Below are 144,179 nucleotides of genomic sequence, written 5' to 3' on the forward strand. Positions count from 1 at the left end.
ACAGCCACTATTTCCTGAAAGTGGTAGTCCCAGCAGAGAGGTACATTGTGTGTGACTGTGCAGTAAACCAACAACTGTACAGTCACAGTGTATGTCAAACATGGAGTTTATTCTTCAGCCCCAGTAGCAGGGCAGCAATACAGTGAAAGCTGCTAGCCCAGGCAGTTGCCCCAGTGTAGGGCCCAGCTGCCGGATGGGCCCCCAAGGGCTCCAGGCCCCTTACTGGAGTACTGGCTGTACCCCCCTGATGGCAGCCCTGTGGATGAGTTTGAGAATCCTAAATTTGTTTCTACTTATCAAAAACTGTGCAGTTTGGGCCCAGGTTCAAAAGAACCTGAGGGAAGCCCAAGAGATACAAGGTTTGAGATAGAAGATATGGTTTGGTGCTCCACCAGAAATTTGTGTCTCAAGGAACCCGCAGGTAAACTGGCTCCACGTTTTATCGGGCCCTAAGCAATAACAGAGATTATCAATCCCATATGCTATAAACTAAATTTACCTGAATCTCTAAAAATACATAAGGCCTTTCATTGTTCTTTGCTAAAAAAAAAAAAAAGTATGTTTCCTCTTTAGCTCCAGTACAAAGAATCCCTCGTACAAAGTAAGAGGTATCCAAGATAGTGGATAGTCGTAAGGTACAAAACTCATGCTTCTACCCTACCTCTCATCCGGACAACCTTCACCTATGATAAACGGTCTGGTGGCTCCTCCTAATAGGGGGAAGTACTGTAATGGGTGTATCTGGTTCGGGCAGAAGGGTTAATTCCTTCTGTGTTCAGCCGATGCATCCTTTGTTGCTGTGACAACGCCTGAGCAAATTAGGGGGGATGGACAACGAGCCAATTACATCTGGACTCTGCATTCACGGTCTTCTCTGGTGGGATATATTACCTCACCCCGTATTTTACTCATTGCATGTGTTGGAATTTTCTTTCTACACTAGGTGCTGACTTGTGCTTTGCTTTATTCTTGTGTATTCTGACCTTGGCCTGTTTTCATGTGCATTCCCTGTCTGTCTTTTTGCCCTGCTGCTGTTAGTTAACCTTTTTCCTCACTTCTGTACTGTGGTTGTTTATTACATTGACTTTTCTACGCCCTGCACTTTAGTAGCGTAGGAACTTACACCATGGTTGGAGCCACCCTGTTAAGGAGGTGGTACAGAGAACTGTGCGGGCGCTCAGGGGCTGCACTTATCCCTGCCCGACCTGACATTGTGATCAGTAGATCTCTCATAGAAATAGTCACAGTATTTAGGGGACTTAAAGCTAAATGCATGAATCCATATTTTGGCTCCCAATACCTTCTTCAGTGGCTATATGGCTCTATAATAGGAAATAAGTGAAAATTGCTCATTGATTAACCAGCACCAGCAAACCTGTATATTGGATAATCTTGTAAAGGTGGGTATATACAGTAGATTAAGAAGACCTGTGGCCAACCTAAACAAAAAATGTTACTATCATTAAATAGATTAGGGTGCCCTGACAAACACCTTTTTACAGTTTCTTGATACGCCTTTTCATTTCTGAGATATGTGAGTTTATAGTTTGTCTGACAGTTCAAGGAATCAGTCAGATGGGTGTGAATATAAATAAAAAAAATGAGTGAATATAACTTAAGAACACAGGGCGTAACTGTACATCCTGTGCCCACTTTCTTTCTATGACGTGGGCTCCCCTTCTATGATGCGGGGTGGTAGCCACTGGGACTTGTGTCTAATGCCAGACATCACCAATCATGGTGATGTTTAGCATTAACCCCTTAGAAGCCACAATCATAGTTGATTGCGGTGTCCAAAATAAAAAAGACAGTCCTGGCAGCTCAGCGAAGCTGATCAGGACCACCGCGGTGTCCCAATCAGCTGAGGGAACTGTGGGAGGGCACTTACCTGCCTCCTCGCCATCTGATCGGTGGCTCCATGCTACAGAAAGCCTCAGCCTGGAGCAACCGAGCACCGATAACACTGATCAATGCTATGTTATGGCATAACATTGAACAGTGTATGCAATCCAAGTCCCCTATGGGGTTGAAGAAATAAAAGGAGTTAATAAATGTGAATTAGCCCCTAATAAAAGTTTGAATCATCCCCCTTTTCCCATAAAAAAAAAAAATATGTAAACAAAATAAACATTGACATACGGTATGTGGTACCAAAAAGTGCACTGCATGGAAACGGAAGCTACCAAAAATTACAAAATGGCATCTTTTATAAATATCTCAGGAATAGGAGGGCATATCATGAAATTATAAAAAGGTGTGTGATTAGGGCTCCCTAAGCTATATAATGATAATGCAGTCTAATTTTGGGGGGTTGGCCACAGGTTCTCTTTATGTTTTGCTAAACCCAGAGATTTCATGATTGGCTGTTGATTTAAAGGGGTTATCTTAAAATTGGCTGTCTTCAGCAGTTGCTGCTCTCTATTCACCATTGTTCTCATGATCGGTGGATGTTCCAGTGGTTGGGCCCCCACTTATCAACTATCTTGTGGATAAGTAATACATTTTAATTTTAAGATAACCCCTTTTATGCACATAGAAACACCCCAACAGTCTTGGGCTTTAAAGGTGTACTCCGATGCAAAAATATTATTGTTCAAACAAAGCAATATGTAAAGTTATATAGTACAGAAAATTACTTGCATTTACAGCATTCCATGTCTTTTTCTCCAAAATTGCTCCTACCGGAAGTTTAGTAGTTCTCATCCCTTGACATGAGTGTCAACCCCTATTCAGTTCTGTGTGGCAGCCATTTTGGGCCCAATATGTCATCTTTCCCCAGTAAGCCTTTCCCTGTATAGGCCCGTTCCATATGTTCAATATTTGTAACGCATCAGTTTGCTCTGCCAGCATAGGCTAAGCTCCACAAACACCCTTTTCTCTACCTGCGATCCAGATTGTACACAGAGCAGTAAGCCAGACTTCATACTGTGGGTGGATACGGGGCAGGTAATATGATTACATTTGCTGGACAGGTAATGCTGGACTGGTTTAGAATAGCCGGCTGGGCGTGCGGTGCATCACATGAAATGTATTTTTAGGCACCCTGCAGCAAGCTGATGAACATAGAAGTCGGCGAATTTTGAAAGGCTGATATCGGGTGAAGGAGGCTATGAGTATAAAAAATCCTATGGTGTGGGATATGGTAAGCAAATACCTATTGATTCATGCTGCAGTGAACAATGTCCGATGGAATGGACATAGGTTATTGATGTAATAGACTGTAATGTGTGTAGACTTAGAGGATCTAATAAAAGTTGCTTGGGGGAAATATCACTTCTTGGTTCTCCTTTATTTTCCTTCAGCACAATGGAGTCTCCAGTTCCCGGTTATTATAAGTCACAGCAGGAAACGTCCCTCTAGGCATTGACTGTAGCCTGAAAGCAAGGAGCAGTCGTAGCTGAATATCTAAAACTGACACAGATTCTCAAATGTTTAAAAATAGCAAATGTATTAAAGCCATAAGGAACAGTTCTATCCAGAATTACTTTACGTGTTAAAGATCTGCATGACGGTTATAGGATGCGTCTCTCTCTCTATGAGTGTAATTCTCAGTGTGTAGAGGTCATTTCTTCTAATAGATTGATACGTTTCCACCTGATGAATACCTTGTATTTCCATGTGTAAATCTACTTCCCATAGAAAAACGTGCTTGTTCTGAGGAAAATCATGGGAATAAAGCCTGCAGCTCTCCTAAACCTCAACTTTACCCTTGATCCTTGCAATAGCTGTGTTCTAACCTCAAACCTCTTCCTCTTAGCCTACTGCTATTTCCTTTTCTCCATCTAAACTCAATCATTTTACCTTCACCTTAAAGACATTCACAAGATGAATGTATTTAAAGGGGTACTCCGCCCCTAGACATCTTATTCCCTATCCAAACAATAGGGGATAAGGGGATCTCCTTGCTGCACCTGGCATTCGTTTAGAGCATCAGGAGCAGCACCGGAGGCCCGTGCCATCAGGGTCGACCCTGCTCGTGCCGTCACGGCCATGCCCCTTCAATGCAAGTCTATGGGAATAGAGATGAAAGAAATGAAGAGAGTTCACTCACCGCTTCTGGTGCTTGTACTTTATTATAGGGTGCAGTAAAACAGCGCCTACATGGATCTGTTCGGACGCCTAAGACACGAGCGACAGTACCGTTTCACACCGGTATGGTGTTTCTTCAGACTCAATCTCACCTGTGCCGGGGGAGGATTTAACTCACTTCCTGCTTGACGTGGGTGAGAGGTGTGTCTTAGGAAACAGTATTGAAGAGAGACATATAATATAAAAGACAATATATAAATCACACAGTGCAAAAAATAGTTTTAAATAAACATACTAAAATCCTGCCTGTCATTCAAGCCCGCATTACCTAAAGCTTTTGTAGCAATAATCCATCGTGCTTCGTACTGCAATAATGCAATAAGTCGTCTGTCTATGCCGTTCTGAGGATGCACCCTTTCTATGCCAAGCACTTTTAAACATCTTTGGTTTCCATCATGTGCTTCACGTACGTGTGCTAAAAGTCATGCCCCCCCCCCCCCCATATATTTGCATTGAGGGGGCATGGCCATGACGGCACAAGCGGGCATGACTGCGACATTCAGAGCCTCTGGCCCACATTGCCAGTCCCCAGCGGTGGGACCCCCGCAATCAGACAGCTAATCCCCTATCCTTTGGATAGGGTATAAGACGTCTAGGGGCGGAGTACCCCTTTAAGAGTTAAGTGAGGGCTGCTTTCCCCTAAGGTTAGTGCTATCTTAGTCTTGGGCATCTTCAGACAATAGACTTATATAATAGGCTGCATTTATAGCAAACAGTCTCTCCGATGATCAGGAGGATCCAGATTTGCATCTATTACTATATTGTCCCAATAATCCATGGTGACCATTTAATTGCACACTAGAAAGTGGCTCCTGTGTCCAGGTCCTACAGGTCATTACTTCATTCTATCTGCCCCTAATTTATATTAACAAAAAATATTTCATTTGATTGTAATGCAATGCATTCTAAGTATAGGCCCAAGAGTAGGGGGACTGGTAGGGTAGGGAACTTCCAAGCATATGCATGGCAGAAGGCTGGAAATGGGCAACATTAACAACGTCAAAAAGTCATTACATTCTCATGAGAAAGTCTTGTAGTAGTGCACAGTTTTATCTGGACTCCTTTCATTCTGTTTATTGAAGGTACTGAATCTTATCTTGTCTTGTCTACTGTTCATATTCTGTATATTTGCTAAATAATCTATGACACTTGGCCTATGAAATAGTAGTAGCGTGGTATTACATAAACAGTGGTCCCTCAACATACCATGGTAATTGGTTCCAGGCGAACCATCGTTTGTTGAAACCATCGTATGTTGAGGGATTCGTACCACGGATCATACTCACGTGTCCCCGCCGCTCCGGCCCATCTGTTCACCGCTCCTCTACTGCCGTATCACTATGTCGCCACTGCCCTGCACCATCGCTCTCTGTCGCCGTCATCACGAAGTGATGACGGCGACAGAGAGCGACGGTGCAGGCAGCGGCAGCAGAGGAGCGTCGAGATGACATGTATCATTGGCACATTAAACAGCTATCTGGCAGCAGCTGAAGCAGTCAGTGCTGCCGGATAGCCATTTTTGCAATGGCCCCGACACACAGAAGCATCGTAGGTTGTTGCTGCCATCGTATGGGCCATCGTATGTCGGGGGACTACTGTACTTCCAAAGCAATAATTGCCTTATCTGGTGGTAATATTCATAAATTGTATTGGTAATTGTACGTACTGTGTATGTACTGTATGCATGGGGAGGAGGTTTAGAAGTATTGCATAAATATATGTTTTGCAAGAATGGATTTCCCAGGTTTACCGAAAATGTGCTTATTTATGATAAGTGCTAAATAAAAGCAGATTGAACCAGTCATCCAGGTGACTTTAGTTATAGTCTGTCACTTGCAATAATATTTCTGGTAGAAGTCACTACATAAATGTCTAATTGACTCAAGAAGTTTAATAATAAAATAGAGCCACACACAGTGAAGGAAAAAAGTATTTGATCCCCTGCAGATTCTGTACATTTGCACACTGAGAAAGAAATGATCAGCCTATAATTTTAATGGTTGGTTTATTTGATCAGCGAGAGACAGAATAACAACAAAATCTTGGCATTTAGTTGATGGCTTCTATGGACAGCTTCAATACAGATAACAAGCTGAGATTAGAAGCAGTCCCTTTAAGAGAGTGCTACTAATCTCAGCTCATTACCTGTTTAACAAACACATAGGAGACATAAATACTTATTTCACTGAGTAAAATGCTAATCAGTTCATAACTTCTGTGAAATAGGGTTTTTCTGGATTTTTTTTTTTTTTTGTAATTTTGTCCCTCACTGTTCAAATGAACCTAGCAATACAATTGTAGACTGGTCATTACTTTGTCAGTGGGCAAACGTACAAAATCAACAGGAGGTCAAATCATTTTTTTTTCCTTCACTTTAGGAAAGAGACAGTGTAATGGGACTAAACCACTGTCTGGACACAATGTTGGTGCCCTGAGGAAGGTGCCACAGTCTAGGCATTGCCCTCTAGCTACTGTGACATCATCAACTCTGTCTGGAGAACTCCCAGAAGGAGATTCCTTCATCATGGCAGTAGCTGGTAATGGGGCAAATGAGCAGGCACAATTTGAAAGCAGCATGGTAGTTGGCACTGAATAAAGGGGCTTCTGTATACCCCTCAAAGTATTACATCAATGCTTCTAATCTTGAAGGAAATATAAACATGCTTTCTTGATGCCTTAAATGGGCACTGTCAGATATAAAAACCATTTATATGTTGTACATCTTGGCAAAACTATAGTTTATCTGATATACTTCTTTAAAAAAAAATTGATGAGTCGCACAGCAGCATGAGGGTGTCCAAGGGTCATGGACACGAGATGGCTGATGGACAAGACTGCAGAAAGAACACAGCCTGCAGTAACACTGCTGGAACACAGAGTTTTACCAATCATGTGCCTCCAGCTGTTGCAAAACTACAACTCTACGCACACCTGGACAGTCAAGGGATGTCTGGGCATGCTGGGAGTTGTAGTTTTGCAAATGCTGTAGGCACACGGCTGAAGGCAACACTGCAGCAAAAAGAGTTATCCAAACACTGTACCTCCAACTATTCTAAAACTACAAGTCCCAGCATTACAGGACTGGCAAAGGATGATACACATGAATGACGTAGGAACAGAAAATGTATGCATAAAAAACCACTGTACTTTAAGAACTAAACCTTTGACCTAATTTAGGAAGATGTAAGTTATACACTCACTATATTGTCTTTAGTAGAGTACAGGCAATCTCCAATAATCATTGTGTGTGTGTGTGTGTGTACAGCATAAAATCAGAGAGGAAAGGGTTACAGAGCAGGGCTGCCAGGCTTGCTCCCGAGAGCAGTGAGTCAGCAGAGTGAGGGAGGGGGAGGAGTGATCACAGTGCAGGGTCCCGCCCCCTCCCTTTTGGAAGATGAAAAAGACATTGAGCAGCTGTAATATGCTATTTTTTGTGAAATATGGGTGATAGAGACATACAAATTATATGTACATGACGAGGATGAGGTACTGAGTAACATATAACAGTTTTATTTGTTTTTTGTGGGATCTGACAGGTTTGCTTTAACAACAAGTAATCGGGTGGTTCCTGGTAACTTCTCGCCACCTCTCTCAGTGTTTGGGTATAGAGAGAGACCTATCAATCAAGGCTGGCAGGGTAGGCAGGAGTCGCTAGTGTCCATCCCAAAGACTCATTGTTCAATTACCATGAAACCGATGACAGGTTCCCTTTAAAATTGGATATCTAACGAAGACAGCACTTTTCTAAAAGAGGATCAGCAGGGATAGGATCCCTACTGCAGGTCAGGCTTCTCTAACCCTCTGGTGTTGCCTTCAAGAATCAACTTCTTTAAGACTGGAGTGATCTGGTCTCTCAGTCCAGATATGTCCAATTGACTGTCCCCATGTCTATAGTTAAAGTGAGTGTAAATTGCCTGCAATATCAAATAAAACCAGCATTTATGGATGCAATATTACTGTCACTCATTAAAGCTTAATGATCCCTGTAATGTGCCATTTAACCTTTCTAAGTGCAAGTTAAACTTCAGAATAATAACTTTTCCGACATGTCCTAAAGAATTTGTGCAGTGTGTTAAATCCCCTCCTTCTCTTTTTATTTCAATGGTTAGTGTGGTCTAAATCCAGAATCACAAAGCCTAATGCCATGAGTGCCTTGTGTAAGTGCTTATCCTCACAAAGCATTTCCCATGTGGTAGCCATAGGATTAACACTTACAAGACCTGATCTGAAAGAAATAGTAAACCTGTGATCCCTGTTTATCCTCTTTACCTTGTGTTCAAATAAACAATTTATCTAAGGTTACCCATACATACAGCTAGCCTTATGGGGCCATGTGTATGGGGTACAAACTAGCTCTACTGCCCGCATCCAAAACAATGGAGACCCTATGGAATGTGACTTCATGCAGCATCTAATAATTCCATACAATGTATAGCTCAAATGTAGGGAAGCAGGAGATTTGGGGTTCTGTATCAGAATGCAATGGAGCTACAACCCTTTCTCATATACTGTATATTATAAACTTAAAAGGTACCTAAGCTTTCATGAAACTTTCCACATATCCTAGAGACATTTCAAAACTTCTGATCAATAGGGATCTGAGTGTTCACACCCCAAGCGATCGCTAGAGCCAGGAGAAGTGCAGCTGAGCGCTGCTTCTCCCCTCTTGCAGTGCATGTGCTCTGAGACCACCTCACAGAAGCCGTCTCGGTCACATGACACAGAGTTGGGAGATAACGCACTTAGTACGGTCTTCTCAGGACTCGTTCTAGCGATCAGTTGGAGTCTGACCACTCAGGACATGTCCTGGACATGTCAAAAGTTTTCTGAAAGCTCAATGATCCTTTTAAGGAGTTTTCTGATAGTTTAAAACATTTTTGTTTAGGTTCTAGGATACTGGGGTAAAAAACTAAACAAAAAAACTTTACTCACCTCTAAATTCACTGCTATATTGGTGTCCCCCACATGAAATTCTGCAATGATATCACATACTTTGCTCACACGACACTGGCCACAGCGGTCTCTTCCTGCATATTTACAGCACATGACTTCTGAGGCCAGTCTTTGTCAACAGTGTCACCTTAAAGAGTACCTGTCACCAAACTAAACTTTTAATATATTGTTCCTTATGTAATTATAAGACACTTTGCTCTTTACTTGCTGTTAAAATTCTCAACCTTTATATGTTTTTAATGTGATTGAAAAAACAGCCACTAGGTGGCTCTGTCCTGTTCCCTATGCATGTCAAACAGTTAGTTTGGTCTCCTCCCGGCCTGGCAGGAGACCAAACTCAGGAAGTGTGTGTGTGGCGAGGATGAAAAGATGTCAGATAGCCGGGGTCCCGCTGCTGGGGAGCCCCTGGATCGCCGCTGCGGCACCGCGCTGTCATTCCTGCACAGAGTGAGTTCGCTCTTTGTGTAATGACGGGCGATACAGGGAACGGAGCAGCATGACCTCATGGCCCCGCCCCTCGTGACATCACGGCCCGCCCCCTTAATGCAAGTCTATGGCAGGGGGTGTGACGACCGCCACGAACTCTCCCATAGACTTGTATTGAGGGGTCGGGCCGTGACGTCACAAGGGGCAGAGCTGTGACGTAACGATGCTCCAGCCCCTGTATTTCCCGTCTTTATGCGCAGAGCGAACTCGTTCTGTGCAGTAATGACAGCGCGGTGCCGCAGCGGCGATCCCAGGGATCCCCAGCAGCGGGACCCCGGCCATATGACATCTTATCCCCTATCCTTTGGATAGGGGATAAGATGTCTAGGGGCGGAGTACCCCTTTAAGCATAGCTCTTCTCTACTACCGTCCTTAAACATGATGTCAATTCCTCTGTTTGTTTATTTACAAAAAATTTTATAAAAACTATTTACAAAAAAAATAAAAACAGGATTTAAAAAGATACATTAACACATAATGCAATACATTAACTCTGTATGGGCAATGAAAGGTCTGAGGAGTGTGGGGGCCAGGGACTGAGTCCACCTGATAGGACCAATAGTGTACAGAAGGCACTTCGGTACTGGGCTACCACACGTGTGGGGCATGGCGAGGCACAGCTCTCGCAGGGTTCAGTGACTTTGTGCCTGCTGAGGAACGCCCACTTTCCCCTGCGGGGGTATGATACACAGCTTTTTAAAGCTCGGAAAGTTTTTAAAGGGCAGGAGGGAAGTTAGGAGTAGTTAGGGAATATAATCTGAGTTAGTTTAGAGAATATGGTTTGATGACAGGTTCTCTTTAAACAAGTATGTGATGTCATTGCAGCACTGCAGCCATGGGACCCGTCATTTCCCTATAGAGGTGAGTTCATATATGTTCATGTATCTAGTATTGTTTTTATTCGAAGCAGGTAGACCGCATCAAAACACATTGCATGATAGGTCGCCATAGGTCCGGTGAGAGGCCCCATTTGGGCCTATGACACTTCAGGTGCAACACTTCCATATTGTTGGATCTAGTGGTCCTCTCCAGTATGGGTCCAGATCTCTGGACATATGGGAACAATTACAGCACAAGTATAGAAAAAATCTTATTGAACCGAACAGAAAAGATGTGAAATAGTTGAAGTGAGTGTCCTCCCAAGTAGCCAGCTGTGCGGACTACCTAGGTCCTGTCATGAGGCATGTTTTATCGGTTCTATCTACTTGCTTACAGGGTGCACTTCCACATTGCTTCCCACCACTCTAAAGTCCCGTCAGGCTGGAATGGAAAGCATTTTTTGCTTGACCACTAGGTGGCATAAAGAGAGCGTCTCTGTGTAACCGCAACTTCTGAAACCATTTGTTATCTGATTTTCTAGCGACGCAAAAACTAAATATATAAAATAAATATAACAAAATATTTTTCTTAATATATCTATCATTGCCCATTCCCATTCTCAGTACAATACATTTGTTTAATGTAAACCAAACAAATAAGCAAGTCTTTTACATGTTCCTTCTTTACTCAATGTCCCATTCTATGACTAAGGCTGTCACCTCACATGCCAAATCTGTGTGCTTGTAGTCTGAATGGTGGCATGGAGTCCCTACTATTTATACTACGCCATTGGCACTCCTTTGCATTTTGCTATAAATTTTATAAATTTTAATTCTTCTGCAATATGGCATTTGTCTGACCGTGCAACATTTTTTTTTTTTTTATCTCACAGATTCTATAGGAATTTGCAAGTTAAAAAACCTTGATGTACCTCTGAGACACAATATAGTTAGTAGCAGTCTATGGGCACAACTTTCTATGGTCACATGTATGAGGCTGATAGTCAAACATATCTATTTTAATCAACTGCTTTTAAAGAGGTTGTATTTTTTTTTTTTTTAAACAAACAAACTAGGCCACATCTCCTTAACAGTGTTTTCCAAACAGTGTGCCTCCAGCTGCAGATAAAAACTACAACTCCCAGCATGCCCGGACAGCCTTCGTACTGTCCGGGCATGCTGGGAGTTATAGTTTTGCAACAGCTGGAGACACACTGTTTGAAAAACACTGTCCTCGGCTGCATAGTTTTTTTTTTCAGTTGTTGGTATAACACATTATGTGTATGGAACTGCCAGATCAGCACTTATGGCTCTATATTCACTGCTATATGTTTTTTCCTTTTGAATCGCATGGAAATAGTCTGACAATGATGATGTAACAAGTAGTGCTTGTAGTTTGTACTCACTGCTCCCTACTCCAGCACTTTCATCTTACATATTTTTGATGGGTGCACTGCATTGCGCAGCCAATGCACCAATGCCATTGCTCGCAAAGATGCCATTGCAGTTGGGTGCCCTTTGATTCCAGCAGCCCATTGAATGCAAGGACTGTTGCCTGAGTTCTAGCATAGGACAGCTCAGCCTCTGTCACTGTCTCTGTTGCACAACATGGTCCTGGCTCCTGGTCTCTGATTCTTTGTTGTTCTTCTGGTTTGGACGCGGCCAGTTTGTGCCAATGTCTCACTCAATGGACTCTGGTTCTGATCCACTGCAGTCCCATTGTTCTGGTTCTGCTCCAGGCCTGTGTCCATGTTTCCTTCTAGTGACAACATTTCAGTCCTATGTCCACATTGAAGTATTGCAACCATGTCCCAGTCCTGTAGTTGCTGCTGTGGGATTACTCAGCAGAAAAGAACATACCCCCCTTGTGGGAAGATCACTACTCAGTAGACGCCCCTGCACTACATGATGTAGTGTAAATATTGATAGGCATCGCCGCTCTTTAGCCTGCATGTTTCTGAAATATTTACGACCCTATGAGGGGGTCTCATCACACAAAATGCATGAGGAGATGGATAGGGTATTTTCTAGGGGAAAATACACAGTGAACATCGGGGAGGGGATGCACTTTTAAGGTGGTAGCCCTTCTTGTTCCTGGGTTAGAAGAGGTGGATAATTCTCCAGAGTGTAATAGAGACAGTCCCTCGGCTAATGATCCTTTGAGACTTAAAGAATTTTCAAAGGAAGGACTATGTCATATACCGCAGATGGATAAAGATCCTCCATTACTTACCTTCCCAGTGAAATACTACTGTATGTGACCTACAAAATGATGAATACTGGGTATTGCTCCCTTTCACTGTACAGTGACCCCCCCCCCCCCCCCCAACCTACGATGGCCCCGACATACGATAATTTCAACATGCGATGGCCTCTCAGAGGCCATTGCATGTTGAAGGCAGCATCAACATACGATGCTTTTGTATGTCAGGGCCATCGCATAAACGGCTATCCAGCAGCGCAGACTGCTTCAGCTGCCGCCGGATAGCCTTTTACGGTGCCCCGTGTGCTGCGGTGACAATCACTTACTTGTCCTCGGTGCTTTGGAGCGTCCTCTTTCGGGATCCCCTGCATCGCGGCGCTCTCCTTCGTCGCCATCACGTCGTCGCGCACGCTGTTCCGTCATCCAATAGGAGCGGCGTGCGTAGTGAGGTGATGGCGGTGACAGAGAGCGAGGATTCCTGGGAAGCAGAGATGTAGGTAGCATCAGGGACACCCCGGGGATGCAGCGACAGCGAAGGAGGGCGACATCCAGGGCAGCGGTGATGAGCGGTGACGGGTCCGGAGCGGCAGGGACATGTGAGTATAACTTCCTATTCTTTCCATTGCACGGATCCCTCAACATACCAACATACAATGGTTTCAACAAACGATGGTTCATTTGGAACGGATTACCATCGTATGTTGAGGGACCACTGTATTTATAATGTACAACAAAAATAGAGAAACATAGCCACATATCCTCCATTTGTATTTTGATCTACTTGCTTCTCAGCATAATTTCAAAAACGAACAGGTTGTTAGTATACATTTTGATCAAAAAGTACAAGCCCACTCGCCACATCAAATCCACCTAGTCAAGGTGGGTCTCTATCCTACCACTGGCGTAGCGCCGGGTGGCAACCACTGCCTTTGTGACACCAAGCCCACAGGGGGAATGACCCAGCAGCCAGGCAGGCCCACTGCTGCCCGACCAAGCCCCCGGCTCCAGGCCACCGGGCCACACCACAGACAAAGTATCACTGCAACAATGGCTGCCACAGAGCACCACACCAGTGTGAACACCCATCATGTGCTCCCTGCCAGAGGGCTGGGAGAATGCCAGGAGGAAACCCATATGCAGTCACCTGCTAATTATGCTGAGAAGCAAGTAGTTCAAAATACAAATTTTTTTCACTCTTTTTTCTGTACTCTGCCTCTAGGGGGAGGAGTAAATTGGTCAGAGGTGTATAAATCTTAGTTTGGGACTCATTTCTGATCCTGCTCTGTCTGAGTGTGCTTTGGAAGAGAGGCACTTGAAAGAGTGTTATAAAACAGACAGATAACTGCTGTGCGGAGTGAATCTGTGAAGTTGGAGTGACTTGTGACTCAGTGAGGGATCACTGAATTTTAAACAGCCTTTTCACTTTTTTTTTTTGTGTACTCTGCCTCTAGGTGGAGGGGTAGATTGGTCACAGGTGTATAAATCTTAGTTTGGGACTCATTTCTGAATGTGCTCTGTCTGAGTGTGCTTTCACAGAGAGGCACTTGAATGAGAGTTATAAAACAGAGAGTGTGAAAGCAGGAGTTTGAGATCGCTGTGAGTGTTACTTTCCTTATACTGTAGAGACTTTAACTCACAAGGTCTACTGAGAATTTCATTCTAATAGTTACTGTCTGTTTTTGGCTGTTAATCTGTGAAATCCCCATAATTAGATGGCCTCCATGTTGGAAAATGCAGTCCGATGTACATCTTGCGCAATGTATGCAATACTTGAACAGCAGTTTGAGGGTGCATATTGTTGTGCGAGATGTGTGCGAATTGTTCATTTGGAAGCCCAGATCCTGGATCTAGAGGAGCAACTGGCAACACTGAGACGCATTGACAACTTGGAGAGGAGTCTCCTGCTCACTGAGCAATTACTCTCTGGGGTAGAGGTGGGGGAGTATAGTGGGAATGAGGTGCAGGACAATCAGGCAGTTAGCTGGGTTACAGTCAGAAAACGGGGTAGAGGGAAAAGTGTCAGGGAGACTAGTCTTGATTTGGCACACCCCAACAAGTTTGCCCGGTTGGTGGATGAGGGGGATGCCATTTCAGAGCTAGCAGTAATGCAGCAGGACTCTGCCTCTGTCCGCCAGGGGAGTGTCTGCTCCAGTAAGGAGGGAGGGAGGAGTGTAGGGCAGTCCAGACAGGTACTGGTAGTGGGAGACTCAATTATTAGGGGGACAGACAGGGCGATCTGTCACAAAGACCGGGATCGCAGAACAGTGTGTTGTCTTCCTGGCGCTCGAGTTCGGCACTTAATGGATAGGGTTGACAGGTTGCTGGGTGGGGCTGGAGAGGATCCAGCAGTCATGGTACATATTGGCACCAATTACAAAGTAAGAGGTAGGTGGAGTGTTCTTAGAAATGATTTCAGGGACTTAGGCCACAAGCTTAAGGCAAGGACCTATTTTCTGAAATATTACCTGTACCACAAGCCACACCAGAGAGGCAGTGGGAGATTAGGGAGGTAAACAAGTGTCTCATAAGCTGGTGTAGGAAGGAAGGGTTTGGGTTCATGGAGAACTGGGCCGACTTCGCTGTCAGATACCGGCTCTACTGTAGGGACAGGCTGCACCTCAATGGGGAGGGTGCAGCTGTGCTTGGGGAGAAGATGGCAAGAAGGGTGGAGGAGTGTTTAAACTAGGGACAGGGGGTTAGGGAACCTACAACATAGGAGGGGTAAGATAGTGTAGATAGAGAGGGGGGACTTATTAACCTGTTGGAGACCACGGACGTATGGATACCCCCTTGTGCCCTGGTACCTTAGGACCAAGGGCGTACCTGTACGCCCGTGGGAATTTCGAACCCCGACGCTAGCTGGACGGGGATCGAAAAGGGATGCCTGATGAAATCATTCAGCAGGCATCCCGTGCAAATGCCTGTGGGGGTTCAGATCAGCGATTCACGGGTTTTCCGAGCTGATCGGGTGTCTGATGATCCAATAGCCTGGAAAATAGGGATGATAGAAGCTGTCAGAGACAGCCCCGATGATCCTAGAGGATAGGAGCGAGGTGGCAGGGGTGCCACCTCCTCCTATCCTTTGCGATTGGCCGATGTGGCCAATTGGCCAACTGTAGGGCAGGGACGGGGGGAACGTTCATTTCCCCTGCTCTACCCGCCCTTGGATGTCGGGGCAGAGCAAGGGAAGATGGTGGCGATGTGTGGGTGTCATTTTGGGGACTGCCGGCGCCGGTTACCTGGGATCACGAAGCGACCGAGGACCAGGGACCGGCGGCTGACAGGAGGCGCAGGCAAGTGGAGGCGGCGTCGGCGGTTTTCTAGATACAGCTGTGAAGATCGCCGTAAAGTGATCTTCACTGCTGTATCTAGGAGTTTCAAAACTACAACTTCCAGCATGCCCAGGCAGCCTTTGGCTGTCTGGGAATGCTGGGAGTTGTAGTTTTGCAACATCTGGAGGGTCACAGTTTGGAGAAAACTGTCCTTCCAGATGTTGCAAAACTACAACTTCTCAGCATGCCCAGACTGTCTAGGCATGCTGGGAGTTGTAGTTCTGTAACATCTGGCCCTCCAGATGTTGCAGAACTACAACTCCTAGCATGCTTGGACAGTCTCGGCATGCTGGGAGTTGAAGTCTTGCAACATCTGTAGGGCTACAGTTTGGAGACCACTACACAGTGGTCTCCAAACTGTTCTCCTCCAGTTGTTGCATAAGTACAACTTCCAACATGCCCTTCGGCTGTCTGGGCATGTTGGGAGTTGTAGTATTACAACAACTGGAGGCACACTGGTTGGGAAACATTGTCTGTTTCCTAACTCAGTGTTTCCCAACCTGTATGCCTCCTGCTGTTGCAAAACTATAACTCCCACCATGCACTGACAGACCATGCATGCTGGGAGTTCTAGTTTTGCAACAGCTGGAGGCACATGGGTGTGGAAACACTGAGTTAGGAAACATACACTGGTGTGGAAACACTGCAGTAGTCTGTTACCTAACTCAGTGTTTCCCAACCCCAACCAGTGTGCCTCCAGCTGTTGCATAACTACAACTCCCAGCATGCATGGTCTGTCAGTGCATGCTGGGAGTTGTAGTTATGTCCCCCCACCCCCTCCCCCACATGAATGTACAGGGTACATTCACATGGGCGGGGGTTTACAGCAAGTTTCCTGCTTCAAGTTTGAGATGCGGCAAATTTTCTGCTGCAGTGGGAAACTCACTGTAAATCTCCGCCCGTGTGAATGTACCCTAAAAACACTACAGTACACTAACCCAAAATAAAGAGTAAAACACTACATATACACTACACCCTTACACTGTCGCCCCCCCCTCCCCCCAATAAAAATAAAAAACATCTTGTAGGCAAATTTTTCCGCAACGGAGCCTCCAGCTGCAAAATAACAACTCCCCGTATTGCCGGAGAGCCATTGACTGTCCAGGCATGTTGGGAGTTTTGCAACAGCTGGAGGCCCCCTGTTTGGGGAAAACTGATGTACAGTATTTTTGGTGTAGGAGGCAAGTGTAACGCTTGCATCTGGGTACACCCCTATGAAAATTCCTAATTTAGGCCTCAAATGCGCATGACGCTCTCTCACTTCAGAGCCCTGTCGTATCTCAAGGCAACAGTTTAGGGCCACAAATGGGGTATTTCTGTACTCGGGAGAAATTGCGTTACAAATTTTTGGGGGCTTTTTTCCTTTTACCCCGTATGAAAGGTAAAGTTGGGGTCTACACCAGCATGTTAGTGTAAAAAAAAAACATTTTTGTTTACTCTAACATGCTGGTGTTGCTCCATTCTTTTCACTTTCATAAAAGGTAAAAGGAGAAAAAGACCCCCAAAATTTGTAACGCAATTTCTCCCAAGTACGGAAATACACCATAGGTGGACGTAAAATGCTCTGCGGGCGCACAACAGGGCTCAGGAGTGAGAGAGCGCCATGTACATTTGAGGCCTAAGCTGGTGATTTGCACAGGGGTGGCTGCTGGTTACAGCGGTTCTGACATAAACACAAAATAAATAAATACCCACATGTGACCCCATTTTGGAAACTACACTCCTCACGGAATGTAACAAGGGGTATAGTGAGCCTTATCACCCCACAGGTGACTGACAGATTTTTGAAACAGTGGTCCGTGAAAATGAAGAATGTAATTTTTCATTTGCACAGCCCACTGTTACAAAGATCTGTCAAATGTCAGTGAGTTGTAAATGCTCACTGTACCCCTTGTTACGTTCCTTGAGGGGGTAGTTTCCCAAATAGTGTGCCATGTGGGCTGTTTTTTGCTGTTCTGGCACCATGGGGGCTTCCTAAATGTGACATTCCCCCCAAAAAAACATTTCACCAAAATTTGCTTTCCAAAAAAAAGCCCAATGTCGCTCCTGGTGGTTCAAATTTTGCTGGACATTACCACATGTGAAAATGAAAAATTTGGGGTAACATCAGCATTTTTGTGAAAAAAATAAAATTTTTCATTTTCACGTTCAACTTTATTGAAAATTCGTCAAACACCTGTGAGGTGTTAAGGCTCACTGTACAACTTGTTACGTTCCTTGAGGCATGTAGTTTCCCAAATAGTATGCCATGTGGGGTGTTTTTCGTTGTTCTGGCACCGTAGGGGCTTCCTAAATGTGACATGCCCCCAAAAAAACATTTCAGCAAAATTCGCTTTCCAAAAGCCCAATGTCGTTCCTTCCCTTCTGAGCCCTCTAGTGCACCCACAGAGCACTTTACATCCACATATGATATATTTCCTTACTCAAGAGAAATTGTGTTTCAAATTTTGGGGGACAATTTCACCTATTACACCTTGTAAAAATGAAAAATTAGGGGTAACATCAGAATTTTAGTGAAAAAAATTTAATCTTTCATTTTCACGTCCAACTTTATTGAAAATGTGTGTGTTAAGGCTCAATGTCCCACTTGTTATGTTCCTTGAGGCATGTAGATTCCCCAATAGTATGCCATGAGGGGTGTTTTGCGCTGTTCTGGCACCGTAGGGGCTTCCTAAATGCGACATGCCGCCCAAAAACCATTTCTGCAAAATTCGCTCTCCAAAATCCCATTGTCACTCCTTCTCTTCTGAGTCCTCTAGTGCACCCACAGAGCACTTTACATCCACATATGAGGTATTTCCTTACTTGAGAGAAATTGGGTTACACATTTTGGTGGGCTTTTTCTCCTTTTACCCCTTGTAAAAATAAAAAATATGGGTCTACAAGAACATGTTAGTGTAAAAAATGAAGATTGTGAATTTTCACCTCCACATTGCTGCTTTTCCTGTGAAACACCTAAAGGGTTAACAAACTTTCTGAATGTCATTGTGAATACGTTGAGGGGTGCAGTTTTCATAATGGGGTCCATTATGGGGTATTTCTAACATAAAGACCCTACAATTCACTTCAAAACTGAACTGGTCCCTGAAAATTTAAGATTTTGTAACTTACTTGAAAAATTGGAAAATTGCTGTTGAGCATTGAAGCCCTCTGATGTTTTCAAAAAGTAAAAATATGTAAACTTTATGATGCAAACATAAAGTAGACATATTGTATATGTGAATCAATATATAATTTATTTGGTATGTCTATTTTCCTTACAAGCAGAGAGCTTCAAAGTTATAAAAATGCAAAATTTTCTAATTTTTCATGAAATTTGGGAATTTTTCCCCAAGAAATGATGCAAGTATCTACGAAATTTACCACTTACATAAAGTAGAATATGTCACGAAAAAACAATCTCTGAATCAAATTCATAAGTACAAGCATCCCAGAGTTATTAATGTTTAAAGTGACAGTGGTCAAAATGTGCTCGGTCCCCAAGGGGTTAATGTACCTGGGGGTGGAGCGGAGGGAGGGGTTAGAATAGTTAATAGGGATAGGGATAGGCTTCATAGGAAAAAGAAAACATACACCATTGAATTGCTTGTTGACTAATGCCAGAAGTCTGTCCAGTAAAACTGACAAACTGGAGTGGTTGATGTCTGAGGAGAATTATGACATAGTGGGTATAACAGAGACTTGGTTGGACGATAGCTGTGACTGGGCGGTCAACATCGAGGGTTATAGTCTATTCAGGAAGGATCGGACAAAACGGAAGAAAGACTCATTGCCCAAGAGAGTAAAACTAACCCTAGATGTTCTTTAACCTGTACGCCCTGAGTCCTTTCCCTTTCTATAACAGCATAATAGCGGGTCGGGCCCGGCCTCTAACAACAGCTGGTACCCGTGGCTAATAGCGTGCAACACTGATCGCGGTGCCGCGCGCTATTAACCCTTTAGACGCGGCGTTCCAAGTTGATCGCCACGTCTAAAGTGAAACTAAACTACCCCCGGCTAGCTCAGGGGGCTGTTCGGGACTGCCAAGGGGAAATTGTGGCATCCTGAGCAGCTGTAGGACACGAGGAGGGTCCCCTTACCGGCCTCCTGGTGTCCGATCGCCGAATGACTGCTCAGTGCCTGAGATCCAGGCATGAGCAGTCAAGCGGCAGAATCATCGATCAATGGTTTCCTATGAGAAACCATTGATCAATGTAAAAGATCAGTGTGTGCAGTGTTATAGCCCCCTATGGGAAAAAACTTAAAGTGCAAAAACGAAAAAACCTCTGGTCCTTAAGGGGTTAACTATATTAATAGCAAAAAGGTTAAAAAGGAAAGTGTTGGCCCTTTAAAAACAATAAAGAAGAAATTATAAACGGGGATCAGGAAAAAGCAAATATATTAAACAAATTCTTCTCCACTGCATTTACTGAGGAAAACCAGTGGTTTAGTCTCTGCCATTGATGTAGGATGGATGCTGCATGGAGGAGCAGGTGTACCGGGGCATTCCGGGGCTGGTGCCACGTAACCAGCTCAATGGCTGTCCTGATGTGACCTGTTTCCTCCGGGTCTCGCCCTGAGGTAGAGGGATGTAGAGACGAGGTACGTCTGTGCCTCGGGGAGTGGTGACCCTGAGGTGCCGAAACTCACTGGGTGTTATAACTCATTGAGTGAAAGCATTGCACCATTATCCTTCACCTTTGGCACTCACCCTTGGTATCCCGGCCTTCTGGCTAGGATCGGGGACATTTTTATAGATCCGGTCGGATGACCGGGCAGTATATCTGCACTTCATTCACTTATTTATTATTTTTTTGTATGTCACTGTGCCACATTTTGTGTATTTCTTTGTACACAGGATTGGCAGGATGTGGTAGCCCTTCTGGGTGTCCCTCCTGGCGGTCTAGGGGAGGTGTGGGTGGCCATTAGGTTCCTCACCTCCCTGCAACCCCTGGGCATCTTGGCTTTGGTCAAGATGCCATCAGTATACGGCTCCTTGGCTGATTCCTTGGTTAACGCCTAAGTTGAAGCCAGGAGCATTCTCGGCCCCTTAGTAGCTCCGGGAAAAGGGGCATCGAACCTGGATCCTTGCAGGTGCCTTTTGGCCCGGAGGTGAAGGGTAGGTTTGTTGGGGGCCTCACTCCTGTTGGAGAAGGGCTTAGCTATAGACCACATCCTTTGTGCACGTTTTTTTTAGTGTGACACGTTTGCACTTTTTCTTGCACTTTGGGTGATAGAGAGCACTTGCTTCGGCTCTTAAAAAAAAAAATATATATATATACTTCATAATAAAATTTTATTTCCTTTTTATAGAAATCATTGCTTATAAAAAGATGAACCCCCATACCATCCAGAACATAATTCTGTCTGGCTGCAGCATTATCTTTGTCCATGCCTGTGCTTGAGCTTGGACAAAGTCCAATAAGAGAGGGAGGGGCTAGCACCCCTCTGTGCTCACTCCTGTCCTATCAGACTGCAGCATGCAAAAAAGGGAGAAAGGTACGCTTTAAAGTAAAATTTTATTTGTTGACATTCAAACAACTTTTGCTGTTATTTCTGTCAGATAATTTTGTGGCCAAGGGATGCCATAGACTCCTCAAGTCACAAGTATCAGATCAGATTGTATATGATTGGCTCACTCCACTTGTATAATTACAAAACTCCAAGGACCAATGCCATATTCTTGGCAAGATCATTTGCAAACAAACAAAGAACAAACTGGAAAAGAAAACACTAGGAGTAGCTAAGTTATCTTAATAGATTTTGGAATCCAGTCTCTGAACTACAAAAAGCAGGAAAACTCAGTTATTTAATGTTAAGTTCAAATGTAGAATATGGAACAGCAGCAGCAATTCTGTACTACTTTGCTATAAGCAACCACTGTGAAGCTAAATCTTTGTAAGCACTTCAAAGGGGTTCATCTCATCCCCCACCAGGAAGGAAGATCAAAAAGAAAAGATGCCTCCAATAATGTATTGCAACAACACATGGATTCCATATTTTATATTACAGCTTTTATTTTACTCAAAAAAGAACTATGGAACAACAAAATATATCATAGTTCATATAGACCGCAAAGTAATGTACACGGCCCATCTTCAGTTTTGCTTTTCTGGGCTTCTTCTGGGGTGTGTACTTAAAACATTTAAAAATGCGTATATTAACATAATATTTCTATATTACCATACCTATATAAAAACACTTTCCATAAAATAACCTAAACTATGAAAAAAACTAATAAAATACTATAAAGGTATTCAGGATACTTAGACACAGAAGTCAATCCAATACTCCCTGACATAATCTCTATGGGGGAGATTTATCAAAACCTGTGCAGAGGAAAAGTTGCCCAGTTGCCCATAGCAACCAATCAGCTCGCTTCTTTCATTTTCATGAAGGGCTGTGAAAAATGAAAGAAGCAATCTGATTGGTTGCTATGGGCAACTGGGCAACTTTTCCTCTGCACAGGTTTTGATAAATCTCCCCATATGTGATAAACCTGGAAACTGCTTAAAGGGGTGCTCCGGTGGAAAACTTTATTTATTTATTTATGTTTTTTATGAACTGTTGCCAGAAAGTTCAACAGATTTGTAAATTACTTCTATAAAAAAATCTTTATCCTTCCAGTACTTATTAGCAGCTGTATGCTACAGATGAAATTGTTTGCTTTTTGAATTTCTTTTTTATCTTGTCCACAGTGCTCTCTGCTGACACCTCTGTCCGTGTCGGGAACTGTCCAGAGCAGCATAGGTTTGCTATGAGGATTTTCTCCTGCTCTGGACAGTTCATTATACGGGAATCAGGTGTCAGCAGAAAGCACTGTGGACAAAACAAAAAGGAAATTCAAAAAGAAAAGCATTTCCTCTGTAGCATACAGCTGCTAAAAAATACTGGAAGAATAAAGATTTTTTTATGGAAGTCATTAACAAATCTGTTTAACTTTCTGGCACCAGTTGATTTAAAAAAAAATGCTTTCCACCGGAAAGTGGCTATCATTGTAGTAAATGTCAGTTTACTTGAAAACCTATTTCAGAAGACAAATATCTATGAGAAGTGCCAAAGGGTTAGAGATGTGTATAAAGCCTTTATGTTCTGGAAATCAGTGGTGGTCCAAGATCACATACATAACCTGTGTGTGATCTTATCACATATTTATAACATATCCTCAATTTCTTCTTTAAGAAAACTAGGATGAATTGGTCCATGGTAGTTTTTTCCCATTTACCAATGGGTATAAAACACATAAAAATGGAGATCAGGGTCAATATTAGGGATAAGAGGGGAATCAATGCAATGTTAATGACTGCCAAGCCACAAACCAATTCATGTGCCTGGTATGTGGCTGCAAAGATACATGCCTGAAAGTGTGGTACTGTAGATTAAGTCAAGGTCTGCATTTGAGGACCCTACAAAATGTTGGGTTGACCATGACATACACAAAGACTCTACTATGATTCTGTGGAGAAGCTGCATGCGTTCTCGATTTAGTCTCAGGCAACATTATTCAGTGCAACATTTTACTTAACTTACCTTACTTAACTTTGCTTTCTCTCGAACACCTTAGTAATATCATAATCATTCTGTAGATTTCTTCATACAAATAAATATATTTAGCAAAAAAAAAAAAAAAAAAAAAAGGTCATATATAGAGCTGCATTTGGAGTTCTGGCTGTCAAGGCTGTGGGTTACCTATACACACTGAACTAGTAAAAGCAACAGCTTGAGAATTATAGAGAAAAAAAGCTTTTAAAGGGGTACTCCGCTGCCCAGCGTTTGGAACAAACTGTTCTAAACGCTGGAGCTGGGAGCTTGTGATGTCATGGCCCTGCCCCCTCATGACGTCATGCCCCACCCCCTCAATGCAAGTCTAAGCATAGACTTGCATTGAGGGGGTGGAGTGTGACATCATGATGGGGACGGGGCTATGACGCCACGAGCTCCCGGCATCGGCTCCAGTGTTCGGAACAGTTTGTTCCAAACGCTGAGCAGCGGAGTACCCCTTTAAGGCTTTCTTTAAATGGGCACTGTCAGATACAAAAACTTTTGATTTGTTGTAAAGAATGCAAAACCAATAGGTCAAACAACTGCCCCTCCTGCCTGCTTGGACACATACTAGTCCTGCTGTGTCCATACGACATCACCTACGTCATGGACACACTTCCTTGATTGACAGCTGTGAGTGCAGGGCTCACAGCTGGAGGAAAAATCCTCCCACTGTCAGCGTGTGTCCCACTACTGTCAGTGAGGACAAGCTGAGTGATATATTAAAAAAAATGTTTTTTTTTTGTTAGATCTGACAGGTACGCTTTAATAATAAAAAATATATATATATAGCCATCAGTGCTGCACAGAGTGCAAAGGAGAATGATGCACAGATGAACATGAGATCCCTGAGGAATCCTGATGGAGGAAACATGTAGGATCTATTATCTGCATGTGAATACACTCCAATTAATGATGAGATCGACTATGCCGTTTACAAGAAAAAGCTAAGTGGACTAAGTGCAATACTGTAATAACAACACTGTCATGATCACACCCTATCGGTCCAGCTAAGATGCTAGAGTGTGTGTGATGGTGCAAGGGTATCCACTACAAGTCCCAGCAAGTCACCAAATTAACCCTTAGAGAAACGTGTTTCCACCAGAGCTGCCTTCAGAAAGGTGAGCTCATATATTTAGAGATCAAAGACCAGAGCTGATTAATTAAACATTTAATCTGATAAAAGGTATCACAGTGCTATATATATATATATATATATATATATATATATATATATAAAAATACAGGAACAAATGACATACAGTTACAAAAATATATAAAAGAGTTTTGCAAGGCAAGTTCAGAAAACAAAAGATGAAGTTCTTACAGCATGATGGTATAGCAGTTCCAAGAGAGTGAGTTTCAGCTGTTCTTAGGACGGTCTTGTCAGCTTGTGGCCCAGCTTTTAACAACCAACTTTGAGTCTAGCATTGTTTTAAATAACATATCTGCTTTCTTGGGAGGGGGACGCCATTCCCCCCTCCCCTCTGGTCCCACCAGGGATCTTCTGGGGAAGAGTGCAGCACATGTTCCCAAAAAAAAAAAAAAAAAAAAAAGAGGGGATAGAAAACACAGTGTGAATTCGGGTAGAAAAACAGACATGGTGCACATCTACAATCTTGTATAATGATCTGATTGCTTCTCAGCATAATATCAAAAACTAACAGGTTGTTAGTATACATTTTTGATCAAAAAGTACAAGCCCACTCGCCACGTCAAGGCCACCTTTTTGGAGTGGGTCCCTAACGTCCCTAGCATAAAATGGCGCAGCACCGGGCGGCGACCACCACCGCCGCGACACCAGTGCCCACAGGGGGGGAACGACCCACTGGCAGAGCGGCCCCAATGCCACTCAAACCAGTCTATGGGCCGCACCTCCCCGCAGACACGGCACCACGGCAGCAACGGACACCACACAGCACCACACCAGTGTGAACAAGGTGTAATCGCTCACTTACCATGCTCTCCCACTTTGTTGTGTTGTTATATATTGATGGCAAGAAATTAAAGGAGTACTCTGGAGCAAACTACTCCTGCTCCGTCCTGCCTGGGCTGCAAAAAAAAAAAAAATGAAACTAAACCATCTCTCATCTTCCTGGGTTCCCGCGCGCCACTACAGCTGATCGGTCCTCTGGTCCATCCTCTTCATACTTCCGTGTGAACAAAGCATCACATGGAGCTCAGCCTATCGCCGGCCGCCGCGATGTTCTGCCTAGGCCCATAATAGGCTGAGCGCCATGTGACGCTTCGTTCACACGGAAGTATGAAGAGGATGGACCGGAGGACCGATCAGCTGTAGTGGCGCTCCGCGGGAACCCAGGAAGGTGAGGGATGGTTTATTTTCATTTTTTTGCAGTCCGGAGCAGGAGTAGTCTGCTCCAGAGTACTCCTTTAACCTGTTAAGGACCAAGGACGTACCGGTACTTCCTAAGTCCGCTGCCGTTCTATAACGCGGGGCCACGGTCGGGATCTGTGGCTAATAGCGTGCGGCACCAATTGCGGTGCCGCGCGCTATTAAGCCTTTAGACTCTAAAGTGAAACTAAAATGTTGCCGGCTAGCTCAGGGGACTGTTCGGGATCGCTGAGGCGAAATCGCGGCATCCCAAACAGCTGTGACACAGCAGGAGGGTCCGCATACCTGCCTCCTGGTGTCCAATCGCCAAATGACTGCTCAGTGCCTGAGATCCAGGCATGAGCAGTCAAGCGGCAGAATAAAGATCATTTAACCCCTTCCCTAATAAAAGTTTTAATCACCCCCCATAAAAAAAAAAAAAAAAGGTGTAAATAAAATAAACATATGTGGTATCGCCGCGAGCGGAAATGTCTGAATTATAAAAAATATATCATAAATTAAACCACACGGTCAATGGCATACGCGCAAAAAAATTCCAAAGTCCAAGATAGCATATTTTTGGTCACTTTTTATATCATGAAAAAAATGTATAAAAGCGATCAAAAAGTCCGATCAATACAAACAGCATACCGCTAAAAACTTCAGATCACGGCGCAAAAAATTAGCTCTCATACCACCCCGTATCGGAAAAATAAAAAAAGTTATAGGGGTCAGAAGATTTTATCCAACACAATTTTAACCGTATAAATTTTCCTGCATGTAGTTATGATTTTTTTCAGAAGTACGACAAAATTAAACCTATATAAGTAGGGTATCATTTTAACCGTATGGACCTACAGAATAATGATAAGGTGTCATTTTTACCGAAAAATGTACTGCGTAGAAACAGAAGCCCCCAAAATTTATAAAATGGCGGGTTTTTTTTCCAATTTTGTCTCACAATGATTTTTTTTTCCGTAGTAAAACATTAAGTAGTAAAACATAAAAAGTTATTTAATTTTAACAGCAGATTATGTGTAATAATAATATAAAGCAAGGTAACAATATTCCGCTAAGTTGAAAACTAAATTGCTGCAATTTGTGATGACAACATGGATGATTTTAACTCCGCTGCTCAACATTTGGAACAAACTTTTCTAAACGCTGGAGCTGTCATAGCCCTGCCCCCTCGATGCAAGTCTATGGGTAGGGGGGCATGACAGCTATGACATCACGAGCTCCCGATGCCGGCTCCAGCATTCGGAACAGTTTGTTCCAAACACCGAGCAGCGGAGTACCCCTTTAAGACCCTTTAGCTTTGTTTATCTTCAGCCCATGCTATGAATAGGCGCCATTACGATTTTATTTGAATTCTTCTTCTTATATATCCTGGAATCTAAATTCTTAATTTTATTCTGATTGATCATTTTATAGCATTTATTTTTGTTTAGATGTACCCAAGGTCCCAGCTTTTGTTTTCTATTTCTTATTGGATATTGTTTGTGATTTGTATTGTTTTTTGTTTCCTTTTTTCCCTGACAATGTATACTTTGTCTGCGCTGCGCACAGGTTTTACATTTTTGTATGGCTTTTTTTTGTCTCTCACAATAAAATTTCTCTGACTGAAAACTAAAAACGTAGAGCAAGGAAAGACGGTGTGAAGAGGTGGAAGAGTTAATAGGTAGGGCAGTGTAGAGCTGTATGTGGTGGGTGGTCTAGGCTCAGGGGGGCGCCCTCTTGCTACTTGGAGCTCCTTGCTGCAGCTGGAAGGAGAAGGCTAGAGGTCTGTACTAGCCCAGTCTTCATTACTCACTCGAGTGCCCTTCTTTAGTTCCCTTTCAACTGCCCACTTTATATCGGCTTCATTACACCAATGCTCCATTTGTGATGTAAATGCTCAAACTCAGGGAAGTTTTTCTTTTGGCCTTGTCTGCGGAAGAATACGGAGAGGTATTCAAAACGTATTAACACAAATCAATGGCACCAATAAAAGCAAAATCTCCTTAGCAACATAATCTTGATTGCAAAGGAAGAACTGAGAGCATTTAGGAGAACAGTAGCCAGCATGGTATAAGCATTTGCCTGGAAGAATTTACACAATGCTAAGAGGAGATATTTGGAAAGGGGAAAAAAGTAAAATGAGTGCACAATGAACAGTTACTTTTCTTCATACAAAAGTGGACAATGGCCGACATCAAATCTCTCGTGTGCTCCTACACAAAGGACTGTGATACAATGTAGCTTAGAGGAGCGGCCCGGACATTACCCTACTCTGTACTGTATATTAGACAAGGCCTGGACTCACACTGGAAACGACACAATTAGATCAACCCGAAATGAACAAGGAGTGTTAAATCTTAATGTAAGGGAAATAAGGATTATGGGGGGGAGATTTATCAAAACCTGTGCAGAGGAAGAGTGGTGCAGTTGCCCATAGCAACCAATCAGATTGCTTCTTTCATTTTCCACAGGCCTCTAAAGAGGCCTGTGGAAAATGAAAGAAGCAATCTGATTGGTTGCTATGGGCAACTATACCACTCTTCCTCTGCACAGGTTTTGATAATTCTCCCCCAATATCTATTTATTAGCTGCTGCATGGTTTACTTATTATATCGCTTTTGGGTTTTTATTGGATATATAACTTTCATTATATTATTTCTCGTGGTTAAAAAAAAAAAAATGTAAATGATATTTTTAAATAAAAAACAAATCAAAGGAAAATGCAAGTCATAATAATGGCTGCATCAGACTGTGAATCTATACTGTATATACCCCTTATTACTTTAGCTATATTAGACACATAGGCCCAGATTTACCAAACTGTGGGAGAGGAAACCTGGAGAGATTTTCCCACAGCGACCAATCACAGCTCAGCTTCCCTATCTTACACAAGCTCTGGTAAAGTGAAAGCTGAGCTGTGATTGGTTGCTGTGGGAAAAATCTCTCCAGTTTTTCTCCCACACAGTTTGATAAATCTGGGCCATAAGTTTTACTTAAAGGGGTACTCCCACCCTAGACATCTTATCCCCTATCCAAGAGATAGGGGATAAGATGTCTGATCGCGGGGGTCCTGCTTGGGGACCCCCGCATTATTGCATGCGGCACCCACCTGTTTTTTCACCGGAACCGCTGGTGGGTCTGAGTCACGACTACGGGCACGGAAGTCCGTGACGTCAGGACTCCACCCCTGTGTAACGTCACGCCCCGTCCCCTCAATGCAAGTCTATGGGAGGGTGCGTGACGGCCGCGGCGATCTGATCATCTGTAATGGAGGTCCCCCTCACCTCCATTTTTCTGACCGCACTCCCGCAGATGCCGTGATCTGTATTGATCACGGCATCTGAAGGGTTAATGGCAGACTTCTGCTCGATCGTGGATACCCGCCATTACCGGTGGGTCCCTGGCTGCTATTAGCAGCTGAGAACTGCTGCGCATGACCCAAGCATCGCTCTGATGCTCGTGGTGATGTATAGGACGTAAATGTACTTCCTGGTGCATTAAGTGCCGCCTCACCAGGACATACATTTACGTCCTGCGTTGTTAAGGGGTTAATGAGCAATTATTTTTTTTGGCTTCCTCCTAAGAGCCTTAACTCCTGTATATTTCCATCAATGGAGCCATATGTTTTTGCATAACCAAATGTTCTTTTTAACGGCATCCTTCATTTTACCTTTAGATGGAATATTGGTACCAGTTTTGTGTAGATCAGACTTTTTGATTCCATTTTGACTGAGATGTCCACAAAAATCAGCAATCAGGAGTGTGATATTTAAATAGTTCAAAACATTAGGCACTTAATTTTTTTTTTGTTTATTAAAAGAGGCAATCTTAATTTTTATTACTTATGGAATTTATTTTTATTTAAAAAATCATTTTTTTATTTTTTATTTTTTTAAACTCTGGGTTAGTGGCAGACTGTAACAGTAATGGTAGGCACCAAGGCCTTGTTGAGGCTGGCATGACATCATGGAGGGTTGCCAATAAGGCAAGATGCGGCACAGAGCTATTTAAATGCCATGATCACCATTGATTGCACCATTTAAACAGTTAAATTATCGGAAAATAGATATCAGCCAGCACCCGCCAGGTATGGAGCGGGCTCCAGGCTCACCCGATGCCCAGCTGCAGTACATGTAAGGCAATTGGGCATAATCAGGTTAAAGGTTTTTTTTTTTTGTTTTTCTAAGTATTAAACAATATTTAGCATAAGAGTGGAATGACTTGTATCCTTTTATTGAACGCTATAAAACAATGTAAGCAGTTTGCTACTATTATCTTAAGTCACAGATGCACTTTAAAGCCTATTTTGTTACATTAATCCTTTGAGTGAAGACAATTTGATTTTGACCGTCTTACTGCTGTTGCTAATATAACTGTCTCTGTCATAGTGCACAGCTATTTCTTATTTCCTTAATTTCAGGGGGGGGGGGGGGGGGGGGTAGAACCAAATACATTAGAACTCCTTTCCATTATGTCTATGGCCAGTCACAGGATATCCCTCCTTCTCTAGGCTATGCCATGAAATACATGTGACGACAGAGGACTAGAAGGTATTTTTGGGGTAGTGCCTAGTTTGTGTTATGCAAGCAGAACGGAAGCAGCAACGAAAATAGTTACATCACAAAAGCAGCCCTGGTCTAGGCAGTGAACTGATACTGACTATATTGCAGCAGAGATCACAGATGGGTTAAATCACAAAAGAAGCCCAGATCTAAGCATCCAACTGCTGCTGTTAAGCTAAAGAGATTGTGGAAGGTAGCACTATATTCATTGTAAGAACACTAGTATTTTTTTTAAAGAAAAGTTTTCCAGAACTTTATGGGTCGTAAAAGAGTGAAGTATTGATTTGCCTTTCAGGCACAGTGTGGACCCTGAGGAGGCTTCCGGGTTTAGGATGCATTCACACATCCAGGCTCACTTCAGCATAAAGTACTTACCACTGCATACCAGAAACACTCCACAAGGTCTGCCATTTTGGTGATGGTGTGACCCAATCACCAACACATCACAATTTACCCCATGTCCAACTTACTCAAATCTTTGCCCTTACTCTGTTTAGCTGGAATATGTATGGGAAATGAAGACACGTAGAAACATTCAGTTCAGAGGAACTATTACAAAGAAAGTACACTGTATTGTAAAGACCTCTGACTCAACCATTGAACAACTTCATATTTAGAAATTTGTAAATTCTGAGCTAATTTATTGGTGTCACCTTTAATTATAATCCTATATGTGATAATAAAAGAGGACCCTGCTGGAAAATAATCAGCAAAGAACAATGGGGGAGATTTATCAAAACCTGTGCAGAGGAAAAGTTGCTGAGTTGCCCATAGGAGCCAATCAGATTGCTTCTTTCACTTTTGAAAAGGCCTCGGAGAAATGATAGAAGTGACCTGATTGGTTGCTATGGGCAACTCAGCAACTTTTTCTCTGGACAGTTTTGATAAATCTCCCCCAATAAGTATCAGCTACTTATTGGGCTTAGTGGCCAGAAAAGTGCGAGATTTCGGGAAGATTTTATAATAGAAAAATTGAAAATTAGAAGGGGAAAAAATAAAAAACAACAAAATCAACATAAAAAATAGATTTTAAACAATAAGTCACTTTCTGAGGACAGATTCTCTATATTAGATAAGGCCATCTATACAATGTGAATAGCAATCTCCATTTGTCAACTGATACCCTAGGTATTAAATTAGTTAACGTTTTTAAGTCATCCCCAATCTTTCTCAGTGCACATGGGCTCGAGCGCTATGGGATACTTTTAAAGGGGTACTCCACTATAAAAATGTTTTTTTTTTTTTTTTTTTATTAACTGGTGCCAGAAAGTTAATCAGATTTGTAAATTTCTTCTATTAGAAAATCTTAACCATTACAGTACTTATCAGCTTATCTGATGACAACTCTATCCATTTTAGGAACTGTACAGAATAGCAGGTATTGGAAGAAAATGTGGACGAATTTTGGCGCTGGAACTCTGGATATTAAGAAAATCAGGAACACATCCGCATTCCTTTCAGAGGCTTTATTGTGAATACATAAGCTACGCGTTTCTGGTCCGAACCGGACCCTTCGTCAGACAAGGTATATCTTGCCTGACGAAGGGTCCGGTTCGGACCAGAAACGCGTAGCTTATGTATTCACAATAAAGCCTCTGAAAGGAAAGCGGATGTGTTCCTGATTTTCTTAATATCCAGAGTTCCAGCGCCAAAATTCGTCCACATTTTCTTCCAATGCCTGCTATTACGTTACACTGGGACAGCGTGCCTGCTACCAGAGGACTGAGGCTGCAGACCTGGAAATTGTTACCATACCACGCTTTTTAGGTGTTGTGCCCTGAGCGCAACGCCCTCCGATGAGTTTAACCTTGAATACGTGTTAACTCAATTTTTAAACGTTCTTCACTAGGGGCGCAATTTCCCCTCTTTCTTTTTTCCTCTCTCTTTAGGAACTGTCCAGAGTAAGAGCAAATCCCCATAGCTAACCTATCCTGCTCCAGACAGTTCCTTAAATGGACAGAGAGGTCAGCAGAGAGCACTGTGGTCAGACAGAAAGGAAATTCAAAAAGGACTTCCTCTGTAGTATACAGCAGCTGATAAGTACTGGAAGGATTAAGATTTTTTAATAGAAGTATTTTACAAATCTGTTTAACTTTCTGGCACCAGTTGATATAGATAGAGATATCTATATATATCTATATATATCTATATCTATATATATCTATATCTCTATCTATCTATATCTCTATCTCTCTCTCTCTCTCTCTATCTATATATATATCTATATACAAACAGATGAGCAGCAGCAACACCGTTATAAAGTGCAAGATAGTGTCTTTATTCACACAACGTGAGGCGACGTTTCGGTTTGCTCACCAAACCATTTTCAAGCTTGAAAATGGTTTGGTGACCAAACCGAAACGTCGCCTCACGTTGTGTGAATAAAGACACTATCTTGCACTTTATAACGGTGTAGCTGCTGCTCATCTGTTTGTATTTATTTGGACCCCTGGACCTGGGATCTCGCTGACGGCACCCGTGCACTTTACCAGGGATGTGCAGCTTTCCTTGTGTATATATATATATATATATATATATATATATATATATATATTTCCAGGGGAGTACCCCTTTAAGGAGAATCTGTCAGCCATAGAACATAAATAGTCAAGTCTATTCTTTATGCAGATTCCATAATGAAGCGCATTGCCGTATAGGATATGGGGAATTTCCGAGCGGCCTTAGTGTCCGTCGGTTAGTCAAATGTGCGAATGTCTGCACTTGTTTTTTGTGCGAACATTCCGCACATTTTCTGACTGTGTGAAGAGTCATAGAGGCCAGGCTGAGATGCAGAAAGCACACCTCTTTTTTTACCTGTTTGGCTTGTAGATCTGAGTCTAGTATATCATACAGGGAAGGAAGTAATGAGTGAGGAAGGAGGCATGCATGCTGCAGCTTAACAGTCTCTGACTTTTGGGCTTAGAAGTAAAACCTGATTTTATAAATTTGCAAAAATCTATCAGCTTGCAGACAGTGAGATAAAACAAAGAATACTGATCAACCATGCTCCTGCAGCTGATTCCTTATATAGATATTAATCTCTCCCTTTTAATAAACAGTGGTCTAAAATGCTTTTGTTTGAACCCCATTATGTGAGAATTAAAAAAATTTCAGGAACTAGTCTAAAATAGGACAAATAAGCGAACCCTGCTGCAAGGTTATGTACATTTTTCACACAATGCAGCAGCCAATCACTGTCTACAGTAGTCAAGCACCAAACCTACACGCAGAGACTAGGCCCTGGAGTGGATTTTTCTTTCAGTTTTGATTCCAGACAGGTATTTTTCCACACTATTTACTAATGTTTCCCTGTGTTTGGCACTTTTTCCACTGGTACTATAACTGCATTACTGGCTTGTACAATAAAGAAGTACTCTTGTGCTGGATAATAGACTAGTGGTGCTCAGTCACACTATACATAGGGTATGAAAAATTCATGCTTGTAGTAATACAGAAATGACGGCCCTCACCACTTATCTTTAAAGATAAGAAAAGCAAGAAGTGGCAAGTGCAGTCATTTCTGTATTACTACAAGCAAGAATTTATCGGAGCTCAAATCCACCCCATTTAATGTGGGAAAATTAGTAATTATGTTGGGATTTTTCGAAAAATTACAGAGCCACGCCCCCTTTTTCCCAGCCCTTTTAGGGTTTTCTAGGTAAAAATGAATGATTGGTCGGGATTTATTTTTGGTCCCAAATTCTTGCACTGACAATCTGTCAATGAGCCGGATTCTTGTGCCCTGCATCACATTTTGGCGCACAACCAGACAAAACAGGTAAGGTTTATAATAGGGGCCAATGTACGAAACATTATTGCAGAAGGCCCAGCTTTTCTATATTGAGTTAGTTCTATAAAGCTTTAAAAAAAAAAATATATATATATATATATATATATATATACACCCTTTTCAATAACTAGACTTATTAATATGATAAATCATCTCCCCATCAAAGAAATGCAACAAACATTTTTCATTTTTTATTTTTCATTTTAATAGTGTACAAATGGCAAAACATAACTAAAGCCAAGCATCTTACAGCAATAACATATGGACATCTGATAGTTTGTACAAATAAATGGTGCGTTCCATTGCCAGCAGTGGTTAAGCACCCCAAAAAAAAAAAAGAAAAAAAAAAAGAATATTAACTGGAGCAAAAACATTATCAAGATATTACATGTTAGGAAACTTATCTTAACAGCTTCATTCCACCCACTTTGTGTTAGCGCTGGCTATACATCTGTTAATAGTGAGAATTTTAGCTTCAAATTAGAAGGAAAAAAAAAAAAACATGAAGATATCCAAGTTGTGGGGGGGGGGGGGGGGAACTTGACATCTACATTTGTACATAAAGTACTACATACTAATACACACCGATCAGCCATAACATATAATGTGCACAGTCCCGATGTGCTGTGGCACCATGTGTGGCAATCTCGTAGCCAGAGACTTGCCCACAGACTGACACGATCTGGAATCGGAATGCTGGAAGTCCCATAGAGTTGTATGTGTCTTCTGGCACTCGACTCCTAAATGCTTGGGAGGCTTAAACATATCCTGCTGCCATGGATCATCGTGACTTTAAAACCATTTGCTTTATACTGTGCAAGTCACACTCATGCCGACACAAGACCTCTGAAAGTGGCTCATGATATCTGACATCAAGATATTTGCCTCAGATCCTGTAAGATGCTAGTTAAGGCCTCCATGGATTAGATTTAAGTAACTGTTAAACCTGCTTAAAGGAAATCTGTCACCAGTGTCACCTGCACTAACCTGTCGGTACAGCCAGGTAATGCAGGTGACACTGATGACAACGATACTTATCTGGTCCGGCTCCGTTCTCGCATTCTTCAGCTATCCTCTTCGGTATCTTCAGCTCAGAGTCAGTCTTGGAGCATGGGCAGAGCTAAGTGATGTCACTGCTGCTGTTTGCGAGCAGCGGGACCCAGCAGAGAACAGCAGCCGTGAAGTCACTAAGCTCCGCACATGCTCCAAGTCAGGCCCGGAGCTGGAGATACCGCAAAGGACAGCCGGAGAGCGCAAGCACGGAGCGGAACCAGGTAAGTATTGTTGTCAGTGTTACCTGCATTACCTGTCTGTACCAACAGGTGAGTGCAGGAGAAACTGATGACATTTCCTTTAAAAACAACGCCTTGAACTCCCAATGTCCTCATCAAAACATTGCCTCCTTCCTGTAGTGCATCATGCGTCTATCCCTATCCCAGGCAAGTGGCGCGCACACACCCATTTGCATTCATCATTCCATGGAACATTACTGACATGCCCATTGTAGACTGCTTCTCCAATGGGCAGGAGTCCGATCAGACTAGTCCACGACTATACAGATCTATACGACAAGCTTTAATGCACTTTGTTCTAACACCTTACTATACTAACCAGCATTAATCTTTTTTTGAGCAATACATATATATATATATATATATATATATATATATATATAAATCTCAATGTGTGTGTATGTTCTAACATCACGTCCAAACAGCTAGATATGAAACTTGGCGCACATGTTACTAATATGTCAACAACAAACATAGGATAGGTAATTTAACCCTTACTCACCCCCATTTGCCAGGGTCGGGGTTTTTGTTTAAAGTCCCATACAAGTCTGTGGGAAATATATGTTACTGAATAACTTCCAAATGGCTGGAGATATTTTCATAATACTTGGTCACATGTTACTTATATGTCCACTTAAAATGTAGGATAGTTAATTTAACCCTTAACTACCCCCATTTGTGAGGGTCGGGGTTTTTGTTTAAAGTCCCATAAAAATCTATGGGAAATGTATGTTCCCACATAACTTCCGTACGGCTGGAGATATTTCAATAATATCTGGTACACATATTACTTATATGTCAAATAAAAAGATAAGATAGTTAAATTAACCCTTACCTACACCCTTATATAAAAGATGGGCTTTTGTTTCAAGTCCCATGCAAGTATATGGAACTTCCAGTACCTTACTCCACAAGCTCCGCATCTGGTGAATGTGTCGGTCCGGCTTGCAAGCCACACCCCATCTCACAAAGACATGCCCACTGTTTAAGCCCCACCCCCTTTATTCTCTACCTTTTTTTTTGTGCATCGGTCTGGCTTGCAAATCACAGATAGGGAACAGATAGGTTAGCTTACCACCCCTTTTTCATCAACGAGCCTTGGGCATCTATGTTCCTGTCACTAGTTTACCAGGTATCCTTACCTGGACCACTATAGGTAGGTACTATCCACTGAGTAACAGGAATACCCTAACAACCTGTTTTAGGAGTGCTCTGACCCATTTATCTAGCTTTCACAACTTCGCCCTTCTCAAATTTGCTCACATTATATTTGCGCATTCAAGGACAATGACTTCTAGAACTGACTGTTCACTTGCTTCCTCATATATCCCTCCCCTTTAAAGTGGCCATTGTTTCAAGACATGTATTCACCAGCTGATGTGCCTAATGTTATGGCTGATCGACATATCTGTTAATGATAAAGCGTTCTCACAATGACATCCATGATAAATCTAAGATGAAAGGGATTTTTTTCTTTTTAGTGGTTATAAAAAGTTCATTATTTGTCATCTTAAATAGAGCAGTGGTAATAACAATTTCAGCATTTTAAATAAAGGATCTGGATTTAGAATTTCCTATATCATATACCACAGGTGTTTAACTAGTTTTAGCATAAGGATGTTCAGACAACATCTAAGTAAAAGAAAAAAACAAAAGAAACCTCATACGATTCCAGATAACTTGACACTATATTAGTATGTGTATAGAGTTTATATAATAGGAAGTATGTTTTAGGATTCAATCTAAACTCAATATTGTAAAGCAAGGTAAAACATAAGGATATATGTAAGCAATAAATAAGTCAGCATGTGAGATGCAGCCGACTAGTGTGTAAACACAGGAAAATGAGGAGAGGAAATAAAAGGGGTTATCCAGGCGATAAAAAGTTTCTTGACCAATGGATTGCCAAATGTAAAATAAACCCAATACTAATTTACATGCTTTACATTCGCTGATCCGAAATCAAATGATGTAGGACAGGAAGTTCTGTAGTTTCTTCCTGTGCTGTGACATATCACACAGAGCCACGTAACTGGCGGCTGCCTTCCCCTCTTGTTCGTGTTGGCTTGCTCGGAGTTGTAGTGTTGCAACAGCTGGAGGCACACTGGTTGGGAAACACTGGCATAGCCACTTTTGGAGGTGGTACTGGAAAACTTTCTGTACTGTGACATATCAAAGAGCCACATGACTGGTGGCTGCCTTCCCCTCTTGTTTGTGTTGGCTTGTCACTGTTCATGCGATTGCAAAAGGCTTGAACAAAGTTACTAACAGGAGGGTGAGGCTGGCCAGCCCATTGTGGCCAAGTGTCTACATAGCTAAGGGTGCCTCCTGTAGTTGCAAAACTAAAACCCACAACATGCCCGGACAGCCAAAGGCTGTCCCGGCATGCTAGGAGTTGTAGTTTTGCAACAGCTGGAAGCACCCTGGTTGGGAAACACTGGCATAGCCACTTTAGGAGCTGGTACTGCAAAAGTAGAGAGCGATGGTGAGGATGGTGGAGAAAGACCCAGTGTTAGGATTTGTGGTCTTTCAGCACACATACTGAAAACTAATAAGACAATCCTAAATGTTGGGCTCTTCTTTTTATGTCCCCAGAATAACCCCTTTAGTGATAAATAAAATGATATCATTGTAAAAAGCTATTAAAACCAAAAGTGGGAATGTTTTCTAACCCCGAATTAAGATTAGAGTATATTATCAGAGCAGCATGGTCCTGAGCTCCAGCAATATGCATCATGTACATTTTCCATAGTCTAAATCAGTCTAGAACGGAAAAAAAGCTACAACTTTGTTCCAGGACATCCTTATCAGAGCCAGCTGACAGGTTCATCATCATATCATCATAGGCAGACAAAAATTCCTAATGGTGCAGTGAATTCTTGGTTCCCAAAAGAGTGACACGGGAAGAGTTGGGGGAGGGGTGGAGGGGGGAAAAAAAACGACCAACAAAAAGGAAATAAAAAATCACCCACATGACAGTGAAATCCACATGAAATAAAGCTATGAATATCATCTAGACAAAATAATGTCTATATTATGTGACAATGGTCAGAGTTGTTTCTTTTTTTTTTTATTATTGGTGAACCTCTAAGCACAAATGTTAAACTGAGTGAAGTAGTGTGTGTAATGAAAAAGACGTTCCTTAAAATAAGGAACAAACCACAAGATTCAGTAGAACCTTTGCTATGTCACCACTGGGAAAGCACCAAGCAAGGCACCATTGGAAATACAGGTTAAGTCGAATAAGTCCTTGTGGGGAGAGAAAGAGGGAAAGAAAAAAGAAAAAACACAAAGGAAAGAAAAAAAAAAATATGGGAAAAATAGACAGCTAATCTGGTCGAAAAATTGGTGTCTTTGGTAAAAATTCTATCAAGATGACCTGTAAAAAGAAGAACAAACAGTCAACTTTCTTCCTCATCTGTCATTTCAGCACTACAAAAATGTGACATTTATTGCCCACTTAAAAGCGACAGAACACTGAATTTCATGGAAAAAAGGCAAAGAAAGAGGTCAAATCAAGCAAACAAAAAAGTAAACCCTTTTAGCCCCGAGTCCATTAGATGATGCTACACAGCGGGTGTTTTAGAGTAATAAACAACAACACTGCCAGCTATGAAAAGAGGCATACAAACATATGGTTAAGAGGTCACTAAATCTGTTCAAGTAAGCACCAGCTAATTATTAACTGATGATCTAAGTAATACAGTCCATCACATTCGGATCCCTTTCATAGCACCTTTACAATGAAAGTATGCCTTACTGCTAATCAGCAAATTAATGGCCTAGTGTCAAGGGGCTATTGTATGAATGAATATGATTATCGATTGCCTTTAGGAGGCTAATTAATTATTGCATGGAAAAAAAGGGTTAATCCACTGCAACCGAGTAAGGCGGTAGAAAAGTTCAGCAGGTGAAACTTAAAAGCACTGGCCAAAATATTCTGATATTTTTTTCGGCCTCATTTCTAAACCAACACACAGTCCATGACAAAAACAATGCAGACAATGAAATTAGGAAAAAAGAATAATTTAGATACGTCATTATCAGTTATGTCGACCATTTTAATCTAATTAGAAAATATAATTATATTCTACTATAAATTCTGGTTATAATTAAATTTGATTAAATGAAAGACTTAATTGCTCATCATTTATAAATAAACCTACATTAAAAAACTATTTTTTTTAAAACAAAAATTAACATAAAACTGTAAATAAAGGGCCACGTGAGCTTCACATTCAATTTAATACTATTAAAAAGGGTTTGGTTTAGGTAACAAAATATTATACTGTTTTATTAAATTAAATTTCTAATCAATTATAAATAATCCTACATTACTAATGTTTGATACAACAAGTAACATTTAGACAGACTATAAATAAAGGGCTACATTAACTTGAAGGGGTACTCCGCTGCTCAGTGTTTGGAACAAAATGTCACGAGCTCCCGGCGCCGTCTCTAAGCATTCGGAACATTTTGTTCCAAACACTGAGCAACGAAATACCCCTTTAACTTTTAATTTAATATCAAAATGTATGGTTCAGGTAACAAAAAATATATTCTACTATAAATTATGGTTCAAATTTATTTTAAATTAATTAAAAGTCTCACTTTCTCATCAACTATAAATATTACATTCATCTTTAATGCAAAAAGTGTATACACACACACACATATATACATATATATATATATATATATATATATATATTACACATATACACACACACTTTTTGCAGCAAATTTATGTAATATTTTTATTTGTTGAGAAAGTGAGACTTAATTTAATAAAACAAATTACAACCATAATTTATAGTAATAAATTTATATATATATATATATATATATATATATATATATATATATATATATATATATATATATATATATACACACACATATACATACATACATACACATACACACACACACACACACACACCGGTACATATACACACACACAAACGATAAATAAAATCGCTACATTAGCTTCACATTTAATACTATCAAAATGTATGGTTTAGGTAACAAAAATGAGGGCAGTCGCTCCGCACAATACTATATAGGTTCATAAAGACAAAAGATAAGAGAAAGATTTCTTTTCGGAAAATAACCCTTTAAAGGGACAAGGAGGTCTTTATGCCGCTGATGAATTGTCCTATGAGAGGGCACTTGAATATGGCTATTTAGGATCATGCTAATGCAATTCAGACTTGCTGTGCACCCAAAGATCTGCTTATCTTTCTTACAGAATCGAAAATTTCACACCCCATCAGTGCACGCCTCGGCTACTTTATTTTAGCAATTAATTTATTATTTTTCCCAACAGCGTGCTGAAGCCTTGTCTCCCCGGCCTTCATAACTTTATAAATCAGCCCTACACATGACTCTGGGCAATTGTGGAGCGTAGAAAATCCTTCCGCTCGGCCGATTGAGCTCTTGACACCTTTACTGATTAATAACGGTGTAAAGAATAAGATCAGAGGCAAAATAAATGATCATTTAATAGAGAGACTCTCAAAACAGCCCTTTAACTTACATATTCCTTCATGTTATTGGTTTCACATTTCCTTTTGCTCAGTCTCCAGTGCAAGCACAGCTGGAAGAGAGGGAGAGTAAAAAGAAGAAAAATGAGCTCCGCTGGACTGCGGCACGCACATTAGCCCATTTATCCACCTTTCATATTTTTTGCCTAACAAAAGCATCTGTTTCCATACTGTGCAATTCAAACTTCAACACTGCCAAGTTGCTCCCCGCGGTACTCACCTTGTGGTATAACCTATTGTTTTCCCATTCCAATAACTTCTCAATCGATCTTCGTGTCTGGAAGACAAATGAGGGACAATTTTACCCTTCAGTAGCTTAAGGGAGATAAAGAAAGAAAAAGAAGAAGAAAAAAAACACACACATACACATTGCAGCTGTTTATTGCACGAGACAATTCGAGCCATGGGACAGTGACAGTCTGGGGTGGTCTATGATGTTATCAAAGGGATGCTGTTAAATAGTAACTCAAACCCTAATAGATATACTTACCAGGAAGGCTAAGGATTCCCCCCAAACAGCTTAAATGGCCACTGTCAGATAAAAAATCTGATGTACATCTTGGAAAAATATTAACCTTTCTAATATACTTAAGAAATGTTTATTTAATTTTTATAGAAATTGTGGCTTATAGAAGGGGAAGGAGAAGGAGAAAAAAAAAAAAAAAAACACTAAGGGGCCCCTGTACCATCCAGAACACAATCCTGTCTGGATGCATCTTTATCCAAGATTAAGTACAGGCAGAGACAAGGTCCAGTAAGTGAGGACGGGACTAGCACTCCTCTGTGCCCACACCTGTCCTACCAGACTGCAGCATGAAAACAGAGGAGGGGCTTACAGAGCAGCCTGCAGTGATTGGATGAAGACATCCAGCACAACAGACTCAGGGAGGAAGATCAGTCATGCAGAGTGAGGACACACCCCTTCAGAGCACAGAATGAAAAACCAAGTGAGCAACAGATAGAAGGTATTTGTGAGAGAAATATAGGTGCTAGACAAAAAATATGCATATGATCAGGAACCAGGATAAGGTACTGAGTAACATAAATTTTTGTTTTTTGTGTGATATGACAAGTACTCTTTAATATATCTTAACAGCCCATAAATATGCTCCTAATTGTTTACTTATTGACATATAGGGTAATAGTATAAACAGTATAACACAACTACAACTACATTGTAGTCAACGTGCACAGGACATACCTTTGGATCTGATTTAGGTTATTGGATGATGCTTTTCATTGCAGACATGTTTTAAGCAAATTTTTTTTTTTTCCATAATAAGATTTTTATTGAGTTTTCCAATACACAATCAAGAAACAGTGTAACAAGGCAACAATTGCATTAGTCATCAGCAATAAAAGAGGGGTGGTAAGCATTCGCTCGGCAGATACAATCCATCCCATTGGCACGAACAGTATGTAACATTAACTGTATGAAGATGTAAACCACTGATGCCTATTTGAGGACAACAGGTCAAAACTGTGGATTAACCATGACTGCTGGCATAAACATTAAGGATATGATGACTCTGCAAACTATATGTAACTAGTCAGGTAAGAAGAAAAGAAGGGGAATGGGGAGCAAAAAGGAGAAGAGGGGAAGTGATAGAGCAATTTTTTTTAGCTAAATTGTCAATTAACACAATAGCCCTTATTTACTAAGAATGGAGTGTAGATCTCTTTGTGGGTTTTAATTCCCTACAATTTATTTTCCACAGTATTTACTAAGGTTTCCCTACACTTTGCTTTTTTTTTTTTTTTTTTTTTTTTTTTTTTTTACACATGCTCTGATCTGTCAGGAAAGGAAACCTTAGTAAATATGTTGGTATTTTGTGAAAATGTCGGTAACACGCCCCTTTTCGGTGACCACACCCCTTTCCCGGGCGGCGTTGCCCCCTTTTCGGATTTTCTTAGCAAAATAGAGAGTCTGGGTTTTTTCAATTCTGGCGCAGACAGAATTTCTGGCGCAATGCGACAGAATCTGGCGCACAACCCGACAAAACATGTCTGGTTTGCAATAGTAAATGTGGGCCATTGTTCACATTTACTTTTCCCTGATGCAGTATTATACGGACAGCATGCATAGCATAGAATGCAGCACTACTAGTGTTACCAGAATCTTGACAGCCCTGAATATAAGAGGGTCCACCAGTAATCGTCATTGCTGTAATGCCTATGTTAACAATGGAAGACATGACCCTAATGAGAATACAGTGACCCCCCCTCGACCTACGATGGCCCCGACATACGATAATTTCAACATGCGATGGCCTCTCAGAGACCATCGCATGTTGAAGGCAGCATCAACATACGATGCTTTTTTATGTCGGGGCCATCGCATAAACGGCTATCCGGCAGCGCAGACTGCTTCAGCTGCCACCGGATAGCCGTTTACGGTGCCCCGTGAGCTCGGGTGATGATCACTCACCTGTCCTCGGGGCTCCGGAGCGTCCTCTTCAGGATCCTCTCCATTGTAGTCATCATGTCGCTGAGCACGCCATCCCGTCATTCAATAGGAGCGGCGTGCGTAGTGACACGATGGCGGCGACGGAGAGCGCGGTTGCCGGGGAAGCAGAGGCCTTGCCGGAGCGTCAGGGACACCTCGGGGACGCGGCGACATCGATGGAAGGCGACATCTAGGGAAGTGGTGACGGTCCGGAGCGGCGGGGACACGTGAGTACAACTTCCTCTAAAAGTGGTCTTCAACCTGTGGCTGTCTGGGCATGCTGGGTGTTGTAGTTTTGCAACATCTGGAGGTCCGCAGGTTGTAGACCACTGTCCTATACTTTACATTGCACGGATCCCTCAACATTACGATGGTTTCAACAAACGATGGTCCGTTTGGAACGGATTACCATCGTATGTTGAGGGACCACTGTACAGCCTTAGGGCTGGACTGAAAATTCAATGTGGCTGCTATAGAAAAGCATGGTGCAGTAATACAAATCTGACCACTAGTATGATGAGTTTAGGAGCAGCTGCACTCACTGCTAATGCCAATGCCAAGCTGTTGGAAAAATAACTCAGCATGCCTGGTAGAGATGAGCGAACTTACAGTAAATTTGATTCGTCACAAACTTCTCGGCTCGGCAGTTGATGTCTTTTCCTGCATAAATTAGTTCAGCTTTCAGATGCTCCAGTGGGCTGGAAAAGGTGGATACAGTTCTAGGAGACTCTTTCCTAGGACTGTATCCACCTTTTCCAGCCCACCGGAGCACCTGAAGGCTGAACTAATTTACGCAGGATAAGCCATCAACTGCCGAGCCGAGAAGTTTGTGACGAATCGAATTTACTGTAAGTTCGCTCATCTCTAATGCCTGGAAAGCCTATGACTGGGAGTTGTAGTTTTGCAACAGCTGGAGGCACACTGTTTGAAAAACATTTGCTTATGTAGTATAGATATAAAGAACAGGTATTTACAGCATCAAAATTAAACTTTCAATCTCACGGCACACATGATGCCAAGATTACATTTATCTGTTTCAATGTAATATAACCTAAACATTATGACCTATAACAAATGATTCTGATAGCACTACTGACACCTACTGTTTACACTTTTATTCATACTGCTGTGATGGATCTAATCTATACATCTATGTACGGTATTGATCACCCCAATTAAACCATATAATAGTTATAGATATATGTTGTCACCAAACCGTACCGTACAGGTCAGAACAAGGAAGATTAAATCAGATTCCTATAAGGCCAGGTTCACAAGACAGAATTTACGGCTACACAAAATCCGGCCAGAGATTCAGATTGCGGCCAGTGGCAACTGAATCAGCACTAGGACCGCACAGACATTGCCGTCCCCGCAGACGGCAATGTCTGTGAAGCAGATGCCGCCTGAAGAATGAACAAGTTCATTCTTTTCATGGAGGCATTTTAGTGGCAGAGCGTCCGCCGCTGAAATTCCATAGTGTACACTGTGCAGTGGAATCCCAGTGCCAGCAATTGGATGCAGAGGCACCGGAATTTCAGTCCGAAATTACTAAGCGGAAATATAGTCGGAAATTCCATAGTGTGAACCCGGCCTTATTGTGCTGGTCTGCAGGCAGTTTTGAGATTTATTTATTTAGCATGTTATAGTATAGTAATACAATCCAAATGACCTTCTCATCCAGTATATCAGAGGAGCACATTGCCGAGTTCTGCTCTTCTTCAATCTATACACTGCTTGTTTGGCTTTCTGAGGAAAGTGGAGCAAAAAGAAGAGGCAAAGCGCTCACGGCAAATGCTTCTGCACCTACCTTTTAGTAGGGATCGACCGATAGATATTTTAGGGCCGATATCGATAATCTGTGGAGGTTAGGGCAGATAGCCGATAACTAGAGATGAGAGAACTTACAGTAAATTCGATTCGTCACGAACTTCTCAGCTCGGCGGTTGCTGACTTTTCCTGCATAAATTAGTTCAGCTTTCCGGTGCTCCGGTGGGCTGGAAAAGGTTGATACAGTCCTAGTAAAGAGTCTCCTAGGAATGTATCCACCTTTTCCATCCCACCGGAGCACCTGAAAGCTGAACTAATTTACGCAGGAAAAGTCATCAACTGCCGAGTCGAGAAGTTCGTGACGAATCAAATTTACTGTAAGTTCGCTCATCTCTACCGATAACATCCAAAATCATGAATATCGGCCGATAATATCGGCCAAACCAATAATCGGTCAATCCCTACTTTTTAGCACTATAACTTTTAAGTAAGAGCATAAGCTAGAGTACTTTTGTTTTGCAAACAAAAACAACCTAAAAATAAGTAAAACCATTAATGGGGAACTCCGGTACTTCTCTTCCTATCCTTTATTAGATTGTGTCTGATCACAGGGGTCCAAGAGCTGAGACCTCGCGCAATCAGACACTTATGACCTATCCTGTAGAAGAAAAGTACTGTAGTTCCCTTTTAAACCTTTTTACCGTTTCTTGATATGCCCTCCCTTTCCTGAGATATGGGAGTTTATAGTTTGACAATGCAGGGAAACAGTCAGATGGGAAGGAGCTTTATTCTAATAATAATAATAATTTTAACCCCTTAAAGGGGTACTCCGGTGAAAATCAATTTTTTTGTTAAAATCAACTGGTGCCAGACAGTCATGAGAGGTTTGCTATGGTGATTTGCTCCTGCTCTAGACAGTTCCTGAGACAGACAGAGGTGTCAGCAGAGAGCACAGTGGTCAGACAGAAAAGGAATTTAAAAAGAAAAGAACTTCCTGTAGAGTATACAGCAGCTGAAACCTTACAGTACTGTAAGGTTTATGATTTTTAAATAGAAGTAATTTACAAATCTGTTTAACTTTTCTGGCACCAGTTGATTTAACCGGAGTACCCCTTTAAAGGACCAAGCCCATTCGGGCCTTAAGGACACCGCCAATTTTACTTTAGCATTTTCGTTTTTCCTCCTCGCCTTCTAAAAATCCTAACTTTTATATTTCCATCCACAGACCCATGAGGGCTTGTTTTTCGCACGAACAATTTTACTTTGTAATGAAATCACTTATTTTACCATAAAATGTACAGCGCAGCCAAAACAGTATTGTTTTCACACTACACTTTACGGTAAAAATGACATGTTTTCTTTATTCTGTGGGTCAATACGATTAAAAGGTGATGCCTATGTTATATGTTTTTCTATTATTGTGCAGCTTTAATAAAAATATAACTTTAACAAAATTTGAATATTTAAAATTGCCCTACTTTGACCACCTATAACAACTTTCTTATTTTTCCGTATAGGGGGCGGTATAAGGGCTAATTTATTGTGTCGTTATCTGTAGTTTTTATCAGTATATTTGCTTATATTTAACTGTTTTAATCACTTTTTATACATTTTTTGGGAATAAAATGTGACAAAAAGCTGCAATTTTGGCCTTATACGCTGTTCACCATACGGGATAATTAACATTATATTTTGATAGTTTGAACATTTGTGCACACGGCGATACCAAATATGATTTTTTTGATTTTATTTATTTTTACTACTTTTATGGGGTAAAATGGGAAAAAGGGACAATTTACATTTTTATTGGGGGAGGGTATTTTTTTTTAAAAATTTCACACTTTTTTTTTAATACATCTTTTTTATGTCCCCATAGAGGACTATTTATAGCAATCATTTTATTGCTAATACTGTTCAGTGCTATGCATAGGGCATAGCCCTGATGAGTGTTATCGGCTATCTTCTGCTCTCATCTGCTCTATCTAAGACCAGAGCAGAAGACCCCTGGAGACTGCCAGAGGAAGGTGAAGGGACCTCCGGCTGCCATGTTGCATGACCGGATCCCCACGGCAGCAGGTGATCTGATCATCCATTTAACCGCCCGCATTGCTGCAGATGCCATGATCTGTATTGATCACGGCATCTTAGGGGTTAATGGCGGACATCAGCACGATCGCTGATGTCCGCCATTACCGGCGGGTCACTGGCTGCTGACAGCAGCCGGGACCTGCCTTGCATGATGCGAGCACCGCTTCGGTGCTCACGTCATGCACACAAGGTAAATGTAAGTCATGGTGTGTTAAGTAGCACCGCATCATGACGTACATTTACATCAATTGACGTTAAGGGATTAATAATGGCCCCCTTAAAGTAAAACATTCACATCCAACCAGGGCTGTGGAGTCAGACGAAATTTTGGGTACCTGGAGTCACCGACTCCGACTCCTACTAAATTTAGATTGGAATAAAAATTTAAAAAAAGCAAGTTTAAATGTCCCAATTCACAAAAAGTTATAATTACCGTATTTATCGGGGTATACCACGCACCGGCCTATAACACGCACCCTCATTTTACCAAGGATATTTGGGTAAAAAAAGTTTTTTACCCAAATATCCATGAAAAAATGAGGGTGCATGTGTGCGCGTGTATACCCTGATATACCCCCAGGAAAGGCAGGGGGAGAGAGGCCGTCGCTGCCCGCTTCTCTCCCCCTGCCTTTCCTGAGGTCTAGAGCGCTGCTGTCGGCCCTTTTCACCCCCTGGTTATCGGCGCCGCTGCCCGTTCTGTCCCCCTGACTATCGGTGCCGGCGCCGATAGCCAGGGAGAGAGAAGCAGCGCCGACAGCCAGGGGGAGAGAAGGGGCAGCGGCACCCATTGCCGGCGCCGCTGCCCCGTTGCCTCCCCCCATCCCCGGTGGCATAATTACCTAAGTCCGGTCCGCGCTGCTCCAGGCCTCCGGCGTGCGTCCCCAGCGTCGTTGCTATGCGCGGCGCTCTGACGTCATGCGCCGAGCCGTTCAGCGCATAGCAATGACGCCGGAGACGCACGACGGAGGCCTGGAGCAGCGCGGACCCGACTCAGGTAATTATGCCACCGGGGATGGGGGGAGGCAACGGGGCAGCAGCGCCGGCAATGGGTGCCGCTGCCCCTTCTCTCCCCCTGGCTGTCGGCGCCGCTTCTCTCTCCCTGGCAATCGGCGCCGGCACCGATAGTCAGGGGGACAGAACGGGCAGCGGCGCCGATAACCAGGGGGTGAAAAGGGCCGACAGCAGCGCTCTAGACCCCAGGAAAGGCAGGGGGAGGGAAGCGGGCAGCGACGGCCTCTCTCCCCCTGCCTTTCCTGGGGGTGTATCGGCGTATAACACGCACACAGACTTTAGGCAAAAAAATTTAGCCTAAAAAGTGCGTGTTATACGCCGATAAATACGGTAATGACTTTTCTACTGTAAGAATAAAGACCAATGCATGCAGTTCCTCACGTAACCGCTAAACGAACACGTTAAGTGACCGTGAAGAAGCTTTTCATGTGCTTCACTATATGGCACACAACGCACAATTAGGAGCGGCAATACTTATACTTTCCATAGTGTTGTGTTCTGCTGTTACAGGGAACCCATGGGTAACCTAGCCTCTCACTGATAAGGGATTAAGGAAATATGTTTTTTGCAGGACTTGAGACACTTGTATAAGTGAAGGGAATGGAGGGTCAATAGTTCAAGACTGAAGTTGTAAACCATTGGAAAAGGGCTATAAAAACTTGTAAACTCGATTGTTAGCTTAAAGGGGTACTCCGCCCCTAGACATCTTATCCCCTATCCAAAGGATGGGGGATAAGATTTCAGATCGCCGGGGTCCCACTGCTGGGGACCCCCGGGATTGCTGCTGCGGCACCGCAATATCATTACTGCACAGAGCGAGTTTGCTCTGTGCGTAATGACGGGCAATACAGGGGCTGGAGCATCGTTGCGTCATGGCTCCGCCCCTTGTGACTTCACCGCCCGCCCCCTCAATACAAGTCTATCGGAGGGGGTGTGGCGGTAGTCACGCCCCCTGCCACAGACTTGCATTAAGGGGGTGGGCCGTGATGTCACGAGGGGCGGAGCCATGACGTCACGATGCTCCGGCCCCTGTATCGCCCGTCATTACGCACAGAGCGAACTCGCTCTGTGCAGTAATGATAGCGCGGTGCCGCAGTGGCGATCCCGGGGGTCCCCAGCGATATGACATCTTATCCCCTATCCTTTGGATAGAGGATAAGATGTCTAGGGGCGGAGTACCCCTTTAAACATGACTATGGGATTCTACTAAGGAAATCATGTTTTATAATAAATGCCCCTTCCTGGATCCTCCCACTGCCCTATCTTCAGCAGCAGATCAGCACACAAACTGTTCAATACAGGACTGTTGGCTTCCCAGCCAGTAGTCCTGTGGTAATGACATGTATGTTGCCTTTCTTTCCTTCAAGGAATGTATAAAATACATTTGCATATTAATACAAAGGAGTCGGAAGTACAAAAAAACTCCGGAGTCGGAACATTTATCTACTGACTCCACAGCCCTGCATCCAACCGTATCACATCACTTGATACTCTTAAATAGGCACTATCATTTTAACAAATTTTGAATAGCTCAATAGTAAAAGCGAAGAAGAAACTTTGTAATATATCTTATAAGACAAAAATGCTTCTTCCTCCAGTTATCAAACCTTTCCCCCCTTCCCCTGCTACTGCTCATATCTTCCTTAATATAAATGAGCTTAGCTTTGTCCTGTGTCTTCAAGAAAAGCCAATACAAGGCTATGAAGGGAGGAGGAGGGTGCTCTGCCCACCAGCTCTGGGAGAAGGGCAAATTGTAGATGAAGTCTGAAGAGCAGAAATATGCTGAAAAATACCATATACAAGTTATATAATAACCAGAAATACTGCTGTTCATTATGTACACACACACACATTTTTTATTTTTTTACCTCAAATGACAGGTACGTTTTTACCCATTTGTCCAATTCCCTGAATTGTCAGACAAACTATAAACCTATGTGTTTCTGGAACGGGAGGGTGTATAAAAAAAAAAAAAAACATAAAAAGGTGTGATCAGGGTACACTAAGTTTTTAATGATAATGAAATTATACATTTTTGGGGGTTGACCACAGGTCCTCTTTAACAGAAAACCAATAGATTATCTATAAAGGTCAACCGGAAATAATAAAGATGCATCTAAAGCTGAGAAAAGGGGACTACTTTTAGACCTATAATAATAAATTCCATATAAAAAAGGGACAGATAGGTAGTTGCCAGTGGCAAATACCTAGGCACACTGGGTATCTGCCTAGTGTTTAGTTCAGCCCTATATCTAGGGATTAAGGTATCTTTATCTGTAGGGTCTTCCATTTGTTTAAAAAAAAAAAAAAAGTCAAAGCACTTAAAGATTGCATTGTACCTTACAGAAGCCATCACAACGAACGTCAACTATTCCCGAGGACGGCATTCTCACTTATTGCTCCTTCTGGGGATTTTATCAGAAATTACAGCAAGTCTCTGCTTTGGTTTTTGTGATCTGTTTACAGTAGATTTTAAACTTAAAGGGGTACTCCAGCAATAAGACATCTTATCCTCTGCTGCTTGGGACCCCCGCTATCTGTCATGCAGCACCCACCTGTGTGAGCTGCACACCCCGCCCCCTCAATGCAAGTCTATGGGAGTGGGCGTGACTGCCGTCACGCCCCCTCCCATAGACTTTCATTGAGGGGGCGGGACGTGACGTCACACGGGGACAGAGTCGTGACGCCACGATACTCCGGTCCCGTAGTTGTGAGGCTTCAGACTCTGAGCCTCCATCGTTGGCGTGCAACCCACACAGGTGGTGGCAGCATGAGATGGCGGGTCCCCAGCGGGGTCCTTTGGATAGGGGATAAGATGTCTTAGGGCCAGAGTACCCTTTTAAAAATAAAAAGGTCTTGTCCCATATGGGGGATAAGTGCTGTCCAAAGCCTGTAATACCCAATGATAATACTTTCTATTCTAAAATAATGTTCAGACAGCACCAGACTATTTACAGTCATCCAAGGCCACTCGTGTGCAAAGCGCCAGATGAAAGCCTGAAGAAAAAACATTAATTACACCACTCTATTTGTAAATCGACACATTTTTTTGCACCAAGCAAAAGTGCGACATTTCAACTTTCCATGAGACTTTTTCAAGCATTAACCAATTCCTGTTCTGCTTTCAGTGTGTTAAAATAGGGACGCTGCACCGATTTGGATATTGTCCATCATAAGCATACATGTATGTGTATTTATATGAATGTTATCTGGAGCAGATCGGGAACTTTCCCTGTCATGATGTTTGACCTGCAGGTCTTGGTCGTAGACTTAGGGCATTTCTTAGAAACTGAACACTACAAGTTACAATGTTAATTCTTCTGGGACAAAAATTGCGCGTACAAAATATTATAATATGGGAAACAAGTATTCGATACCAAGCCAACAAAATACAAAGAAAGAACAAGCCAGAGAGAGCTGCTGGAGGCTGGAAATGATGGGAAGGTCCTCAGGGTCCTGTACAGTACAGACTAGAAAAATAAAATGGGGCCACCTTTACTTGGTGCCCATTAGAGCAGCTGATCCTGAGTGTTTTTATTTTTTTTTTTAACACATGGAGAGATAGCTGCCTGATATGAACAATGATCAACAATATACAAGCCAATTGGCGCTCATTGGAAGGACTCTTCAGATGGGTTAATGACGGGGCGTGAAAGGTCACACATTCTGTGTATATAGGAATATGTGCTGCCAATGAGCAATTATTAAGGGCTGCATGACTCCATTGATCAGCTGACAGAACATTTGCCCCTTTAGTCAATAATCACCCAGTATAAACAACATTGTACTGTAGAGAGGTGCTACTAGACAACCAATACACTTAGTAATACAAGCCAGTGACATGCCAATATTGGTTGGCTACATCTTCCAGCCAACTGCACATCACCGATTCCTGTTGGCTGTGGCATATTATGTTAGATATAGACTCAAATTACAGTGATCCAGGAAGGACCACAGCATGACGTAAATACCGTATCCTGAGCCCACTGGAAGTTGAGGGGCCCCTGTGCTTATCTCGAAGCGTTCCTGTCACTTTAAAAAATATATATATATGATATTATATATATATATATATATATATATATATATATATATATATATATATATATATATAATGAAGTGTCACACAGACAATCCAATGTTTTGATCGATCAGGGTCTCCGTGGTAGACTCCCTAGCTTGCCGTTTAGGACTTACAATGAAGCCTGTCTGCTGTAGCAAGTCAGATCGAGCAGCAAGCCTGGGAGTGAAGAACTCAGCTGTGTGCTTCTACTGGTTATAATTAGTGATCGTGGGGGTCTATCAGCACCAAGACCCTGACTGATCAAAAAACTTTTCAGATGTCTGAAATGTCAAAAAAAAATTATTCTTAAACGGATACTCCGGTGGAAAACTTTATTTTTTTTTTAAATCAACTGGTGCCAGAAAGTTAAACAGATTTGTAAATTACTTCTATTAAAAAATCTTAATCCTTCCAGTACTTTTTAGGGGCTGTATACGACAGAGGAAATGCTTTTTTTTTTGGATTTCTATTCTGTTACCACCACAGTACTCTCTGCTGACACCTCTGTCCATTTTAGCAACACATCCATAGCAGCATATGTTGGCTATGGGGATTTTGTCCTGCTCTGGACAGTTCCTAAAAAGGACAGCAGAGGTCAGCAGAGAGCACTGGGGTCAGACAGAAAAAAAAATCCAAAAAGAAAAAGAATTTCCTCTGTAGTATACAGATGCTAATAAGTAATGGAAGGACTAAGATTTTATTAATAGAAGTAACTTACAAATCTGTTTAACTTTCTGGCACCAGTTGATTTAAAAAAAGAAAGTTTTCCACCGGAGTACCCCTTTAAACGGTGAAAACTTTTTTTTCTTTTAAATCAACTGGTGGCAGAAAGTTTAATTTGTAAATTACTTCTATTAAAAAATCTTAATCCTTCCTGTACTTATCTGCTGAATACTACAGAGGAAATTATTTTCTTTTTGGAATGCTCTCTGATGACATCACGAGCACAGTTCTCACTGCTGACGTTATAATAATAATAATAATAATAATAATAACGCTTTATTTATTGTTGTCCTTAGTGGGATTTGAACCCAAGTCCCCAGCACTGCAAGGCAGCAGTGCTAACCACTGAGCCACCATGCTGCCCTTAGCATACATCTGCTATGCATGGTTGCTAAAATGGACAGAGATGTCAGCAGAGAGCACTGTGCTCGTAATGTCATCAGTGTTCCAAAAAGAAAGGAATTTCCTCTGTAGCATTCAGCAGCTAATAAGTACTGGAAGGATTAAGATTATTTTTTTTGTAAGTTTTTTTTAAAGTCTTTTAAAGTTAATTTAAAAGAAAAAAGGATTTCACTGGAGTACCCTTTTAAGCGAAAGGAAAACTTCAAAGTGCCCAAATACATTAGACAAAAGTTTATAGTGGGCTCCTGACTCTCCTCTAACAGATGATGTTGGGGAGAGAAGGGAAAGGCATTTGAATATTGACTACAAGACCCTATTGTGGGAGAGATAAGTTGCCACGAGAGCCGTCACCATATAGGACACATGAACCTTTGGCTGCACTGAACATCCATGTGTATGGGCAAGGCCAGGAGAGAACGCATGTATGGAAGTGTTTGGCCACAGATGGAGATAAAACATGTCTCTAATCCAGTGTTTCCCAACCAGGGTGCCTCCAGCTGCTGCAAAACTACAACTCCCAGCAAGCCCGGACAGCCTTCGGCTGTCCGGGCATGCTGGAAGTTGTAGTTTTGCAACAGCTGGAGGCACCCTGGTTGGGAAACACTGCTCTAATCTGTATTCAGCTCCCTTGTTACAATTTCCCAGCGACTTTAAAGAAAATCTATTCTCATGATACAGTCAAAGTTTTCATATAAAAAAAAAAATTATTTATTAAACCAGATTCCCCCCCCTTCCCTTTATAAAAACGTAGCCTACAATGGTTTGTTTAGACGCAGGAGTCTAGTACCGGAGAGGATAAATCATGATGCCAGGTGTTAAAAGCCAGGAAAAAAGCTGCAGGTGCAAAGTGACAGCTCAGCCATCGGTGCAGCTGCAGTGTAGGATGAGAAAGGACGCCCCGTACCGCTCCACGCTGGACGCACCAACAAAACAGATCCCCTGGTCCGAATCCACACGTTCATTCTCATATTCCTGCGCCAGACATTAACATGCGATTAAGTCCATCAAATCATTATCGTAGAGCGATTACCAATTCCAGCTCAATGGAAGTGAATAACCACCAGGACTCTAGGGCTCTACGGGGACAGTGCGCTGGAGTGGGAACCCAAGGGCTTACTTTGGACATGAGTGTCACTTTATTATTTTTTTTAAATGTATTACATTCATTATCTGGCCATTTCTGCAAAGTGAAACAGTGCCCCAAGCTGACAAAGATCAGCAGACCCTGCTTGTTTTTTTGTAAAGATCGTCTTTTAGAGGCTGTTCCCCTTTTCATTGAAAATAGGGCTGCAGTTATGGTCACACTTTGTGTTAATTTAGTTGCCAGTCAGCCCCAAATGAAAAGAAAATAAGGCTGCGGAGAGTAATTAACATTCAGTTCAGTCGTTTTGTCCCTTGTCTAGCCCCAGGGCTTTGTTCACATTGCCATCTGAATGCTGAAGGCTGGAGGGAAATCGATTTGATTCTAATCGCACCATGAAAAGAACATGATCTAACTGCTTTCAGTCCTCCGTAAATCTGTACTGGGTCTTTAGCACAATGCAACTTCCAATTTAGAAAGCACTGAATGTCTCGTCAATGACTTTGTGAAGGGGTAAGGGAGAGAGAGGAGGGGAAGAAAAAAAAAAAAAAGTGGGGGGTGAGAAGGGGGGAAATAGGAAAAAAAGAACAAGGAGCAGACATAAAAATTCCAATAGTTGTTTAAGCATTACAGTTCATTTGCATCACAGCAAACCTGAAAAGGGCTGACCCCTTAAACCGCCTCTCAAGTCTATGAAGTTGTAGCGTTGACAAGCTTATATTGACAGAAGCTCATTGACTCTGAAAGGCTACTCTATCAATGGTGGAAAACGGCAATAGGTTCTACACTGAGCAGGCATCTGCCTGCCCACCCGCCGCTAAATAATGCCACCGGATTAATATATTAGGAAAAACCTAAAAACGCTAAAATGTACTACCTGTTATTGAAACGTTCGTGTTTCTATGTTATCACCTTTATGTTGTTCGTATCATTTTTATCTATAGTTTAAAAGATCTCACGTGACAAAGAAATGCCTTGGGAACACTTACACTCAAAGCCTTTCTTTCACTTCTTGATGGATTGCAATGGGGGGGGGATTTAACCCCTTAAGGACCCGGGGTTTTCCGTTTTTGCACTTTCGTTTTTTTTTTTCCTGCTTACCTTTAAGGCTGCTTTCACACTATAAAGATTCCTCCGTTATAAACGTCCGTCATAAAAATCTTGAAAATCGGCCGTTAGGAAATCCCTAACGGCCGTTAGAAAATCCCATTGTAATCTATGGGATTTTTCTAATAGCCGTTTTAACCCTTTATCGCCCCTTATTAATAACGGCCGTTATTTTGTGAAGGGCGATAGTAACGGGAGAAATAGTGCATGCACTATTTCTTCCGTTCATTTGCCCATCACAACATAACAGCAGTTATTAATAACGGGCGATAAAGGGTTAAAACGGCTAATAGAAAATCCCATTATAGTCTATGGGATTTTTCTAACGGCCGTTTAATGGCCGATTGTCAAGATTTTTATGACTGACGTTTATAACCGAGGTATTTTTATAGTGTGAAAGCAGCCTAAAAAAATAAAAAATAAATAAAACAATTCTTTAAATTTTGCCCCTAAAAATCCAAATGATGGCTTATTTTTTGCACCACTAATTCTACTTTGTAATGACGTCAGTAATTTTACCCAAAAATCTACGACGAAACGGAAAAAAAAAATTATTGTGCGACAAAATTGAAGAAAAAACACCATTTTGGGGGCTTCTGTTTCTACACAGTACATTTTTCGGTAAAAATGACACCTTATCTTTATTCTGTAGGTCCATACGATTAAAATGATACCCTACTTATATAGGTTTGATTTTGTCGTACTTCTGGAAAAAAAATCATAACTGCATAACACAGGAAAATGTATACGTTTTTTCTGCATATGGAGCGGTATGAGGGCTCATTTTTAGCGCCATGATCTAAAGTTTTTTTGCGCCATGATGATGAAGTTTTTAGCGGTACCATTTTTGTATTGATCGGACTTTTTGATCACTTTTTAAAAAAAATTTCAGGATCTAAAAAGTGACCAAAAATACGCTATTTTGGACTTTGGAATTTTTTTGCGCATACGCCATTGACCGTGAGGTTTAACCTGTTGGGGACGGAGGGCGTACCTGTATGCCCTCTGCCCACTCCCTTTCTATAATGTGGGGACACGGCGTGACCTCGCGTCATAGCGGGTCGGGCCCAGCCTCTAACAATGGCTGGGACCTGTGGCTAATAGCGTGCGGCACTGATCGCGGTGCAGCACGCTATTAACCCCTAACATTGAACGCCACGTCTAAAGTCAAAGTGAACCAATGCCGGTTAGCTCAGGGGGCTGTTCGGGATCGCGGCAGTGAACTCGCGGCATCCCGAACAGCTGTAGGACAGCAGGAGGATCCCTACCTGCCTCCTCACTGTACGATCGCCGAATGTCAAGCTGCAGAATCATTGATCAATGGTTTCCTATGAGAAACCACTGATCAATGTAAAAGATCAGTGTGTGCAGTGTTATAGCCCCTATGGGAGCTATAACATTGCAAAAAAAGAGTGGAAAAAAAAGTGAATAAAGATCATATAACCCTTCCCTAATAAAAGTTTGAAACACCCCCCTTTTCCCCCATTTAAAAAACAAAAACAAAAAACAACTAAATAAAAATAAACAGGTGGTATCGCCGTGTGCGGAAATGTCCAAATTATAAAAATATATCGTTAATGAAACCGCACGGTCAATGGCGTAAAAAATTTCCAAAGTCCAAAATAGCGTATTTTTGGTCACTTTTTATATCATGAAAAAATGTATAAAAAGCGATCAAAAAGTCCGATCAATACAAAACTGGTACTGCTAAAAATTTCAGATCACGGTGCAAAAAAATTAGCCCTCATACTGCCCCATACGCGGAAAATTAAAGTTATAGGGGTCAGCAGATGACAATTTTAAATGTATAAATTTTCCCTCATGTAGTTATGATTTTTTCCAGAAGACAAAATCAAACCTATATAAGTAGGGTATCATTTTAATCACATGGACCTACAGAAGAGAAGATGTCATTTTTATCGAAAAATTTACTGTGTAGAAACAGAAGCCCAAAAAGTTACAAAATGGCGTTTTTTCTTCAATTTAGTCGCACTATTATTTTTTTTTCCGTTTCGCCGTGGTTTTTGGCTAAAATGACTGATGTTATTACAAAGTAGAATTGGTGGCACAAAAAATAAGCCATCATATGGATTTTTAGGTGCAAAATTGAAAGGGTTATGATATTTAAAAGGTAAGGAGGAAAAAACGAAAGTGCAAAAACGGAAAAACCCTCCTTCCCCAAGGAGTTAGTTAACAATTTATTTTTATAATTCGGACATTTGCGCACGCGGAGATATCACATAAGATTTTATGGGAAAAGGGGGGTGATTCAAACTTATTAGGGAAGGGGTTAAATGATCTTTATTAACTTTTCTTTTCACTTTTTTTTTTGCAGTGTTATAGCTCCCATAGGGGACTATAACACTGCACACACTGATCTTCTACATTGATCATTGTTATCCCATAGGATAACATTGATCAATTCTGCCGAATGACTGCTCATGCCTGGATCTCGGGCACAGAGCAGTCATTCGGCGATCGGACACACTAGGAAGGTAGGGACCCTCCTTGTGTCGTCCGGCTCAGTGGTTAGCTAGCTAGCCGGGAGTAGTTTACTTTCACTTTAGACGCGGTGATCAACTTTGAACGCTGCATTATAGAAAGGGAGTGGACTCAGGGCGTACCGGTACGCCCTGGATCCTTAAGTGGTTAAAGGGGTATTCCAGTGGGGATTTATTTTTTATTTTTTTATTTTTTTTTTAAACCAACTGATGCCAGAAAGTTAAACAGATTTGTAAATTACTTCTATTAAAAAATCTTAATCCTTCCACTACTTATTAGCGGCTTTATACTACAGAGGAATTTTTTTTTTTTTGGATTTCTTTTCTGTGCCAACCACAGTGCTCTCTCTGCTGACACCTCTGTCAGGAACTGTCCAGAGCAGGAGAAAATCCCCATAGCAAACATATGCTGCTCTGGACAGTTCCTGACATGGACAGAGGTGTCAGCAGAGAGCACTGTGGTAATGACAGAAAAGAAATCCAAAAAGAAAAGAATTTCCTCTGTAGTATACAGACGCTAATAAGTACTGGAAGGATTACAAATTTTTTATAGAAGTAATTTACAAATCTGTTTAACTTTTTGGCACAAGTTGATTTAAAAAAAATAAAGTTTACCTCCAGAGTACCCCTTTAAAATGGTACCATTATAAATGTCTTTGGTCATTGTCAAAATCCTGCTTGTGTCATTATTTCCATTCTATTACAATAAAACCTATGTTTCACTAAAAGCTCATAAACACATATACCAATGCCTCCAGAGCATCACGACAAACACACTAGCCATGTATAGAAGATAGCTCTGCTGGTGCAGAAGAGACCACCGAGCATTCGTCACTAGAAACAATACAAGGAAATTCATAATTCCAGGCCGGGAGCTGGAGATCAGACCGCGGCAGACATCATTGCGCTTTTCATTTTTCTCAGCTGTGACAGGTGAAAGCAAAAAAGCTCCTGCACGTGCAGCCCAATTCATCTCCGCACTTGACAGGTCACTGGTTCCCATCGAAAGGCAGGTGACGGCACACAAAAACAGAAAGACACACTCCATTGGAGAGTAATATTTTTAGCTCCCAACAATGGCACATTTATAGTCACTAAGACAAAAGGAGAAAAGTCCTCTTTAGGCTGCGTTCACACGGCCGTCTAGACCCGTCCTGTTCTCCCGTCAAAAATAAAATCGGACAATAACAGATGCAAACGGATTACATTAAAGGGGTACTCCACTGGAAAACATTTACTTTTAATTCAACTAGTGCCAGAAAGTTAAACAGATTTGTAATTTACTTCTATAAAAAAATCCCAATCCTTCCAGTAAATATCAGCTGCTGTATAATACACAGGAAGTTCTTTTCTTTTTGAATTTCCTTTCTCCCTGACCACAGTGCTCTCTGCTGACACCTCTGTCCACATCAGGAACTGTCCAGAGCAGGAGAGGTTTGCTATGGGGATTTGCTCCTACTCTGGACAGTTCCTGACATGGACAGAGGTGTCAGCAGAGAGCACTGTGGTCAGGCAGAAAGAAAATTCAAAAAGAAAAGATCTTTCTGTGTATTATACAGCAGCTGATAAGTACTGGAAGGATTGGGATTTTTTAATAGAAGTAATTTACAAATCTGCTTAACTTTCTGGCACCAGTTGATTTAAAATAATGTTTTCCAACGGAGTACCCCTTTAATGGCTCATCCATTTTCCATATGACTTCATGATGTTAAATTTACTTTATTCGTTTTTTCTTCCGTCTTTTTTGACGGAAGAAAAAAATACTGCATGTGCCGTTTCTTCTGCCGTCAAAAAAACGGAAATGATTGCAGACTGGTACAAACTGATGTAAACGGATTGTAAAAAAATTAAAAATAAAAATCTCATTGACATGAATGGGATTTTTTTTTTTTACCGTTTTTAATCCGTTTACAGCCTGCAAGAAAGGAACCGAAAACGGGGATAAAAAAAAACAGGGACAGACGGCCATGTGAACGCACCCTTAGTCAGAGAAGCATCTGACTGACGTCAAAGGAGGCAACAAAAAGTGTCAAAATAAGCCCAGACTAAGGGTACGTTCACACGTGCGGATTTACAGCGTATTTTACACTGCAGATCCGCTGGTGAAGGCCCCGCTCTATGCTGTCTTTACATGTGCCTGCTCGTAGTGGCAATACACCGCTACCAGCAGGCACACTGCGATGTGAGAGTCGCAGTATACTCGCACATCGCGGGAGCTCTCCGCCTAGCTCAGAGCAGGGAGAGCGGCCGCGATGTGCGAGTACGCCGCGCACATCGCTGCAGTATGTCTGCTCGTATCGGGCGTATTGCCGCTACCAACAGGCACATGTAAAGCCAGCATAGAGCGGGGCCTTCACCAGCGGATCCACAGCTTTAATACGCTGCAAAAATCCGCCCGTGTGAACGTACCCTAAGACTCAGAAAGCAGATCAACAAGAAAAGTTCAAGAGCAACGGGAAGGAATATAAAGAGAAATTTAAAATACTTAGTCTAATACAGTGTTTCCCAACCAGTGTGTGTGTGTGTGTGTGTGCCTCCAGCTGTTGCAAAACTACAATTCCCAGCATGCCCGGACAGCCGAAGGCTGTCCGGGCATGCTGAGAATTGTAGTTTTGCAACAGCTGGAGGCACACTGGTTGAGAAACACTGGTCTAATACAATATAACGACATAGGGGGAGATTTATCAAAACCTGTCCAGAGGAAAAGTTGCCCAGTTGCCCATAGCAACCAATCGACTCGCTCCTTTCATTTTTAACAAGGCCTCTGCAAAATGAAAGAAGCGATCTGATTGGTTGCTATGGGCAACTTTTCCTTTGCACAGGTTTTGATAAATCTCCCCCATAGGGACAGTTAGCAAAAGTTGCCCAGTTGCCCATAGCAACCAATCAGATCGCTTCTTTCACTTTTCACAAGGTCTCTGGAAAATGAAAGAAGCGATCTGATTGGTTGCTATGGGCAACTGGGCAACTTTTCCTTTGCACAGGTTTTGATAAATCTCCCCCATAAACCATCAGAATCCTCAGCAGGTATTGGCCATAAATGTTATCAAGAGTTGAAGACATGGCAATAAATGTAACTTTTTTATTAAAATTTAAGACATGCAGGGCCATGAGACACATGGAGATGTTTGGTCTATACAGACTCCCTCTACTGGGTTCATGTCAGGACATTGACTATCCAACACCAATTGGGGGGAGGGGGGAGGGGGGGGGGGGGGGGGGGGGACACATGCCTTATCCTTATATTACACTTTAGGCAGGAAACCACATGCAGTCGCACACTTTTACCACCATCTTTGTTAGTATTGTGTTTTCTTTTGTTCAGAAAGCTCAATTTTTATAATCTTTTTCGGGTAAAAAAAAAAAAAAAAAATATGAAATCCTTCAGTAGCATGAATGGGGCTTAGCTACAAGACCAAACAACCTATGTACACAAGTACTCAGATAACCACTACAGGCAGTGATGTAGAATACCAGTGGCTCAACCTTGATGAAATGTTCTGTACTCTTATGTATCCTATGTCCACATATCATCTGTTTCGCTGCCTGAGCAATCCAAACAATTGCCTAGTGTAAAGGCACAAGGTGATCTCTGACTAAAGCATTGCTCATTGTCCATTAACTATTATTATTATTTTTTTTTTTTACATAAGGTATAGCAATGGATAGGGGATAAGATGAATGATCGCAGGGGTCCTGCCACTGGAGACCCCCGCAGTCTCGGAGCAGACCCCTAGCATTCTGTGCCGTGCGCTGCCTCCGAGACGGGGACGTGAAGTCACGGCCACGCCCCCTGCATTCATGTCTATGGGAGGGGGCGTGGCAGCTATCACACCGCCTCCCATAGAAATGAATGGAGGTGGGGTGGACCAGATCGCGGAGGTCCCCAGCGATCATACATCTTATCCCCAATCCTTTGCATAGGGGATAAGATGTATAAAGCCAGAGTACCCCTTCACTTTATAATGAAAATGTTTGTCCTCAGACACATTCTTTTAAAAAGGTTTTCCCACAGAAGGCACTCCTCATCTGCCTGGAGGATTGGAACTCCCATCTTTCAGCAGAATGGGCGGTCCCATGCCCCTCCCCCCTAATATATTATATACTGGTTTGAGTGGCATTGGGGCCGCTCTGCCAGTGGGTCGTTCCCCCTGTGGGCACTGGTGTTGCGGTGGTGGTCGCCACACAGTGCTACGCCATTTTATGCTAGGGACCCACTCTAATTAGGTGGCCTTGACGAGGCGAGTGGGCTTGTACCTTTTGATCAAAATGCATACTAACAACCTGTTAGTTTTTGAATTTATGCTGAGAAACAATTAGCTTAAAATACAATATGTAGATGTGCGATTATGTCTGTTTCTTCTACTTGAATATTATATACAGACCCAAAGTAATTAGGGATACACCGAAATTTTGTCCGCCGAAAATGGCCAAATGAATTTTCTGCCGATAATTTCGGCGAGCGTGGCTTAATCCTCTCCTGACCCATGACATACATGTACGTCATGGATCGGGTGAGGACATGATGCGGGCCCGCGTCATAACAGGGAGATGCTATCAGCGGCTGACATCTACCTGTAATGACGGACACCAGAGATTGCTCCGATGTCCACCATTTAACTGTTTGCCACTGTGTATGGCACTAGCTTCTGACTGGAGCCCGCGCCATACCCGACGGCCCCCTGCTGATTCTTGTAGCAGAGGGCCGAAGCTAATAGCCAACACACGGCGATCGCCGCATGTCGGCTATTAACCTTTTAGATCGCCGCTGTCAAAGCTGACTGCGGCGTCTAAAGGGTGCTTTAAAGGTGTACTCTGGGGAACTAAACCCATAGCCCATCCTTTCCCGCCCACCAATCTATGTATTTGTCTAAATATCATTCATTAGCTATATACAGCAGTTTCCCTCTTTCAGCTGTCACTTTCATGAAGGAAATGAGAGAAAAAATGTAATTCTCAAATCCACCTTGTCTTGGTGTAAACCCCTCACTGAGACTAGCCCCCACCCTTCAGGACAACACCACCTGATTTCTGTTTGGTCTAAAGCTCTGGCTGTACAGCCACGCCACACCTCCCCTTCCCTCCCTGTGTGAGGAGCTTGTAAGCTGTGGGAGAAAAGAAGTGAAGATTCTCAGTCACAACTGAGCACATAGCTGCTGTTTTTCTGCTGAAAATCTAATCACTGACTTCTGCTATTAAGAGCACAGCATGATTTATTGCTGAAGGAAGGATAGTCTGAAAGAAAAGACATGTACAGTGTGTGTGAGCTGCAGTGTAAGCCTGCACACACAGTTGGCTGGCAGCCATTACACAGAGCTGCAGTGACTTCTGGGAGATTTAGTCTGTGCTGCAAACAAGGAAAAAAGTATTTAGGAGACATCAGGGGCCAAAGAAGCATCAACAACAACATGAATAACTACAGAGGACACAGAACAGGTATTGTGGTGGCTTTGGGGCATTTTTCTTTTTATTAACTTCCCTGGAGTACCCCTTTAAACACTCCCTGGTGGTCCAGTAGGGTGGAGCGAGATTGCCGGGGGAGCAATCCACTGTGGCTCTGCTTAAGCAAGGCTCAACCAAATGAACGCAGAGCACACAGATCAATGGGGTTCTATGGAACCACATTGATCTGTATGAGGAATCTAATGATTCTTCCTAAATGTCCCCTAAGGGAACTAATAAAGTGTAAAAAAAATAAAATAAAAAAATAAATAAATAAAATAAAAACAGAAATTAACCCCTTCCATAAAAGTTTAAATTACCCTCCTTTTCCCATTTTCCATATTAAAAAATATGAAAAAATAATAATTGGCTTAATTTTCCCAAATTTTAAATTATTTTGTTTCTGATCCTGCCATTTGAACGCAAAAAAAAATGTTAAACGCAAAAATTGCTGATTTTGGTCACATCACATGCCAAAAAAGTAATAAAATGTAACAATCTATATTTAAAAAAAAGGGGGCGGGTGATGCATTTTCAGTTTCGGTTTCCGACCAAGCACCGCCTAAATTTTCAGTTTTGGACCAAAATTTCCCTTTCGGTGCATCCCTAAAAGTAATGCAAATAAAAATATAAAGCATCCAACTAAAAAAATACTTGAGAAATAAAGTCACAAGCGCAGGGCGGGTGCACCAAGGAGTAAGGGAACACCACAGTGAACCAAGATTTACATTTGAGTTTTGTATATATCTCGGGAACGGCACAGCGGTTTCCGAATAGGCAACCTGTGTTTGAATCAGCATTACCCGAACTATTACCTGGTATACACAGGTTAGTGCTGTTGCTCCATTTGGTTTCCCTTAACCCCTTAAGAACCACGGGTTTTTCCATTTTTGCACTTTCGTTTTTTTCCTCCTCACATTTTAAAAATCATAACCCTTTCAATTTTGCACCTAAAAGTCCATATGATGGCTTATTTTTTGTGCCACCAATTCAACTTTGCAGTGACATCAGTCATTTTACCCAAAAAGCTACGGCGAAAAGGAAAAAAAAAATCATTGTGCAACAAAATTGAAGAAAAAATGCCCTTTTCTAAATTTTGGCGGCTTCCGTTTCTACGCAGTACAAATAGACTTGCATTAAGGGGGCAGGCCGAGAAGTCACGAGGGGGCGGAGCCGTGACGGCACGATGCTCCAGCCCCTGTATCGCCGGTCATTACGCACAGAGTGAGTGTGCTCTGTGCAGTAATGATAGCGGGGTGCCGCAGCGGAGATCCCGTGGGGTCCCCAGCAGCAAGACCTCTACGATCTGACATCTTATCCCCTTTAAGGAGTTAAACAAATGCAACAAAAACAACACTGCAGGGTAATGTAGTTATAACCACAAGATAATTATAATGTACAGCTATACACACAGTTACTTATCGTTACAAATACTTTCTGGTCCTCTGTTCCCCAGGCAGAAAAGTGCTACTAGACAAGAGGTATGTGCCCACTGCTTACCACACTCACTGCTCTGATCTTGGAGATTAAAGTAGGGAGAAGACTGAGTCCATTATCCTATGTTCTTGTAACCACAGACCCATCCATACGTTTTAATAAGGCACCTATATCATTACAATACCATATTAGGGATGTAAGAAAAAAATCGATTCTCGCGATAATCGCGATTTTTCATTTGCCGATACAGAATCGATTCAAAATATTTTTGAATCGATTCTTTTAGGGATGTGGAATTTTTAATAAAACGCACTCTCTCTTACCTGCCAACGAGCCCGCGGAGCTCCGGTACAGTCCGGTACAGGTGTTCGGTCCCCGGGCTGTATTCTTCTTACTTCCTGTTAGTCCGGCACGTCACATGGAGCTTCAGCCTATCACCAGCCGCAGCGATGTCCCGCCTCCGCTGGTGATAGGCTGAAGCTCCATGTGACGTGCCGGACTAACAGGAAGTAAGAAGAATACAGCCCGGGGACCGAACACCTGTACCGGAGCTCCGCGGGCTCGTTGGCAGGTAAGATAAAGTGCGTTTTATTTTATTTTGCAGCCCGCACGGGCTAACATGAGAAAAGTGAGCACCGGAGTACTAGATCGCCGCTGTCAAAGCTGACAGCGGCGTCTATTGGGATCTATGAATGCTCCCAGGTGGGCGATATATCGCGATGTATCGCCACCTAGACGGTATCGCGATATATCGCGATATATCGAATCGCCACACTGGTATCGCGATTCGAATCGAATCGCCAAATTCTTGGCGATTCACACCCCTATACCATATAGCACAATGTACTGGCATTAGAAGGGCTGTGCACCCCTTCTGTTTTGGGGGGGGGGGGGGTACACTTGGAGGTAGCACTGCGTCAGAGGCTGTTGGACATTGAGCACTGAGGAGAACTTTCCTGATTTGTCCATAGAAGTAACTCACAAGGATGGCTTTTTCTGCACTACATATGTATGTCCAGGTTCTAGGATAGCAGAGAACCATCTGAACTTTGTCTTTTACTTCATAAGATACGACAATCGATGACCACACCTCAAGCCGGGAAGCAAGCAAGCAACACACCACGAGATTGCTCAGCAGCGGAGTCCCATTGATTTCAATGAGATTCTGCTGCACCCTGCACACACCGGAATATCTGCGACGGAAACCTCTGTAGCGGAAATCCCTAGTTTCTGTGGATTCCGCTTAGAAATGGATCTAAATATCTCCAGCAATACCTCTATTCTCATGACTTTAAAGGGGGTTCTCCGGTGCTTACACATCTTATCCCCTATCCAAAAGATAGGGGATAAGATGCCTGATCGCGGGAGTCCCGCCGTGATGTTGCACGCGGCACCCAGTTTGTAATCAGTCTACGGAGCGTGTTCGCTCCGGGTCTGATTACCGGAGACCATAGGGCCGACGGCGTGTGACGTCACGCCTCCGCCCTGTGTGACGTCACGCCTCCGCCCCGTGTGACGTCACGCTCCGCCCCTCAATGCAAGGGGGCGTGACAGCTATCACGCCCCCTCCCATAGGCTTGCAGTGAGGGGCGGAGCGTGATGTCACACGGGGGCGGAGGCGAGCCGTCGGCCCTGTGGTCGCCGGTAATCAGAATACTATAGAGGAAATTCTTTTCTTTTTGGAATGCTCTCTGACAACATCATGAGCACAGATCTCTCTGCTGACGTTATTATAATAATGCTTTATTTATTGTTGTCCTTAGTGGGATTTGAACCCAAGTCCCCAGCACTGCAAGGCAGCAGTGCTAACCAGTGAGCCACCATGCTACCCTTAGCATACATCTTAAGGGTAGCATGGTGGCTCACTGGTTAGCACTGCTGCCTTGCAGTGCTGGGGACTTGGGTTCAAATCCCACTAAGGACAACAATAAATAAAGCATTATTATAATAACGTCAGCAGAGAGATCTGTGCTCATGATGTTGTCAGAGAGCATTCCAAAAAGAAAAGAATTTCCTCTGTAGTAATCGCCGGTAATCAGACCCAGAGCGAACACGCTCCGGGGACTGATTACAAACGGGGTGCCACGTGCAAGATCGCGGGGGTCCCCAGCGGATAGGGGATAAGTTGTCTAAGCACCAGAGTACCCCTTTAATAGGGATGAGGAAGGAAAACTGTGGGGGCACCTAGAACCACTCTGTGCCAGTGAAAACGTATTGATGGCTCATTCCCTTCAGTGGGATATGAGCTGCAGCAACCTAGCATGGCCAACATACAATGTGTAGGACCCTTCAGCTCCAGAAACTGGCTCCAGAAAGTTAAACAGATGTGTAAATTACTTCTATTAAAAAATCTTAATCCTTCCAGTAGTTATCAGCTGTTGAAGTATAGTTCATTTCTTTCTGACAACAATGCTCTCTGCTGACACCTCTACTTGTCTCAGGAACTGTCCGAAGCATTAGAGGTTTGCTATGTGGATTTGCTCGCACTCTGGACAGTTTCTGAAACAAGCAGAGGTGTCAGCAAAGAGCACTGTGGTCAGACAGAACAACTCAACTTCCGCAGCTGATAAATACTGGAAGGATTACGATTTTTTTAATAGAAGTCACTTACATGTCTGTTTAAAGGAGTAGTCCAGTGGTGAACAACTTATCCCCTATCCTAAGGATAGGGGATAAGTTGCAGATCGCGGGGGGTCCGACCGCTGGGGCCCCCTGCGATCTCCTGTACAGAGCCCCGAGAGCCCGCGGGAAGGGGGCGTGTCGACCTCCGCACGAGTCAGCGGCCGACACGCTCCCTCAATACAACTCTATGGCAGAGCAGAAGCTCTGCTTTCGGCAATCTCCGGCTCGGCCATTGAGATGTATTGAGGGGGCATGTCGGCCGCCGCCTCGTGCGGGGGTCGACACCCGCTATCTGGCCGGAGAGCCGGGGCCCCTGTACAGAGAGATTGCAGGGGGCCCCAGCGGTCGGACCCCCCGCGATCTCAAACTTATCCCCTATCCTTAGGATAGGGGATACGTTTTTCACCACTGGACTACCCCTTTAACTTTCTGGAGTCAGTTGATATAAAAAAAAAAAAAAAAAAAAAAAAAGTTAGTTTTCCTAGAATACCTCTAAGCTCCGTTCACTGTGCAGTGACAGTGCCGCAGTTCAACTGAACATCACATCAGCAGGGGCACCTCGCAGAACAGACACTGAAGGCCTATCCTGGGGATTAGGTAATAAGGTTTTACCATGTGCATGACATAATCTAGTAAAATAACTTTCAAATCCAGTGTTTCCCAACCAGGGTGACTCCAGCTGTTGCAAAACTACAACTCTCAGCATGCCCGGACAGCCTTTGGCTGTCCGGGCATGCTGGGAGTTGTACTTTTGCAACAGCTGGAGGCACCCTGGTTGGGAAACACTGTTCTATTCACTAATTTTTTTCTGAAAATACTTTGCAGTAGTAAGGCAGTGAATGCAGTAAAGCAATATAAACTTGATTATCAAAGAATAACTTACCCTTTTACTGAGACATACAACCGGCCACATGCTACATCCCAGAGTGCAGCAACAACACAGACACCCACACAGCAGCCATCGAACATTAATTGGAAGGTTCTTCTTAAGACAACTGTTAACTCGGTTAATACTAGATTTAAATTCCTCCGGTGCTACCTGGGAATAAATAAATAAATAGATATTTACTCATTGAAAACTTCATATGCAACTTATAAATGACATCACATATGAAGCTAATGGATACATACTTTTCCAGTTAAAGATGATGGGAATTCTGCTTCAAACTTGTTGCTAAGACCAAATCTAAAAAGAAAGAAAACAAAAAGTTAGTCAATGCTTTATTTTCACAAGGACTAACAGGTTTACACGTGGCTTAAAGAGGTACTCCCCTGGAAAACATTTTTTTTTTTTTTTTTTTTTAATCAACTGGTGCCAGAAAGTTAAACAGATTTATAAATGACTTCTATTTAAAAATCGTAATCCTTCCCGTACTTAGCTGCTGTATGATCCACAGGAAGTTTTGCTCTTTTTTGAATTTCCTTTCTGTCTGACCGCAGTGCTCTCTGCTGACACCTCTGTCTATTTTAGGAACTGTCCGGAGAAGGATAGGGGATTTGCTCCTACTCTGGACAGTTCCTAAAATGGACAGAGGTGTCAGCAGAGAGCACTGTGGTCAGACAGAAAGGAAATTGAAAAGGAAAATAACTTCCTCAAACATACAGCAGCTTATAAGTACCGGAAGGGTTAAGATTTTTAAATAGAAGTAATTTACAAATCTTTTTAACCTACTGGCACCAGTTGATTGAAAAAAAAAAAAAAAATGTTTTCCACCGGAGTACCCCTTTAATATAGTACACATTTAGGGAGATTTATCAAGGCTGAGCCAGGGACCAATCTGACCAAAAGGCATGTGAGACATTTTTAGTACGCTATACAGTAAAGCTCCACCCCTTTAACTATGCCAGAAGATCCCAAAAATGACGTTTGTAAGTAAATGGAATGTCAGTCTACAGAGAATAAGTCCATTTGGCACTGCCTTGAGATTTCATTAGGAGTAATCATCGACAAAGATATTTTATACTGTTCTTTGTTTAGAATGTATTTGAGATGTAATCCCGAGTGGTCACTACCTTTTATCTTAAAGCGAACGTACCTTTTACCTCAAACAAGCTCACCCCAGGACGCACAATCCCGCACTTTCGCAGCGCAGATTGTCGGGAAAAACTGACACTATTTTTGTAAACAACCTCCAAATAGAAACGTAGAAAGTATAGTGGCAACATGTATCAACATTCAATAAATCTTATTATAATCTCAGTGAGAGGGTTATGGATAATAGATATAAAATGGAGGTTACATCCCGTATTACACTCTGTGACCATCCCTTTTGGCACAGAGAAAATATGATGCAATGCTTATGTAAAGTAATCTGCTAACCAATTACAATGTTTATACAATGTGCTATGCCCTAGTGAAGGATATATCTTGGGTGTACGCTATACAAAAACCAGAGAACAGTTTGAGCCAATGAGAGAGTCAGACTGTTCTCTAGGGATCGACCGATATTGATTTTTTTTTATTGCCGATACCGATAATCGGTCGAGGTGAAGGTGGATAGCCGATAACTTATACCGATATTCCGGTATAAGTTATCGGCTATTTATCTTCCCCCCGACACCGCTGCAGATCATTGATTTAAAGCGGGCGCTTTAAATCAATGAACTGCAGTGGCTTTTGCGGTGCCATAGGCCGCCGCCACCCGCTTCTCTCCCCCTGCCTGTCCAGGGGTCCTCCTGAGTCCTATCACCACGACCGCACCGCCCCGCCCCCCCCCCCCATTTCCTCCCCCATCCCCGGTATTATAATTACCTGTTCCCGGGGTCCACTCTACATCTGGCTCCAGTGGCGTCCTCCTGAGCTGTCACTGTGTGCACTGACTGTGACGTTGCGTTGGGGATGTCACTCGTCACTGTGCACAGCGTAACGCAGGACGCAGCAGGAGCCAGAAGTAGCGTGGACCCCAGCCCCCGGGAACAGGTAATTATAAAACCGGGGGAGGCAATGGGGCCGGGGCGGTGCGGTGGTGGGGGCGGTCACGGTGCGGCACGATGGGGGCGGGGCATTATCGGCTTATCGGCAAGGTAATTGCCGATACAGATAACGCCCAAAATCGTGAATATCGGCCAAACCGATAATTGGTTGATCCCTACTGTTTTCTCCGTGCACGTATTATCTAATTTGGCTCAGGACATCAACCTAGAGCGGTCACTTGGAACGCATCCAAAACAAAGTTGTGATGGCCATTTCAGAGGTAAATCCTGCTTCTACTGGCCCTTTTTATAACGTTTTCACAGAATCTCATTGGTGTTGGTCAAACTACTGTTACACCAAACAATGAAAAGAATAGGGGTCCCTTGTCTCCCCCATGTAAATGGAGACTGAGTCAAGCACAGCGCAGTTGCTCCATTTACTCTCTATAGGAGAAAGCTGAATACACAGCTTGGCTATCTTCAGACCTCACATAATAAGCAAATAGATGTAGAACAGCGCATGCTTGACCACTTCTCCATTTACACAGGACAATAGAATCTCATTCTTGTGATCAACAGGGGTCTCAGCAGTCAGATTAATAAACTACGTTTTGCCTAGGCCAGTGTTTCCCAACCAGGGTGCCTCCAGCTGTTGCAAAACTACAATTCCCAGCATGCTGGGAGTTGTAGTTTTGCAACAGCTGGAGGCACCCTGGTTGGGAAACACTGGCCTAGAGGTTGGACTACTGACCAGCTTGTTATCACCTATCCTGTGGATAAGCGGTGCAGTTGAATATTGTATTAACCCCTTTCATTTATAAACGTGGTAACCTTTGCAAAGGCATCACAAGTTGGCATGGCCAGTGTGCCACTGCAGTACACAGCCTCACTCGTGCAGATGTCTGTATTGGGCAGAACCGTAAAATGAAGTAAGTTGCCGAGCTACTTGAAGTCTATATCATTTCATCTATAGGGTTCTCAGGAGGATTTCATGTAAATAAATGCACCAAACCTGAAAGGGAAACCAGCGTTAGAGCCCTGTAAAGTGCACTGTGTCCTTCGCACATTTGCTGAGCACAGAGTGACTTCCTGTTACCAAGAATAATAGGACATTACATAAAGCCGTATGTCGTCTGTTCATCCATTATTCGCTAATGTAAATGTACGCAGAAACCATTAGCATGTGTGAGAAGCAGAGGTTTGTTTTTTTATTGCTCTTCTGCATAGAGCCGGGAAATATTTGGATGAAATTATTCGGCCTGGAGAGGCCCAGTGTGTTTGCTGGACAGCAGTGAGAGGTTCTTAGGAAAGCCATGTCAGGGATATTTCCAAACAGTAACGGAAATCGTGAAATGACAACAACCGGGACAGAAACTGGTTTTTATAGACAATAAATCAGAGCATCATTTCTATATTATAAATCCTCAGGCCCTGGTGATCTATCTTCCCATGCATCCAGTTGGACTGAAAGCACATATCTGTGTTGTTGCTAGGGATGTCCCGATACCAATACTGGACATTTGCACGAGTTCCCCGATACTCGCCAGCGTGACCCCCGCCAGCAGGTATCAGAGGTGCTGAACTATGCCGTGCACGTCATAGCCAGGACCTGTGGCTAATGCCAAACTTCACCGATAGCGGTGATGTCCGGCATTAACTCTATAGATGCCGCAATCAACTTTGATCGTGGCGTCTATAGGGTTAATGCCGGACATCACCGTCTAGTCCTAAAGTTAACTGCCGGTTAGCTTAGGGATGCTGCTCGGGATCACTGCAGTGAAATTGCACTGTCCCGATTAGCTGTGAAGACGTCCGGAGGTCCCTTACTGTGCTCCGGGACGTCCAATCGTCACTCCTTTACTGCGGCCATCCGATAACACTGAACAATGCTATGCTATGGCATATCATTGATCAGTATATACAATCTACATATTGCATGTAATAGTGCCCTATGGGGCGGGGAAATGGTGTCAAAAATAAAAAATAAATAAATGGTCAATTAACCCCTTCCCTAATAAAAGTTTGAATTCCCTGCCCCGCCCCGCCCCCCACCCTTTTTGAATAAAATGAAAGCCCCTCCCCATTTAAAAAAAAAAAAAAAAACCTGACCCATGACATGGAAAAAAAAGCATCGGTAACTGGTATCTGAGTATCGGTATTAAAAAATGGTATTACGACATCCCTAGTTGTTGCAGTCAATAGTGTGCCAAAAAGCATCCCATCAATAGAATCCCAGGTCCAGTATCATAGCAAAAATAGATCAGCGATTTGCTGGTGTGAGCTATAGTGTCCCCCGACCAACCACGAATGGCAGCTCAAGAAGACTGAAGTATGGGTATATATGTATAAATGTACCGGCGGGGGCATACTATAAATGCGCTGGGGGTCTAGATATATATAGGCTATATGTTTGCCCCCCCTGCTGCGCTATATATCTTGCCCCCCACAGCGCTTTTAACCCCTTAACGACCACGGACGTAAATGTACGTCCTGGTTTGGCGGTACTTCACGCACCAGGACGTACATTTACGTCCTGTGTATGACCGCGAGCATCAGAACGGTGCTCGCGTAATACACGGCAGGTTCCGGCTGCTAGCCGGGGACCCGCCGGTAATGGCCGACATCAGCGATCGCGTGGATGTCCGCCATTAACCCCGCAGATGCCGTGATCAATACAGATCATGGCATCTGCGGCAGTGCAGTACTTTAAATGGATGATCGGATCGCCCACAGCACTGCCGCAGTGATCCGATCATCCAGCATGGCGACCGGAGGTCCCCTCACCTGGCTCCGGCCGTCTCCCGGGGTCTTCTGCTCTGGTCTGAGATTGAGCAGACCAGAGCAGAAGATCACCGATAATACTGATCAGTGCTATTTCCTATACATAGCTCTGAGCAGTATTAGCAATCAAAGGATTGCTATAGATAATCCCCTATGGGGACATAAAAAGTGTAGAAAAAAAAAAGTTGAAAAATTTAAAAATAAAAAAAGTTAAAAAAAAAGTGAAAAATCCCCTCCCCCAATAAAAATTTAAATTGTCAATTTTTCCCATTTTACCCTCAAAAAGCGTAATTTTTTTTTTAGAAACATATTTGATATCGCCGCGTGTGTAAATGTCCGAACTATCAAAATATGATAATTATCCCGTACGGTGAATGGCATAAACGTAAAAAATAAAAAAAAAAGTCCAAAAATGCTGCTTTCTTGTCACACTTTATTCAAAAAAAAATTTTATAAAACATGATCTAAAAGTTTTATATATGCAAATGTGGTATCAATAAAAAGTACAGATGACGGCGCAAAAAATGAGCCCTCATACCGCCGTATATACGGAAAAATGAAAAAGTTATAGGTGGTCAAAATAGGGTGATTTTTAGATTACTGATTTTGTACAAAAAGTTTTAGATTTTTTAAGTGGTACAAATATATAAAAGTATCCAGCCATGGGTATCATTTTAATCGTATTGACCCACAGAATAAAGAACACGTCATTTTTACTGTAAAGTGTATAGTGTGAAAACAAAACCCTCCAAAATGTGCAAAATTGTGGTTTTCATTTAAATTTCCTCCCTAAAAAAAAATTTTTTTGGGGGGGTTCGCCGTACATTTTATGAATACATAAAATGAGAGGTTTTATTACAAAGTACAATTGTTCATGCAAAAAAAAAGCCCTTATATGAGTCTGTAGATGGGAATATAAAAGAGTTATGGATTTTAGAAGGAGAGGAGAAAAACGAAAACGCTAAATAAAAATTTGGCCTGGTCCTTAAAGGGGTACTCCGGTGAAACCCCCTTTTTTTTTTTTTTTTTTTTTTTTTTAAATCAACTGGTGGCAGAAAGTTAAACATATTTGTAAATTACTTCTATTAAAAAATCTTCCTGTAGTTATTTGCTGCTGAATACTACAGAGGAAATTCTTTTCTTTTTGGAATGCTCTCTGATGACATCACGAACACAGTTCTCTCTGCTGACGTTATTATAATAATAATAATAATAACACTTTATTTATTGTTGTCCTTAGTGGGATTTGAACCCAAGTCCCCAGCACTGCAAGGCAGCAGTGCTAACCACTGAGCCACCATGCTGCCCTTAGCATACATCTGCTATGCATCTGCTATGCATGGTTGCTAAAATGGACAGAGATGTCAGCAGAGAGCACTGTGCTCGTGATGTCATCAGTGTTCCAAAAAGAAAGGAATTTCCTCTGTAGCATTCAGCAGCTAATAAGTACTGGAAGGAGTAAGATTTTTTAATAGAAGTAATTTACAAATATATTTAACTTTCTGCCACCAGTTGATTTAAAAGAAAAAAAGGTTTTCACCGGAGTACCCCTTTAAGGTGAAAATTGGCTTGGTCCTTAAGGGGTTAATATAGATATGCCCCCTGCTACTCACAATGCTCATTTTTAAATCTCCCACTGAGAGCCCTGATTGGCTCCTCAGTATCTGCCATTCAGGGCTTCCCTCGGGGGATTCAAAAATGAAAGTTAAAACACACTGATACATCGCAGGGTTGCGGACCATGTCACCTGCTCCCCTGCTTAATAACTTCGGATGGCATCGGGTCTCAGAAGTGAAATCCGGTGCGATCAATCCCTTAGCCCCTGTACTACAACCCCCATCATGGAACAGACTCTGTTCCATGATGGGGGTAGTAGTACAAACACTAATGTGGCCTCCCCAGCTGTCTGCAGACTCCCGCAGCCGGAGAATTACTACTCCCATCATGGAAACAAGTCTGTTCTATGATGTGAGTAGTAGTAGTCCCTCAGCACTGCAGGAGTCTGCTGATGTCACCTCTTCTGAGCATGCTCAGAAGTAATAACGGATATTGTAAACCAGGTGCAAACAGATGACATAAAGGCTCATCCGTTTGCCATAGACTTGAATGTTAAAAATAACGGCCATTAATTTAGCCGTTTCTTGTGATGGAAGAAAAATGAGTGCCCTTTTTTGCTTCAGTCACAATTAACGTCCGTTAGTCAGAACGGATAATCAAAAAATCCCATAGACTTCAATGGGATTTTGTAACGGACGTTTAAAATCCATTTTAAAAACTTTTTCTATAAGGGACCCTTCTATAAGGGACCCTTCTATAAGGGACCCTTCTATAAGGGACCCTTCTATAAGGGACCCTTCTAATAGTGTGAAAGGGGCCTAAGAAGCAAATCTTTTCCCTGGCCTGAGGTTTTTACACCATATATCACTGTACGGCTCCCGACAGAGCATATTTCAAGCACAATTTGCCATCCATATTATGGAAGCAATTCCTGGCCTGACCATGGGTCTGGTGATCCTAACAGAGATGCCAGTCCCCCATCATGGCTCTCACACTAGGGGACTAAAAGCAGAGATCATGTGATCACCACTACAATGCTCTGGAACTGCCCAGATGAAGTTCACTTCACTCCCAGCAGTTGGGGCAGGAACCCTGTTGTGTATGACAGCTGAGCTCCCGCTGGAATCTTGTAGTAACAAGCACCCAGTCATAACGGATATACCTGTCACCTGTCGTTAGAAAGACCCAAAACAAATATTTTACTAGCAAACGATGAGAAATTTAAACAGGGGACACCTAGGATGGCTACCTATAAGCCTCACTGTCAGATAAAGCCAGCAAACTACATACCTAGGTGTGAGACCATCTGGCTGCCGGACAAAGGCCTGATCTATATAAATAATACTAGAAAATCTATCATCTAGGTGTCTACCACACAACCACATAAGAAGTGTATACACTTAGGACATAATTAAAGACAGTATACTACATATGGCGACCTTCAGAGGTCAGCAATCTACTTGCCAGTTGAACGTTTCCTGATGCTCACCATGTAACATAATTCCAAACTACAGTGATCTGAAATGTAAAATACCAATTGTGCCAGGGGTACCAGAACGTGTCCCAGATTCTCTCTCATGTCGGTTTTTCCCTGTATCCATCCTACATACCAGTGGTCTTCAACTTGCGGACCTCCAGATGTTGCAAAACTACAAATCCCAGCATAGCTGGGCAAAATCTCCCCTTTATCTCCAAACTCCTGGAACGCTTGGTCTACTCCCGCCTTATCCGCTATCTCTCCGAGAACTCTCTCCTTGACCCCTTACAGTCTGGTTTCCGCTCCCTTCACTCCACAGAAACGGCCCTAACCAAAGTCACTAACGATCTTCTGACGGCCAAATCAAATGGCAATTTCTCTTTACTGATTCTCTTGGACCTGTCTGCGGCTTTTGACACTGTGGATCACCAACTCCTCCTCAGTAGTCTCCGCTCCATCGGTCTCAAGGACTCTGCTCTCGCCTGGTTTTCCTCCTATCTCTCTGTCCGCTCCTTTAGCGTCTCGTTTTCTGGCTCTACTTCTTCTCCTCTTCCCCTTGCTGCCGGGGTTCCCCAGGGATCGGTCCTGGGTCCTCTACTCTTTTCACTCTACACATCCCCCCAATGGAGAAACAATCAGTAGATTTGATTTCCAGTACCACCTCTATGCTGATGACACCCAACTCTATACCTCTTCCTCCAACATCCCCGCTGCACTCCTGACTGTCTCTCTGCCGTCTCAGACTTCATGTCCTCTTTATATCTGAAATGAAATCTTTCTAAAACTGAACTTCTTGTCTTTTCTCCATCAACTGATACTGTACCTAACCCTGACATTTCCATCTTGGTAAGTGGTACTACCATAACTCCCGGGCAGCAGGCTCGCAGTCTTGGAGTTATACTTGACTCTGATCTGTCTTTCACTCCCCATATTCAGTCCCTTTCACGTTCTTGTCACCTGCATCTCAAAAACATTTCAAGAATCCGCCCGTTTCTCACTACTGAAACTGCTAAAACTCTCATTATTGCTTTGATTCACTCCCGCCTCGACTACTGTAACTCTTTACTAATAGGCCTTCCTTTCTCCAAACTCTCTCCTCTTCAGTCCATCCTTAATGCCGCAGCCAGACTCATCTTCCTCTCCAGCCGCTACACCGACGCCTCCTCCCTGTGCCAGTCACTACACTGGTTACCAATTCAGTCCAGAATACAGTACAAAATCCTCAGTCTCACACACAAAGCTCTCCACAATGCTGCACCTCCCTACATCTCCTCTCTCATCTCTGTCTACCATCCTACACGTTCTCTCCGATCTGCTAATGATCTCACACCAACATCTTCTATAATCCGAACTTCTCACTCCCGTCTCCAAGACTTCACTCGTGCTGCACCGGTTCTCTGGAATGCTATCCCTCAGTCCCTCAGACTCAACAACATCATCCACAGTTTCAAACGTGGCCTAAAAACACATCTCTTCAGACAGGCCTATAACATTCTCTAATTGGCCTCAACATATCCTCAACATACCCCCAACATACCCCCAACATACCCCCAACATACCCCCAACATATCCCCAACATATCCCCAACATATCCCCAACATATCCCCAACATATCCCCAACATATCCCCAACATATCCCCAACATATCCCCAACATATCCCCAACATATCCCCAACATATCCCCAACATATCCCCAACATATCCCCAACATATCCCCAAAATATCCCCAACATATCCCCAACATATCCCCAACATATGCCCACACCTCGTTTGAATAGTTATTGTGTAATATTATGTCTGATACTTGTCTTTGTTTGTACCCCATAATTGTAAGCGCTGCGGAATCTGTAGGCGCTATATAAATAAAATTATTATTATTATATACAATCACCCATAAGCCAGAATATCTTCTTTGGATACATCAGGAGACAAGCACCTGCTTCCTCATGCACGGTTCCCTCAAAGGAATATATAAAATGGGATGCAGCACCTCATCCCCGCACTGTATTTTGTGAGCTACAGGCTTGAGCAATCGAGCCCCTATCTTGGTGATCCATTCAAAGCTATGGCTTTGCATGGATCAGCATAAGAGATCAGTGTGTGCAGTGTTAAAAAAAAAGTGAAAAAAAAAAAGTTAACAAAAGGTCATTTAACCCCTTCCCTAATAAAACTTAGAATCACGCCCCTTTTCCCATTATAAAAAAAAAAAAAAAAAACCTGTGTAAATAAAAATAAACATATGTGGTATCGCCACGTGCTGAAATGTCTGAACTAGAGATGAGCGAACTTACAGTAAATTAGATTCATCACAAACTTCTCGGCTCGGCAGTTGATGACTTTTCCTGCATAAATTAGTTCAGCTTTCAGGTGCTCCAGTGGGCTGGAAAAGGTGGATACAGTCCTAGGAGACTCTTTCCAAGGATTGTATCCACCTTTTCCAGCCCACCGGAGCACCTGAAAGCTGAACTAATTTATACAGGAAAAGTCATCAACCGCCAAGCTGAGAAGTTCGTGACGAATCGAATTTACTGTAAGTTCACTCATCTCTAGTCTGAACTATAAAAATATATCGTTAATTAAATCGCACGGTCAATGGCGTACGCGCAAAAAAATTCCAAAGTCCAAAATAGTATAGTATTTTTGGTCACTCTTTATATCATGAAAAAAATGAATAAAAAGTGATCAAAAAATCTGATTAATACAAAAATGGTACCGATACCGTAGGTGGAGGGCACTTGAACACCCCACCATTGGTGAGTGGTTAGCTGAAATCGCTTGTACTCAGAGAATGGAGGAGCTCGTGGCGGTCACTCCTGCGGAGAATGACCGTTATACGAAAACATGGTTCGATTGGTTGACGTTTCAAGAGTCCCCAGCTTATGGAGTTCTAGTGGTCCCTAGGCCCCCACACCCCTTGCTTTTCCCCCTTGTGGATGTCGTACGTGTTCCCCTTCCTATCCGTTTCTGTTTGTGTACCCCATGTCTGTAAGAGGCTCATTCTCACTATTGCCCCTCTCTTTATGTATAGTTTTTCTGTTCTCTCTCTCAATCTACATTCCTTTCTCTCTTTTTGACCTTCGCTTTGGCTGTGGCTTGTAGACGTTTTGCCTTGTTTCCATAAGTCAAGGTAGTCTGTTGATCAGATTTATTCTGGTAGCGAGTGATTCCACGTTCAGTACGCCATCATTCTAGTTCTATTGACAATGTTCTGGAGCTAGTTTATTGAGGATTCGCCTACACCTATATCTTAATGTAGGCTTTCTATGATTGATACCGATGGAACCTGGCTGCTCCCTTGAGTGGCCTCCTGCTCTTCAGCATGTAAACATCTTCCTATGTTCTACTGTATTGCTGTACATGTAGCTGACTGTATTTGCACTTATTGTTCCTGCACTATTGGTTATCTTTCAATGTTATGGAATGCATCTTTGTTCCTTTGTTGAAAAATAAAACTTTAAAAAAAAAAAAAAAACTGCCATGGTGGGAGGTATGCCCGATTATTCCTCCATTGTTGCTTGGAAAATTAAATTCTGCTGACAACAGAACTAACATTAAGGGGGTACTCCGGTGGAAAACATTTTTTTATTTATTTATTATTTTTTTTAATCGACTGGTGCGAGAGTTGGACAGATTTGTGGATTGCTTCTGTTGGAGGGATCTTTGCCCTTCCGATGCTTTTTGGCGGGTGTGAGCTGCGGAGGAGGGTTCTTTTCTTTTTGGGTTTCTTTTTTGTCTTGTCCACGGTGCTCTCTGCTGGCGCCTAATGCCCGTGTCAGAAACTGTCCAGAGCAGGAGAGAATCCCCATAGCAAACCTATGCTGCTCTGGACGGTTCCTGGCGTGGATGGAGGTGTCAGCGGAGAGCACGGAGGGGAAGTTCAAGGAGAGGGGAGTTTCCTCTGCGGCGTGCAGCTGCTGGGAAGTGCTGGAGGGGTGGAGATTTTTTGATAGAGGTGGTTTGCAGGTCTGTTTGGCTTGCTTGCACCAGTTGATTTAAAAGGAAAGATGTTATCACTTGAGTACCCCTTTAAAAGAAAGGGCCAATCCCCTTCCTGGCATCTCAGTAGACTGTCACTTTAAAGGGGTGCTTAAACATCTTATCCCCTATCCAAAGGATAGGGGATAAGATGCCTGATCGCGGGAGTCCCTCTGCTGTGGACCCCCGGGATCATGCACATGGCACCCCATTTGTAATCAGTGCCCGGAGCGTGTTCGCTCCGGGACTGATTACCGCCGACCGCCTCCTCCCATAGGCTTGCATTGAGGGGCAGAGCATGACGTCACATGGGGGCGGGGGCGTGACGTCACACGCCGCCGGCCCTGCGGTCGACCATAATCAGACCCGGAGCGAACATGCTCTGGGGACTGATTACAAACGGGGTGCCGCGTGCATGACCCCAGGGGTCCCCACCTGCGGGACTCCCGCGATAAGGCATCTTATCCCCTATCCTTTGGATAGGGGATAAGATGTTTAAGCACCGGAGTACCCCTTTAACACGTATGGGTTTTAAGATTCTGTTAATCTTATTTTCTTTGTTTTCTAAAGGGGGGGGGGGGGGGGGACTTTAAATTGTTATAGCATTAAGTATACTTCCATAATAGTTTACCTTGCTGAAATAAGTTATTAATTCACACTTTAACTTCAAAATTAAACTGAAGACAAATAAAAAATAAATAAACATGGTACCGCTACAAACTTCAGAACACAGCGCAAAAAATGAGCCCTCATACCGGCCCGTTCGCAGAAAAATAAAAAGTTATAGGAGTTAGAAGATGAGAATTTTTAACATATAAATTTTCCTGCATGTAGTTATGATTTTTTCAGAAGTACCACAAAATGAAACCTACATAAGTAGGGTATCATTCTAACCATATGGACCTACAGAATAAATATAAGGTGTCATTTTTACCGAAAAATGTACTACGTAGAAACGGAAGCCCCCAAAAGTTACAAAATTACATTTTGTCTTCAATTTTGTCGCACAATGAATTATTTTTCCGTTTCGTCGTAGATTTTTGGCTAAAATGACTAATGTCACTGCAATGTAGAATTGGTGGCGCAAAAAATAAGCCATAATATGGATTTTTAGGTGCAAAATTTAAAGCGTTATGATTTTTAGAAGGTGATGAGGAAAAAATTTAAATGCAAAAACGGAAAAACCCTGCGACCTTAAGAGGTTAAAAAAAAGTTTTCCACGGGAGTACCCCTTTAAAGGGGTATTCCAGGAAAAAAAAATTACTTTTATATTAACTGGCTCCAGAAAATTGAACAGATTTGTAAATCTTAATATTTCCAATAATTATCTGCTGCTGAAGTTGAGTTGTTCTTTTCTGACATCTCTGCTTGTCTCGGGAGCTGCACAGAGTAGAAGAGATTTGCTATAAGGATTTCCTTCTACTCTGGACAGTTCCCGAGACAGTTGTCATCAGAGAGCACTTAGACGGAAAAGAACAACTCAACTTCAGCAGCTCTTAAGTACTGAACGGATTTTTTTTTTTTTTTTTTTTTTTTTTAAGTTTTCCTGGATAACCCCTTTAATGGAGTCACTAGGTGACTTGATTTGGGTCACTGACTTGAATAGGGTCCGGCGCGGATCGTTGCTACAAAACATGGCGTGAACGCACCTTTATCTGCATTAAGCAAAGATAAAGAAATCTTTGCTTTTTTGTCCCCAAGATACCATGTGACTGTTATACACAAAGTCATTACTGCCACCAGAGCGGTGACACTTGATATTTACAATATACTGTGAGTGTCCTTACAGCAGGTTTCCATCCAGTGTGCCTGCAGCTGTTGCAAAACTACAACTCCCAGCATGCCCGGACAGCCTTCAGCTGTCCGGGCATGCTGGGAGTTGTAGTTTTGCAACAGCTGCAGGCACACTGGATAGGAAACACTGCTTTATAACCTGAGATGATGTAATGGGACAGTAGTGTATAGCGCCCACACCTGATGTCAGGATATGGAGGGTATAGCACCTTAGGCTGGTTCCAGCTCACACCACAGTACATCACTATACACGTGAATTTCCCACACCATGCCGCCCCCTGTGCCCCTCCAGCCTTACACTGTGACGTGCCCACATCCCCGCACCACCACCGGATCAGGGGCGTATTTCAGCAGCTGCTCCTCCAGCGCCCGCTCCTCGTCCTCTTCCTCCTCTTCGTAAATCTCGTCAAAGTCCGCCATCCTCTCGTCCCTCACCGCTGGGCGGACAGCTGACTGTGCCGCGGCGATCGCCTGCCTTGCTCCCGGTGCCGTTACCAGGAAGCTAAGGCCGCCATACCCTGCCGCTGCGTCTCGACGTCAGCACGTTGAGAACGTCACGAGAGTCATGTGACACACTAGCTCCAAGCTACAGCGCTGTTTTTTTTTCTATTTTTTTTTTCTATGTCAATTCTCGATCTTTATTGTTCTGTAGAAGTTAACAAGAAGCATAACTTGAAATAGTAGTTGGATGTGTGAGTGTACAGTGTGGGTCATAAAGCAGGACACATAATTTGGGGGAGATTTATCAAAACCTGTCCAGTGTAGGGTGACCACGTGTCCCGGATCGCCCAAGACAGTCCCGCATTTGGAGATTCTGTCCCGGGTCCCGGTCATCCTCATTCCAGGACAATGCAGTGTCCAGGAATGATCTGAGCCCGTTAGCCGCCGTCCGCCAACCGCTGCTGTGCTGTGACCAGTGACGGATCCAGGGGGGGAGCAACGGGGCAATTGCCCCCCCCCCCCCCTCCTCCTGTACTATAGCATGGTGGAGTGGGAGCTGTCGGCTGTCCCGCTCCACCACCCCCCCCCCTTTCTCACGCCCATCACCTTTCTATCACAAGCCGCGGCTGCTCCATTCCTGCAGTCAGTGAGAGCCAATCACAGCAGGCCGGCGCGATGACATCACATTATCGCGCCGGCACCCGGAGATCACGTCCCCGCGGCTCTCACTGACTGCAGGAATGGAGAAGCCGCAGCATGGGAGAAAGGTTAAGGGGCGTGAGAAAGGGGAGGGGGGAGCAAATTATAAGTGAGAGGGGCAAATTATAAGTGAGGGGCACATGTCAGGGGGGGCATTATATGTGGGGGCACATGACAGGACTCCCCACTGTCATGTGCCCCTCATATATAATACCCCATGTCCTGTGCCCCTCACATATAATGCCCCCCTGACATGTGCCCCTCACATATAATGCCCCCTATCCTGCCCCCTCAGGGGGCATTATATGTGAGGGGCACATGTCATGGGGCATTATATGTGAGGGGCACAGGACAGGGGGCATTATAAGTCAGGGGCACATGTCAGGGGGGCATTGTATGTGGGGGGCACATGACAGGGGGGCATTATATGTGAGGGGCACATGTCAGGGGGCATTATATGTGGGGGCACATGACAGGGGCCCCCCTGTCATGTGCCCATATATTGCACAAATAATGCTCCCCTGACATTTGCAGCTTACTTATAATAGTTACATAGTTAGTATGGTTGAAAAAAGACATACGTCCATCAAGTCCAACCAGGGAATTGAAGGGAAGGGTGTAAGGGGATAAGGGGAAGGGATGTAGTTTTATAATTCTGCATAAGCATTAATGTTATTTTGTTCCAGGAATGTATCTAACCCTGTTTTAAAGCTGTTAATTGTTCCTGCTGTGACCAGTTCCTGAGGTAGATTGTTCCGTAAATTCACAGTCCTTATGGTAAAGATGGCGTGTCGCCCCTTTAGACTACACCTTTTCTTCTCCAGACGGAGGGAGTGCCCCCTCGTCCTTTGGGGGGGTTTAACCTGGAACAGTTTTTCTCCATATTTTTTGTATGGGCCATTTATATACTTATATACGTTTATCATATCCCCCCTTAAACGTCTCTTCTCAAGACTAAACAATTGTAACTCCTTTAATCGCTCCTCTTAGCTAAGATGTTCCATGCCCCATATTAGTTTAGTTGCGCGTCTCTGCACCCTTTCCTGCTCCACAGTGTCCCTTTTATGTACAGGCGACCAAAACTGAACAGCATATTCCAGGTGAGGCTGTACCAATGCTTTATAAAGGGGGAGTATTATGTCCCTGTCCCTTGAGTCCATGCCTCTTTTTATACATGACAATATCCTGCTGGCTTTGGAAGCACCAGCCTGACATTGCATGCTATTCTGTAGTCTGTGATCTACAAGTACACCCAGATCCTTCTCTACCAGTGACTCTGCCAGAAGTCATGTGCCCATCACTTATAATACCCCCTGTCCTGTGCCCTCACATATAATGCCCCCGTCATGTGCGCCTCACATATAATGCCCCCCTGTCATGTGCCCCCCACATATAATGCTCCCCTGTCATGTGCCCCCACATATAATGCCCCTCTGTCATGTGCCCCTCATATATAATACCCCATGTCCTGTGCCCCTCACATATAATGCCCCCTGTCCTGCCCCCTCAGGGGGCATTATATGTGAGGGGCACAGGACACGGGCATTATATGTGAGGGGCAAAGGACAGGGAGCATAACAAGTCAGGGACATATGTCGGGGGGGGGGGGGGGTACTGTCCTGCGCCTCCACATATAATGCCCAATGCCCAGATATGTATTTGCCAGTCTCAAGTATAAGTTTGACGAAATGCACTTGTGAAAGTAAGTGTCCCTGAATGGCAGTTAGGAAATGTGGTCACCCTAGTCCAGTGGAAGAGTTGCTGAATTGCCCATAGCAAACAATGAGAAAATAACTTAAAAATGAAAGGAGCGATCTGATTGGTTGCTATGGGCAATTCAGCAACTTTTCCACTGGACAGGTTTTGATAAATCTCCCCCATAAGGATATGTTCACACTACGTAATTACCGCAGAATTCCGTGAGCGTAATTCTGCGAACGGAATTACGTGCTGTGAACATAAACATCAGTGTTAATGGGTTTCCATGAGACCCGTTCAAAATGTTCATTCCTTGCGTGGAAGTCCGCGAACACTGCATAGCCGTCAATGGTGACGGCGCAGTGCCACGCGGTCCTACCGCCGAAGTATTGCGGCGGCGGCCGCCAGAATGGAATTTCCGCTTGTGGAATTCTGCAAGCGGAGATTCCGTTCCTAATCCATAGTGTGAACATACCCTAAGACTTATGAATGATTATAATAATAATTCTATATTTTATAGCGCACACAGATTCCGCAGCGCTGTACACTCACAGAAGATTTCCTGCTTAATATTTTATAAAGTATTATTTATCATTATTATTTATTTATCTATTCCTTATCTTTATTTTATTACTTATTCATTAATATTTTATAAATTTATTCATTTTTATTTTTTATTCATTCATTTTTAATACGATTTTGTTATTCATTATTATTCATATTTTATTACTTATTATTTGTTAGCAATATTTTATTATTTTGTGATACACTTTTTATCATTTATTAATCATTATCAATCTTTTTTATCGCCAAAGATGCGTTCACGCTGCCTTTTTGTCTCTGTTTCACTGTTTGCAACGGAAATATGACACAGAAATTATTTTTTTTGCATAACTTTTTTGATTTTCCATCCCATATGAAGGCTTGTTTTTTATGAGACCAATTGTACTTTGTACTGACACCTTTTATTTTATCCTTAAATGTATGACACAGCCAAAAAGTAATTTATTTATGGGGGGGGGGGGGGGATTGAAAAGAAGACCACTATTTTGTAACTTTTTTTTGGGGGGGGTTGTTTTACACAGTGCACTTTATGATAAAACTGACATGTTCTCTTTATTCTGTGGGTCAATACGATTATAATGATATCCATATTTACAAGCTTTTTTTTAATACTGTACTGCTTCAAATTGTTTCATATTTTGACCCCTATCACTTTCTTATTATTCTGTATATGGGGCTGTATGAGGGTAAATTTTTTTGTGCCATGATCTGTAGTTTTTTTTGGTGCCAACTTTAATGCTACCATAGTATTGTACGTATCTGTGACTTTTTTTTATCACTTTTTATTCAATAATTCTGGGATGTGATGTGACCAAAACACAGCAATTTTGGACTTGGTATTTTTTTACATTTAGGTCGTTCACCATATGGGATCATTACCATTATGTTGTAATAGTTCGGACACGCAGCAATACCAAATTGGTTTATTTTTTATTTATTTCTTTGCATAACTTTTTAGTAAAATGAGAAAAGGGGGGGGGGATTAAATTTTTTATTGGGGGAGGGGCAAATTTTTTAACTCCTTATAAGGGACTATTAATAGCAATCACTAATTCAGCTCTGTTTTACTAACCCTGATAATCCCAATCAATCACTTGTAAAGGGCAAGCAGAATTAGTCTTTGGGCCACTTGTTGCAGGCATATTAAAAAGGTTTGCCAAGGTAGACCATGTGAGGCTTCTTAATATTCTTTTCTCCTGGGGCCTTAGCATAAAGCCACTGTTACATCATGTTCTTACCCAAAATTCAATATACTCTACATAGCAAAAGAAGGATATGTAAATGGCCTCAGGCACAGGCATGGTGCAAAGGAAGTGTGGCCTCCCCAGCGCCGAATTTACAACAATTAACATCCATAAGCAGGTGGGAATTGTAATGACAAGCTATACAGCTTAGAGTTGGCATAGATTTCATGCCTTGCAGAGGCCTCAGTGCTGGATTTGGCATGGGGGAGAGGGCAACACTTTACTTTGGTTAGTTCCCCACCACAGAAAGAGGTCACATGAAGTCAACAAGTGGGCGTTTACGATTTGATCAAAATATGGGTGTTTTTGTAAATGTTGCAAAGAAGCAATAGCATTTAGGATTGAGAAATTAAGGCAAGAAATTAAGATTTACCAAGTGGATTTGTGGCCATGCTGTTTTTCCTTAAAGGGGTACTCCCCAAGAAAACTTTTTTTTTTTTAATAAACTGGTGCCAGAAAATTAAACAGATTTGTAAATGACTTCTATTTAAAAATCTTAATCCTTTTAGTACTTATCAGCTTCTATTTGCTCCACAGGAAGTTATTTTCTTTTTGAATTTCTTTTCTGTCTGACCACAGTGCTCTCTGCTGACACCTTGGTCCATTTTAGGAACTGTCTGGAGTGGGAGAGGTTTGCTATGGGGATTTGCTCCTACTCGTGACAGTTCCTAAAATGAACAGGGATGTCAGAAGAGAGCACTGTGGTCAGACAGAAAGGAAATTCAAAAAGAAAAGAACTTCCTGTGGAGCAAATAGAAGCTGATAAGTACTAGAAGTAAATAGAAGTAATTTACAAATCTGTTTAACTTTCTTGCACCAGTTGATTAAAAAAAAAAAAAAAAAAATTCCCAGGGGAGTACCCCTTTAATTTGTCATAGATGTGTATTAGTTTGTATGTTTTTTGTTTTTTTTTGTTTGTTTTTTTAAAGTTTGGTTTGCCTTGATTCCAACACGCCACCCATTTAACCCTGTTGTTTAACTAGGAGACTGCCCAAGTATGTTCACGGAACTTGTGCGGAATGTCCATACAGAGTATTCCACACGGACATCCTGCTGCAGCACAGTCTTATTGATTTCAACATGATACTACTACAGTGTTCGCATGGCAGAATTTCCGCACCAGATGATTCTGCCGCGGAAATTCTAAATCCAATTTCCATAGAAAGCATAGACAAGTCTATTCTACAGAGTCCTCAAGGAAATGCATTGGCGTCTATGAGACGGAACATTTCCAAGCAGTCCTAGCCGCCTGGCAAATGTATGTGTGGTGGCCCAGTACGGGATGGTGTTTCCCCATACCTTTCCTGCCCTGTCAGGCAGTGTCCCCAGGGCCCCCTGCAGTTGTTTCCCCCATGTAAATATGTTGTGTATTATATTTTGTGTTGTATATTTAATAAATGTACCATGTGATTGTTACCCAGGAGGTACTAGTGACCAGCTGACCCCAATGGTGACCTATGGGCTCCCTGCTAGTCTCCCCCATATAAACCCTGGGTGGAGCTAGCTTCTCTCTCTTGTTCCTTAGGTCCAGTGAAGTCAAGTTGTCTTAGCGTGTATGTCCAGAACATTGGAGGCCTTAAGTCAAGTCCTGCAGCTACAAGTCAAGTGCAAAGTAAGCTGAAGTCACAGTCCTGTCAGTCAAGTCTTCTGTCTATCCAGCATGGCCTTCACTAAATTCTCCTGTCTACTACAAGTCCCAGCAAAACTGCGAGGTCTCTGTGTCACTGGTCACCTCCTTTGGCCCTAGCTGTACTGCATAGACTGTAACAACTGTCTACCCTCAGTAAAGCCACCGTTGTCCGTAACTTGGCGTCGATGTCATCATTGCCTCGTGCCTAGCCCAGGATCCAGCAGTATACCTTGAGGTGGTTAAGGGTAAACCACGCCCTGGCGTCACGAACACAAGGGGTTAATACCATCTGCCCCTAGGGTAACAACATCTGCCCTGCACCACACACCCCGCCATTACCACATACGTGTTTTCTGTGCGGACATTCTGCACATTTTCCAAACTTATGAACCAGGCCTAAGGGTAACTACCTGTTCCCTCCTAGACTGCTGGATTTCAGCACATGAAAAGGTGAGCTTTTTTGATCCTTTCCATTGGTTGTAGTGCTGTGCTCTTACCTGGTAGAGTGATTTTTTTTCGCTCCTTCAGGCTCAGGGGCATGTGCACAACTGCATGGAACTACAGCGTCATATAGATTTGCCCCTGAATATATGGTCTAAAGAGCTACAGATTATAATACAAGCTTACTAGTAGACTACTATTGTTCTATTTAACCCAATGGGCCCACCGGGAGTATGCTGCAGCATACATGGACATACATTTTTGCCAATATGCCAAAGTATACCTTGAACATACTAGCTGAAGGTTATATGAATTGGGCTCAATGTTTAATGAAAGGTGCAGCTCTATAAAAAAAAAAGAATAAAAATTGTAAATGGGTTGTATAAGTTACAAAGAATACTACAAAAGCATCCATAGAAATGTCGTTTTGGAATAGTTTATTCAATATGCAAGAACACAATAGGAGAAAAGCAATTTTATAATGATAGAGAAATAACACTTTTAGAAATCTGCTCCCCTTTTTGGGAATATTGGGTTGTTGGGTATATTATGGAAATTAGTTTCAGAAATGAAATGACTTTTTACCCATAATTGGCAACTAAGAGGGCTTCATAGCCACCTGCACAGGATTTTAAGCTGAAACTGACCTGAAATACTTGCCATGTGCTTTTATTCATTCAGAAATGTAGAGGCTTACATAAAGAATAAAATACCAGCCAGGGAACAAACCGACTTCTCAATGAGGGTAATTGTGCCTCTTTCAATTGGAAGAAAGACCTTTACTCTAGAGGCTAATGCTCTTAAAACTGCAACTCTCTAATGAAATAAGCATGATTCTCCAGTCATTGGGTCTTAGTCTGCCGTTCACTAGCATTTAAATATTTGTTTTCCTCATCATTTTATTGGGCACATTAAGCTTTTTATATGCTGCAGTGTTGCCCTTTGTTAACACAATGACACTTCGATTTTATAAGTTGGAGCTTGCATTGCTTTTCATTAGTATGCTGGTAATGAGGCAAATGTAATAGGTATTACCTATATCATAATCCTATTTTATGATTTTATGTAAGAGGGATTAATAAATTACACAAATTACCATTAACAGTATGGTGTTGGTTATTTTTCCAGGAACAACACCACTCTTGACCATAGGTTATGTTTTATATTGCAGCTTAGCTCCATTACAGGGGTATTATCACCTATACACTAGATTTGTGGGGCTCTGAGGAAGTTTGAATTTAAAGGGAACATGCCATAAATTTTTTTCTGCTCAAACCACAGGCAGCATAAAACAGGTGTAGGCAACATAATGATGGGACTGAAAGGTTTGTTTATTTATTTTTCTGTTTAGGTGTGTATTCACACACTTGGATGCTCTGAGCAGTTTTCTATTCTCCCTGGATAGGGAATAGTTAATGGTCTGAGAACTCGGGTGGGGTTATTCAAACCAGAGTTCTCATTCTTTGCTGGTTATTTGTGCAATACACTTCCATGTCTGCTTGAGCATGCACTTTGTATTTATCCTGTGATAATATCTGAGTTTTAACCATGTTTATGCCTGTTTGATATAGTTTTTAGTCTGCTTGGTTTTATTGGACATCTGTCTGTTTTTAGGATTATGTATTTCCATTCTGCTTAGTCTGTGTTCTTACTGTCTGAGTCTTGCTTACCTGTGCTCTGTATGTTATAATTCCTGTTTGGTATCCTGGAGTCTATTCTGACTCATCTGGTTTTCAGTCTAGTGTTTTATGTATTATATTTCTGTTTCCTACTAGGTCAGTATCCTGATCACATGGTGGAATGTGCCCACTGGCTAGTAGTCTATTTGGCTTTATTATGCTGTCTACTCCTTTTGTCTAATCCAGTTTTTTTCTATTCTCTGTCCCAGTGTGAACAGTGTTCTATGTTCCTTATCAGTTTAGTGTTTTAGCATTCAGTTCTTCTGTTCATCCCCTGCATCTCTTGGTTTCTGCTGTATGCTTGTTGCATACCTAGTTTTGTTCATTTAATCTTGTCTGCAGTTTATCTGGATTCTGGTTTATGAACTGTTTGTTAGTACACTATATTCTGCCCTGTTAGAATTTGTATCCTGCCTGGTATGTCTTTTCTAGTATTTGTATTCTTGTTCTGTTTCTGTCCTTTGACCGATTATTTATATTATTTTATTTAACACCCATTGCACTTTAGCGCAGGAAGGCACTGGCTACAAGTTGTTGATCCACCGTTTAGGGTGGATGGGCAAGCAGGCAGGGAGAGTGTATATAGGGTCAGTTTAGGGCTCACTCTTCCTGTCCACCCCCAGTCATGACAGGGACCCTTTTGATTACTATGATACACTATTCATAGACACTGATCTGAGGAAGGGGTGGCTCCCCCAAAACGCGTCATCGTTATCTTTTATTGATTTATGCTTTCAAAGAAACCACTCCAGTGTTTTGAAATATTTCTGGTTTGGACTCCATTTCTTACTGGACACAGCAGCACCATTTCAAGGGTCATTTTTTCCTCTACCTTCATCCACTTGCATCAGGATTTGATCATATCTTCTCCTGGGACACTGGGCATAGCAGCTGTTCCTCATCTTATTGGTTACCCACTGTGTTGGGTTATATGCAAATTTCCTATTCGCTCCAGGTGAGCGGCCACTACCTAAGGGCCATCCAAGCCCTTCACTTTATTCCCTACAGGGTCTAAGTAGTAATAGATGAGGCGCCCCCGTCGGTCTCTTTTTTCTTTTATTTACAGGTATGATATGCTATGGCATTTCAGAGAAATCATAGTTTAAAAAAGCTGCCAGGACCTGAGGCAGTCATGTGGGGAGTGGCTCTGCAGCTGCTTGCCGTCCAGCCAGCTTGAGTGATGTGTTTCTAACAGGATTGTATGAAGACATAAATCTGTAGAAGGCTACAAAACTATTTCTGCTGCACTGAAAGTTCTGAAGAGCACAAGGACCTCCATAATTGTTAAATAGAAGTTTGAAGCAACCAGAACTCCCTAAAACTGGTGGCCCCACCAAACTAAAAAATCGGGGGTGGGGGGGGTGGGGGGGGGGGGGAAGGGCCTTGCTAAAAGAGGTGACCAAGAACCCAATGGCTGAAGTCCAAAGATCCTTTGTGTGAATGGGAAAAAGTTCCAGAATCAACCATCACTGGAGCACTCCACCAATCTGGACTTCATGGCAGTGTAGCCAGATAGAAGTCTCTCCTCAGTAAAAGACACTTGAGAGTCCTGGAGTTTGCAAAAAAAAAAGCACTTAAATGACTGTTAGACTGTGAGAAACAAAATTCTGTAGTCTGACGCAACCAATATTTAACTTTTTGGTCTTCTTTCTAAGGGTTTGATCTGGAGGGAACCAGGCACTGCTCATCACCTGCCTATTACCATCCCTGCAGTAAAATATGGTGGTGGCAGCGTCATATTGGGGGGGGGGGGGGGGGGGCTGTGTCAGATGAAACTAGCCAGGGTTGAGGAAATGCTAAATGGAGCAAAAGTACAGATATAGAGGGAGATTTATCAAAACCTGGCCAGAGGAAAAGTTGCTGAGTTGTCCATAGCAACCATTCAGATTGCTTCTTTCATTTTTCAGAGGCCTCTACAAAATAAAAGGAGCAATCTGATTGGTTGCAATGGGCAACTCAGCAATTTTTCCTCTGGACAGGTTTTGATAAATCTCCCCCATAGTCTTGAAGGTTTGAAGTTTTGCTGTATGCTCTACAGGAAGTTTATTTCTTTTTGGATTTCTTTTCTGTCTGACCACAGTGCTCTCTGCTGACACCTCTGTCCATGTCAGGAACTGTCCAGAGCAGGATAGGTTTGCTACGGGGATTTGCTCCTGCTCTGGATAGTTCCTGACATGAACAGAGGTGTCAACAGAGATCACTGTGGTCAGACTGAAAAGAACTCCAGAAAAAAAATAAAACTTCATGTAGAGCATACAGCAGCTGATAAGTAGCGGAAGTGGTAAGATTTTTAAATAGAATTAGTTTACAAATCTGGAACCAGTTGATAAAATAAAAAAATGTTCCCACCAGAGTACCCTTTTAATGGAAACTTGATTCAGAAGGCTTTGGACCTCAGACTGGGCCAAAATGATGACCCTAAGCACACAGCCTGTTACACTCTGCGCTCCAGCCGCAAGCACCGGCCATGAGCACAGAGTCCCTGTGTCCCCGTCTGCCGGCGGGCCGGGTTTCGCATCACGGGACGTGCCAGCATGCGAATCCCGGCCCGTCACTCAATGTTCCACTGCCGCCTCCTCTCCTGTGTCTCAGCTCTGGCCCGTCTCCTAGGAGCTCTGAAATTTAAAGGGTCAGTATGCCCATAATTACTGTTTGCACCTGACTCTACATTATAAAGTCCCTGCACCTCCCACACTTCCCTGCCGGATCTTCTGTGCCCCTAGCCTGAGATTAAGCGAGCCTTACAGCCTGTTTGCCTTACCCGTGTTTCCAGACCTTCCGCTACGTCATTAGACTCTGCACCTTTGCCGCCTGCCTTAACCTTTTGCTACGTTTGACTACGCTACCTTCGGTACCTCGCCTTGCCAAGCTACCTGTGTGGTCGAGCCGTGTTGGGGGTAGGGACCTGGGTGTCGCCTGCCATAGCAAGCCCATCCTGCCTTCTGGCGGGCTCTGGTGAAGACCAGCGGCATCTTAGACTCCGCTCCCCGATACAGTCCGAGTCATCAGCCACACATGTTAGAGGATCCACATCCAGCTCTGTTACACAGCCAAAACAACTGAAGAACAGCCAGAGCCCTGACTTGACCCAAATGGATCTATGGAAAGACCTGAATATGGCTTTTACTGACCATCCCCATCCAACATGACAGAACTTGCAAGAAGTTGTAAAAAAAGAAAAACATAAAATCTCCAAATCTAGTTGTGCAAGCCGTGTAGCATTATCCAGAAAAAAATTGGAGGCTGTAATTGGTGCCAAATGTGGTTCAACTAAGTACCAAGGTTCTGAATACTTATGACAATGCAATATTTTTGTTTTTCCTTTTCAATAAACTAGCAAAGATTTCTATTTGTTCAGTATTATTATGAGGTATTGAGTTCAGAATGCATTGCATACAGAGACAGGACCAATATAGGATTTTTACTGATATCTCGGGAACAGGACGTGTGGAAAAATAAGGTAAAGACCATTGTGGCCAGTGTCAGCCACACTATCAGACAGTAGAAGCAGGTTAGTGCATATGACCCTGCTGTAAGTTTCCCTTTAAATATTATCACTTCTCCACAGTACAGTATAGGACAACTAACAGATTTCTGGGAGTCTGACCATTGGGACTCCCATTGATCACATGTGAAAGGGACAGCAGAAAATATTCCCAACCACTGCTCCACCCACTTTCTGTGGGACTTCCAAACATTACTGTCACGATGCCGGCTGGCAGGTAGTGGATCCTCTGTGCCAGAGAGGGATTGGCGTGGACCGTGCTAGTGGACCGGTTCTAAGCCACTACTGGTTTTCACCAGAGCCCGCCGCAAAGCGGGATGGTCTTGCTGCGGCGGTAGTGACCAGGTCGTATCCACTAGCAACGGCTCACCTCTCTGGCTGCTGAAGATAGGCGCGGTACAAGGGAGTAGGCAGAAGCAAGGTCGGACGTAGCAGAAGGTCGGGGCAGGCAGCAAGGATCGTAGTCAGGGGCAACGGCAGAAGGTCTGGAAACACAGGCAAGGAACACACAAGGAACGCTTTCACTGGCACTAAGGCAACAAGATCCGGCAAGGGAGTGCAAGGGAAGTGAGGTAATATAGGGAAGTGCACAGGTGATTACCCTAATTGGAACCACTGCGCCAATCAGCGGCGCAGTGGCCCTTTAAATCGCAGAGACCCGGCGCGCGCGCGCCCTAGGGAGCGGGGCCGCGCGCGCCGGGACAGAACAGACGGGGAGCGAGTCAGGTAGGGGAGCCGGGGTGCGCATCGCGAGCGGGCGCTACCCGCATCGCGAATCGCATCCCGGCTGGCAGCGGGATCGCAGCGCCCCGGGTCAGAGGACGTGACCGGAGCGCTGCAGCGGAGAGAGTGAAGCGAGCGCTCCGGGGAGGAGCGGGGACCCCGAGCGCTCGGCGTAACAATTACCAGGTCCAGCACTTTTTTTCAGCAATACATAGAATAAGAATACAGAGAATAATCAAAACAGTGGGGTCCCCTGGACCCCCCCCCCCACCACCACAACCACCACCACCATGCTAGGCTACTTTCTACACCACTGGTTATCCACAGGATATGCCTCAGAATAGGGTATAGCTATTAACCTAATGATAACCCCTTTAAGTAATCTAATGTATGCTTATTGATAATGATTAGTGTTTAGCGGCATAGGCCATATTCGAATTCGCGAATATTCGCGAATATATGGACGAATATTCGTCATATTCGCGAATATTCGCATATTCATAATATTCTCGTTTTATTTTCGCATATGCGAATATTCGCACGTGCGAAAATTCACATGTACAAAAATTAACATGAGCGAAAATCCGCATATGCGAAAATTAGCATATGCAAATGTTCGCATATGCGAAAATTCGCACGCCGGTCTCACACAGTAGTATTAGAGCCTTCTTTACACCACACAAGCTGGAAGCAGAGAGGGATGATCACTGTGATGTGTACTGTGAAAAAAAAAAAAAATAAATAAATGAATATTCGTAATTACGAATATATAGCGCTATATTCGCGAATATTCGCGAATTCGCGAATATTCGCGAATTCGCGAATATGCGATATTCGCGAATAAAATTCGAATTGCGAATATTCGCGAGCAACACTAATAATGATCCATCTTATCACTTATCACTTTATTATAAGATGTATTTTGTACTTTATTGCTGTTGTTTATATATTTGTAGTAAAACTAGTTTAGAAAAAATATCAATTAGATCCCATTGGCTAAAATCTGATCTGTGCACGAAAACATTATTTTCACTTTTTCTTTTTTAACCATTTTCTCCATTAGCATGTACACATAAGTGATCAATGCATTGGGGACATATGAAACGTGCATCAGGTGCTTGCTGTATATTACGACCGACACTGCAACAATTGTAACTGTGGTGGCATTGGGGGATAAAGCCTTGTGGGGTGTAGGGTAGTTAGGGTGTTGCTGTTCAGTATAGCAAAGGGCTCTGTTAACCCTTGTCACTCGTGACGCCAGGGTGAGGTTAAATGCTGTATTCTTGATAGGCCTATTGCCACCCTTCCCAAGAGCAATAGGTGAATGTAGAATAAAGGATTGTCCACAACCACTGTTAACTGAAAACTTGCAGGAACTTTTACTGAAGAATTTCTGTACATGCAGCAATAGTAACAGTCCAGATAACAGAGTCTCTATAGATATAGCTGAGCAGCGATTGGCAGTTGGTTGGGATCAGATAAGCTCAATTTAGCTTCTTAGGGATTTTGTAGCATAGATCCGCTGGATTTAAGGGTGCGTTTAGGTCCAGTGATCTTGTGGAGGGTAGCAGAGAATTGCTTAGTATAACCGCTTTGATATAGGCCGAGACTGCAAGGCTTTGGCCTAGTAAATTGTCTTGTAAGCTGCGGAGGTCCTACCTCTTCCAGAATCAGCAACCCAAGAGAGCGATCAAGATGGCGCAGCTCCCTTATATGGGCAGGGGCTGAGCCGTTTTGGATTGGCCCATAACAACTGTCATTCACCGTTACATTACATTGTGGGTGAACACGTCATGAGAACCTCCAAAGGTCCTGTAGCAAAACCATAGAGTTCTAAACCTAACCACGTGACCCGCAGGTCCTGCTATGCTGAAAAGGTAGACAATTAAATATATACATATTTAAACTTATATTTATATAAATTTCTATACAGATATAGATTAACTGAGGGGTGACAAGGGGATAACTATAGAAGAGGGACCCCGACGCTCCTAGGGACTCTGACTATGGGGACCTCTACAAAGGTAACGTATGAAATACGGTACCGGGACACCACATAACCATAGTGTTAAGGTGGTTATTTGACAGGTGCAGTAAGGTACTGATCAATTATTTTATTTATTTATTCATTCATTAATTCATTGATACTTTTTAGTTTCCTTGAGAACTTGCTTATACTATCTTTCCGTTGCTTATACATTAGAGTGCAATACTATACTGTTGTACTGTCAGGTTGGTGATCTGCTAGTACAGCCTGTCTATGGAGGGATGTATTAGCAAATCTATCATGGCAGCCAAAAGGCCCCTGACTGCAATGATACATCAGCTATTACATCCTACCACAAGCATGCTGTCCAAGCAGATCACCGATCTGACAGTACACCAGTATAGTATTGCAATGTACTGTATTAGCAAAAGAAAGATTGCTTGTATACGTACCCAAGGGAACTGAAAAATTTAAATAAATAAATAAATGAGTGTAAATATATATAAAAAAAAACATCTTTTCCATTTTTAATAGGGATCAGAATATGGTGATGCAAAGATTTTCTTAAAGTTTTAAATCTTTTAAAAATAGTAGAACAAAAAATATATAAATAGTGTATCAGTGTAATCGTACTGACTGGCTGACCCACAGAATGAATTTAACATAACAAATTTAACGAGTTCTTGCTATTTACACATCCTCAGCACACTCCGGCTCCCACCTTCCTGGACAGACGCAAGTGATTGCCCGCTTAGCCAATTACCAGCCACAACGATGTCCGCCTATACTAGTGATTGGCTGAGCGAGCTGTCACCTGCGTTCATCCAGGAAGGTGTGGGCTGGAGTGTGCCAATGACATATAAGTAGCTGGGGCCCCGTACAGGAGATTGCAGATGTTTTGGCCTGTTATTTAGCCTAAATTTTTTTACCTTTTTTTTTTTTCTTACTTCATAAATTTGCGCAAATGACAGGAAACCCCTGCATAGTGCAACATTTTTTGAAAAGCTCACATTTATTTCTACACCAGACAGTCACTTAAGTACATGTGCACAATATTCATTACTCAAAAATGTTTTTTGCACCAATGATAAACTCAATGCAAATCAATGGAAGTGCACAGCAAGAAAAATGATCACACAATATAAAAATAGTGCCAACTAAAAACACAGTGCACACAATTTGGCAGGCCCATGCCAGTTGATAAATCTCCCCCTTTATGCGCCCGTCCGGCAACCATGGTTGCCGGACGGGCGCATAAAGGGGGAGATTTATCAACTGGCACGGGCCTGCCAAATGGACAGACAATGTTGTTTGCTGTACATATCCACTTTGAGCGTACAGCCAGCATCACAACTGATCCCACTGGGCACAGAACAGGCATATAGGATGTATGGTCTTTGATGCAGACACCCTCTTCAATCGCTGTATAATAATGGACTATATAGTTCTAATATATTTCCCAGATCTTTATTTGCTGCAAGATGATGGGAACGTACTTGTTCATATCCTAAAGCTCAAAACCCTATAGACCTAACACTTTTCAGAGAGTTTGCTATCAATAAAACCAGTCTAGGCAATCCTCTGTGATGCATCTCCGCTTTTTAATAATTTACTTGTGGTAAGTAAAATGTGTCAACCTGGAGTCAAGGTTACTTAGGCTGGGTTCACATATGTCCAGCATCCGGCATAGGTGAACTCAGCCTAGATCCCAATGCAACTGATGCCACAACTGATGACAAGTTGTCTTCAGTTGTATGGTATCTGGAGTCCATTGTTGCTTTCCCCTGTCCGGTGCCCTCAGGCGTGTCCAACCATCCGACGTCAAAATTGAGACACTAGATGATTGTGAACTGTCCCATTCAAATGAATGGGATTAGTTCTAGCATCAGTTTCCCTCCTGTGCACGATGGAGGGAAACTGGGCCGGACAACTGATATATGTGAACCCAGCCTTATTTAGCAAACATAAAATTCTCTTGACCAGATACAATAGTAGCAAATCCCTTTTCTATTAGATCAATACAGGTTTTCAGTCTGATAACAAACAGAAATCTTGTCAATGGTGAGAAACTAAAGTTTGTTGTCCCATAAAAATGGGAAACCATACACATTAAATGGTTGTTTAGCATATCTAATCTGTGTCTCGGAACTCCCCCATAAACATGCAAGTATAGGAGTGAAGAGTAAGGAGAGAGCCCCATCATTCTTTCCAGACATCAGATGTCAGAGAACTGTCAGGCTGCCGGCATTCACATTATGTTGTGGGCTGATCCTGCAGAAATTGATGGGTTCCCCAGACTTTTATCTGATGTGTATGGTAGTTTTACTTTATTATGTTGTGAACTCTTTTATTCTGAGACAACGTTACTGAGGGATTCAGATGCTAAAACGTCTATTTCTGATGTCCGTCAGCTGTAATTATTATTATTACTATTATTATCATAATTATTATCAATATTATGATTGCTGTCATTATTATTTATAATAATAATAATACAAAAAAAAAGAATTCTCACTGAAGATGCAGACGCTCTAAAACACAAATATTTTTGCTGGATAGACTGGGGCATGGAGTCTGAGTTTAGGATGCGACACGCATGGGAAGAGACGGTTGACGTCAAGGTCGAGGTCAAAACAGAAGTCAAGATAAAAGTCACAATACACAGGAATAGGAGCCAAGCAAGGGTTGATACATTGATCTATAGGCAAGACATGGCAGGCCCATTTCCCTTTAAAAGGGCTGACAGGGCTGATGCCATTAGTGGGCAACAGTTGCTCTGGCAACTTAATTCTAGCTGTGGATGGAACCATGAAAAAATCCTGCTTCCAGCCACATCATTATTTTTCCTTCAACCTACTGAAATGGAAGGTTCTCCTTAGAAAATGAGAAGCTCCAATCCTTCGATTGCTTATATAATACATTGAAATTCATACTCCTTAGATATTGTGATCTCCATTAACCAGGGCACCTTTGGGATAAAAAGACTGTGATCAGAGATAACTCCTATTCTGGCTCTTGCAGCAGGTCATTGGCTGTATATTACAGCTGCCAACTGCTGCCAATGGAATGATTGTGACACAGTCCCTATGCCAGTCCACTGGCTGTACCATTATGTTCATTTGGTGTAAGAATACAGTAGCCTGCCTGGGAAGGGGTTAAATGGAGGCCTTGTGTGGATTTAGTGTTTATGCATGTATACTTAGTGCTTTCCCCTATGTCCTATAAAAAGTCTACTTTTGTATAGTAGTCTTACCACTTGGTGAGAGATTGTTGATGCTAGACATAGCTCCATGATGCACCATGAGACATCTTCCTCAGGTAACAGACTTTGAGAGGGGGTGCATCATTGGACTGAGGGAAGCAGTAGGTTGTTTTGATGAATGGTTTACCATCTAGGCCATTCTGACCAATCTGTTCACCAGTAGAGAAGATAATTTAATCCACCAACAAGCATGAGCATCTCTCACAGTTTCCTTGTCCACCATATAGACACAGGTGGCAACTTCATTACACACCCCTGTCTTTGCCGAACCATTTGGTGTCACAGTCCATTATGTGTCTTGCCATTGACAGCCAGCCACCATTACTTTTGTTTGCAGTTGTATCGTATGCCAAAAAATTTGGATAGGTACTGGCTGGAACCATATTGTCTGCAGTGACAAATCTGAATTTTGTTTGGGTTTGGACAAAAAGTTTGAGCATGGAGGCCTCATGCAGGACATCCTGCTGCCAAATGTGTTCTCTCTCATGTCAGGGCTTCCAACTGGCATTTTTCTGCAGGATAATGCACACCCACACACAGCAACAGTTTCCCAGAAATATCGCAACTAAAATGCTTCCTTGGTCTACCTGTTTTTTTGCCAATAGAACATTTGTGGTGAGCAAGCTTCAGCAACCTACAAGTGTGCAGGATCTACAAGCAGAGCTGCAACATCTGTACTTAATGTGCTCCAAGATGGCATATTAAGCCTGTGTTCATCTATGCCGAACCCTATCTCATTTTGCATCCAATCTAGAGGCATCCCAACATGGTACTAGGGCCTACTTTAAATTGTACAGTTTTTCCCAATAAACGTATCATTTCGCTGTAATACTGTAAACACTCCTATATATCAGCATTCCAATCACACACATAAAGTTTCATTTGATCCCTTCTTGCATTGTGTGTTCTCAATGAGGGACATTTATCAATCTTTGCTTATGTATTCTTTTTTTTAGTAATTTTTTCCTTACTTTTTTTTTGCTTATATGTGACTTATTTATCAACTGCTTTCAGCCTGTTGCTAAATTTCTTTCATGTAAGCAATTTTTCCTTTTTTACTTTTGTAGTAGCTTTTTCTGCTCCATGTTTGAGCTGGAGTAAATTTAGTCAATTTTTAACCCTGTTGCGACTTTTTTTTGCGCAGTTGCGACTGTCGCAGTTAATAAATACCTGACTACCCGTAGTCCATTTTAAAATTATTACTACGTAGTTAAGTTTTGGAAAACTTGCTTTTCTCCCTTTCCAGTCAAAATGTCGCACGAAAAATCGCGTAGTCACAGTTGCGACAATTTTGCGACAATTATAGTAAAGAAAACCTGACTAAACCCGTTGATAAATGTCCATAAATAAGTGTATTATCACTGTTCTAGCCACGTAGGAGATACATATTTATATAAAACAATTTTAATCTCTTTCCAATACTTTTACTAGATAGATATATTGTAGTTATAAGGTTAATTTCCATATATACAGTGATCTCCTAAAAATTCCCTCCAGTAGAAAAACACTAAAGGAAAAATGAGGCCAGAACCAATCTTATTGCTCCAAATGGGGTCATTTCTGGCATCCAGCATGTCATCTGTAACTCCATACACTGGGTACCATACATCTTGCCACCTTTTATTTAACTATGACTAAACTCTTCATCACAGAAAGGAAAAAAAAACAAAAAAAAACAGGCATTTTGCATCAGTTATGGTTCGCTTCAGAATGAAGAGCTGACCCTGATGCTCTGGATATATTTTGACCCAGCCATAGCTATTCTTCTGCCTAAAATATTACTTTTTGCAACATATGCACAAACCTGTATTTTTGTACTGCAAAAAAACAAAAAAAAAAAACAAACTGATGCTATTGTTTAGCTAAGTCCCACACCATGTATTTCATCTCTGTAATAGCAAATTATGGAGCCCCTAAGTAACATTTGGAATTGTCCTTACAGCTGTTACTATGGTAGTTCCAGTACTGGGGGAGATTTATCAAAACCTGTGGAAAGGAAAAGTTGCCAAGTTGCCCATAGCAACCAATCAGATCGCTTCTTTCATTTGCAACAAGGCCTCTGCAAAAAGAAAGACGCAATCTGATTGGTTACAATGGGCAACTGGGCAACTTTCCATTTGCAGAGGTTTTGATAAATCTCAACCACTGTGTAGCCTGTGTCCTCCTCAACTAGCCATGTCATATGCCACAATCTGTTATGCCCCCCCCCCCCATGATAACTTCGTATGACACATCTGGACTCCATATATGTGCATATACTCTATCTACCTACGTCTTTATTTATATATATATATATATATATATATATACATACACATGCATCTCTATGTACACAGTACATCTAAACATCTATTTACGTCTATAGATTTTTTTTGTATAAATGTTTCTATATATTGATCTTTATATTTTCTTATTTATCCATCTATCTTCATATATTCATATTTATATATGTCTATATATCTGTGTGCTTCTATATAGCTATATTTTTCTTTTGTATAAATATTTCTATCTATTGATCTTTATATTTTCTTATCTATCCATCTATCTTCATATATTCATATTTATATATGTCTATATATCGGTGTGCTTCTATATAGCTATAGATATTTTTCTTTTGCATAAATATTTTTCACTGTAATTCACTATTTGTTTATCTATCTATTTATAGATATCTATTTTTGTTTCTATCGGCTTTCTAGATATATATATATATATATATATATATATATATATTCAAAAGCAATGCAGCACTACTTCACCATTAGTTGTCCGGTGCCAGCGCCCCAACTTGAACAAAATCCACGTAATAGAAAACACAATGGCGCAGCACTCCAAAGGATGCAAAAAAGTGTAAAATTTATTCCTTCATTTCAAAAAATAAGCGACATTTCAGCTCCCCAATGGAGCTTTTTTCAAGCATCCCTGCTTGAAAAAAGCTCCATTGGGGAGCTGAAACGTCTCTTATTTTTTGACATGAAGGAATAAATTTTACACTTTTTTGCATCCTTTGGAGTGCTGCGCCATTGTATTTTCTATATATATATATTAGTATCTCTATCTATCTCATATCTATCTATCTATCTATCTATATATCTATCTATCATCTATCTATACATTTATCAATTTATCTATCTATATATCTATCTATCTCTTTCTTTTTTCTCTCTCACTCTATTTCCTATTTTCTCTCTCTATCTATTTCTATGAATCCATAGACACTTTTCTTCATATACATATCTGTCTCTGTCTGTATTGTTCTCTATACAGATCTATCTATCTATGCATTAATCTATCCTATCTATTTTTCTTTATCATTTACTTATATCTAGATTTCACTGTTTATCTTAGAAAAAATGTTTTTCTATCTATCTATCTGTCTTTCTGTTTCTATATCCATTCATCCATAATCTTTATATGGGTTTGTTATTCTATCAACATTTTATCCATAATCTACCTCTATCTATCTATCTATCTATCTATTTTCCCATCCTCTACCTATCATCTAGTAAGAGAAAACAAAATTGCAGAAAATGTAAACTAAATACATTCTCCCCAACCTGTTGCCGCACTTTCTCTTCCCAAATAATGGATAACTACATGAATCCTCATCATAATAAAACAAATCGGCGAGGATTTTAATAACTCCACCAGTGACCCTATAGGTGATGCCTGAGATGTGTTTATCTCCAATATATCTCTTTGTGTTCTCATTCATTGCTGCTAAGGACATGGAAATGGGACATTTCAATGGGCAGTGGAGGTGATTTCCCAGAATAGCCTCCTTTTCATTAGTCCAAGTCTTTTCTTCTTGCTGCCCGGCTCCTGTAATGAGATTCTTTTAAGCTCTACAAGCCCCTTCAAATATTGCATCCTCATCATTGGGAAAACCTTAGTTTTTAACCATTACTACATATCTGTTAGTATTCAAATCCTGGCTCTCTGAAAGGAGAACCCTTGCACTATTCTTGCTCAATGCACTCCTCAGTTCATATAATTCTCTGGCCTTTTGATGTCCCACAATGCACGTTACGCCCAAAGATTGTCTCTTTGGACTGATCTACAACGCTTGGCTTGATGTTTGAAAAGTAGACTTGACAGCCAAGGATGTTGGTGCTCCCACGCCTGAGCAAGGACCTGCATCAATCCTCCAGCTCAGAAAACAAGATATCCTACAGACAAGGCCCATAAATGCAAATTGTGCTTAACACCATCCATTTGTGCCTAAGTTATATCTACAAAACCGTCCTCCGTGTAGTTCCCCATCAAAGGGAGCTTCCCCCTACTACCCCAATCCCAGGGCTGGAGAAATTATTAATATTGCAGCTGTTCTTCTGATTAATGGGAGATAATTGCTCATGAAAAGTCACCCCTGTGCTATTTTGTTGTGCCCTGCATCTTTGTTCTTTTGCACTATTATTGAGGACTTTCTTGAAGGCTTCTTTTCAGTTTTTGGTATTCACAAAGTGTTGCCTGGTAACAGATAATGGGGAAATCTCCGTCTATATTGGGTAAGATGTGACACAGACAGCAATATCACAATGACACTTTTAAACAAGGATAGATACAAGTTAACGATCCGCTCTCCATAATACATTAATAGGCTTGTTCACGCTTCCTATAGTGACCCCATTAGTGCAAGGAAGGACAAGGGCTTCTAAGCAAGTGCATACAGACACAAGAGTCTATACCAGTGTTTCCCAACCAGGGAGCCTCCAGCTGATGCAAAACTACAATTCCGAACATGCCGGGACAGCCAAAGGCTGTCCGGGCATGCTGGGAGTTGTAGTTTTGCAACAGCTGGAGGCTCCCTGGTTGGAAAACAGTGATCTATACAGTCATAGGTGCTTTTACATATAGGGGGACATGTATCATTATTTGTGTATGGTAGAAGCATTTTACCCCTTTTCCCGAATTCTAAATTATGCGCAGAAGCGCTAAATGTATCAATCAAGTGCAATGAGCTTCATAAATTGCGGGTAAATATAGTAATCTCCTCAATCCACTCTTTGGAAAATAGAATCAATGATTTAGAGCATCTTGCTACGTCAAGTCCAAGATGGCTTATATTTGCGCAAAAAAAACAGCTCTTGCGGCAAAATTTTTGGTGTAAAGGAAAAGTACGCAGTTAATAAATCCATGTGTACTATAGATGTCACTCCAAGGTACCCTGATTCAGCCACATCTGGAGGACATGCTCTACCAAAATGTGCGCAAAAAAATGCGCCAAAAAAAGGGCTCGCGCAAAATTTTGCCCAAAAAAAATAGACACAAAACAGGGGTAAGATCTTTCATACATGTCCCCCATAGAGTACATACAAGGGAGAAATGTACATATAGGGGGGTATTTATCAAAACTGGTTGTTCTATGTGGTTTTTCCCCCTATTTTTGTTGCATGGTTTTCGACGGACTTTCGCCAAATTTATAATTTGTCGCACATTATATCGTAACTTTGGCGTTTATTGGGGTTTACTAGCCAAAACTGATGGTATGGCACTTTTTTATGTCAGTTTAAAAATGACTTTGATTTGCAAAATGACAAAATTGCGGTATTAGTAACCGTTTTTGCGACAAGTATAAAAGGCGCAATTAGTAAATTCCCAACCACTGCAAAAAAAAATAAAAAATGCTGTCAACAGTTGAAATCCAGTCGGAACATGAAAACGACACAATGACAAAGGCGCAATGCAAAGTCGCAAATCACAATGTCTCAGAGGAAATGCGACAAAAGTACACAAGAAAAGACGTGTATATCCAATGATAATTACCCCCCATAGTATGCAAAGATAGCTCTGTATATTGCCAGTACAAGTGTTATGTTACTGTATTACAACTGTACAGCTGGAGAATATACTCTAATTTCTTGGTATTGTCGCTTTTTCTCCTTTTAGGCTAAGGCTGCGTTCACATCACAGGCGTTTTTTCTTGCGTTATTTTTTTTTCAAACCAAAAAACGCAGGACAAAAAGACTAAGTAGAAACTAAGGCTGCGTTCACATCACGATTTCTCCATCCGACTTGAGTACGCGATTTTATAACTTAGAATCATATGAAATCGAATATAAGGTCAAATCCATTGACCTCCATTAAAAAATCGAATCCATTACACACATCCGATTTGATCCGCATCCGATTTCACACGATTTTTGTTTGGGTCTGAAATGAGGTTTGACCATCGGATGTTTGTAATGGATTTGATTTTTTAATGGAGGTCAATGGATCCGACTTTATATACGATTTCATACGATTTTAAGTTATAAAATCGTGTACTCAAGTCGGATGGAGAAATCGTCATGTGAACGCAGCCTTAGTTTCTACTTAGTTTTTTTGTCCTGCGTTTTTTGGTTTGAAAAAAAAAAACGCAAGAAAAAACGCCTGAAAAACGCAAAGTTAAAACCCACATGGTGTTTTTCTTGGGAAGTTTTTCTTGGTGTTTTTCAGGGGAAAAAACACCAGTGGCTCAACATGCTGCGATTTTGCAAAACCGCCAAGGAGCTGAAAAACGCCAAAAAAGAGTGAAAAAATGCCAAAAGCATAGAGAAAAAAAAACGCCAAACTGAAAAACACCAAGTGGAAAAAGAATTTTGTGATTTCTCCTTGATTTACAGCTAACATCTGGCCGCAGCATTTTTTGGCCGAAAAAACGCCATGCGGCAGAATTGGCATTTTTCTTGGCACTTTCCCCCAAAAAATGAAAAAACAAGTAGAAACTTAGCCATATAATGCTCACACTCAGCCCTGTCAGCCCTGTTCGCGTGTACACAATAATATCTTAGATTAATTAAAAAATAAATAATCTACCTAATAATTAATGCAGTGTATATTCTGTACTGTTATGCCAGTGTAATCTAGAAAACAATAGTGCTGTAAATTGTGGTGTAGTGTTCTATCTGCATATATACAAATACAACTAAAATCATCTTCAATTTAATCTACAGTGTGAACAATAAATGATGGATATTGGTAATCATTTTTCTACATAACTATTTATATGTCCTTTTATCATGTTGTGCACTGCATGCAAAGTATTGTACAGCATGTACAGTGCTATTCACTGATTTTTTATTCTTCATTCCAGTAAAAGTGTCTGCATGTGTGCAGTTTGTTTTCCAATAATTTATGAGTTTTTGATAGGATATATATATATATATATATTTTCCTATTTTATAAATAATGTTATTGGTATGTAAGGCTTAAATAACATGTAGTGCACTATACATACATGCATAAAATATATATAATAGTATAGGAGTCATATAGCAGCCAATTAAAGTGAGATTGATTATGGTCAGTGTGCAGGTCTTTTAAACCCTTCTGGAATTACTGGGTATCTTTGGTTACATTGTTATAAGTTCATATGTGAATGTCTGTCTGTATGTGTGTGTACTGTTTCTATATACGTAAGTATCCAAGTTTATTTTATTTATATTATTAAAGGGGTATTCCAGGCAAAAACTTTTTTTTATAAATATATATATATATATATATATATATATATCAAATGGCTCCGGAAAGTTAAACAGATTTGTAAATTACTTCTATTAAAAAATCTTAATCCTTCCAATAGTTATTAGCTTCTGAAGTTTTCTGTCTAACTGCTCAATGATGATGTCACGTCCTGGGAGCTGACATCACGAACACAGTGCTCTCTGCTGACATTTCTGTCCATTTTAGCAACCGTGCACAGCAGATACATAGCAGATGTATGCTAAGGGCAGCATGGTGGCTCAGTGGTTAGCACTGCTGCCTTGCAGTGCTGGGGACTTAAGGACAACAATAAATAAAGCGTTATTATTATTATTATTATTATTATTATAACGTCAGCAGAGAGAACTGTGCTCGTGATGTCATCAGAGAGCATTCCAAAAAGAAAAGAATTTCCTCTGTTTTATTCAGCAGCTAATAAGTGCAGGAAGGATTAAGATTTTTTAATAGAAGTAATTTACAAATATGTTTAACTTTCTGCCACCAGTTGATTTAAAAGAAAAAAGGTTTTCACCGGAGTACCCCTTTAATTTAGGTTGCTATTATTTCACTATGGATGTGTATGACAAATGAGGATGATGTATTTTATTTTATTATGTACAGATTTTATTTTTGCCATATGAGGTGCCTTTAGTTTTATTTCTTCTAGGTCCAATGTGCACGTATACAATGTTTGTATGGTTATGACATTGTACTCACTTTAAACTCCCCATGTTTGAGGGTGTCATTATAGCAAGTAAATGTGTGTGTGTGTTTGGTTAAAAGTTTGCAACCACTTTAAACGTCTTTGTCCTTTTTTTCTAGTATGAGGTGTGTTACATTGCTTTAAATGGGCAGTCTCACTAAAACTAATTTTGCTATTGCACTCTGTGTTGTATTTGTGCTTAAAAAAGCTCAAGAGCACATTTTCCCCCATCTCATACACAGACACAAACACAGGAAATACAGCCTGGAGTGCTGAGAGAGGGGGGTGTCCAACCAACAGCATATGGCAGTTAAGTGTGAGAGGAGCTATGATTGGATGAGGCAGGACACCCCCCCCCCCTCAGCACTCCAGGCTGCCCTTCCTGTGTTTGGACTTTGGTCCAAAGTCTGTGTATGAGTTGGGGGAAAATGTGCTCTTGAGCTTTTTTAAGCACAAATAAAACATGGAAAACTTCATTTTTTTTTAAACAAACTATATTACAACTATTTTTTATTTACCATAAGGAGTGCAATAGCAAAAATTAGTTTTAATGAGAGTTACCCTTTAAGTTCCAGTGTGAGGATACACATATATGTATGTGAAGGCCTGTGATAAATTTGTACCACCTTTGAACCTTATTCTTTACATTTACATATATCTCTATTTGTTCATGTGTAAAGGCATATAAAAAGTGAGGTTGGTTATGATAGGTTTGCACCCCCTTTGACCTTCTCTGATAAGAATGCCTTCAGTTACATTGCCTTTAGTGTACATAAACAATGTATGACCAGTGAATGAACTCCCATTATAATTCTCCATTACCTTTATAGCCATTAATTTCAGTGCATATGAGAAGTGGGGGTTGGTTAAAACTCTCCACCCCCTCTGAACCCCCATATGATTCTCCACCTTAACCTATATTGCCATATAGATGAAAAGTGGGGCTGATTATACGTTTACACCCCTTTGAACTCTTTTATTATTTTCCATGTTAACCCATTCGTTCCTGTGTATATGAAAAGTGGGAGTTGATAGTGATACATTTACACCCCCTTTGCACCCCCTTTTAATTATCCATCCTAATAGCCATAAGTGCCTGTGTATATGAGAAGTGGGGGTTGATAGTGATAAGTTTGCACCCCCTTTGAACCCCCTTTTAATTTTCCATCCTAATAGCCATAAGTGCCTGTGTATATGAGAAGTGGGGGTTGGTAGTGATACATTTACACCCCCTTTGCACCCCCTTTTTAATTCTCCATCCTAATAGCCATAAGTGCCTGTGTATATGAGAAGTGGGGGTTGGTAGTGATACATTTACACCCCCTTTGAACCCCTTTTTAATTCTCCATCCTAATAGCCATAAGTGCTTGTGTATATGAGAAGTGGGGGTCGATAGTGATAAGTTTGCACCCCCTTTGAACCCCCTTTTAATTCTCCAACCTAATAGCCATAAGTGCCTGTGTATATGAGAAGTGGGGGTTGGTAGTGATACATTTACACCCCCTTTGAACCCCTTTTTAATTCTCCATCCTAATAGCCATAAGTGCCTGTGTATATGACAAGTGGGGGTTGGTAGTGATACATTTACACCCTCTTTGAACCCCTTTTTAATTCTCCATCCTAATAGCCATAAGTGCCTGTGTATATGAGAAGTGGGGGTTGGTTGTGATACATTTATACCCCCTTTGAACCCCCTTTTAATTCTCCATCCTAATAGCCATAAGTGCCTGTGTATATGAGAAGTGGGGGTTGGTTGTGATACATTTATACCCCCTTTGAACCCCCTTTTAATTCTCCATCCTAATAGCCATAAGTGCCTGTGTATATGAGAAGTGGGGGGTTGATAGTGATACGTTTGCACCCCCTTTGAACCCCCTTTTAATTCTCCATCCTAATAGCCATAAGTGCCTGTGTATATGACAAGTGGGGGTTGGTAGTGATAAGTTTGCACCCCCTTTGAACCCCCTTTTAATTCTCCATCCTAATAGCCATAAGTGCCTGTGTATATGAGAAGTGGGGGTTGGTAGTGATACATTTACACCCCCTTTGAACTCCTCTGATGATTCTTCTTCTATGAGGGTGCCTTTAGTTACATTGCTATTAGTTCCAGTGTATTGAGCTGCAGGCAGACGAAGCCCTCCACTCCGCATCCCCCCTCACTAGAATAATGGGAATCAAAGGCTTTTCCCTTAAAAGGCCTAATTTTCCCCTTGAATTATGAAAGTGATGGCTCTGTACCAGGCTGTGCTCTGTACCCAGCTGCTTAATACCTGCTAAACCCTTCCACGTGTGTCGGCCAGGCCCAGCAATTACCGCTCATTATAGACTCATAAGAGTCCTCATTGCAGGGATTACTCCATGGCCAGAGACATTCTATCATCAGACAGAGTTATGGAGAAATCTCATAGTAATAAGGAGGAGAGAATGGTGTGGGCACACGTCCTGCATCATTCCGCCTGGCTGCCAGCATCCACTCCTGTGTCTTATCACTGCCCACACTCTATTATCCCAATTACCCATCCACAGCCTGATGTGGCAGCTCAGAGACTGTACATGGCATCATCCATCCAACATCTGCATGCTAGGACTACAAGTCCCAGTATGTCCACCTTAATGCAGGAAAGCTTACCACAGTGTTCCCTAACCTTTAGCTCTACAACTGTTCCAAAACTATAAATCCCATCATGAGTGAAGTTGTGGTTTTGAAACGGCTGGAGAGCCAAAAGTTGGAGAACTCTAGTCCTCATACACCATTGTTTCCCAACCAGGGTGCCTCCAGCTGTTGCAAAACTACAACTCCCAGCATGCCGGGACAGCTGTCCGGGTATGCTGGGAGTTGTAGTTTTGCAACAGCTGCAGGCACCCTGTTTGGAAAACACTGTCATACACTGTCAAATGGCCCAGAAAGACCATGTATGTCACATCTATGTGTCATAAATCCATCTATCTAGCTATTTATATATCTAAATATCATCTATAATCTATATTAACTATCTATCTATCTTCCTAATCCATCCATCCATCCATCTATCTTCCTAATCCATCTATCTATCTATCTATCTATCTATCTATCTATCTATCTATCTAGCAACAGGAGAATACAGCAGCACACTGCTAGCACAAAGATATAGATGAAACATGAGTATATAGATAAAACATGAGTATATAGATAGAACATGAAAAGCTATACAGCTGTAATGCAATAAATGAAGATATGAAACTATGAAATTATGAGGTACTTAGCTTGCAAATTTGGCGCCAAATAGCGTGGACCGTCCCACCACGGTAAGGTGACCTCATTCTGGTGACCCATTTGGCGCCAAATTTGCAAGCTAAGGACCTCATAATTTCATAGTTTCATATCTTCATTTATTGCATTACAGCTGTATAGATTTTCATGTTCTATCTATATACTCATGTTTCATCTATATCTTTGTGCTAGCAGTGTGCTGCTGTATTCTCCTGTTGCTGTATATTTAGCCCAGCAGCCTGCACCTGCAAGCCAGGTTTTTACAATAGTTTGGAATTAATAGTGCTGGCCAACTTATTCTTTGGTTGTATCTATCTATCTATCTATCTATCTATCTATCTATCATCTATCTATCCTCCTAATCCTTCTATCTATCTATCTATCTATTTACCTATCTATCTACCTATCTATCATCTATCTATCTATTTATTTATTTATCTATCTATCTATCTATCTAGCTTCCTAATCCATCCATCTATCCTCCTAATCCTTCTATCTATCTATCTATCTATCTATCTATCTTCCTAATCCATCCATCTATATATATCTACCCATCTATCTATCCTAGCTATTTTCCATGAATTGTAATATGCCCACAATCATGTTCCTGACTACACAATGTTCCATATAAAGCAGGTAGTCTGGACCCGACTGGAGAAAAGAGTTCCCTAATTGGTTGGCACTGCCCTCCTATGACTGCTAATTGTTGTCACAAGATGCCGGATTAGCACATTTCTGGAATACCTCCCTGTTTACCCTGCACACATCCACCTTCCAGTAAGTACTTTCTAATGGAATCCTAATCACATCCAAATAGCTCCATAACCACTCTCACACGTCTCACTAGAGTCCATAATACTAAGCTCAGGTCAATGCTGTAGACACAACCTCATGTACTCAACTTTCCACAGTGCTGGAAAGGGCTCTTACGTATAAAAGGACAGGAGGCTACCCTCTCTACTTTGTCAGTAATTCTTATGATGCTTAAATATAGTGTTGATAGAATGCTACAATGAGTTGATAGAATTCTAGTGCTAATATAATAAAAATAATAATTAATGGGTTATTATTATTATTATTAATAATAAATATAATAACAACAGTAAAAATAGCAATACTACTACTAATAAAAAAAAATACACACATGACTTTTATACAGTTATTTATGCAGGACTAATGCGTTTACTGCATTTCCATGTTACTAAACATAAAGTCCAGCAGACAAACTCGTACAAAGTTCAGGAATAAGTGATTTAAGTAAGATAAATAAATAAAATATAGCTGAGAAAAAATACACACATATATATATATATATATATATATATATATATATATACATACATTTCCAGTCTTGCCATGTATGTGTCTTCTTTCTATTGCTATATAATACAATTCTGTGACTGCACAAAATTAGCTACATAAATGAATGAACTCAAGGGCTGCCCCCTGTTATATTACTGGAATCTCAATCTCTGAATTTCTTTGTAAAATTCACTGTAAAAAAAAGTTACAAAAACATGCCACAATTCATCCAAAACATCTATGTATCAAAATATGCAAAACTTAATATACAACCCCGGAAAATAGATTTTATAGAATATATGGTTTTTATCATCTAATATAATATACTTTTGTCTAGTTTATGTTGTATAAATTCCATGTGGGCAATGAGGATATTTACTTGATATTTATTGTCTTTTTATCCTGTATTGAACATACTTTACTATTATTGACTTTATTTACATTAACGTTCTTCCTCTTCTATTAATTTGGATAATTATTATTATGATCACATAACAACATTAATTAATTTCCAGTACTTTTATTTATGTTGTTTTAGTTGTAAAAGTTTCCCATAATGATCTTCTCCTCTACCTTCTTTTCCATCTTCCTCCTTTTCTTCAGCGTTTTCTTTATTTTCCCATGCTGTATTGTAAACATAATAATAAAAAAAAACATTCTAAGCAGTTTCACCCACAGATGCCAGGATGGCACAGAATGGCTGGCACATTGCTAATAAATGGGGTGATAATGGCAGCTATCAGAGGTCTCTAAGCGCAGCTGCTCCTGCCTAGAAAGTATCTTTATTGTAAAATTAACAAACCAAACACTTTACAAAGTTCTCTGTCCCCTTTGTTGTGTTAACTCTTGGACAAGTAGGCTGGATGAAGTGGATGAGAGTTGGCTCTGCACTTGTTCCTGTGTATAATCCCAGGCTGGGGTACACGTGGGTGACTAGGACCAGCCCTCTCCTGGGGACCCTTTTGTTTAGCTATTGAACATAAGCACCTTCTGAGCTACTGTGCTCTTCACAAGAAGCTTCCACTGCTGCTGAAGGAGAGTTCAAGCTGTCTGGCTGCCACAAGGGATCTGACATGTCTAGGTCTTTCTATGTTGATTCATTAATAATTAAAGACTCACCAAGACCTGCTCCATCCTTACCTGATCACCATCATCCTCATCATCACCACCATCATCATCATCATGGACAAGACTTTCTCCTGCCCATCAGCATGCCATCTCCAGCAGTTATGTCTGTTTCTGCACCCATGTGTCCTTCAAAGAAAAGTGGCAGCTTTTGTGTCTGTCCCATCTGTGTCACCTCTCACCTGCACTCCTCCAGGACTAGCATCCCTTTACTGAAGAGCCAATTCCAAAGTGGAGATACTCAGTACTGTCAGAGGATGAGCCAACAGCCTGCACCAACCATGGTCCACACAGGGCATACACCTGTTTGTAGTCCAACATACAATGTTACAGATCCTAGGAGATTCCACTGTCTGTCAATGGGTAAGAGACTTATCTATTTACATAGCAACATTGTATATTTACCTCTTAGTGTTCCAATCTTAGCAACATTGTTACCTCTTAGTGTTCCAATCTTAGCAACATTGTATATTTACCTCTTAGTGTTCCAATCTTAGCAACATTGTTACCTCTTAGTGTTCCAATCTAAGCAACATTGTTACCTCTTAGTGTTCCAATCTTAGCAACATTGCATATTTACCTCTTAGTGTTCCAATCTTAGCAACATTGTATATTTACCTCTTTTGTTCCAATTTTAGCAACATTGTATATTTACTTCTTAGTGTTCCAATCTTAACAAGATTGTATATTTACCTCTTTTGTTCCAATTTTAGCAACGTTGTATATTTACCTCTTAGTGTTCCAATCTTAGCAACATTGTATATTTACCTCTTAGTGTTCTAATCTTAGCAACATTGTATATTTACCTCTTAGTGTTCCAATCTTAGCAACATTGTATATTTACCTCTTAGTGTTCCAATCTTAGCAACATTGTATATATACCTCTAAGTTTTCCAATCTTAGCAACATTGTATATTTACCTCTTCGTGTTCCAATCTTAGCAACATTGTATATTTACCTCTTTTGTTCCAATTTTAGCAACATTGTATATTTACATCTTAGTGTTCCAATCTTAGCAACATTGTATATTTAGCTCTTAGTGTTCCAATCTTAGCAACATTGTATATTTACCTCTTTTGTTCCAATTTTAGCAACATTGTATATTTACCTCTTCGTGTTCCAATCTTAGCAACATTGTACATTTACCTCTTTTTTCCAATTTTAGCAACATTGTATATTTACCTCTTAGTGTTCCAATCTTAGCAACATTGTATATTTACCTCTTAGTGTTCAAATCTTAGCAACATTGTATGGCTGTATCTTAGGTTCTATATAAGGCTCCTCTGTAGCCGTATGTGTAAGTTAAGGCATTAGCATCAATGTGACATGTTCTTGACTGCATAAAATATGTCTATCCATGCAGAAGACAGTTTGCAAGCAACTGCGCTGTCTCTTATATAGTAAATGCTGCTGAATTGTTATAATGATGAAGCACTGATGGGGAATAATCCTTCTCCCTATATCAGTGTTTCCCAACCAGGGTGCCTCCAGCTGTTGCAAAACTACAACTCCCAGCATGCCCGGACAGCTGAAGGCTGTCCGGGCATGCTGGGAGTTGTAGTTTTTCAACACCTGGAACACCCTGGTTGGGAAACCCTGTCATTATACACTGTCAAATGGCCCAGAAAGACCCACCTTGAGGCACCCTGGTTGGAAAACACTGCCCTATATGGATCGTTTGTTAATACTAATTTACAGAGCGTTTTCTACACAAGATAAAACATATATTTGTGACCTATTTAATGTTATTTGCCTTATTTATGTTTGTTTAACCCTTTCACATTTCATCCGCAGGTAGTGCAGAAAGTGGGCAAATGCAAAATGGTAAAAGGATGAGGACAGCATTCACCAGCACCCAACTTCTGGAGTTAGAGAGGGAGTTCTCCTCAAACATGTACCTCTCCAGACTGAGAAGAATTGAGATAGCTACCTACCTGAACCTATCTGAGAAGCAAGTGAAGATCTGGTTCCAGAACAGGAGGGTGAAGCATAAGAAAGAGAATAAAGGGTCTCAGAGAAACACCCATGGAGGCTGTAAATGTACAAGCGGCCAAGGGCACTACCCTGGCTCAGAAGATGAAGACTCCCTATCTCCTGCTTCCACCACTGAGGACAAGGAGATCTCACCCTTATAGTAGACATCTCCAATATAACTGACTATAGGACCACTGCACTTGTGATTCACAAGCAATAAAAAAACAACTGCAATCCATGCAGTTTTCCAGAATCTGATGCTACAAGTTTCATAAAAGCTCCATGCATGCTGGGCATCCAAAACAGCCTGAACTGATGATCAGTCCCATGCCCTGAACTATGGCATAGTCATGGGTATTGCTTGGCACTTGCTCAGTATTGGACACTTTCTTTCTAATTGTACAGAATATTTTTTGTTCCAGGCCTTTATTAAAGGGTTTATCCAGGAAAAAAACTTTTTTTTAGATATCAATTGGCTCCAGAAAATTAAACAGATTTGTAAATTACTTCTATTAAAAAATCTTAATCCTTGCAGTACTTATGAGCTGCTGAAGTTGAGTTGTTATTTTCTGTCTAAGTGCTCTCTGATGACATGTGTCTCGGGAACCGCCCAGTTTAGAAGCAAATCCCCATAGAAAACCTCTTCTACTCTGTGCAGTTCCCGAGACAAGCAGAGATGTCAACAGAGAGCACTATTGCCAGACAGAAAACAACAACTCAACTTCAGCAGCTGATAATTATTGAAAGGATTACGATTTTTTAATAGAAGTAATTTACAAATCTGTTTAACTTTCTGGAGCCAGTTTTTTCCTGGAATACCCCTTTAAGCTCAACCTGTAGATATGATGGAAGGGCATGTAAAAAGTGTAATCTCTCAATGTGTACACTCACCTGCATGTGAATAGTTTTCTACAAAACTACAATATATTTATATTTATTTAAGTAAATAAAAAAAGTTTCAACTATTAATGTTTCATTTTATTTCATTTATTCTTTATTGCGTTAGCTGTTGTGCCTGAATGGACCCAGACAACTGATGATTTGCTTAATGTGATTGCTTATTGTAGAGGCTAATACCATAATATGTGGATTACAAAGGAAACACAAGCTTGGAGTGCTAGGTTAATGACATATAGTACGACATTCATGGGAATTAGCCCGGCTTAAAACCCTTGAATACAAAGAAGAGAGGAGACTATTTTAATTTGCAGATCAAGTCTACAAATTACAAGGGAAAGTGCTTTGCTACTATTACTATTCATGAAGAATAAGCTCTACATCCTCTTAATTCATTTACTAGACTTTTTACACAGTTATTGCTTAATAGAGGTTTAATTTAATATAATATTGATACATTATTACACTTAGGTCTTCCACATTTAGTAACAATTACATGCTCGCGTCACATTTTATAGGGATATGTGTTTATACATTTCTTAGAATTCATGTATTTATTTTATTTTTTAAGTCTTTAAAAGGCTATGATCAAACTGTTTAAAAAAATATAGTCATATATGTTGTTTTTTGCCATTTACGCTAGCATTTTTTATGCAGTGTAGACATAGCCTTAGACTTAATTTTTCTTCAACAAGTAAGCTAAGTTGAGGAAATTAATGGTAATATATTAGATGGTAATATCTCCATAATCTAAAATCCATTGTATCATAGAGAGGATGTAAGGAAAGTAGATGAAACAAAAATAGGCAATTCCTTCACACCAGATCAAAATGTAACATCATCTTCACCTCTGTCTGCATCTGCACATGTGCATGAGGGTCTTATAGTTCAAAGCCAAAAGTGACAAGAGGTGCAATGATTTTGGTCGCTTGGAATATTAGCATTTAATATTTGTTCCCTATAAATTGAGATAAGTACAATTGTATAGGCACAAGTGGTTCCCACTGTATCTATCACTCCCAGTCTCTTCTAGCTCTTTGAAGACTTGGAAGACAGTCATTGATCTGAATAGGTCTGAGCACTGTTACCAATAGTGTCTTTCTAATAGAGGGCAAGGTTCAGGAGGGTGCAACAAAAAAGGCCCCAGTGTTACAGGATATTATCTGGGCTGGAGGGAGCTTGCCACGAATAAACAGTGTAATGTGGGGTATTCAGAGGGAAAGTTTCCATTTACAGCTGTTACAACAATAACGTAGCATTTTTGCAAGCATTACTTAGGTGCTCCTGTTGTCATAAATGCACTATGATATGACGGGTTATTTATTATGAAATCAAAATTGCATTATCACTAACTTCTCACAGTCAATATGCATAAAAAGGTGAATGAAAATAGTATGGAAAGTTGATAGATTTCAATCAAATTGCTCCAAACTCTGTTATATAACTTAGAAAATAGAATAGACATGCAAAATAATAATCTATAAAATGGGGGGGGGGGGGGGGGGGGACTTAAAACTGAATACAGGTCCCCAAATATATGGACCCTCCTCATTTTGTTGGTGGATTGAGTATTTTTTATTTTATTTTTTAGTATGCCAGCAATATGTTGCTACTGTTTGGGTTAAGTTGTTATTGTTCGGTTTAGCTAATATAATAGAATTAGTCAATATCAGTAATAGTTCTTGCATTAAAGAAGAAAATTTCTGTCTACACTTAACACTTTGGTATAAACATAAAAGTGAGTAAATAAACTAACTAATTGTACCACTTCTCTATATATGCATTTTGCTATAGCCTTCTTTATGCATTATATTTAGACTAGAGGCTGTAATGGGCATAACTTCATATTTTCTTCAATGAAATATATATTTCTTGGTTTGTCAGCTGGAGAAGAACATTTAATATGCCCTTAATAAATCTTTATATACACGTATAATTTCAGCATCACATGTAGCCATCATTAGATGTACAGTATTTATTTTATTTTTTAAGTCTTTAAAAGGCTATGATCACACTGTTTAAAAATATAGTCATATATGTTGTTTTTTGACATTTACGCTAGCATTTTTTATTTTACGCAGTGTAGACATAGCCTTAGACTTAATCTTTCTTCAACAAGTCTGCTAAGTTAAGGAAATCAATGGTAATACATTAGATGGTAAAATCTCCATAATCTACAATCCATTGTATCATAGAGAGGATGAAAGGAGAGTAGATAAAACAAAAATAGGCAATTTTCTTCACATGAGGGTCTTGTAGCTTCCAAAAATTATGTATTTTTTTTAAAGAAGTTTGTCTAATGTCATTGGGTAAGACAATATGATACATCATAGTCTACACATTTCCCTTTGATAACTTAATTTTCATATATGTATAATATGAAAAGTATAAATGTGAGAAATCCAAAGAAAACAATGTATAAACAAAATAAAGTAAATATAAAGTTGATAAAATAAGGTAAATATATGATTCAGTTATAAAAACCGGGGACACATTCAACATCATTAGCATCAATAATGGATCTGATACAACCAACTCGTATGCTTTGTTCATTCTAGTCATGGAGCAGAGTAGTGGGCAGGCCGGCCCCGGCTCTAACTAGAATGGTATAATGATATTAATCCCTCTACCTGTCCAGCCAATGGTCATGTGAAAAGAACAGCTTGCTATAGTAAGGAGCATACAATAGATGCAGGGAGAAATTGTTTCATTACATGAATACATGCTCTGTGTATCTTACAATTGTTCCTTTCGCAGCATTGTCCCTATGCTCTGGGAATATTTAAATGACTGCTCCCCTTTGTACAGTTACCAGTCCTTTCCCAGATGTATACCATTTACATAGCATATGTTTGACAGGCTCCTGTTGAACTCCCTTTTGGATCTAACACTAAACCTTTGCACAGCGAAAAATCGTGCCCATGATTCCTGGTTGTCAATAGGCTGTTCACAGGGGATAACAAGAAACCTTAGTCCCTAATCCCTTCACTGCTATGACACCCAGTGCTTAAACTCATGGGAAGTGGACTATGCATTGCTAACTAACTTCTTGTAGGTTAATGAAGCAATGACAATTTCAGTCTTTTCATGGCGTAAAGTTGGCACTGCCAAGTGTTGGGCATGGGGAGCTGGCCAGTCTTGGTTTTATATACCCCCCCTCAGACCCTCCTCTTCTGAAGAGACAAAGACTTATAGAAGGACATTGAACTGAAAGGCTTATTTCAAACAATTCAATATAAAGCCTGTCACTTGGCCACAAGGACCATGCAGCTTTGATAATTTTGTACTAGAGGATGGGTTGTAACGTGAACTCCTATTTGTAGTTTTCCATTGTATTAAATGCCATTGAAATATATATAGGTACATTTGTATGTAGTTTTATGTTGTTCTTTGTTACCAAATTATACTATGGCCTTCATCATTTTACATGAAGAAGGAAGAGAAGCTATTGTCAAGTCCTTAAAAAGTACATTTATGGTGGGTCTAAAATGTAAATGTCAGGATTCGGCAGGCTGGAGGTGGATCCTCTGTGTCAGAGAGGGATTGGCGTGGGCCGTATCGGTGGGTGGGTTATAAGTTGCTACTGGTTTTCACCAGAGCCCGCCGCAAAGCGGGATGGACTTGCAGCAACCAGGTCGTATCCACCGGCAACGGCTCAACCTCTCTGACTGCTGAGATAGGCGCGGTACAAGGGATTAGACAAGAGCATGGTCGGACGTAGCAGAAGGTCAGGGCAGGCAGCAAGGATCGTAGTCAGGGGCAACGGCAAGAGGTCTGGAACACAGGCTAGGAACACACAAGGAACGCTTTCACTGGCACAATGGCAATAAGATCCGGCAAGGAAGTGCAGGGGAAGTGAGGTAATATAGGGAAGTGCACAGGTGAAGACACTAATTAAAACCCATGCGCCAATCAGTGGCGCACCGGCCCTTTAAATCGCAAAGACCCGTCGTGCGCGCGCCCTAGGGAGCGGGGCCGCGCACGCCGGGGCAGCACAGACGGGGAGCGAGTCTGGTAAGCGGGCCGGGATGCGTACCACGAGCGGGCGCGTCCCGCATCGCAAATCGCATCCCGGCTGGGGACATTATCGCAGCGCACCCGGTCAGCGGGTCTGACTGGGGCGCTGCGAACAAGAGAACGTTGTGAGCGCTCCGGGGAGGAGCGGGGACCCGGAGCGCTCGGCATAACAGTAAATGCTATCTATCTATTTATTTATCCTTTTTGAGAAGAGCACCCAAAATTGCATTGAAAAGTTGTCTTTTATGGGTTGGTGTTTTTAAAGGGGTTATCCAGGAATAGAAAAACACAGATACTTTCTTTCAAAAACAGCTCCACATCTGTCTCCAGGCTGGGTGTGGTTTTACTATTTGGCTTCATTCACTTCAATGAAACTGAGCTGCAGAACCACACCCAACCTGGTGACAGATAGGGAGCTGTTTTTGAAAGAAAGTAGCTCTGTTTTTCTATTCCTGGATAACCCCTTTAAAGATAATGGACACAATGAAAAATGTATGCTAAAAATATCCATCACATGAAATCTGATCTCGATAAGGAGTGGTCTTTATAAAGAGGTGGTCTTTTGGAGCTAGCAAAGATTACGGTTTATGCTGCAGTATAGGGTTCATGCTCACTGGCATAAAGCTTATAAATGCCATCCAATTGAGCATGCCCAGATTTTTCTTCTATTGGATATGTACAGAATCTGACAAAATCTAAGTGCTTGTCAGGGGCGTACCTAGAGCATTTGGCACCCGGGGCGGACCCTTTGTTTGGCACCCCCCCCCCCACACACACACACACGCACCCCCCCTTAATTACACCCCCTCCCTCCCCTCCCCCCAGGAGCGGACTGACAACACTCGGGGCCCCCGGACCAAAAAAAGGCAAGGGCCCCTGCTAGGCTCTGCAGCTCGTCAATCTTCTGCCACACTCCTATTCCACCCAAATCCCACACACAATAAACTAAAATTTATATATATAAGAAACACTTTAACGTAGGTAAATTTCCATGACCAATAATACTGGTATACGAGGAGTAAATATATACCACCACACAACAACTGGATAATACCGCCATACTGTACTGAATAAAACCACTATATACAGACCAGTATACTATAAAGGATCTGTATACAATATAAGTGAATATATACAGGACCATATGGCGGTAGATATCAGCTGTACACAGGATGTGTATACCATATAAGTGATTAGTTACATTTTGGGACTCACAATTACATCTTTTCTGATCAGCGGCGTCCTCTTTCCTTTTCTTCTCCGTCCGGATAAGACCGCCATGTGGATCTCTTAACATCTGCAGGAAAAACATGTCAGACTCTGAATATTTTCAGTGCCCTCCTCTACACAATCTTGCCATCTATAGGCCCACAAACTGTAATAATGCCCTCCTTGGTGTCCTGCACAGTAAAAGGGCAGGTAGGTAGGTAGCCAGGTAACCCCCTCTTTCCCATAGGTATATGCAGAGTTACACCCCCCCTTCTTTCCCATAGGTATATGCAGAGTTACACCCCCCTCTTTCCCATAGGTATATGCAGAGCTACACCCCCCCTCTTTCCCATAGGTATATGCAGAGCTACACCCCCCCCCCCCCTCTTTCCCATAGGTATATTTAGGGCTGGGCGGTATACCGGTTCATACCGAATACCAAATTTTTTGGGCTGCACGATATGGATTTTCCCCCATACCGCAATACCGGTTGGACCCCTCCCCCTCGGGAATGTATTATCAGCCTAGCACAGCACTGTCCCCACATCGGGGAACTAATCCTATGTGACCCGCCAGCACTGTTCTGCTCCCCCCAATTAATGATCAGCCCAGCGGGGTACTACTCACATATGTCAAGCACTGCCCTCCTCCTCTTTGTTGGGGGCCGCCGGGCACCGGAACTCTATACTGTACGCCAGTGGTCTCCAACCTGCAGACCTCCAGATGTTGCAAAACAACAACTCCCAGCATTCCCGGACAGCCGGCAATGGAACTCTCTGTACGCCAGTGGTCTCCAACCTGCGGACCTCCAGTTGTTGCAAAACTACAACTCCCAGCATGCCCGGACAGCCAACGGCTGTCCGGGCATGCTGGGAGTTGTAGTTTTGCAACAGCTGGAGGTCCGCAGGTTTGAGACCACTGCTGTACGCTGTATACCTATGCCCGGGCTGCAAAAGATACAGAAAATAAGCTTAACTCACCCACGTCGGCCGCACGCTGGGGACGGGAACGCCGGACAGCCGTCAGCCTATCACCGGCCAGAGCGATGTCCAGCCCTGGCCAGTGATAGCCTGAGCCCACTGTCATGTAAGAAGCCGGCTTCTTACATGACAGTGGGCTCAGCCTATCACTGGCAGGGTCGGGGCATCGCTCTGGCCGGTGATAGGCTGACGGCTGTCCGGACAGCCATGCTGGGAGTTGTAGTTTTGCAACAACTGGAGGTCCGCAGGTTGGAGACCACTGGCGTACAGTGAGTTCCATCGCCGGAGGCCCCCAACAAAGAGGAGGAGGGCAGTGCTTGACATATGTGAGTTGTACCCCGCTGGGCTGATCATTAATTGGGGGGAGCAGAATAGCGCTGGCGGGTCACATGATTTTTTTGGGGGGGAATACCGTTATATACCGTGGAACCGCCGTAAGTTAAAAAAAATACCGTGATACACATATATGGTCATACCGCCCAGCCCTAGGTATACGCAGAGCACCCCCCCTCTCCCCCATTCCCTATAGGTAAATGCACAGCACCCCCCCTCTCCCCTATAGGTAAATGGAGAGCACCCCCCTCTCCCCCCCTTCCCTTTAGGTAAATGCAGAGCACCCCCCCTCCCCCCTTCCCTATAGGTATATGCAGAGCACCCCCCCCCTTCCCTATAGGTAAATGCAGAGCACCCCCCCCCCCGTCCCTCTAGGTAAATGGAGAGCACCCCCCCTCTCCCCCCCTTCCCTTTACGTAAATGCAGAGCACCCCCCCTCCCCCCCTTCCCTATAGGTAAATGCAGAGCACCCCCTCCCTCTCCCCCCCTTCCCTATAGGTAAATGCAGAGCACCCCCCCCCTCTCCCCCCTTCCCTATAGGTAAATACAGAGCACCCCCCCTCTCCCCCCTTCCCTATAGGTAAATGCAGAGCACCCCACCTCTCCCCCCTTTCCTATAGGTAAATGCAGAGCACCCCCCCTCTCCCCCCCTTCCCTATAGGTAAATGCAGAGCACCCCCCCTCTCCCCCCCTTCCCTATAGGTAAATGCAGAGCACCCCCCCCTCTCCCCCCCCCCTTCCCTATAGGTAAATGCAGAGCACCCCCCCCCCTCCCTGTAGGTATATGCAAAGAAAAAAAAAAAGGATGCTCACCTGACGTCCCACGCAGCGATCTCCTCAGCTGCAGGGCCCGCATCTTCTCCCCACAGTACAGGCGCCGATGAGTGACGTCACCGGCGCCTGTACTGCGTGCTGCGTGGGGGTGGAGGTCACGTCTCCTCTGTGTAGCTGCAGATGCGGCTCACACAGAGGGGACGCCTTCTCGTGTATGTGCGTGTATCGCGCATACAGGAGAATGTAGCGCTGTCAGCTGGGGATCTGGGACGAGTGTCCCGGACCTCAGCAGCGGCGGTGGCGGGTCAGTCCGCCCCTGGCACCCCCCTTGAGAGTGGCACCCGGGGCGGACCGCCCCCCGTCCCCCCCTTGGTACGCCACTGGTGCTTGTAAATGTGGTGTGTGTTGTGCAGGGAAGATGTTGTTGCCCTAGAGGCAGATGGTATTAACCCCTTGTGTTTGTGATGTCAGGGCATGATTTAGCCTTAACCACCCGAAGGTATACCGCTGGATCCTGGGCTAGGCACGGGGGCAATGAAGACACCAACGCCAAGTTACGGACAATGGTAGCTTTACTGAGGGTAGACAGTTGTTACAGTCTGTGCAGTACCGCCAGGGCCCAAAGAGGTGACCAGTGATACAGAGACCTTGCAGGTTTGCTGGGACTTGTAATAGACAGCAGAACTTAGTGCAGGCCCCGCTGGTTAGACAGAAGACTTAACTTCACTGCAAGGACTGTGACTTCAGCTTACTTTGCACTTGACTTGTGGTTGCAGTACTTGACTTAAGGCCTCCAATGTTCTGGACACACACACTAAGACGACCTGACTGCACAGGACCTCAGGAACAAGAGAGAGAAGCTAGCACCACCCAGGGTTTATATGGGGGAGACTAGCAGGGAGCCCATAGGTCACCTTTGGGGTCAGCTGGTCTCTGGTAACTCCTGGGTAACAATCACATGGTACATTTATTAAATATACAACACACAATATAATACACAACATATTTACATGGGGGAAACAACTGCAGGGGGCCCTGGGGACACTGCCTGACAGGGCAGGAAAAGTATGGGGAAACACCATCCCGTACCGGGCCACCACATAAACCTTTATAAAAACGTTATTATGTCTCTTTCCAAACAGAGCTGTAATACTTGTGTATAAGCCATAAATCCCCATCACGGCACACACCTGCTGTTGAGGAATACAGCACACAATACTAAACAATGCCAGGCTGTACTTGCCATTGTTTATAGCCTGGCAGAGCATATCAACATAAGTAAAAAAGTAATTTGTGTTGAAAAAGTGTAGATGACTCCTATTTGTTTAGCTTAAAAGTGCAAATGATTAAAGGTCAAACAAACCCCTTCAAAATGTGTATCAAATTTTGGATGTAAGCTGTAAAAAAAGCATTTAATTGAGCATGGGATCTGCAGTATATATATCCAGCTTTTAAATACCTATTTCAGGAAATTTAACAGGGACTCATCGACCTCTTCGATAAAAAACACACACAAAAAAAAAACAACAACAAAAAAAATAACAACGCCTGCCTGCAAGGAATAAAAAAAAAACAATGTACACTCTACTCACCTTTCCCCATCCTTTCTGCCAAAGTCTTCCCGATCACTCTGTTTACTTACCCTCATGATGCGCTGTCCTGACTCTCCTGATGAACACATTACCAGCTTAGTGATTGGCTGTAGCGAGCTCAGTCTATCAGGAGAGGCAGGGCAGCATGTCAACAGGCTAAGTAAACAAAAGGAGTGGGACAGATGGGAGAGCCGGCCCAAAACCTGATGAGGTGAGTACGGTGTAGTTTATTATTTTATAGCCATAGCAGGCAGCAGTTATTATTTTGATTAAATCTGAGAATTACGTCTTTTATATACACTGCTCAAAAGAATAAAGGGAACACTAAGATAACAAATCCTAGATCTGTATGAATGAACTAATCGTATGAAATACTTTCGTCTTTACATAGTGGAATGTGCTGACAACAAAATCACACAAAAATTATCAATGGAAATCAAATTTATCAACCCATTGAGGTCTGGATATGGAGTCACACTCAAAATCAAAGTGGAAAACCACACTACAGGCTGATCCAACTTTGATGTAATGTCCTGAAATGGGCACTGTCACCAACTTTATTTTTTGATATGTTGTAGTACTTATGTACTACAACATATCTCTAATATACTTTTATTATTATTATTTTTTTCATTAAAAAGGTTTATTTACATTTAAAAACCGGCCACTGATAAAGGACTGATTTTGGAGTGGCAATCAGTCCTTTTTCAGTTAGGCTGCACTCGCTCCCTGCCTGTCAATCAGACAGGCGGGAGCGAGCGCATTGGCTCCCCGGCCACTCCTCCCGCACATCACCACCGCCGCCTCGTTGCCGCCGCTGTCCCTGCACGCCCGCTGCCGGACTCTGCAGTAACTGCAAGTGTAATGAGGGAACGTGGTATGCGAGGCGGGGGGGGGGGGGGGGGTTGGGTGGGGAGGAGTGAACAGGCTAGTGCCGTAGCGGGGGGGGGGGGGGGAAACGGGCTAGCAAAAAAGTAAAAATAGGATGGTGGGAGCTACCCTTTAAAACAAGTCAAAATGAGGCTCAGTAGTGTGTGTGGCCTCCACGTGCCCGTATGACCTCCCTACAATGCCTGGGCATGATCCTGATGAGGTGGTGGATGGTCTCCTGAGGGATGTCCTCCCAGACCTGGACTAAAGCATCCGCCAACTCCTGGACAGTCTGTGGTGCAAGCGAAATATGATGGAGCGAGACATGATGTCCCAGATGTGCTCAATCTGATTCAGGTCCGGGGAATGGGCGGGCCAGTCCATAGCATCAATGCCTTCCTCTTGCAGGAACTGCTGACACACTCCAGCCACATGAGGTCTAGCATTGTCTTGCATTAGGAGGAACCCAGGGCCAATCGCACCAGCATATGGTCTCACAAGGGGTCTGAGGATCTCATCTCTGTACCTAATAACAGTCAGGCTACCTTTGTGAAGCACATGGAGGGCTGTGCGGCCCCCCCAAAGAAATGCCACCCCACAGCATTACTGACCCACAGCCAAACCCATCATGCTGGATGATGTTGCAGGCAGCAGAACGTTCTCCACGGCGTCTCCAGACTCTGTCACATCTGTCACATGTGTTCAGTGTGAACCTGCTTTAATCTGTGAAGAGCACAGGGGGCCAGTGGCGAATTTGCCAATCTTGGTGTTCCCTTGCAAATGCCAAACGTCCTGCACGGTGTTGGGCTGTAAGCCCAACCCCCACCTGTGGACGACGGGCCCTCATACCACCCTCATGGAGTCTGTTTCTGACTATTTGAGTGGACACATGCACATTTGTGGCCTGCTGAAGGTCATTTTGCAGGGCTCTGGCAGTGCTCCTCCTGCTTCTCTTTGCACAAAGGCAGAGGTAGCGGTCCTGCTGCTGGGTTGTTGCCCTCCTACGGCCTCTGCACATCTCCTGATTTACTGGCCTGTCTCCTGGTAGCGCTTCCATGCTCTGGACACTATGCTGACAGACACAGCAAACCTTCTTGCCACAGCTCGCATTGATGTGCCATCCTGGATGAGCTGCACTACCTGAGCCACTTGTGTGGGTTGTAGACTTTGACTCATGCTACCACTAGAGTGAAAGCACCGCCAGCATTCAAAAGTGACCAAAACATCAGCCAGGAAGTATAGGAGAGGAGAAGTGGTCTGTGGTCACCACCTGCAGAACCACTCCTTTATTGGGGGTGTCTTGCTAATTGCCTATAATTTCCACCTGTTGTCTGTTCCATTTGCACAACAGCATGTGAAATTGTCAATCAGTGTTGCTTCCTGAGTGGACAGTGTGATTTCACAGAAGTGTGATTGACTTGGAGTTACATTGTGTTGTTTAAAGGGGTATTCCAGGCCAAAACTTTTTTTTATATATCAACTGGCTGCGGAAAGTTAAACAGATTTATAAATTAAGGAAAATAAAATATACACATACAATATACATATACACCACTGAAGAAGGGGTGTTAACTTGCCATACCCCGAAACGCGTCTGATATTTTATTTGGAAGCCGGATCCCACTGAACCATATTCACATTTAGCACCTATCCTGGTGCGTTTTTTACCCGCTAACATCTATGAGGACTTATTGATATTGATACCTCAGGAATGAAAGAATTGCCCTATATCCACCTAGGATTACTGACCGTATGCTGATCGTCTGCTGAATAATCTTACTGGAAAAGTTAAAGACTCTAATATCTGCTCGAAACAAACGTCCATCAAAAAACAGTCAGCTGACCTGCAATCAGCTGACTGCTGACGTCAGACGCCGCCGAGACACACGCTGACCGGCCGAGCACCGCTATCCTCGCAGCTCGGTGAGGGAGACGTGGCCGTGCATCGCCACCCCAGCTCGAGCGTGACACAGTCAACCAGATCGTAGGAGCGGTGAGTGGCACGAAAGTGCCGACAATTCATTCCCAGCTATTACGCTCTATACCAATACAGCATTAATACAGCAATCTTAGAGAGTACAGCATACGGAAACACTGATACAGTATACCTAATACCATCCTTAAGTGGATATAATTGGCAAAAAAGAAAGACTGCTTCATTATATGCGGGACACATGAAAATGGCCACTATTCACACAAGACTATATTAGGACTGCGATATATTCATTTACAGGATAGAACATATGGTTATAACTGGAAACCACAGTTGTTTGATACCATCAGCGTCATATTCTGTATTTATTTGTATTTTATTTGCAGGATTCTCATTGTATTTATCTGTACTTTATTTGCAGGTTTCACACTACATTTATATTTATATTTGTAGGCTGTATTTTTATTTACAGGTTGTTCCTTGCATTGTAGGACAATTCACCCCGTCATAGGGGATACAATTTTTTCTAGGCTCCATCCGAGCCATTGTGTGTTTTTTCTACTCCTGGTGTGAATTAGTGACCATATTAACATATTGGTTTTACCAAGTTATATGGTGGTATCCGTTCTGCATTCGCAGGTGCCAATGTGGGGCCCCACGTTAGGCACATTATTAACATTAATATTTTTTAAACTGTATTTTAATTGTCACTTGATATCCATATCTTATATATTGAGGTACATATATTAAATTTATATTTTTTGGTACATCTTATTGAATTCCTTTCTTGGCATTTCCCAGACTGATACCATATAACTCTTTGAAGAGTTAGTGCACTGAGGACTGGTATATTTTATTTTCCTTGATTTAACTCCTTTTTTTCTCTTTTGGGAAAAGGAAGGATTAAAATCTTAATCCTTCCAATAGTTATTAGCTTCTGAAGTTGAATTGCTGTTTTCTGTCTAACTGCTTTCTGATGACTCACGTCCTGGGAGTTGTGCAGTTCCTATGGTGATATTCTCCCATCATGCACAGCTCCCGGGACGTGACATCATCATTGAGCAGTTAGACAGAAAACTTCAGAAGTTAATAACTATTGGAAGGATTAAGATTTTTTAATAGAAGTAATTTACAAATCTGTTTAACTCTCCGGAGCCAGTTGATATATATAAAAAAAGTTTTTGCCTGGAATACCCCTTTAAGTGTTCCCTTTTTTTTTTTTTTTTTTTGAGCAGTGTATTAAAAGGGTAGCCCAGGGAACTGAACTCATCCCCTATCCACAGAAATAGTGTATTGGGGATAATATATATATGTAGGTTAATCTATTCTGATCAGTTCACTGAATTTCCTATTAAATATAAATAACATATAAACTAACTGCATACAAAGAACAATATTGTCCAGCACAGGCTTCCATGTAAAGTAAAAGTTATTGCTTCTTTATTGGAGATTTATAAAATCTTGACAGGACATATGAGTATAGATAAGTTTAAAACAATCAACGCGTTTCAGCTACTTCTTTGGCCTTAGTCATGGATCCATGAATAAGGCCAAAGAGGTGGCTGAAATGTGCTGGATGTTTTAAACTTGTCTGTACATTTGCCCTGTCAAGATTCTATAAATCTCCAATAAAGAAAAAATATTTTGCTTTACCTGGAAGCTTGTGCTGGACAATCTTGTTCTTTGTATTCTAGTAAGCAACGGACTGACTCACCGTGATCCGCGGATGAGCACATGTATTGTAATATGGAAGTTGGTCATTTTCTCCTCCTGCCAGTGGATTGTTTGCATATAAACCGACTGCATAATATTATTAACTGTGTAGGTTCCTTTTGTTTCTCCAAAACAGTTCTGACCCATTGAAATATTGACTTCACAGAAAGGTGTCCCGTGGTGTCTGGCACCAAGACAATAGCAGCAGATCCTTTAAAGTGAATGTAATCACCAATTTTTTTTCTGATTTGGGACATATACAGAAATATATTTTTTTAAATCTCTTTCTATTTTGCGATTGTAACTTTTTTTTATTTCAGTTTTAGTACATTATATCTAAGGCTGTCTTAGCAGATTAGAGCACATGCACCACTGGTAATGTTACAAACTCTAGTGCAGTGATGTGGAACCTTTTTGAGTGCCCAAACTTTTTTTCCCTCAAGGTGCCAGCACAGCAAATAAATCAGAATACTGAGGTTTAAGTTTAGAAAAAACAACTTAGGTAGGCAGTGTGTTCCCCCACATAAGGTTGTAGTTCCCCCACATTAGTTTGTAGTTCCCCCACATTAGTTTGTAGTTCCCCTACATTAGGTTGTAGTTTCCCCACATTAGTTTGTAGTTCCCCCACATTAGGTTGTAGTTCCCCCACATTAGGTTGGCAGTATAGTTCCCCCACATTAGGTTGGCAGTATGTTCCCCCACATTAGGTTGGCAGTATAGTTCCCCCACATTAGGTTGTAGTTCCCCCACATCAGGTTGGCAGTATAGTTCCCCCACATTAGGTTGGCAGTATGTTCCCCCACATTAGGTGCAGTATAGTTCCAACACATTAGGTTGCAGTTCCCCCACATTAGGTTGTAGTTCCCCCACATTAGGTTGGCAGTATAGTTCCCCCACATTAGGTTTGCAGTATGTTCCCCCACATTAGGTTGGCAGTATAGTTCCAACACATTAGGTTGCAGTTCCCCCACATTAGGTTGTAGTCCCCCCACATTAGGTGCAGTATAGTTCCCCCACAGACATACAGCCTTCAGCCATAAGGCTGGAGGCTGTATGTTTGTGTACTGCCTCACAGTACTCCGTCCACTGCTCCTCCGGTAAGGGGTCACGACCTACTGCTATGGCCTATAGGCCATAGCAGTAGATCTGGGGGCCGGAGGAGCGGTGGTTGGAGCACCTAAGCTGAAGTGTAGCTGGTAACTTACCATGTCGGCCAGCGCGCATCCTCCTCCTCAATGATTGGATTGTCTGTTCCTATGGGCACACCCTCAGGACGTCAGTGACGTCCCTGCGTGCGCTACCTTCTGGCGGCCCCTGCGTTTTTAAAGTTAACGCGGGCTGCAGAAAAGTAACCGGGACATCCTTGTGTCCCGAAAAGATCTTTCGGGACATAGGGATGTCCCGGTTTGCCCCGCCTGGGAACTATGGCCATGTGCCCACAGAGGGGGCTCGGCGTGCCACCTGTGGCACGCGTGCCATAGGTTCGCCATCACTGCTCTAGTATGAGGTTTACAGGGATGGGCAGGGTTGAAAGTACAGTCTTCTGTCTATTAATCTAAAATCTGCGAATGACTATGCAGCGAGCACAGCTTATTAGCTTGTTTCATATACTTACTGCACCATCGTGCTATAAATGTACCGCACAGTGTGCTAAGTCCCAGATGCTAAAAAGGGTCAAAGAGTGATTGCATATAGCTAAGGTATGATTGGTGGGGTTCTGACTGCTGGGACTGATTATGAGAATGAAGGGGACACATTGCTGGTGTGGTACCATGTCCACTTCTGATTTTTTCCCTACACAGCTCCATGCCACCATTTCAGCCTCATTTATTTGGATGGACCCCAATCACTGGTACAGGGTAGATGAGGCTTTGTTACAGATTTTGTACTTCAGCCCATGACCTTAATGCCATTGATTTTATGAAAATACATAGGTTAACTTTTTAGCAGTCATAAGAGTACTGCGAGTAGACTGTATTGTGCTCTTTAAGGGGTCATCATTTGGACAGACCATGTTTTTTCAGAGGTAGGTAGCTGGATCTTATTCAGTACAACCTCTACTTTGTGTAGTATCAGCGCCCAGCACCAGAATCAGATTCTAAAGTCTTTTCTTTATCCTATACTGGCAAAAAGACAGCTGTGAAAAGCACAAGATCTATTCTGTGTTTATCCATTTTATCTCTGGTTTACATCAATTATATGATTATTGTTGACTGTAGTCCAATAACTGCTTCTAATAGCCATTTAATAACTATTATGAAGCAATTACAATGCAGGAAAATGTGAGATATGGAAAATCTGAAATGTCCAAAACAACAGAATTAAAGCAGACTTGTAAAGACGTCATATACACAGCTGTGGTTATATGTCTGTGCTGTGAGGAGGGCATCCAGAAAGATGTTTGGCCTCTACCAAACCTCTGTATTCCTTGTATTTTAGATACTTCTGTAATATCCCTTAAAACCATGTAATACCACGCACCACCATGTGTCATTTGTAAGTTTTGTACCAGAGTGAATATGATTTTGTAAACTTAAAAATATCTTTTCACCTCTTCTTAGCTGGACAGGACCACCATATGGATATCAGGAGTGCTGGAGACTTCTTAGGTTTACAAGATGGTGGAGGCTCCAGGGCACATGCTCCCTTGCTCTTCCCTATACTTCCGTATTGCAGTGTTTTATTGTCAGAGTAATGCCCTCCCATAGCAAATAGACACATGCAAATGACCGACCTGAGAGTCTTTGTTAGGCAGCTAACATGAAAACTGACAACCCTGCCAATATGCCACAGAGCACTGCCGATAGGATGCCAGAGAGAGCAGTCACTATTAACTGTGGCATCTAAGCAGTTAAATTACTGAGACTGAAGGTATTATTTTATACAAGTGGATGAGTGCTGGCTTTATTTCTATTCGACACCTAATACGTCATATAAATGCAGAAAAAAACATCCTGAGGAAGCATGCAAAACGTACATTAAGGTAGAGGTAACATATCCCAGCATCAGTTTGGGTATGTTCACGTTGGTCCCAGGCCTACTTCTATAAATGTCTTTTTCCTGTCATTTGGGAATATTGGCATGCTCCAATTCTTAATAGTTATGTTACATCTGGGTGCTACGAGGATTATATATAGATAATATTTCTCACTTTGAATTCTGGAGCATATACTGTATATTGGATTAAGTGGGGGCCTGGAATACTATATAAAGCACACTTGGATATGGGTTTAATGCATTAAAGGTGACTGTGACATTTTATTACATGATGATGCGGCTATGATGGGTCATCCTTATGGACAGGCAGCAAATGTGTATTTTCATATGTTTTTGCAATCTCTGATTCTGTATGTAGATTAAATCATAGTGGGTTTTGGCTGATATGGTCACTGAACCATTAACCATCTGTCACCAGATGAACTTTTCTAAACTAACTCAGGCTATGTTCCCTAACTACTCCCGCCCTTAAATTTTTTTTCTATAGCTTTAAAAAGCTCTGTATCTTACCTTTATTCTTGCTCATATTCTTGCAATCTCCCAGCAGGAGAAAGTGGGTGTTTCCCAGCAGGCATGACATCACTGAAGCCTGTTGGGGGATCACTTCTGCCCTCAAATCATTGCAATGCAGGGATGAATAGAAGATCTCAAGCTCTGTGCAGCAGCTTTCAGCTTTTAGTCTGTACAGCTGTCAGTGAGGCTCTTTGCAGCTTTCAGTCTGTGTATCTTTCAGTGAGGCTCTGTGCAGCTATCAATCAAGCTAAGTGCAGAGAAACACTTCCTGAGCTTGGTCTCCTTGGTCTCATTACAAGCAGAATCTCATATTTTAACCAGACGAAATGTGTTCTGGCCAAGAAGGGAGACCCCTGGTGGCAAGAAGTATTCAGCAGAAAAACTAACATAAAACATTATTTTTTAAATGTTTTTTTTTTTTATTAATGGAAGCCAATTACAAAAGTTAATTATTTGGCATAAGGAATCAAATATTAAAAATCATGTTTAATGACAGTGGCAATTTAACTTTATAGTATGCTCATCTGAGCAAACTCTGTTGTGCTCTTACACCTCACATATAGCATATGTTTTTATTTGTATTAATATAAAAGTATTTCAATATAAAAAAGTATTTCAAGTGGAATTAAGTGATTCTATTTTTTCTGTGAGGATAAATTCCATATTACACTTACCGATTTAGCAAGTTCCCTGCACTGTCCGGATCAAGTCAAAGGTCAACACATGGATCTAAAATCAAGGAAGTGGTGAGTTGTATATACACTTTTGACTGATATGTTACAGTGGCCATATAGGTCTATAAGACCGTAAGGCCAGTCTGACCAAGCTGTTAGTGTTGGGAGCAGTAGTGGCACAAACATCAGGCAAGCTCCGGACAGCCAAGACAATGCTGTGGTATTGTGAAACCTGGGCTGCTACAGACTGGAACCATATTATCTTTAGCAATAAGTCCAGGGATCTGCTGATGGTCAGGTTTGAGTATGGAGGCCTTGTGGTCAGCTCTTTATTCCTGCCTGTGTAACTTGTAGCTTATGGGCCCTGATGCAAAGTCTGCAACAGGGCCCCATGTGCTAATTATAATAATGGTCTCTTATGGGACTGATGTGCTTTGGGGCCCCCCTTGCACACCAGGGCCCCGGTGCAACTGCTACCTCTGAACCCCCTATAGCTACACCCCTGCTAATAGTGATACGAGGGACACTAACAGTTCAGCTCATGGCAGGGCTTCCCACTAGCATTTTTCTGCTGGATAATGTTCACCCACATACAGCAAAGGATTCCCAGAAATGTCTTCACCTCACTGCAACACTTCCTTGGCCAGCCTGGTTGCCGGATTTAAGCATTTAGCACTAGTTAAGCATCTATGGAATAGTGTTGAGCGGCATAGGCCATATTCGAATTCGCGATATTTTGCAAATATATGGACGAATATTCATCATAAATTCGCTAAATTCGCATATGCGTAAATTTGCTTATGTGAAAATTAATGAACTTTATAGCCCGGCGGTCTCACACAGTAGTATTAGAGCCTTCTTCAGACAACACAAGCTGGAAGCAGAGAGGGATGATCACTGTGATGTGTACTGTGGAAAAAAATGTGAATATTCGTAATTTCGAATATACAGTTCTATATTCGCGAATATTCGCAAATTCGCAAATATGTGATATTTGCAAATAAAATTCGAATTGCGAATATTCGCGAGCAACACTACTATGGAACAAAATAACCAGGGGTCAAGTCCTGGGACAAAAAGTGTGGGAACTCACCCAAGATTTCACCTCAAGGGCTGATCCTGCTAATGAGAACAGTGTTCTTGCTGTGGAAAAGGTGCAGGAACTTAGTTCCCACACGTTCCTGCAGGACTTGAGCCCTGATAACAACTTATGAGTGTGCAGAATCTACAGACCCAGCTGTGGTAAATGTGCAGAAGATGCCATTCAGAACATGTATACCTCCGTGCCCAACAGTATCTCATCTTATATTTAGGCTAGAGGTGGCCCAACAGTATACTAGAGTATCCTTTCAGTTGTACAGTGTTCCCAATAAACCTATCCATTCACTCTAATATTGTAACCACTTACATGTCTTATCATTACATTAAGACGTATAAACTGCCATAAATTTCACAAGGAGGGACAGCCACGACCCACTTGCCAGAAACCACGCCCCTTTCTCATAGACCACGCCCCTTTGCCAAGTGTCCGTGAAAACTGCAATTAAACACAAAAATAGCGCAGAAATTGTGCAATATTTTCACCAGAAAGAAAGATAATCGCACATTATAAATACCCACCATAAAGTTTAATTTGTTTCCAACAACTCCTTCTTGGTGCATTATTTTTTTTTGTCAATGAATATAGAAAAAGTTAATAATGTCACACCAAACCCCAAAAATGGTCTGGACAAAATAATTTACACCCTTAATATTTGGTTGCACATCCTTTGGAAAAAATAACTGAAATCAATCGCTTCCTATAACCATCAATAAGCTTCTTACACCTCTCAGCCGGAATGTTGGACACTCTTCCTTTGCAAACTGCTCCAGGTCTCTCTTATTGGAAGCGTGCCTTTTCCCAACAGCAATTTTAAGATCTCTCCACAGGTGTTCAATGAGATTTAGATCTGGACTCATTCCTGGACTCATTCGCTTTGTTGTTATCCATTTCTGGGTTCTTTTTGACGTATGTTTGGGGACATTGTCCTGCTTGAAGACCCGAGATCTCAGACGCAAACCCATCTTTCTGACACTGGGCTGTACAGTGCGACCCAAAATCCATTGGTATTCCTCAGATTTCATGATGCCTTGCACACATTCAAGGCACCAAGTGCCAAAGGAAGCAAAACAACCCCAAAACATCATTGAACCTCCACCATATTTCACTCTAGGTACTGTACTGTGTTCTTTTCTTTGTAGGCCTCATTCCGTTTTTGGTAAACAGTAGGATGATGTGCTTTACCAAAAAGCTCAATCTTGGTCTCAACTGTCCACAAGACGTTTTCCTAGAAGGATTTTGGCTTACTCAAGTTCATTTTGGCAAAATATAGTCTTGCTTTTTTATGTCTCTGTGTCAGGTGGGGGTCCTCCTGGGTCTCCTGCCATAGCATTTATTTTCATTTAAATGTTGACGGTTAGTTCGCGCTGACACTGATGCTCCCTGAGCCTGCAGGACAGCTTGAATATCTTTGGAACTTGTTTGGGGCTGCTTATCCACCATCCAGACTATCCTGCATGGACACCTTTCATCAATTTTTCTCTTCAGGCCATGCCCAGGGAGATTAGCTAGAGTGCCATTGGTTGCAAACTTGTTGATAATGTTGCGCACTGTGGACAAAGGCAAATCTAGATCTCTGGAGATGGACTTGTAACCTCGAGATTGTTGATATTTTTCCACAATTTTGGTTCTCAAGTCCTCAGGCAGTTCTCCTCTCCTCTTTCTGTTGTCCATGCTTAGTGTGGCACACACAGACACACAATGCAAAGACTAAGTGAACTTCTTTCCTTTTTATCTGCTTTCAGGTTGGATTTTTATATTGCCCACACCTGTTACTTACCCCAGGTGAGTTTAACCTGTTCAGGACACAGGGCGTATCCATACACCCTGCATCTCTAGTCCTTAAGGACTGAGGGCGTATGGATACGCCTGCGGGAATTCCGGTCCCCGCCGCAAGCCGGTTGGGGACTGGATTGGGATGCCTGCTGAAACCATTCAGCAGGCACCCCGGCACATTGCCCAGGGGGGTCCTGAGACCCCCGCCCCCCCATGTCGGCGATCGGAGAAAATCGCATGTCAATTCAGACATGCGATTTTCTCCAATTCCGGGCTGATCGGGTCTCTGGTGACCCGATCACCAGGAAAATAGGGATGATTGGAGCTGTCAGTGACAGCCCCGATCAGCTTAAGGGATAGGAGTGAGGTCGCAGTGGTGCGATCTCCTCCTATCCCCTGCCATTAGTCAGAACTGAGTTCTGACCAATGGCAGCGCAGGACAGGGGGTTGCCATGGAAACCCCCATTCTGCCCACCCCTGGATGTCGAGCAGAACGAGGGGGGGGGGGTGTGAAGATGGAGTCCTGTACCTGAGGAGAAGATGCGTGGGGCCCGGCGATCATTGCAGACATCCAGCAGAGATCACGGCTCAGGTAGGGAGTCGACAGTGGGGGGGAGAAATGAAAGTGAAAGTAATGTGATCTTTACTGTGGCAACCACTAGGAAGGCCGGACTGCAATTCCCAGCATGCCCAGACAGCCAAAGGCTGTCTGGGCATGCTGGAAGTTGTAGTTTTGCAACATCTGGAGGGTCACAGTTTGGTGACCACTGTTACAGTGGTGACCAACTGGTAGCCCTCCAGATGTTGCCAAACTACAACTCTCAGCATGCCTGGACTTCCCAGGCATGCTGTGAGTTGTAGTTCTGTAACATCTGTCCCTTCAGATTTAGCAATTTTCATGAATTTTTTGAAAATTGCTGCTCTAATTTGAAGCCGTCAAATTTTTTCAAAAAGTAAAAATATGTCCATTTTATGATGCCAACATAAAGTGGACATATTGTATTTGTGAATAAAAATACAATTTATTGTGAATATCCATTTTCCTTACAAGTAGAGAGCTTCAAAGTTAGAAAAATGCAAAACTTTCAAAATTTTCATGAAATTTTGGGATTTTTCACCAAAAAAGGATGCAAGTAACGATGAAAATTTACCACCAAAATAAAGTAGAATATGTCACGAAAAAAAACTATCTCAGAATCCTAATATTCGGTAAAAGCGTTTTCGCGTTATTAATTCGTAAAGCGACGGTGGTCAGAATTGCGAAAAAGGGCTGCGTCCTTAAGGGGTTAAAGGAGCATCACATGCTTGAAACAATTTTATTTATCCACAATTTTGAAAGGGTGCCAATAATTTTGTCCAGACCATTTTTGGAGTTTGGTGTGACATTATGTCCAATTTGCTTTTTTCCTCCCATTTTTGGTTTAGTTCCAATACACACAAAGGAAATAAACATGTGTATAGCAAAACATGTGTTACTGCAATCCTTTTTTGATAAATACTTAATTTTCTTGAAAAATTTCAGGGCTGCCAACATTTACGGCAATGACTGAATATATATTAAAATAAAAAGTGGACCATTGTAGATGCAAACATATATTCTAATTTAGGGCTTCTTTAAAAAAGATATTTTCACACACACTCCAAATACCTGAAAAATAAAAAATATTTAAACGTAATAAACTAATGAACAAAAAAAAACAAAAACAAAAAAAAAAAAAAAACACCTAACTTGTATTTATGGCCATTGTACTAGCTAGGGTTTAAATTCTTTAACAGAGCATTGCTATTTTTTAAGGAAAGTATAAGGAAAGTTTTTACAGAAAGAAAAGAAAACAGTGACAACTACAAACAATTCTTATAGGGAAATCTATAGGCTTAGGCAGTGCAATAGTAATAGGATATATAGCAAACACTATGGTGTCCAAGGGCACATAACTCACTCTCCTTTTTGGGGATAAGACATTGACATGTTAGAATTCCCTGCCAAAGACTAGCATTTTTGAAGCTGAGACCCCCAACTGCTGCAGTGCTAGAGTCTTTGAAGGCTGAGCTGAAGCGCTATGTGGGCTTGAGAAAACCATTTAGTCACTGTTTCATTAGGCTCTATTTGAACCATGCAACATGTGGTAATTTCTGGGGCATGCTGAAAAGGGGGGATTATGTAGGAGGGACACAAGGAAATTAGGCAACGCTTAATTTAACTCGTTTTCTGGTAGAATTTTCGATACATTCCTAATTGACTGAGGAGGCAGGTGAGGTTTCAGTCCCATGCCGGCTCATTCACGGTGGGAATAAATAGCTCTTTTTCATCTCACACTGCTCACAATATATCATCATGGAAAAGACATGCAATGAATATGTTGATTTTTTTTTATTAGCGGAATTACTCCCTGCTTTGCAGGTGTGAGATACCCGGGACAAAAGGGATCTGCATTCAAACACAATTAACAATGCAATGAGGATTTTATGAGCTGGATGCAGCACAGACCTAGATTTAATCTGTCAAAACATGAAAAGATATTTTCATCATCCAAGTCACCAATCTCATGAAGATATTACAGTCCCATCCAAATAATAATTAGCAGTCGTTTCCTCTTATCTCGGCATTATTAAACTCCAATTTTAAGGCACGTTCAGAAGACTTGACTTATATTTAAAGGGATGAATGGCTGAATTCTAAACCTTTATCTCCACTTTAGTCTGAATCCCATATTAAACCCATATAAAACTGAATTCATCATCTATCTATAAATCTATGATAGGCTGTGTTCCCATTTTTGTTGCATTTCTAATATGCATGAGTTCACTAATCAAAAATGCATGCTAAAAAAACATTGTGAACAAAGTCTTAAAAATTTTGGGCAATTGCTGAAATTTGCACAATTGTTGGGAACATAGAACTCCATATACTAAAAGTAAAAGCTCCATTAATGCAAAATAAATAAGGGACAATGTCACATGTAATAATGCACTAGTTTATGCAAATGATCTGATACCAGAAAATAAAAACTACTCCAAGGTCTTGGTCTGAAGCAAAAGTTCTATAGAAATTCAAAGTATTCTGCATAACAAAGCATAATTAAGCTTCCTATTGAAAGGTCCGGCAGCTGGTTGTCCATTGGCATAGTGGGAGGAAGCTCGAATATATTAATTGTGGCTAAAAGTTTCTCTTTTTTGGCTGAGTAGGGTGAGAGGAGGGAGTGGGAAGGATGAGCGCGTGGATGTAGGGAAGAATAAAGGGAGACTCTTTTTTGGATCACTGCCACCTTAACAATATTGTGTCTTTGGTGTAATTGAAAGACACTCTTGTCATGGATGAGGGGATCATTTGAGTCCATGTGACCTCATAGATGGAACGGGCAGGGGGTGGAAGGACTTCTGGAATGATATAGTGAAAGGTGATGGGGCTGGGATGGGAGGACGCGTGTCCCATCAATTCGTCCACACACATTGCAGCTTAGTGGCAGGGACTCAGGTCAAAACACAGCAGGCCTCTGACTTCTCTTTATATGTCTTCTCCTACAAGGTTATACTACAGCGTGGGCCTAATACAACTGATCATCATGTCTGCAGCTGGACACTGGGGATGTGGAAAAGTGTGCCCTGATCTACATCTACATCTAAACGTCACTATTGTGCAAGCTTATTCTTCAATGTCGCTGAACTGTAAGATATACAGTAGTGAAAACTATCGTAATAGAATGTGTAACAGTTTTGCTATAGGTCTAGGAAATAAGGCACCAGTGTTAAGAACCTTTCATAACAAAAACATTGCTGGGTATAGAAAGCACCATTCATACTGTTTCATTTACCGCCGGTGAGGCCTCAGTGTTGCTGGTGAGAAGAAATCGCTGGCATTGATTTTTCCTGTGGTCCCTGCAGTGAGGTGATAGACGCTGTAATTTAGCCAATTAAAGGAACCCTACGAAGAATAGAAGAGGTTTCCTCCTCTGCCGCACGTACAATAGGGCTTATGTGCCAGGGGGATTTGTGGGATTGTGCAGCTTTTGCAGAAAAAAAAAGAAGAATTTGTAACTTCTCGTGTGAAAAATGCACCTCAGTGATAAGGCCGCCTATACACAGGAATCCACGAGCAGGACACCGCAAGATTGTTGTTGTGGACCTGAGGAAGGCGTGAGAACATGCTGAAACGCGTTGTCCAGTTGGACCCTTTACGTATGAATAAAATAAAATAATCCTGTGTATCCATTGGCATCCTGACTTATTCTCACAGTAGCGCTTGGGAGACAGAACCCCCGCATTTTCTGTGCTTCCATTTCCTTCACCTCATCGATAAGTCACTGGGAGCCGTAGCATGCCACAATCTTCAGGTGTTGTCCATTTTTAGAAGCATAGAACTTTTAGGGTTTTATTATAGTCAGTCCAAACTAAACTTACTACTAATTTACCAAGTATTTAGTTTTTTACTGTTTAAAAGGATTGTCTATGATTAGTAAAAAGATTAGCTTTTTCCCTACAAACAGCTTTACTCTACTGTGGGCCATGTATTGTGTTGTAACTCATCAACTTGAATGAGGATAATCGAATAGGAAATCCAAGGCACCAGAGATCCAATATAACCACTTTCTTTATGAAAGATAAACTTTCTATACATCCTAAATGAAGAGAGTGGTTACATTGACTTTTTGGTATTTTGGATTTCCTATTTTGAGTGCTATAACAAGATGACATGGTGGAGAGTCCCCCTCTACGTTTAGCACAGAGCCAAGCAGGTGGTACAAGGGGAACAGTCTACTTTATATTAGATATAATACCGGATCAGTGGATTCTGACCTCTGGGCCCCACATAATAAGGGAAATGTATCAATTAGCCTTATCAATCTGGTTTTTCCCATAGTAACCAATCACAGCTCAGCTTTTGAATCTTAGCAAGCTCTTGTAAAGTGAAAGTTGAGCAGTGATTGGTTACTATGGGAAAAACCAGACAATTAGGTTTTCAGGCTGATAGGGCCAATATCTAGAATGTGGATCATGTGTCCCCTGTTTAAATGGAGCATTGGTTGAGCATGCCCACTGCCACTCCATTCAGAGTCTACAGGACTCACAAAGATAGGTGACTACAGCACTTGGCTATTTTCTTCTGGTGTTAATTTGTTATTGCCAAAATAACCCTTTAAACATTACAAATAAACAATGCAAACAGAGTTTTAATAATACTAAACCCTTCAACTGGAATCACACTCTGGTATCTTCATAGGAGTCTATTTGCCACCTCACATGGGATCACACCTGTCTAATTGTCACGATGCCGGCTGGCAGGAGGTGGATCCTCTGTGCCAGAGAGGGATTGGCGTGGACCGTGCTAGTGGACCGGTTCTAAGTCACTACTGGTGTTCACCAGAGCCCGCCGCAAAGCGGGATGGTCTTGCTGCGGCGGTAGTGACCAGGTCGTATCCACTAGCAACGGCTCAACCTCTCTGACTGCTGAAGATAGGCGCGGTACAAGGGAGTAGACAGAAGCAAGGTCGGACGTAGCAGAAGGTCGGGGCAGGCAGCAAGTATCGTAGTCAGGGGCAACGGCAGGAGGTCTGGAACACAGGCTAGGAACACACAAGGAAACGCTTTCACTGGCACAATGGCAACAAGATCCGGCGAGAGAGTGCAGGGGAAGTGAGGTATACATAGGGAGTGCACAGGTGAACACACTAATTAGAACCACTGCGCCAATCAGCGGCGCAGTGGCCCTTTAAATCGCAGAGACCCGGCGCGCGCGCGCCCTAGGGAGCGGGGCCGCGCGCGCCGGGACAGGACCGACGGAGAGCGAGTCAGGTACGGGAGCCGGGGTGCGCATCGCGAGCGGGCGCCACCCGCATCGCGAATCGCATCCCGGCTGGAGGCAGGATCGCAGCACACCGGGTCAGTGGATCTGACCGGAGCGCTGCAATAGCGAGAGTGTAGCAAGCGCTCCGGGGAGGAGCGGGGACCCGGAGCGCTCGGCGTAACAGTACCCCCCCCCTTGGGTCTCCCCCTCTTCTTGGAGCCTGAGAACCTGAGGACCAGACTTTTGTCTAGGATATTGTCCTCAGGTTCCCAGGATCTCTCTTCAGGACCACAGCCCTCCCAATCGACCAAAAAAAAGGTTTTCCCTCTGACCTTCTTGGAGGCCAGTATCTCCTTTACGGAGAAGATGTCCGAGGAGCTGGAAACAGGAGTGGGAGAAACAAGTTTGGGAGAGAAACGGTTGATGATGAGTGGTTTAAGAAGAGAAACGTGAAAGGCATTAGGAATACGAAGAGAAGGAGGAAGAAGAAGTTTGTAAGAGACAGGATTAATCTGGCACAAAATTTTGAAAGGACCAAGATAGCGTGGTCCCAATTTGTAGCTGGGAACACGGAAGCAGACATATTTAGCGGAGAGCCATACCTTGTCTCCGGGAGAAAAAATGGGGGGAGCTCTTCTTTTCTTATCAGCAAACTTCTTCATGCGTGATGAAGCCTGTAAGAGAGAATTTTGGGTCTCTTTCCATATGGTGGAAAGATCACGAGTTATTTCATCCATAGCGGGCAAACCAGAGGGCAAGGGAGTAGGGAGGGGGGGAAGAGGGTGACGGCCGTACACCACGAAAAATGGGGATTTGGAAGAAGACTCAGAGACTCTGAAGTTATACGAGAATTCGGCCCATGGTAGAAGATCTGCCCAGTCATCCTGGCGGGAGGAAACAAAATGCCGTAAATAATCACCCAGGACCTGGTTAACTCTTTCTACTTGCCCATTGGACTGAGGATGATAAGCAGAAGAAAAGTTTAATTTAATCTTGAGTTGTTTACAGAGAGCCCTCCAGAATTTTGACACGAATTGGACGCCTCTATCCGAGACAATCTGCGTGGGCAACCCGTGAAGACGAAAAATGTGTACAAAAAATTGTTTTGCCAACTGAGGCGCTGAAGGAAGACCAGGAAGAGGAATAAAATGTGCCATCTTGGAAAATCGATCAACGACCACCCAAACAAAAGTGTTGCCACGGGATGGGGGTAAG

General features: G+C 42.3%; 2 protein-coding genes across 6 annotated transcripts; one reads left to right on the plus strand and one right to left on the minus strand.

Annotated features, from left to right (window-relative positions):
* Window positions 1-34,257: 34,257 nt before the first annotated feature.
* CHIC2 (cysteine rich hydrophobic domain 2) lies at window positions 34,258-82,659 on the minus strand. Its single transcript, XM_056558134.1, has 6 exons — window positions 82,413-82,659; window positions 68,749-68,803; window positions 68,501-68,656; window positions 41,145-41,201; window positions 40,918-40,977; window positions 34,258-38,757 (listed from the first exon to the last, which is right to left on the minus strand). Exons 1-6 carry the CDS (start codon window positions 82,532-82,534, stop codon window positions 38,707-38,709), a joined length of 501 nt encoding a protein of 166 aa, XP_056414109.1. The 5' UTR covers window positions 82,535-82,659; the 3' UTR covers window positions 34,258-38,706.
* GSX2 (GS homeobox 2) lies at window positions 65,012-116,550 on the plus strand. Of its 5 annotated transcripts, none has more exons than XM_056558090.1 (4): window positions 65,012-65,039; window positions 112,038-112,181; window positions 113,310-114,194; window positions 115,626-116,550. In XM_056558090.1, exons 3-4 carry the CDS (start codon window positions 113,780-113,782, stop codon window positions 115,964-115,966), a joined length of 756 nt encoding a protein of 251 aa, XP_056414065.1. In that variant the 5' UTR covers window positions 65,012-65,039; window positions 112,038-112,181; window positions 113,310-113,779; the 3' UTR covers window positions 115,967-116,550. The 5 variants fall into 5 exon arrangements, with proteins under 5 accessions (XP_056414065.1, XP_056414055.1, XP_056414075.1 ...); XM_056558080.1 differs by lacking the exon at window positions 65,012-65,039 and adding an exon at window positions 83,755-84,031; XM_056558100.1 differs by lacking the exon at window positions 65,012-65,039 and adding an exon at window positions 83,755-84,031 and having other exon boundaries at window positions 113,385-114,194.
* The last annotated feature ends 27,629 nt before the right edge of the window (window positions 116,551-144,179 follow it).

Source organism: Hyla sarda, chromosome 1 (assembly GCF_029499605.1).
Source record: "Hyla sarda isolate aHylSar1 chromosome 1, aHylSar1.hap1, whole genome shotgun sequence".
In the NCBI taxonomy this organism is placed as follows: domain Eukaryota; kingdom Metazoa; phylum Chordata; class Amphibia; order Anura; family Hylidae; genus Hyla; species Hyla sarda.

What these genes read in the sequence shown, in the direction of transcription:
- CHIC2 (XM_056558134.1), bottom strand. Translation starts at nt 82,534, where the DNA reads ATGGCGGACTTTGACGAGATTTACGAAGAGGAGGAAGAGGACGAGGAG. An exon ending in TTGTATGTCTCAGTAAAAGG is followed by an intron (nt 41,202 to 68,500) that starts GTAAGTTATTCT and finishes TTTGTCTTCCAG; the next exon opens with ACACGAAGATCGATTGAGAA. An exon ending in CCAATAACATGAAGGAATAT is followed by an intron (nt 38,758 to 40,917) that starts GTAAGTTAAAGG and finishes TTCTTTTTACAG; the next exon opens with GTCATCTTGATAGAATTTTT.
- GSX2 (XM_056558090.1), top strand. Translation starts at nt 113,780, where the DNA reads ATGTCTAGGTCTTTCTATGTTGATTCATTAATAATTAAAGACTCACCA. An exon ending in ATTCCACTGTCTGTCAATGG is followed by an intron (nt 114,195 to 115,625) that starts GTAAGAGACTTA and finishes TTTCATCCGCAG; the next exon opens with GTAGTGCAGAAAGTGGGCAA.